General features: G+C 39.7%; 3 protein-coding genes and 1 long non-coding RNA gene across 8 annotated transcripts; 2 read left to right on the top strand and 2 right to left on the bottom strand.

The window, feature by feature from the left end:
- Positions 1-9,741: 9,741 nt before the first annotated feature.
- LOC135236555 (POU class 2 homeobox associating-factor 2-like) lies at positions 9,742-30,341 on the top strand. Of its 3 annotated transcripts, none has more exons than XM_064303008.1 (5): positions 9,742-9,849; positions 20,595-20,695; positions 26,727-26,769; positions 27,758-28,056; positions 29,125-30,341. In XM_064303008.1, the coding sequence occupies exons 1-5, from the start codon at positions 9,846-9,848 to the stop codon at positions 29,524-29,526; spliced, it is 849 nt and encodes a 282-aa protein (XP_064159078.1). In that variant the 5' UTR covers positions 9,742-9,845; the 3' UTR covers positions 29,527-30,341. The 3 variants fall into 3 exon arrangements, with proteins under 3 accessions (XP_064159078.1, XP_064159077.1, XP_064159079.1); XM_064303007.1 differs by lacking the exon at positions 9,742-9,849 and adding an exon at positions 12,600-12,773 and having other exon boundaries at positions 29,125-30,340; XM_064303009.1 differs by lacking the exon at positions 9,742-9,849 and adding an exon at positions 19,910-20,053 and having other exon boundaries at positions 29,125-30,340.
- A 3,712-nt stretch (positions 30,342-34,053) lies between these two features.
- Positions 34,054-36,180, bottom strand: LOC135235948 (uncharacterized). The gene is made up of 2 exons (XR_010324468.1): positions 35,709-36,180; positions 34,054-34,539 (listed from the first exon to the last, which is right to left on the bottom strand). It is a non-coding gene; the product is annotated as an uncharacterized LOC135235948 (long non-coding RNA).
- Positions 34,297-40,416, top strand: linc.pou2af1 (lnc RNA pou2af1). Of its 2 annotated transcripts, none has more exons than XM_064302029.1 (5): positions 34,297-34,476; positions 36,868-36,965; positions 38,528-38,576; positions 39,453-39,697; positions 40,020-40,416. In XM_064302029.1, the coding sequence occupies exons 1-5, from the start codon at positions 34,470-34,472 to the stop codon at positions 40,353-40,355; spliced, it is 735 nt and encodes a 244-aa protein (XP_064158099.1). In that variant the 5' UTR covers positions 34,297-34,469; the 3' UTR covers positions 40,356-40,416. The 2 variants fall into 2 exon arrangements, with proteins under 2 accessions (XP_064158099.1, XP_064158098.1); XM_064302028.1 differs by having other exon boundaries at positions 36,865-36,965.
- Positions 40,417-40,680: 264 nt separating this feature from the next.
- LOC135235946 (NF-kappa-B inhibitor delta-like) lies at positions 40,681-78,787 on the bottom strand. 2 transcript variants are annotated; one of them, XM_064302027.1, is made up of 12 exons: positions 78,632-78,787; positions 66,972-67,096; positions 59,646-59,688; positions 58,773-59,044; positions 56,918-57,192; positions 52,191-52,305; positions 49,462-49,608; positions 44,982-45,033; positions 44,662-44,831; positions 44,308-44,424; positions 42,917-43,081; positions 40,681-42,589 (listed from the first exon to the last, which is right to left on the bottom strand). In XM_064302027.1, coding segments are annotated over exons 1-12 (1,572 nt in total). In that variant the 5' UTR covers positions 78,633-78,787; the 3' UTR covers positions 40,681-42,499. The 2 variants fall into 2 exon arrangements, with proteins under 2 accessions (XP_064158097.1, XP_064158096.1); XM_064302026.1 differs by lacking the exon at positions 78,632-78,787 and adding an exon at positions 75,153-75,647.
- Positions 78,788-100,961: the final 22,174 nt, after the last annotated feature.

Genomic DNA, 100,961 nt, shown 5'->3' with positions numbered 1-100,961 from the left:
TTCCCACCATTCATTAGGAGAGGGGGTCTAAGCCCCTCTGTGGGGCAGGCCCGGCCCTTTCACAGGGCCCTTAACAGCAGCCGCTGGGTGGCCCGGCGGGATTAATGCGCCGCCTTTCAGCCAATTACCCGCCCGGAGGCTTCCAGGCCGCACGCGTGAATGGGGGAGGCTTCAAAGGGCCGGCGGGAAGAATGCACCCCAAAACTCAGCCAGAGCCAACCTGTCAATGAAGCCTCCCACAAGGCCTGGGGGGTCAGGGGGGGCCATGGCGGGGGCTAGCTGGGAGGGCATGGTGGGGGGGGGGGGTGGGGTGTGATGTGTTTGGAGACCCATGGACCCAGCAGTCTTTCTCACATTAAGGATAGAGGGACGCAATGAGAGAGCGTGCACGCACGCACGTGCGCACACGCACACACACATGAATAGGTAACGGCAGCTCCGGTCACCGTGGTGACACCACCGAGGCAAAGGGCTGTGGCGGGGTCAGGCCCTTGGCATTGGTGGGAATCTGCTGCTCATTGTGCGTGGGGACTGAAAGAGACGAAGGAAATTATTCACAGGATGTGAGCAGAACCTTCAAAACGACATCCTCCACCACCCAGTGTGGAAAAAAAAAACACTTTTATTCTCTGAGCACGTCAGTGATCCTTGATTGTGACAGGGCGACGGCCCCTCCCAATGCCAGATCGAAACTAGAAACCAGATCAGCACTCTAACACCTCTATGTGCAGTCTACCAAACAGCACTAACTCTCATAGAACAGGTATAAAATGTAATAAACAGGTTTAACATTTAGGACGTTAAGATTCTAAGTGCTTTTTCGGCATAAGTCTCTCACTCTTTGAGTGGTGAGTTACACTGAAAATGCACCTAAGGGCAGGTAGGGATTCAGCCCATAAAATGGTCTAAAATACAAGGAACAGGTCCGACATTGATAGAATCGGTTTAACATTCATAAAACAGGTCTAAGTATGAGTCTTTCAATGTTTAAAGAACAGGTGTGATGTTTATAGAGCAGGTCTAAAATTTAGTGGTCCAGCTCTCTGGTAAATATGCAAATAAGATGGCCATTCTGGCCGCTTTCCGCGGTGCTCATTGTGGCCCTTTGGGGAGCTCATGGTTTAGCCGTTACACAGGGAAAACAGGGCAGCCGTTTACCCCCTGTGTGAACTGCGGGCAGATTTATACCAATATGATCATAGCTTTCTGGGGGGATTTGTGCGGGAGACGTGTAGACACTCCCCTAATCCACTAATTAGGGCAAGGGGAGACATAAAAGCGAGGGGCTCAATGGCTTAAGGCCAGCAGCAGGAGCGAGGCCTGCTACGGGGAGGTGGCATTCTCACACTGTCCCGCAGGGGGGGTGGGGGGGGGGGGGGTGTTACAGCAGGGTTCCCACACCTCTCCTGTCACTCTCACTCCCAGCTGAAAGGAATCGGGGTGGGCAAGGGAACGGGGACGCGCCAATATCTCTCGATGTCCAAATCGCACCCCCCCCCCCCCCCCCTCCCCCTTACCCTCACCATAGGTCTTTCTCTGCCCTCCTCCCATCCTGAACACTTACACATATCACTGCCCCAAACTGAACAGTAGCAAACCCCATGAGCACTCATATGTTTCACTGCGTAGAACACATTTCACCTATTCTCAGGGTTCCTGTACATCTCCAGAGCAGCTTGAAGAAAGGTTAGGACATGGGTTCCGTTTTAATTTTAGATGATCCAAAAGATTTTGTCTAGTAGCATGTGTACCAATGATCATAAAATGATATACAGTATAATATATGTATATTTTTTCAAGGAAAACATTTTTTTTTTAATGAACTCAAACATATTCTTTTGTGTTTGTATTATTGAATTCATGATCTTGGCTTTGTTTTTCATTAATTTTAAATGAGTTATCAGATGTTTTCAAAAGTACCTATGGTTTCAATTAGGTTTTAGGGCTCAAATTAGGGTTAGGGTTGGGGTTTTGAAAACAAAAAGTTTGAGGGTTGAGGCAAGTTCATGGTTGTATTCAGCACTTTAGAGAAAGTTTAGGACATGAGTTTATTTGTGATTTTGGATGATACAAATTTTTTAAAAATTCTAGCAACATGGGTAGCTATGATAAAAAGTTACATATTTTCAGGGAAAACATTTTTTTTTGTAATGATCTCAAACATATTTTGCATTGGTATTATTGAATTTGTGATATTTCCTTTGTTTGTAATTACTTTTGAATGAGTAATCAGATGCTCTCACAGTAAGCTCGTGGATGAGACGCCCCAGGGAGCGGCCTCGCTGCGCTGGGCCTTTCCTTCACTCAGCTCCTGCCCGTTTCCTGTGCGCTCCGATAGCCATCGCTGGATGCTGCGGCTAACGGTGCCCAGTTCCTCTGTGTAATTAAGAGCGCTGACAGCCCGTTCTCAACCGGCCGCCCCCAGGACACACTTCAAAGGCTGCTTTGTTCCCGACACCCTGCAGTGGGGGGAGGCAGAGGAAATAAGGGCCGTGTGGACTACCCCTTCCTACCCCCACAATGCCTACCATACCGCTCAATAAAGATCCATATCCTCCTTAATGACTGAGGGGAACAGTTATAATAATAATAATAATAATAATAATAATAAAAGTCATTGTCAGCATCATCATCAAAACACTGTTCAGTGAATGGGGGTAAGCTCAGCATAATCACCACTTGTGTTCTGCAACTACTTCTGTGTTGCACAGCAGCCATTTTGAACCAGAATGCTTGCCACATTTTTGTAAAAAAAATAAATAAATAAAAATAAAAAGTTCACTGGAAATGTATTTGTTCCATATTTGTTGAAACAGATACATCTACACTGTTCCATTTAGGAAACCCAGATGAAATCTTAAAGCGCATTAATACCAAATATATGAATCAATTTACTGTAGGGCGGGTTAGTGCTTTTTTTAATCAAACAAAACAATGTGCTTTCCCATATTTGTTATCTTCCTGTTGGAAATAAAGCTCCATAGCCCATCCCATGGGTCTACAGGAGGACAGCCTCTATCCCCCAGACTAAAGAGAGCACACTGTGGACATACTGTGCTCACTGCTTGTCTTCACCAAGCTTAGCTTCTGCAGGGCAGGGGAACATCGGTGTGCGTACAGCGTGGTCTTCAGTAAGCTGAGGGCCTGAGCTGCGGCTCTGTCAATCGCGTTATTGTTAGAGGAACAGGCTTTCCTGGCGCGCCTTGTGCAGGGGCAGGCTGTGGGCCAGGGAACAGGGCCAGCGCGATCTCTGTTCTCCTTCCGTGATTAAAACACGAAGGTGATTCACCTGTTTTATCATGAAATTGGCATAAATCAAGCTCTCAGCACCAGGTGGACTTTTACGTTCAATAACTGAATATTCAGAGTTTATAGGAATGCTCACCCAACAGGCAGTGGTTCGGTCAAGCCAATGGGGAGGATTACAGTAACAATATGGATAATTGTCATCGCCATCATCATCATCATCTTCATCAGTCATCATCACCATCATAATATGTAGTAGAATAATTCAAAATAATAATTAACTGTGCATTTTCTTAAGCTAAGGGACAGTATAATGTAATTGATTTAATTTGTGATATATGCGAAAAAGCAGCTTTATTCAAACAGACTTTTTTTTTCTTAGTATGTTCAGTTCCCCAAAACAAAAACAAGGAAAGAGAACATGAAACCATTATTGACTGCAAAAAAAAAAAAAAATTGACTGTTCATTACGCTGAAATTGAACAATATAATCTTTAGTGAATAAACTGATGTAAGTTAATAAATACTAAGTGCTACCAGGATGGAATTTATGTGAATAATCTTCAAATGTACGTGATGCGCTCAGGAACCACCAAACACACGTCCAGCACAGACAAGGGGACGCGTTCTGGAAAATTCCATTGGACGGGCCAATGGAATGTGCTGTGATAAGAAACGTGTTATATCTCATTGTGACAGGGGGAACAAATAACAGAGTATGATTTTATTATGCCGTTGAATATAAATTGCTTGTTATTGGAATTTTAAAAGTGTTTTGCAGAGCAGCGAATGGGCATAAGTTCACATGTACTGTACTGAATTCTGGGTAAATCAAAAGTTTCCTAAAACAGTGCTACTGTTGCCTGAAAATAATGTTTAATGCAGACTCTGAAACTGAATCTGTAAACACCAAGGGTAAAAGCCAATGCCAATACTTGTGTTGACTGTTGTGCAGTCATGAATGTGATATAAACCTTCAGAAATTAGGTGAAACTTCTAGCACATCGCCAGGTGGGAGGTTGGGGATCAGGGTGACTGGGGTGTGGGGTGCTTGGAGTTGGTCAGTCTCCAGGTTTTGGGACGGGCGTCCCACGTTTTGCTCTTATGTAAGCGAGACGGGGAGTTGGGGGAGTGCGTCAAACGGTTTGCCAGAGGAGCATCTCTCATGCAGACAGGGAGGGGAGGAATGTGCACAGCCTGTACTCTGTTGACGAAGAGCGGGATCGGCCGAAACAGAAAGATGGCCGCCGCACTGGGAGAAGGCCAAACAGGGTAATGATTCACTACCATCATTAATGGAGCTGGCAGCTAGCAGCGGGGAATCTGGAGCCAATCTTCTCCCCCTATCTCTCTCAATCTCTCACTGTATCTCTCTCAATCTTCTCCCCCTATCTCTCTCAATCTCTCACTGTATCTCTCTTAATCTTCTCCCCCTATCTCTCTCAATCTCTCACTGTATCTCTCTCAAGCAGAGCAGATGGGCATTGCATGCACTGAATATAGACACAAAAATAAGAAGATATACTTTATTGAACCCGTGGGGTAATAAGTTGATGAATACTATTTACTGCATGTTATATACAAATGCACACACACACAATCACATATACATATAAACAATAAACATCTCTTTGAGGCTTAATTCCTATGATCATAGGGGCGACATAGCTCAGGAGGTAAGACCGATTGTCTGGCAGTCGGAGGGTTGCCGGTTCAAACCCCACCCTGGGCATGTCGAAGTGTCCTTGAGCAAGACACCTAACTCCTAACTGCTCTGGCGAATGAGAGGCATCAATTGTAAAGCGCTTTGGATAAAAGCGCTATATAAATGCAGTCCATTTACCATGATCAAATTATATTTAATTCAACACATCTTCCCAATTAATATATTGAACTTTATATAGCCATCTCAGTTGTTCTTATTGTTATTCCACTAGTTATAGTATCAGATCAGAGTTATAGCATTAATCAGTTAAGGAAAGGGTAATCTATGAAAGTCAAAATGTGAGATGTTATTTATTTATTTATTTATTTATTTATTTTGTTAGTCATTTTAATTATGCGGCCTGTCACCCCCCAGAGCCAAGCTGGCTGTGCTTTGCTGCCCTCTACAGATTTCAAAGAGAACTGCAACAGAGCTATTTTTCCTTGAGTCTTTTTATTGACATGTATGTACAGGTGTCCTTTATTTATCACCAGGGGGGAGGGACGGACGGACATAGCCAGCTATCATACAGGGTTGTGAATCAAACTAAAGCAAGATAACGATATGCCTCACCTGATGTTTATATTGTATTGACCATATTACCAGGCCTGGGTCAAATATTTAAAGTATTTCAATTACTTTTAAATGTTTTTATTTTTAATTTTTAAAAAGGCATATTTTAAAATAATTGCAAATACATGCAAATGCTCTGTATTTGTAAATAATTTCTAAATAAACATGGGAAATACTGAATTTTCAAATACAAATGGTTTGATTTAATGGAATTATTTGAAAATACTTTCGCAACATAAGGCCAGTGATGCAACATGCGTAATTGTACCAAACTGTTGAAAGACTTGAAAAGCATTAAATATTGAGAACTTATCAGCTCTGAAAGTTGGGCATTTTGTCTAATTAGAGGACAGTATCGGCCACAGTCCAACTGTATCGATTTCGATTGTTAATTTGTAGTGAATATGTACGGCTGAATTCTATTTTATCACTGTCTAACCTTACAAAATGTAAAAGGTGGAACTGTTCATATGGACACTCTGACAACAGAAAAAAGAGGAAATACAGTAAAAGGCCACTAACTTTATAAAGATTGCATGGGTACAAATAGACTGGTAAGTAGCTTATCAAGAAGTCAGAGTTTGCAAAGACATGTACGGGCATTTAGGCTACTGTCGGTTAGAGGCAGTGCATGGGTTGTTTAAAATTTCCAGTGTCAGCTACCTTTTCCCATAATCCCAATTCAACCCCTAGCTCCTAGTAGTTCCCCTGGAGTGCTCTCAGTATTATAACTCGCTGACATCACATCCAGGGCCACTCACAAAGACTGTACAAAGAACTCTGGGATACTTCAGTATGAAGCCTACATTGTTGCTGGCTCAGTCATGTCTGTTGTCTATCACAGAAATATTTCAGAATATTGCAAATTTGTATTTTTATGTGTTTTTAAAAGACTCTAAATACTATTTGGTTTCCCAGGAAAGTATTTATTTAAAGGAATGTATTTTTTAAATCCTATTTGGGAAAATATTTGGTTATCCATGTAAATAAATCAAATACAAAGTATTTATTGTGTAAATGTATTTGAAAATATTTCAAATACAAATGCGTATTTGTATTTGACCCAGGTCTGCCTACCACATTCCAGGTCAAAATACGGTCACATTTTGTATTCACTCCAACTAGAGTTTATGGAGCTTAGGGCAGTGAGGGTATGTAATTGCTCTAATTGCCACTAGGTGTCAGTATTGACTTTATCGTTTCTGTGTGCTTGAGGTCGTTGACACAACAAACATCCATTTCTCAGAATGAGCACCTCATTTGTTTTCAGGAAGCAGACTTAAGAAATTCATGTGAAATTTGTGAATGGATAGACAGTTTTGGTGCAGAGTGCATTTCCTTTTTGGTTCATTTCCAAGTTCAGATGCCCTGAAGTACACATGTGAAGTACACACATATTTGCATATGCCTGTACAAGAGTAATTTATTTTGACATATCTTTACTTTTTTATATTATCAAAGAATCTGTCTAGACATTTTTGTCAAATATTATTTATATGTTGTTTGAACTGATGATTAAGCATATGCTTTAAATAAAATTGATTTTTATTTAACAAACATTTGAATTTGCAATACCTTTAAGAGGTAATTGAGATGTTTTAAGGGGTAATTGCTAATATTCTTCTTTTTTCATTTTTTATTGGTTACATTATGCGGCGGAACTGTTACATGACTACATAGCAAATAAATTAACTCATAAGTGTCTGACTAAAACTTGTCCTGGCTCATATTAAACACTGAAGCGTGTAGCGATCCACATTGCTGAACTCTTCTCCACGCTCAGTCAGCAGTGGAAGGAAGAGGTAAACCAGGTCTTATCTTCCTGAGAGCAGTGAGTCACCGATAAGAACCCCAACGCCTCGACTGGCAAGACAGCGAGCTTCGTTTTACAGGAACCCTGCATGCCCGCTCGAAAAAAAATAACAACAGATTTGTGCCAGAGACAAAGGCTTTGATCACAAAGGAGCCGTGGTTGTCTGAATGAAGATGTAGAATGAGCCTGGGTCATTTGCAAGGGAAATATCTGCGCTACAGGACTGTAACAGCAGCCATGGCGGCATTGGGTTATCTGAGTTATACTGCCGTCCATTGCAAAGGAACACCCCAATATCATCTGAGGAAGGCAGGCTGGAACTGCACTCTGGCCGTGGCTTGTGGAGTAGGCGGTTTTATGGGTGAAGCAGAAGTAGACCTCTGAATGAGAATGAAGCATTAAGCAGTTAAGCTCTTAAGCTATGAATTGAGATTGTCTTACAAGCAAGTCTTAAAATTATAATCATGAATGTAGCAGAAAACCAAAAGGCTGTTTTATAGAAGAAGAAAAAAAAGAAAAACATCCAGGACACTAGACGCCGCTGACATGCTTGCTTACAATATATTTTCATTGGGACCCCAAATGAGGTCATCCTGCTAAAACACAGGCGTTCAGTCTAGTGAAGTGACCCATGGTTGAGTTTAGCATCGGGGCTTTCCCAGGGGCTGACAGACATGCAAGGCAGTGCATAATTGGCCAGAGATTTGTCCAGGGAGTGTTTTGGCAAGACCATATCACGCACAGATCTTTAATCAAACTGATCTTTGCTTAAGGTGGTGCTTTGTTCTTAAAAATGGATAATGTATAAAAAGTTGGAGCTTCCTTCTGAAAGCACTCATCCTTAGCACTGCTTACTGCAGCTGGGAGCCCTGCCAAATGCAGCTCAGTTAACCCCAGTGTCACCCAGGGAAAGAGGGAGAGAGAGCAGCACAAAACATGGACCGAACTAGTTCAGACCTGGAGGGCAATATCATTTGATATGTTATTAGCACGGGTGACCAAATGTGTTGTCTTATTTTACTTTGCATTGTCCTAATTTAGCCCATGTATTTAAGCAAAAATGAACAGAACTTCACAAAATATTTGTAGCTGAAACCACCCTGATATTTCTGAAAAGTACCTTGAAGATTCCAGAAATGATGAACACTGGGCCTAACACAGTTCAAATAGTTTCCTTTTTTCTCTATCAAAGCACAGGAAGCTCTGAGGAATTATAGTATGGTGAAATGGTGAAATATATCTTTTGAAAAGGGAAAGATAAAGATGTGGGCTGTAAATTCATCTTCAGGAGCACTGAAAATGTATAGATTAGATGCAACTGAGGCCACGATAAGGGCTTTTGCATTGTTTATGTTTCTGTGTCAACTTCCAGAGCAATTCACCTTGCTAGTCTCACAGGCTCTGATTACTAATTCACAAAATAATACGCTGTTATTTGTGATTATATACTTTTGTTATTAAAGACTAAAAAATATTCTGCCATGCTGCCTTAATCAGTATAATGGTGTTATACACTGACAGCAATGATGGCCATTAAATGCTTCAACTCCAAAATATTTTCATAGTTTCAAGTGGGACTATCAGACTGCTCTTATTTCAGCTTGAATTTTAAAGGAATGAAGCGTCTTGTTTTGTTAGCTGAGCTTGAAATTATGCAACCTTTTTTTTGACGGCATTGAAAAGTGATCCCTGCTTTTGTTGATGTAATGTACATGTATCTGGTGGTTTACCTGAGTGTTTGCCTGAGTGTGTGTCATATCTACCTGTGTTCCTGAGTGTATGTCATATCTACCTGTGTTCCTGAGTGTGTGTCATATCTACCTGTGTATCTGAGTGTTTACCTGAGTGTGTGTAATATCTAACTGTGTACTTGTCTGTGTTCCTGAGTGTGTGTCATATCTACCTGTGCATCTGAGTGTGTACCTGAGTGTGTGTCATATCTACCTGTGTACCTGAGTGTGTGTCATATCTAACTGTGTACCTTTCTGTGTACCTGAGTGTGTGTCGTATCTACCTGTGTACCTGTCTGTGTACCTGAGTGTGTGTCACATCAGCCTTTGTACCTGAGTGTGTGTCATATCTACCTGTGTACCTGTCTGTGTACCTAAGTGTGTGTCACATCAGCCTGTGTACCTGAGCGTGTGTCATATCTACTGGTGCATCTGAGTTTGTACCTGAGTGTGTGTCACATCAGCTTGTGTACCTGAGTGTGTGTCATATCTACCTGTGTACCTGAGTGTGTGTCATATCTACCTGTGTACCTGAGTGTGTGTCATATCTGCCTGTGTACTTGAGCATGTGCCATACCAGCTTGTTTCCTTGCCTGTGTACCTGTATGTATAACATAGCTGATTTGAGGCTCACACGGTTGGAATGTTTCCTGAAATTCCAGGCCATGCCTCTGGCGCACTTTAACAAACGACTGTCACCCATCACCAGAACCCCCAAAACCAGAGCTACTGGTTTCGACCCCCTGAAGGGAAACAGTTATGCACCTCTGCCAGCAACATGGGTGAGTAAAAATTATGTCCCACTGTGGTTCAGAGGGGACATTCAATAATGCCTCATTATATATTTTTTTTATATTAATCTAATAACCATCAACATTGACAAAAATAAAGCCATTGAGATAGTTAAGAATATTTTGTTATTACCTAAACTTGAAATTCATATTGTCAGTATTTATGGCTGAGAAATAAATTAATTTAGTTTTAAATATAATTCATAAATGTCAACTTGTATGTCAATAGTCATTCCTGTAAGGACCATGACATAGTGACAATATTATTGTGAAATTTCTTATTATCTTTCATTATATAAATGTGATGATTTGTGTAATGTATGAACCAAATATAAATTGACCTCAAATATGACTTTTTTTGTATGCACACTGGGTTTAAACAATCATGTCATGGGAAATTGAATGAGTGATATATGGAATACTGTATATGACTCGCAACTGTTGTGACATATCATATTAAAATATTAGAACATTGTAACATTTTTTTACTATTAAGGAATTTTTTTATATTTCAATTTTCCATCATTTTTACTCATTTTAAATCATGATTTTTTTGCTTCTTTACTACGCCACCCATATTAAGAAGCAATCCAGATGAAGTGTGTATGCTTCTCGGTGTGCCCATTTTACACTCTGCATAGCACACAGAACTACAGGATGGCTAACACCAATCAGAGGAGGAGTTACTGAGGAAAACTGATGTCTGAAATAGTGATGATTATGCTGCAGAGCCCAGCTTGCACTAATGGCAATAATCTATACCAAGCAAGCTATCAGAAAGTGCAAAATATATTTAATTATATATCTGATATGTTGCTGTCAGATTTTTGTTTATGCTATTGTATAAGCTCTGACATTACACTATATGGGATCAGAGTGTCAAAATAAAAGTTTAAGGTTTACTCCAATTTCAGTGGGCTATTCCATTTCACCTCATAGTTTTTGACCTCTGGTCACACACCCAGCTGCACTTTTAAGGTAGTTTACTTGGCCATATGTTTCCATACTGAATGCGAGGCTGTGTGCTAGGCAGGATGTTTCTATAATGCATAGAGCCTAAAGCCAAGGCTCTGCGCAGCCTTTCTGCATGGATCCTAGATACTCATGCAGAATCTGCATTTGCCTTTGTGCATTGTCCGAAAGTTCACCTTTACGGCTTTACTGTTGATGTACCAGAGCAACCTGCTTTGTTTCCCATCGACAACACCTGCAGATTCATTGCATTGGCCAGACAATCCTTCATAAATTGCTTCGAGACAATCATACAAATGGGATCATTTTGATGTGTGTAAAAATTTGGGTATTGCTCTGAACACACTGATCGCATGTAAATATTGAAGAGAACAATTTTAAATAACTGTAATTCCACAGCGCTGTGGGATCTGAGCAACAACCTGATCCTCGCACCGAATTCAGTCAACAAGCCATGTCTCAGATGGATTTAACTGGAAAAATGATAATGTTTCAATTTGGCAAATACTTACACAACACTACAAAACTCAGTGGCATGTAGTTAAGCAGAGCTGAAAATGACCCCTGTACTATGCAGTCCAATGCATTATCATAAATACGGAATGCTTTAATTAAAAGTGCACTCTGCCAAAGTTCCACCATCCCGATTATGGGGCGTAAGGGTAGTATATCACAGTCTGCTACCAGGCAGTTAGCAGACAGCTTATACAGCACATTGCATTAGACCCACACGTTTGGCTTGCAGTTGCAAGCACTGGCACACTATTCACAAGGAGGCCTTTAATCCACAGCAGTATTTGGGGGGTCAGCTGTGAACTGTGGAACAGGAGAGGAGCATTGCTGGGGCAATACTTCACATTGAATAATGCAATGGTATTTTACACATAATTAGGATTGCACTGTATGTACCCCAAAGAAAAAGAATACTGTATGTAAGGTGTACTAAGTTAGAGGCTTCTGTTTTTCTTTAGAAACAGTAGAAAACGACAGTTAAATGAAGATAGATTTAACAGGAATTTATTCATGCATAAAATAAAATAAACACTGTCTACCCATGGCAGGTGCACCTAGATATTAAACTTTGTAGTGTTATCGAAATTAAAACAATACTGCAATACAACAAACTCTACTGTCCATGTCATTTTCATATGGGAATTGTAGTTTCACATATTTTATTCTCATCTGTATTATTATTATTATTATTATTATTATTATTATTATTATTATTGTGAATATGCACATTCCTGTGGGTTAACATGATAAAATACTGTCATTTAAGAGCATGAAAATCATTATACCACAGAATGGTCACCATCTACCTGGGCTGATGATAAACCCACCTGTCACCCTTTACCATGCTTTGCAGAATGGGTCCTGCAACTGCCACTCAGTCCCAGCAAAGTCAGAGTGAGAAGAATGACATGTGGAACTATGCAATGCACTCCTGCTTCTGTTCATGTTTGGCATTTGCTGCATTCAATGTGTTGCGATATTTTGACCTTGCAAGCTGCCCTGGAGATGTTAGAATTTTATGACTCATTTTCAAAATATTGCTGTGTCATTTTTAATTCATATAATAATAATAATAATAATAATAATAATGATGATGATGGTGAGGCAGGAAGGGTGAAATGCTGAAAAATAAGCACCTCATCTCTCCTCTCCTAATCTAGAATGTCAATGCAAATTTCTCAGAAACGTCCTTCCAGGGATTTGCATTTAAACAAATGGATAAAGGTCACTTCAAAAGCTGCATTATCACTGCTATATAATGCCAAAAGGTCGCAAAGACAGCGTCAGATTCTGTCTTTGGTATAATGATCATTGCTAACATTGATCAGTGGACGTAACTAGATACTTTATTGACACGCACTGCACTGTAGGGGACTTTACTTCATACATTTGGCACAAGCAGACCTAAAGAATCAGCACTATGGAAACAGGTAAGATTATCTTCATTTAACTCAGACAAAACTTTAAAGAAATTGACATTTGAGCAAACTTTCACAAAAAATGGCTTATACACTAGATTGCAATCTTTATAATTCATAGAGATTTATATATAAAAAAAGAATTAGCACACCTTTTTCAAAACAACAATATATGGGTGTAACTTTACTTCAAATGTGCTTATGTGTCCTGTCTTGGCCCAATTATGCATTGCGGTGACACTAATAACGAGAAAAGTACAACAACGTAAAATAAAATAAAATGGCTGTCCTTTCAGATAAATGATAAAAAATGATAAAAAATATATATTTAGTTAATGTAATGTACAGAATAAGACATGAGCAAAAACCTATACATAAAAGTAGAAGTATTGCTGTATTTATACACATTAAGGCGACAGGGTTTTTAACAGGGTTTAGTCTGTTATGAAGACTATTTAGGCTGCTCTGAAGATTTATGAGCTAAAAACTACTTTAGTGATGGACAGCTAATATACTGATGCCCAGGGGACTCAGATGCAGTGCTATTTCACAGCTAACCAGGAGTAAACATCATTTTATCTGCAGGAATTTCTGACAAAAATTCAGGGGTTCAATTTCCAAAGCTCTGAATAAAGCATTGGGCCCATCCTGGGCAGTATGGAGAGGTTGTGTATCTGCAAACCACATTCATAAAGCTGTGGTCTTTTACATAACGCTACTTTTTTTGCATGCAATTTCCCATTGTATTTTAAGTTGCAAATGGCATTTGCTCCTGTAATATTTATGGTTCCAAGAAATATTTCAAAAATAGCTCTTCAAAAATCTCAAACTAATTTCCAAAATTTGTATTTCAGAGTGCAATTTAAAATAAAATAAAATAGCATATTATTATTATTATTATTATTATTATTAGATAGTTGGTTCTTGTTCATATTGTGCTGCTGCGCCTAAAAACTCTATATTTCAAGTTCAAGTTGAGTATTTGTAAGTGAATGACTATAATCTGTGAACTGTTTCTTTCAAGATGAGAGATATTTATTTGATATTTCATTACATGTGTCAGAAGAGATTATCAAACAATGGCACTGGGAATTATACCAACGTGACCAATTACCAATGGACCAATCACTAAGTGACTGATTACTGAACAACAAATCACCAAATACAAAGCAGCTTATTACTGATTGATTGATTTTTTACTTATTGGTTGATTTTTGACTATTTCAAAGTGTAAGTTACATAATAATAATTATAATAATAATAATAATAATAATAATAGTAATAATAATAGTAATAATAATAATAATAATATTAATAATAATAGAAGAAGAAGATGAAGAAGAAGATGAAGAAAGCAAGATCAAAAAAATGCAGTGAACAAACCATGTCAACAAAGAGCCACCTTATAAATATAAGTTTTTAAGCGATATTTTAAGCAATATTTCCCAGCCTCTGACATCTTCAGAGAAGCTGTTCTAGGGCTTAGGCACCCAAACAGAAAAAGCCCCGTCCTTTCTTTTTTAACTGAAACCCTGGAATTATCAGATGAGTCTTGCACAAAAAACCTAAAATGAAAAGTTTGTTATAAACCTTCATGCTAAAAGTCACTGGGAGAGAGGGACAGCAGAAAAAGAGGTGTGATGTTTTCTTTTCTTAGTTGTAGTTAGCGGCACGGCGGCAGCATTCTGCTCTATCTGTCAGCACGCTGTTTGACTAATCTCTGTCTGAAGTCTGTTACAGTAATCCAGTTGTGAAAAATTAAAACTGTGAGTAACTTTCTCTAAATATGAGAATTAAATCTTTAAAATGACCTGATATTAGATATTTTTTAATTAATAAGCTGATAAAAGCCAGGTTGTACTTTCAGAGTCTAAAACAATCCCCAGAATTCTGCCAGCAGGTTTGATTGCAATGGTCATGCTGCCAAGGCTATTCAGACTCTACTTAGTAACATGGGTGGGGTCCAAACGCATAATCTCAGATTTATAGGAGATACTGGAGAAAGGTTGGAGAAAGATTGCAAGACATCGATAGTTGATATCAGCAAGACTGTCGTATAAGACATGTAGGCTACTTGAGTCACTGGTAGTAATCGACACAGAATCAAAGTATCAGATGTAGCAATTGCAGCCGAAGAGGATTAATATAGCGCATTTCCCCAACTCACCATTCAGATCATTAGTTACTTTGAGGAGAGCAGTTTTAGTGCTGTGATACAATCCAAATCCTCAGTCAAGTTTTTCCCACATTTAATTCCCACATTTGAGTGATAATAGTGCTTTTTATTGGCTTAGATACTACTTCTGGCAAAGGTTCAGGTAATAAAACCCATTTATTACTTTAAGCACTGTGTTCTCAGTCTCCCCGTTGCTCCTAGCGTAGCACTTCATTTTATGTTTTATGTTGAAGTGCTAAATAAATTATGTATTACTGGCCACTATCAATTATGGCCCTTAAATAACTTGGCTACTATATGCTTAAATGTGAATGTGTCTCCAAAGGCAGATATTACATCTTGAGTATCAAGTTCAGTGATGTGAGGTACTAGACGCAAACCATTTATGAAACTGATGTATATTAATGCTGCTAAAACACAATTAAAAAAAAAAAAACTATGTTTGTTAATTTCTGCATCAATTAAATAATACAGAATACACCCACATAGCTGATTTCAGTTCATTTATTTTTTCATAATTTGGTGAATTGAAGTGGGCCTAAAACCACAGAGAAGTTCACTAAGGTCACTTAGCTAGTATTGGCAAGCTGTGGTAGTGAGAGAAGCAGATTTTAAATAAACAAGGAATACCTTCACACAAACACAGCTCTGATAATTCATGCAAATAATAAATAACTGCCAATGTGGTGTGAAAACCACGCAGTTTCAATCAAACTTGATTTATTGAAAACGGCTTGAACAAGACAGGTACACAACGTAGTTCAAATGGACGATTCCAGAAACAGAATTTCCACGATTTACACAATATATCCCGAAGGAGAGACCCAACAGCGACAGCTAAACTTGAAGCTGGTTATAACTCTGAGGAAAAAGGCAAATTTAACCTCCCTCCAGGCATGTTCCCCTAGGTGTTTTTCCCTCTGGGAAATAAATATAAATTGGTCAGGGTTGCTCAGAGTGTGCACCCTAAGGCTGCCCTCAGGTTCTTCTCAATTATTCAAATGTCCTGTTCCCTTACTGCACACCAACCCAACCATACTTTTATGGAAACTTCCACAAGCAGATGAGTGACCCTAGCAATTTTGTTCCTATTTGCACAAGCCTAACAAAGGTATATTCCATCATGATTCAAAACTATATGACCAATTCCATGTGCGTTATTCAAATTAGATGCTGATTCATGGATAATGAAACAAGACAGCTAAAATTAGTTTTGACATTTTCCCAGTTTGCCATTTTTAAAGTTTTTTAAATTCCACATCCACAAAATGTATTTATATGAATATATGGGACATACAGTATGTAAGCACTGCATTCACAATGTGTTATAATTGTTGAAGTTCTTTCAAAGTATTTTAAATGTTACAGTAATGTTCATTGGTGTCATAAAAACCATATACTTCATTTTTGATGCATAAAAAGGTTTGCACCATCAGTTGTGCATTGTTGGCTAGCAATGTTTTGTCAAAATACTATGTGTCAAATAATAATAATAATAATAATAATAATAATAAAACAATCTGCTTCTCTGGTTCGCTGGTTCAATTTGTAATTAAATCGACCTGTGGCTTTCTAGCCCACTTTTAAATCAGCTATCGCCAGGGGCGCCACCAGGGATTTAGGTCCCCATGAAAAGATTTCACATTGGGCCCCCTCCACCCCAAAAAATCCTATGTTCTAGTATTTTCTGTGGGCCACTGTCAGTCGGGGCCCTTGGAATCATCCTAGCCACCCCTCCCCACCCCCACCCCCCCACCCACCCCCCCTGCCCCCCTTACGGCGCCCCAGGCTATTGCTCATTTCCTGGGACTGGCGATTTCTGTAACATAGGAGGGCTATAAACGTCATCTGTTTTTGGGTTAATTAGCCAGATCGCTAATACTTTAGATGTAACTAAGTAGTTAGAGAGTCTACCTAGCTGTGTAGTCTTAGTTAGTAGTTAGTATTGTGCTAACCATTCGCTAGCTGGTTATAATTAAAAATGCCTAATTGTCTTTAAATTAGTTATTGCTCATTTCCTGGGATATTTAGATTTTTCTGAGAGGGGTACAGCATTGGATAATAATTTTATCAAGTAGGGTTAAAAACTAGGAGTCGTAGGCCTATTTTATCTGGTCATAAATTTGTCAATATTTGTTCATATTGGTTATAGGTTACAATGGAATCACATGGTAATGAAATTGTTTCTTCTGAAAGAAAGGATCCACAAATGCATTTTTCTCATTTTACCATGCAATTAATTGTCTGAGTAAATATGTAATGTATGGTGTGTCCTATTATTTGATTCTGTTCAACTGGGACCATCAGTGTTGTCTGATTTAATTACTTAAATGAAAAACGCTGCCAGCATAGCATATTTAGCTTCTCATTGTTAATTTTATATTTATCTGGTTGTCAAAAATCAAGCAAATGTTCTGAACTTAACAACACTGCTCACTTTTTGTCTGCCCCTACGGCATTTTTGAGATATCTACAGAGGCTTTGTATGTTGTGTTTGGTGTGAAAGTTGTCTTGATTCTAAACACAGGACCACAGCAGGACAAAACAATACTGAATAGTATGCCTTTGAAAGATTTTTGTACTCTTTGAAATTTTTGTTTGGCTACTATAGGCAAATCAATTTTAGGGTACAGCACATATCTGACATAATGAGCCACAAGTCTGATACTCATGGAACTCATGAAGCGCATGTCATCAGATAGTGGGTTTGAATTGGCATGCATAATTTCAAACATTTTGGCTTAGAGGGGGTGGCACAATTTAAAAAATGCTAATAACTCCTCAAAGTCATTCTGTGCAAGATTTTTTAGCCTTGCTGTGGTCCCATGTTTACAATCAAAAAAGTCTCTTCCCCTGTCTTTAACCCTGCCCATTTACCACGAGTGCTCAACCAAATATTGTTAGTACTGGTAATGTTAGTATCGTGAAATTAACAACCATGAGCGTCAATAAGAAGATAGATTCAATTATAGCTTAATTAACTCCATTATGTTGAATGTAATAGTGGTTTATTGTTGGGACCTTTGTTTAAAAAATTTCCAACCCACGTGAAAGTCCTTGTTGTCACTAGCTTCACACTGCGAGTAACGTTACTTACAGGTACAACAAAAAACAAGTCAAATCCACATTGCTTTTCATCCTCATTGTGAACTTTCGCTGACACCCCCGTGGAAAATCAATTTCAAGATCAACTCTAGTTCCTGAACAAGTCTTGTCGGCTTTTTTGTTTGCTCTCAGTATCTTGGTTATAAACTCCACTGAAATCTGATCCCAAACCACCAGTCACACGCAGAAAGGAGCGCCACACCCAGAAACATCCCAAACACATTTTAGAATAACAAATACAGGTAAAGGTGCATGAATTCGGCCAAAGTGCGTAAAGACAGAGATCTCAAGTGCATTATAGACATGTTTTAGCGTGGTTATTTTATTATATTTTCAAGGTTAATATCTTGCGTAGTATGCCTTTAACACTTTGACTGATCATAGTCAAATCTGGCATGCTCTGTCTTGGACAAAGGTTGTACCAGAATCTACAAGAATAGGTTTATTTGTATTCCATATCCTCTTGAAACTTGGCAAATATGTGCAAGTACTGCCCAAGTACCAGCCTTTAATATTTTGTGATGAATGACCTATAGTAGGTGTTACAGCAACCTTTTTATAATTACGCCTATAACTCCTTGTGTGTAGAAGAAGAATTCCAAAATTATTGGCTCCTCCTGAATGAATTTGAAAATGTACTTACTTTCTGTAACTTTTTTCCTGTCTGCCATTTAGAATTTTCGGAAAAACTATTTCTGTGTACTCCTCTTACATCAGCTGTACTCCTCAATACATGATTGTCATGATTTTTGGTAGTCTGGTAGGCTAAAGATGAAAAGTTACTAAAATATTTTTTTTACTGCAAAGTTTTTCACCGTACCGCTCTTACAAAGTTTGTGGCAAATACATGTAAACAGGAAGTGAGGCGTAATTCCTGAATGCTGAATGTGAGATCTATTTGTCTCATGACCACAAGGAATTTTGACCACAATTTTACACTGTATATTACACTATAGGGCTACCTTCAGGTAAGGCAGAGTTCGTGCATTTTTGAACATAGCTCTGACTGTCTTTTGCCTAGATTAAAAGGTGTGGCACTGTATCTGTGGACTCAGTAAAGAGGGCTGAATAAGATTTATACAGTTGTTAAATTTCTGCCATGTGTTGTTTTCCAAAATTTAACATATTGCATTCCATGGCCAAAATGATCTCCTCTGAGACCGGTGGGCCAATGTTCACATAACACAGGATTCTGACTTTGCAGTATGCTGATGAAAAGTTATCAAAATAATTTTTGTAATCCTTAGTGGTTGGCTACAATGCATTTTCAAAGTTTGTGGTGAATATGGGTAAAAAGGATGTGATGTATAACTTCTGCATCACATAACTCTCTAAACTTCTCTACCACCTGGTGTCCACTCCAAATCCAAAATTCATCAGAGTCAAGTGTTTTGTGTCATTCATTACATCCTGAAAAATAAAATGTAAGACTGTGCAGTTGGGTGCCCAGTTGCCCAATGCTGCTTGGACCCAGTTAATATACACTTGTGACAATAATAATAATAATAATAATAATAATAATAATAATAATAATAATCTTGAACCATATACCTCAGTCTTTTTGGAGATGTTCCCATGGTAACAAAATGTACACATGATTACAGTACATGAACTGTGCTTACTCCATGCCTGTATAGTACACAATTCCATATATCGGAGCTAGATAATGTGCTGGAACATGAGTTTCATTAAAAGTTTCATTAAACTTGAATTAAGTACATGAAAGTAAACAGAAATAACTCCTGCAAAGTATTTCTTGACCAGGGAGTTCTTTCAGGAGCACCTCTATCTGAATTAAGTTTTGACTAACAGAAAATGATAACCAAATCGGCCCCCATTTGTATATGAGGTTTTATTTGCAATATTTTGCTTGAAATGTGGATGTGCATATGTGAGAGGCCAGTATATACTCCAAGCCTTACACTGGGCTCCATTAAGAATCTGCGATGGGCTTTTCACTGGAATATCTCTATCTTAATATGCTGTTAACATTCCCTCTTCTATAATTATGGTAAGCTTTGTTTTCTTAAACACTTGTGCATGGTTAAGCCTGTCATATATATGTAGAAGCTTGATATGTCTACATTGCAATGTGCTACAGATTTAGCCTTTTGTATTAGAACATGCTCACTACGCAATATTTGCATTTTAGAAGTTTTTAGATAACTATTGTATTTAATTGGGTTTTTTATTTATTTAATTTGAGTACATTTTATATTTTAAAATTAGTTTGTTCAAATTATCAGAATGAGAATAGATAACTGATAATTATATAAGTAGATAATTTTCACAACTACCTCTGTTCTTCATTGATGCACAAGCTGAGTGTTCTACTGTTAAGAGTCATACTCATTTTTTCCCTTTTGCCTCTAGCTGGTCAACCCTGAGACAGGGAGTTTGGTGGGGCTGGGAGGTACCATATATATTTATGAAATGTTCCAGCTAGATTTTATTATTTTTTTTAAGTAGCATTGTTATTTGGTTTTTGCGTGTGTGTGTGTGTGTGTGTGTGTGTGACAAACAATTGTAACATGAGCACTTTTTCTTTGTAGAGTATTCCAAAAGAGTCTACCAAGGGGTGCGAGTCAAACATACAGTGAAAGACCTTTTGGCCGAGAAACGATCCAGACAGACCAATGTGCCCCGCTACAGTGTAAGTTCCTTTTCTCCCTTTTAGAGCTTGCTTTCATATTTGTTTCCTTCACACATCTTTCTTTCTCTCGTTCTTTCTTTCTTTCTTTTTTTCATTTGTATACCAAATAAATATGCTGACTGTGGTCAACGACCAGTCGTATACACAGAGACGCTCATGTGGTCTGGCAGTTGGAGTTTAATCATGATACCATGTTGCCTTTCAGAGTATTTACATTCTGGCTTATCTGCTTTTTTATTATTATAATGAGTCATGACCCTCTATCTGTGATGCTATTCTCTCCCTTTATTCCTGTCTAAAAGAGACACTAAAGGCTGTTAATAAATACCGGCAAACAGGTAAAAGCTGAAAGCACTTAAAAGCTAAAAAGGCCTGTGGAAAAACCACAATGATATGGGTAACAATGATGCTCATGCGGATGGTCATGAACTTCGGGAGTCTGAGCAGCATGCTAGCCCTCAAGGTTGAGGCTGATTGGCTATGCAAAGCCAACCTCACGCACACCTGCCAAACTGCATTGTCCTCCCAACAGGCCCCAGACAAGCCGGTCATTGTTTTCCCAGATGCCGCAAAGCCATGCATTTAGACCCCTGCCTGCACAAACAGGAAGAGCTTTTCACCCACGGGCCCCAACAACGCTTTTTACATGGGCAGCTCGCCTTCTGTTAGCACAGGCAAATCCCCCCTCGCCTGTGCTTGTGTGATCTGAGCCTTAGACAAAACCTGTGTGGGGAGAGACTCAAACAATTTCAGAATTTTCAACCCTAAACCACATAGCCTGCTCTCTGGCATTCAGTGAACACAAATGCTGTATTCAGTGAATTATGAATTGCCGAGCAGTTGTTAGTGAACATGGTTAGTGTTAACGAACAGGCTAGCAATGCACGCATTGTAACAACATTTTAATTCTCAGAAAATGCTTTAAAACTTAAAATTCCATTGCCCAACATATTCAAATTAAAACTTCACAGCGCAAAAAGATTATCTGTTTCATATTCAGACCAATAATAAGTAGAAAACCTGCAATAGAAAACATTTTTCTTCAATTCATGAAGAAAATGGGAGCTTCTGTGATCACAGAAAATATATAACCAACAACTGGTGTGAATATATGAGCACAGAGTAAAGATTTTTCCAGCATGGGGTGGCAGTGTAGTATAATGGGTAAGGTGCTGGTCATGTAACCTAAACGTCACAAGTTCGATTCCCAGGTCGGGCAGTGTTGTTGTAGCCTACCCTTGAGTAAGGTACTTAACCTGCATGGCTTTACTATATATCCAGCTATATAAATGAATGCAATGTAAAAAAAAGTTCTGTAAGTCACTTTGGACAGGAGTGTCTGCTAAATGCCTTTAATGTAATGTAAGACCTTGTCATTATCTTTATAAAATATTTCCCCAGTATTATTTCCCAATACCATCCAGTCTAGGCATAGTTCCACTAAGAAAAATACCAAACAGTTTATTTTGCTTATTGCACAACTTCTGCGAACACTATCCACATGTCATATTAACCAGTGATTCAGTAAAATACTGATGCAAATTAAGTAACTGTGCAACTACGCCCAAAAAAGTTAAGAACCACAGTTCACACGTAAAGTAATATGTCAAGTTTTTAGTTTGTTTTACATTGCTAAGAAGATTCAACCATCGGATCAGCCGCAATAAGTTGCCTTCAGTAAGGGTCACACCACGTTTAATCTTTCTTGCCACATTAGTTTACATTTGAGGCTACTGCAAATCTGAGTCGGCTGAGCACTTCTGTTTTCACTCAAAAACCGTTCCTAGTGTCAGTTAATTTCTGAATGCTCGAGTAAAGTAGAAGCCTGGTTTTGTATTCGGATTTTTTTTTTGCTCAAGAAAAAAGTGCACTTAAATTATAGCCAACATCAAATTACAGGTGCAGATTTTAAGAAATTCTAGTAAGCTTGCAATGACAAATAATGTACGGCTGATCGTTCCCAGCATGTTAGCAGTGTCTTCCTTATTCAGCTATGGCTCCTGCCGTGGTCATTGACAAGCTTACGCATTGCATGGCTTTTAAATGCGTTGCCACATTTTAGGATGCCTTAAATATCCATGCTTATGTATTGTTTTAAATCATCTTTGTGAATTGGGCATGTCCTACAGTATATTGAGCCCCATTTGAATAAAACTTTGGCCTTTTTGAGCTGATAATTAAGCACATAACACAATTTAAATTTGCATGACTCTGATAGTGCACTGCGTCCCTGTTTCTCTGGAAGTACGGCTTGGTGCCCTGTGTACTCGCTGCGGACGCTTTGTGAATCATATGTCATATGTTTTTTTGTTTTTTTTTCTGATACTTGCAATTAAGAATGCAGAAGCTTAGCAACCCTTTTGTTGATTCCCCCGAGTTTAAATTGTGTCAGGACATCTGTTTCATTAACACCAAGTCAATATCATAGGGTTAAGGTACGCCGGTAATCCAAATTTGAGGATCAAATTCCATTTATTTTTAAATATACAAATAAAGCCTAAAACTATCATGGAAATAAATTATTATGAACGTAACTCCGGTAATGCATTAAGCCAGTAGTGCTGAGGTTTTGGTTAAAAAAAAGATTGTTCTCTTTTGTAAACTGCAGAGGTTACTGAGGTTACGGTGAGTCTTACAGTGAGACAGGCACTAACATCATACAAAGACCATACAATCCAATGCTCTTGTGCACTCTGGATCACAGGCTGCTTTTGTCTGATGTTTACCTTTATTTGAGTTTTCCCCCTTCTATCTCTGAAAGAGCTGCCAATAGGAGACACTGACCACAAATCATTTCTTTTCAATTCCGAGCATGATGCAGAAATGCCAAGAGACGCTTGCAGTTGGTGAAAGACCGCCTTTGAAAAGATACCTACAATAGGAATTATACAAAGATTCCTGTACATAATCTACCATAATGATAAAGTTTGTGCATCTTCTCTGCCCTGAAAATTATCCATCTAACCAGCAACTCACTTTTATGCTGGACTTAAAAACAGAAGGGCCTGAAGCAAATCAGTACTGAAATAGCACTCACAGTCTGTAACAATAAATAAATAAATAAATAATATCTGACTGAACTGCTCGTGCATGAACTACTGTGCTTGGTTAGCCTTGTCCTAATTCATGAAGACAGTTTTACGTCGCCTTTCATTTAACTTACATGTAATGAAATAGCAACAGTGCTGAAACATGCTGGTGTAACTGAGAGGACATACTGAGACTGCATGATTACACCTTTGTTTTGTGTCACTGTATGTGATAATAGAGCCGTTCTTTTTCACTGTTTACACCACAAGGTGCCGGAATCATATTGCCTTCGGTGCATTCAATGTAACATTCTGGGCTGCAAAAGATATTGAATGGTATATCTATACCAATAATTACACTTTTTTGTGTTTATTGATTTTTGAAACTTGATCACATTAGAATGATACCAAAACAGGTCTATCAAAGCGACACATGGAAATAATTTCATCTAAAATCGACAAACTGATGCGTAACGAATTTGATGCAAACTCCAAATTTTGCATACAGTAGGTATTCATACGGTAAAAGTGTAAAAGGTTGCGAACAGAGATGTAGATAGACACCTCAAAGTCTAATCCATACAAGATGCCCATCTCCCATTTATATAGTAAACATTCCAATGTGATTATGAATTGGAATTCCAAAATCTCCTAAATGGCGTATTCATGATTACCAGGAAAATGAATTACCTCATGCATGGGCCTAAAGTAATGCATGCAGCATGGTGTTGCAAGAGCATATTTTGTGTTGAAATGCAACACAATATTAACAAGTTTGACTCTGACATAATGGTACTTATATGTTGTCTGGTATACTGGTCAACTCCTTGCACATGATATTGCAGCTATGAATCAACAGCATCTTGATGGGATCAAGCAAGACAAAAGTGTAATAACAAGTGTATAACAAAGTGCCTTGACCATTTTACTGCCATTACTGCATGTAGTATAGTATAACGAGGAAACCATATAATTACATGTTATAACAACAGGAACTGCAGGGCAAAGTGTATATATAACATTTTAACAAGGATATTTTTTAATCATATGTAGCATTATTGAAAGGACACATTACATATAGACATGATTATAAAATACATATGATTATTTCCACAGATTAAGTATCTAATGGGAAGGCTCTCTTAAACCTTGTTTATAATATCTGTCTCCACTATTTACAGTTCATTTAGAATTCACATACATTAACCCTCCTGTTAAAGTTTGGAGCAAATTGGACCTTTTTAAAGTTTGAAAACTAGGAAAATTTAAAATTATTTTTTCAGTATGTAATTCACTGGCCTTAATTATGTACAACATTCTAAATAAAATGGTTATTTCATGTATTTGGAACCCCCTGTATGTTTATAATCACCCGAACATTTTGCTGTCATCTAAATTCACAACATTAACAAGTGTATGCTGGAAGGCATTGTGTGTTTGATTCTTGGTTAAATAATTAAAACTTCAGACTTTACTGTGTTCCCTGGATGAGTGAGAGTGAGAGCTGTCCTTTTCCAGGTGATAAGAACTACAGAAGAACAGGCTAAGCCGTCTCCCAGTCTGCCTCCTCCAGCTCATTGTGTCGTGCTGCACTCTAAGCATTAGCCTATTGAACTGATTTCCATAGGTGGCCTGCAGAAGAGCACTCCGGCATGTACAGTCCTCATGGGGAAGTCTTGGCACTGGCAAATCACATTCAAATGCAGCCCTCAACATTTGCTTGACTTCCAGCCAAACCTACCTTTATATCAGCTCTTTCACGTTAGCAATATGCAAACCCAAGAAAGCATGCCATCTCTCTCTCTCTCTCTCTCTCTCTCTTTCTCTCTCTCTCTCTCTCTCTCGCGTGCGCGCGCTATCACTTTGTTTGCAATGGGATCATGGCCATGCCAATGCCAACTGTGGTACACAGCTCAGCAGAGTTGCACATAATTTGATATAATACTGCTCTTTGAGGAAGCAGATCTAACCCTATCTCATCACAGGGGAGGGCCTCCTCTGGTTGAGTGGGGGTCTGCAGTCTGCTTGCTGCAGCTGCACACAGAGTCAGATGAAGTGACTGGCAGAATTTGGAAAGAGCTGCTCCTTTGTGCTCCTTATGAATTGGCCAGGTTAATAGAGGAAGTTTAAACGATATCGCAAGCCAATTAATACATTCTATCATTCAAACACACATATATAAATCTCGCCATTCCCCTAAATTTGGATTTTCAGGGGTGTAGAAAATAGAGATTAAATTCCCTTTACAGGTTAATCTTATAGGTTCTTATAAGTAGAGTGTAGTGTAATAAAAGATAAGTAGGTAAGCCCTTCTTTATTTGTAAGTGTTGCTTGATGACAGAGTTGTGAAAGCTTGGTGATTATAATTGCATGTTGTGTTTAGCCCTTAAATACAGCCAGGGCTGGGCGCCAACTCTACGACAGGAACAGGTGCATTTCGTCTGTGGCAAAAATTTGCATCTTCAGCCACAGATAATCATGTTCCACAGCGCTATGTGCTGCCCAGTACGGTTCTATCAGGCCAGGAGAGAGCAGTGTGTTTGCTCCACTGTGGGGTTCTCTCAGTAGGCCGACTGCTGAGACACAGGCATGTGATTGGTCACATAGCTACTGGTTCAATGGAGAACACGGCTGAGCTAGATTGTGTGATGTGGTTAGAATTGTTTCTCCTACTGTTGCAATTCATGGCACTCATTTGGAAATTATACTCATTTTTAAGACAATGCAGATGCATTTTATATTCAGGAAGGTTCAAAGGTGGCAATGAGAGTATACCATTGTCTATGTGTACACTGAGAGTATAATCCCTATTAACCCAGGGGATGTCACTTCTGGGTGTGAGGTTAATCCCACTGGAAATAACAGCTCCATTGTAATTCTTGCAAGTGTAATGCCAGAAAGTGTAAACCCTGTGAAGCTTCAGTGTTCTGACACTGGGCAATGCCCCAAACACAAGGGATAAACACAAGGAGCAGAGCTGTAATCTCTTGGTTGTTTTGCAGGGAGGATCGAGTCCTTCTCAGCCGGGATTTGTCCAAATGCCAGGTGAGTCCACACCTCTAACATTTTACTGCTGTTTCACTTTAATCGCATTATTCTTTAAGAAAGACCTGGCCATCAAGTCAGCCTTGGCAGTCATGTTTCAGGAAAATAAATTTGTACTAGTGACGGTTATAATAATCATACTTACAAGATGTCAAGAGAAAACAGTGGATGTCAGGAAATGTTAAGAACATCACTCTCTGTTACAATATTGTTTACAATGCACTTAAAAACATAAAAAAAATAAGAGATTATAAAGATGATTGTATTTGGTTGTTCCAAGACTAAGAATCAGTAAAAATTTAAATTTTATCAGGCAGTCATTTGTTGGTACAAAGTTATGATTTTTAACCTTGCCACACTAGAGGAATTTGAATTTAAAACTAATAATCTGAGTATGATTCAATACTTTGTTCATGTTGTAATTTCTATATACACAGCTATTTCTTTCTGCTTTTTTAATTTGCTTTATTTATTGTCTAAAATGTGATGCACTATTGTGTCATAACCACTTGTACTGTAAAAACTTCATGTTATTTTTTCTATTTTCAATGTTTGAATGCTGACTTTTTGGCCAAGTCTCTCTTCTTAAATATTTTTATGATCTTATTGTCACCCAATTAAAATATTTAAAAAACTTCAAAGGAAGACGCCTAATTGAATTAGCTCCCCTAAGCATCAAATTCACAAAAGGACAATCACAGTCCTGGAGGGTGGGAGTCATGCAGGGGTTTAGTGTCATTTTGTGGATCGTGCACTGACAACCACCAGGCACGTCAGCTGAGAAATATTCCAGCACAAAGAGCACTTTTAATGAAACAATTATGTGACGAGGCAGAAGACGAGTGGACCCCTGCGTGTCTCCGGGCCTGGAACAGCCTGTGCCTGATCTTATCTAACCCTGAACGTGTGCCCGAGCCCTGCAGAAATGTCTGCCTGCGAGAGAGGGGGGGAAAGAAAAACAATGCGCAGTTCCTGTTTCCTGCTGCAGGATCCCACATGCTTCCTGGTTACTACGGCATGAGGCGACCCTTCATCTCAGACTCCGAGTTCTGCCACCCCGGCAAGCAGTTCCAGGCGGAGGTGTACGCCTCGTCGCTGGGGGGCAAGGGGCTCCCCACCGACGCCTCCTTGGTGGCTGGCTACTCCTCCCTGACTGAAAGCTACTACCCCGAGTCCTTCGGAGATTACCGCAACACCGCCTTCCCCAGCGGAGGGAGCTCCATCTTCCCACCCTCAGCGCTCTCCTCCCTGCTGCCCCCCTTCTCTGGAGACTCACACTTCATCCTGGTATAAAGCCCCCCCCCCCCCCCCATTACATTACATTACATTTACTTGGCAGACGCTTTTATCCAAGTGCATTTCATGGTCATAGACAACTGCTAACCACAGGTTCAGTAAGGTACAATACTTATTTTGTACAGTTATTTCTAGCCAAGAACACAGTTCACACAGTGAACACTATTCTGACCCAACCTCTGCAAAGCCAACTAGGCAGAAGAATAAGCTACAGTATTAGGACAAATACAAATTACCAAAAAAGTGCTGGGATGGGGCAACATGTAACAAGTGTCATGAAAAAGGTTTTTTTTTTTTTTTTTTTATAAAAGAGTGAAATATACAGCGTGGTGGTGGTTAGTCTAGGTATAGTCTGAAGAGATGAGTCTTCAGGCCACGGTGGAAGATGGGTAGTGAGGGGGAGGTTCGGAAATATTCCCCCCCCGCAAAACACATTTCTTCCTGGTACACCCCAAATCATACCTGTGAATTCTGGTGCACTGCCCCCACCAGGTGTCAGTACAGTATAATGTTAGAGACATGTTGATGTAAGTCAATGGTTGCCTGCCTAACATGAGGTACTTATCTCAATAATTTGTTCAATAATTTGAGAGTTCAGCAATACTCCCAATAAATATCCAGCTGTCTTAATGGTTTAACCTTTTAAGAAGAGGTTTATTTGTTAAGGTTTAGGTTGTTTTGGATAAGAATGCCTGCGTTCCTAGATATTGGCATATTTAAGTAAGACTCATAAGCATTGTGCCACTCTGAAGTAAACATCATTTTATATGCATGCAGCTTTATATACTGTGCAGGAGCCTGGTTATCTGGGGCATCAATGTAATGAAAGTAATTAAAAAACTTAATTTTAAAATGTATTATTTAAAAAAAGATTATTCAGAGGCAAGGTGATGTTGCATCATGCCTGTCTCCCTGCCACATCCACACCGTTTGCCACGCCCTTCCCTCTGCCAATCCTGCTGCGAAACGGTCCACACTGCCAGCACCGCCCTGTCAGTGCACGCGCCGCGCTGCTACACGCCTCCATTACAGACCTCCATTTCCTTCCTCTTCCCGCAGAGGGACTCCTGGGACCAGCCCGCCGCGGACAGCGTGAGCCCGGGGGAGGGGCTGTGTGCCGACGGCCTGGCCAATGTGCAAGCCCCCGCCTCCGTCGCCGGGCCGGACTCCGGGAGCCCCTCGCCGTACAGGGGGTCCAACCGAGGCTCCAGCCTCTCCTCCTCTCAGAACTACCCCTTCCACCCGCTGGAGGAGGTGCACTACTCCGCCCCTTACGCCAGCACCTCAGGCTATGCCTGCTCCCCTTACATGACTGTCCCCAGCGACCTGCCCTCCAAAATGCCCACGCTGTCGGGGGAGGAGTCGGACAGCGCCCCGGCGACGCTCAGCGACCCCACGCCCTGGCAGAAGGACGACGGCACCAGCACGTGGTCTCCGTATGACATTCGGAGGACCTACTGAGGGACTACTGGCAGTGGACACAGTGCTACTTCTGCTGGACAAAGCCCCGCCTCTCTGCCTCTCCAAAAGCCCGAGGCGCAGGACTGTACCCCTAAACAACACAACATAATTACCCTCGCATTTCATGCCCAAGTCTTGGCTTTAAAAATTGAAGGAGTCTTGCTTTTTCTTTTTTTTTTTTTCTTTCTGTAGCAATGCAACAACAACACTGCTGAAGTGTAGAAGTATTGTACATATATGTATGTGGTAGAGGGAGTTATTGCAGTTATTGAATTAATGGTCTTCTAGGTGCATTTCACAACAGGCTGTAGGTCATTTCTCTAATGAGTCAGGGGCAGAAAATTAACAAACAAAAAAAAATCTACTCAGAACAAAAAAGAAACAAGAATGAGGAAAAAGAAAAGGTTTTCATGAGTTACATTGACATATGCATTCAGAACCCATTTTAAATAAATATATAGGGATGGCTTCTTATGAGAACTACATTGGTGTTTTGGAACAAAAACATTTCTTTAAATTCTTTCCAGAATTAAACAATTTGAATGGAATTTTCTGTGTGGCGAATTTGTTCTTTATTTTCCAGGACATTTCTGTGTTTTTTATAATTGTTGTTTTTGTAGCCCCTGGGGAGGTCACTGCAGGGTGACTACACAATGTACACAACTTAACGGGCAGGATGCTTTTGATGTGGAACTTAATCGTGAGTGAAATAAATTTTAAAAAAGACCCGTGATACAATAAATTCCTCTGGAGCTTCCCCGTGCTTCATAAATAACAGTGACATATGCAAGGCTGTCAGCATCACCACCTAAAAACTATTTTTCCCTCAGATCACTGGACTGTATCTCACAAAGGAGAAATAAACAAGAGGAAATGCACATACGCAGATAACTGCTTCAGTAAATATTGCCATGTACACCTCTTTAGCTTACTATAAAAAGTTTATTCCAAAAAAGTATTTCTTTATTTCTTTATTTAGGAGAGTAGACAGTCTGCCTGGTGTATTTTTTCCTTCTTTATTCAGATCGGATCACAGGTAGATATTGGATTATGGAGCATAAAGCACTATGGTAGGGAACTGACCTGCCAGCCATACAGGAGGATTCATACTTTGGTTGAGAGTAGGCCACACACACACAGTCTAAACGAAAGTGAATTATTTAGATTTTAAAAAATAAATAAAATTATATATATATATATATATATTCAGAGGTGGCTTGACTTTTGTGAATTGTGCTTAAATTGTCTAGCTCACTGAGAAGACAAAGACTGGAAATACTTATGTACACTGCCCTCTAAAATCATTTACACCCTTGATAAAGAAAAGAAAGCAAAGAAAGTCCGGACCATGCGCTATATTTTTTGCTCAAAAATGGACAAATCATATTATTTAAAATGAACATATTTACTCAGATGTTTAGTCAAAAACTAATACATATCTGTCTAAAAAGTTTCACAATTATTCACCCCCCAAATAAATGTTGTATATCTGATAAAACAAAAAGCCAAAAAAAAACCTGCATTAAAATGCCACTATGTACAAATTAATCACAGTGAACTGCATTGCCTCCTCTCATTGCTTTCTGTTTCACTAAAATGAGGTGACAAATTCATACTCTAAACAAATTCATACCCCTCCCCCTCCACACACGCGCACACACACACACGCGCGCGCGCGCACACTATAACTTTAGCGCTGACACTGCAGAAGTGCCAATCTAGGATTAGATTTGCCTTTTAGTTGTACACGGTTAGGATGTAGACCGGGTCTCACCCTAGTGCACCGGCGCTTTTACTTTGAGACGCGTGATAAATGAGCTCAGGCTAATACACTAGATGGCGATGTTATACCACGACAACTCATTGCGTAACACGAGGATCACAGGTATTCCTTACGCGAAATATAAATTTTATATAAACGACCGGTAATTTCTCCATAATCACAAACCTGCGTAAAGGCTTATTTATATGTTATATAAAAGCTATATTTATATTCTATACAATTACGCGGTGGCAAATGCTCAGCACACTCACGTTGTACGACCTTTCATTTTCTTCCCCATAATTGCAGGAAGCAATTGTTAATAAATGCATAATTTTGTAGTTGTTTGTAAAACCTTAAAAAAAATACATATATAAATTTAAAAAACCCCGCCGTGTAAACCGGGTTAAAGTAGGTACAATCGTGTGTTTAACATATATTTAATATATTATATATCTAATATGGGACACATAATAGCCAAATTAACACCCAAACATGATTGTACGTCCATAAATGAAATGCCACCATATACATAATTTTTGCGATATATAAAACCGCACACAAATCAAAGAGGTATAGACTTTCTTTGCTTTCTTTGACTTTGCCTATAGATTTTCTATAGGGAAGTCTACAATTAGACTGCAGACTTTACCTCTCTAGATTTGGTCTTGAGGCTAGGCAATGTGATTATGCAAAACTATGTTTGTTATTATTTTATAGTATTTTACAGAAATCCATTACACAAAATGTTATCAACTGTAAAAAGCCTCAAGGAACTATATATTTTTTTAAAAAACTATGTAGCAGCAACTTCCCATGTGACGCAATCGTTTAGTTTTCTTTAGCTAATGGGCAAGGTATCATATAATTCATAGAATATGGTGAAAGAAAATTGTGTAGATATGTATGCCTCCTTCTTAAACGTGTCAATTTAGGGAATAAAGTTTTATGGGTAAAAATAGGTTGTTATAGGTTACAGTGGCAAGTCTGGCAGAATTGCTAGTGGTGAGAAAAATTACATTCCCGAAGTTCATGAAATAAAACAATTGGCTTCGTTTTCAGCCGTTGGTAACTTACCCGAATGCACTCTTATTTATGTTGATATGACTGTAACATTAGGGACATTTCAAATAGATGGCAAGTATCTAAATTTTGACAATGTCTCACGGTCACTTTTCACTCTCAAAATCGATGAATTCTCACCCTTTCCCAACTACGTCTAAGATAAGCTATTTTCCCAAGCAGGTGTAGCAGCCTATCATATGATCTGAAATCTGAGACAAACCAATACTGCGGAACGCCTCCCAATTAGCCGGCATAACATTGCTGCATCAATAGGAGAAACTCTAGACTAATTAAGAGCAGATATTTACATCATGAAGATTTCTGCCTTAAACATATTTATATTATTTAAAAAAAAATTTATTTTAAATAACCAGAATATTTTATATGTAACCTCAAAATTGATTACACACGGGGGCTGCCAGAGTGAGCATAGATATACTAATAAATAAGAGTGTGCAATGCAGTATGAAAATAACAAGGAGATAACACACGTTTCTCTGTGTTACACTTTCATGGAAACCTAATTCCCATTAAAAAACGTACGTTCACAGGAGGAGGGCATACCTATGCAATGTAGGCTTATGCTCTGCCCTGTAGGCTCAGGAAAACTATTCTGAATGTAGGTTGTATAGACCTGATAGCTTGGGGATCTCATTATATTTGTCATTAATATTAAGTATTGTTAATCAATATATCGATATGCATACTGAAGATCACAGCCTTTGCGCTACGTGTGAATAGTCTTCTTGACTTGGCTGTATATCTTTGATAATACCTGATTCATTGTCCGGGTGAAGACAGTTAGGCCTAGTCATAATCTGGACAGTGTTGATTATTATTGCCAGATTATATATATATATATATATATATATATATATATATATATATATATATATATATATATATATACGTGTGTGTGTGTGAGAGAGAGAGAGAGAGAGAGAGAGAGAGGAAATGACCATGTATCCAGACGCTTAAGAACTTCAGAACAATGCGTTCATAATAACCACAAAAAAATTTTTCGTTATTCACAATAAATGTACACAATCCCCATTCACCCTCATGCTAAATAAACAATATATTAATAACGCGCGATAATCTATTCGCTTTACATTTTATTTTCTAATTGGAGGTTGTGGATATTTCATTAAACCACATTTCAAAAAGCCATAAATAACTGAAAGCCCCTAAATAAAGATGTTTCGTTTATGTACGGCATTTGAAATCTTTTGGACAGCAAATATACTGAGACTTCTATGGCTAGCAGGAACCATGAAGACAGGTGTATGAGTGGGCGGGGCAAGCATGATGTGATACAATATAGGCAATGGTCACGAAAAAAACAACAACTTTCATTCCTAAATTTTGTTTCAGTAGTTTACATTTTCTGGGAGGATTTTGTAAGAAGTTTCTTGACCACTGAAGAATACAGCTTGATGTGAGGAAGATGCTTCCCATGGCAGTGATGTTTATCATGGCTGCTACTGCATGCCACGCCCACAACTTCATTCGTATGAACAATTCATGTATAAACTTATGCCCGCAATATGTGAAATGAGTTGATCGACTTAAAAGTGTGTTTTAAAACATGTCGCAGGTGTCATGTGTAGAACTTGGAGTCAATAAGACGTAGCATCCGACTTTTGCAGTGCAATTGGGCTTCATAGAGGGGACTGCAACCATTGGTATCAAAAGGTGGATAAAATGTCAAAAATATCACTTTATTTTTGATCTAGGTGTACAATCACATCAATTTCTATTAAAGGGCATCTTAATTCAGGTATTAATATATTGGGGACTACTAAAATCTGACTCTTTTTATGAAGCCTTTGAATATTCAAATTGAAAGTATCGCGCAATCATTGATTGTCAAATCATTGAGTTCTAGAGGTTTTAAATAGTAGGCATGGGGAGAGAAAAACTCAAACTAATATTTCCCTAGCTATATTACAATATTATTGCATGTCCTCAACCTTGTGTCAGAGGTTTGTGTTGAGACTTTTTGTTACTTTTGTAAATATTTCGTTCTAGCCCATATAATTGAGCCAAGAGCAGATAGGCAGAAGACTTCCATAGCAACTTCTCTTCCAGCGTTTTTTGACTTCTTTCAGCCAACATGTCTGGTGAGTTTTTATACAATTTCAGTTCTTCTTCTTCTTCTGTTTTCAGTCTTTTTATTACTGTGCCTGAAAAATATAGAAAGGTAGATCAGTAACCGAAAATTATCTTGGAAACATATAAAACATAACAATTGAAGCTCTTTGAAAATCGAGTGCAGAAGCAACATTTTTCCAAGTTCATTAAAATATATGTACGTATATTTCAGTTGGTATTGGCCAAGAGTATATCTTTATGAAATAAATGATCAGACTACCTATTGCAAAGGTGTTATGACACTTTAAAGGAACTCGAGTGGTATAGATGCGTCACCACGTGTGCTGCGTTTGCAGTGAGAAAAGGCTTTGTAGAAGTGTTTTCATTATAGCAGTTTTAAGCGTTTTAGTAACACTATAAGTTTTGACTCCTTGGTTTTAAATTAGCAGCCGAAAATGCAGCGAACGTTGGGAACGTTGCATTATCTGGCTTTGGGTGTTTTTTTAGGTCTTTCACCGGCAATGAAAAAATGTTTTGCCATGAATAAAAAGCATGAATAAGCCTTAGCATAAAAAATTAGAAATTGTGACGATTGGAATAGGGCGTATCTACCTCATGTAGCCTACTATTTGCCATATTAAGACAAAAAGTGAGCAGGATCTTAATACATGAATATTTATCAGGATGGGTCTGGCACATTTAGCTTACGCATTCTTCCTCTGAAGTGTTATCGCATCACTTTTAGTGCCGATTTTCCGCTCCCGACACAATTTGAGCTTACATGGGTGTCTTTAGCAAGCTTAACCAATATGTGGCGTTGTTTCTTGTGCACACTTGCGTTTTATTCAAGAATGTTATTTATCTGTAAGTCTATTTGGCACTATTGCAGACGGAATCGTCCAAATATTATGAAACGGCTAAACAATGGGTATTATTTTCACATATTAGCTAAACCCTTGGTTTTACTTCATGATGGCGAATTACATATTGCACAATTTTCACTGTTCGGAATTTATTTAAGAATCATATAAATACACGTAAACACGGTTAAATTATTTTAAAGTATCCCTTCTCGTTTGACGCGAAAATAGGTTCAAGTTGTTATGGGCTATAGCCTAGTGTTCAAACAATCTTAAACTGTTTAACGCCCAAGAAACTCCAGACAAATAGCCTACTACCGGCTTAAAGAGCTAATTTAATTGACTGCTATGATTAAAAAACATAGACCTACTAAATTAAATATGAAAATTAGACTACTTACTTGAATAATCGGACGAATGTCACAACTCACAAATGCTAACGCGTTAGCCTACTTTTCTTTTCCGTTCGGGAATTTCTTTGAGCTGACCGTCCACGGGCTTCTTTGTGTCTTATCACTAGCCTACGCTACTTTTTTTGCCTATTTGCAATACTTTTGCTAGGCTTAGTATTTTTTTGGAATTCAGCATATAGGCTAATAGCTACTATCACTTAGTGATTTTGACATTCATTTTGCATTCTTTTATTCTTAAACCTACGTTTGATCAGGTTTACCTTTATCAATCACTGCTTCCACCTCATTCTGAAATGGCTGACAATGAGCTCGCTGACTGCCCACTGTAATTCGCCATCTACGACTGTAATTCGAAACGGTAACCCGCTCGTTGTCGTAAAAATGTCTGCGACAGCAATGCAGTTATCATAAATTGCTGTCTTTTAATGCAACTTATTCACCAAATTTATGTTTTAATTGAAACGTCTATCGCCTCAAACATTGTAAGAAACTACGGTGTTTATGTGCATACAATATTTATGCATGTCTGTTTGCGTAGACTGTGATTGTGTGTTTGTGGTGCGGCAGTCTACAGCCTAAATTTAACAACCTAAATTTGTCATGAACTAGGCTTATATTATATTAGCGGACTGGCTAATTTTGGGTTATGTCATTATTTCAGTATAAGAAGCAACATGTCACTATTCAGCCATAATATGGACCATTCGTGGTCGGGATAAATAAACACTAATGTTCCCGTCTCATCTGTAAGTGTTTATAGGCTAATCCAATGTATACTAACACGTCATCATGTTCTACAGGTGCTATATACTTACCTGAACATAGAGTAATTTTAGGATAGCCTACGCCAAATACCTAGGTTACACACCGATTAACTTTGGTATACTTTTCGTTTAGAAACTCTTACACTCGGATTCGAGAATTTACGTGGAACACATTAGGGAGTTTCTCTTTCTAAGGCAGTAATGGGACTCGGGAAGTGGGTGGGACTTGGACACAGTCCTAAATAACCCAAGCGGTCGTTTGCACAGGGATAGCCATGTATGATTTACCTTTACACAGAAAACTGCACTAAAGCCCGAATTGTATTTATTTATTTATTTATTTATTTATTTATTTACACTAACAGTTGTATTTATTTCAGCAGATAAACCCAAGGTGTATCAGGGTGTGAGAGTGAAGGCAACGGTCAAAGAGCTTCTGCAGAAGCGGAGAGCGCTTGAGGCGGCAATAAAAACCACAAAGGTAAGAAACAATCTCAGAGCAAAAGGAAGACAGTTGCATTCTCGTGGGCGAGAAAACACAAGCGCGCGCACGCTCAGACATGCGTGCACTGGCGCGTTGTGCGCATAAGCACACACACTCACACGCACACACCAGTGAATGTGGTGGAACACTTTTTTGTCTGTAGATTTAAAAACCAAGACCACACCGTAAAAAATTTTTTTTAGTTATCTTCGATAATACATATTTTATTGATTTACACCATCAACAGCTTTCTCACAGATCCTTAATCCAATGTTAAAATCCCAAATAAAAAACATCCCTCACAATTGCACATGGAGAAAACAAAAGCAAAATAATTCCATGCTAGAAGTTGCTTTTCCAAATGAAAGCCCATGTTGTCATCCAATGATCATTTAAAAATTGTCAAAAATAGAGAAAGAGGGGGAAAAAACCTTTAAACATGTCTCTTGGAATCACTCTGAACATCAGGATGTCTTGAAATCACAGAATTGAACGACACAAAGCAAATTATTTGTATTTATTACATATTTCCACAAAGTCGTAGTTCAAGTCGAACTCTACACCAGTACTGATAACAACAAATGAAAATAAAATTACGTTTTCATGTCAAAAAAGAGACCTGCTTGGCAATTAGTTATTTCGCAACTCCACACCTGCTTTCGAAACCTCCATTTCACACAGGCTTTTGCAGGAACCAACATCGCCTTCGCCACAGGCTCCAGAGATATCAAAATTGTACACTAGGAACACGCTCGCATGCACACGTAGCATTTTCTCACCGTGGCTTCATTACAAAATGTATTTGAACTCAGTCGGCCTGATTTCTTTCTTAATCGTATTCACGTGATGGGGTTTTATTTATTTATTTATTTATTGAATCCATTAATTCTAAGGCAAGGCACTTAAATGTATAAAACACTGTAGGTCAAGTGGATTGACTAGGGCAAAAACGCATCTCTCTCTCTCTCTCTCTCTCTCTCTCTCTCTCTCTCTCTCTGTGTGCGCGCGCGCGCGCGTCTGTGTGAGTTCAAAAGTTGATAATACCAAGACGAGTAAAAGCCATTTTTATGACAATAGCGTGTTTACTGGATAAAATCGGTTAATGACGTTACTCGCTTTCGTCCAGAGTGATTTTAAATGTATGAAAGTGCAAAAACACTAAGTTGTGCCAGTGCATTGCATATTGAAAGTCCAAGGAGTGGAAATGGACTGTTTAAGCAAACAAGTAAGATATGTTGGTTAAGAAACTGTAACACGTGAACACACACAAATAAATAAATAAATAAATAAAATAGCTGGTTTGTGCAGATGTCAGTTTTTAAAAGCCTGCCTCTAGTCGGTCTGTGGTGAAAATATTTACCATAGAATACTCATACACTGGGCATCCACGTTGTTCTGGTTATCCTATTTGTATTAATTATCTGTTTTAACATTGACATTTTATGAAAATTACGCACAAATTCGAGGGAACCTGAGCGATGAAAACACTTTCTTGATCTGCGATTGGTGTTTAATTCTTCCTCCCTCCCCCCCCTTTTTTTCTTTTATCCCTGATATAGGTATCTCAAAGTCCGGCGACTCAAGACTTTCATTCCCCATCATTTCCTGGTAGGTTTGCAATACACAGTAGAGAGATTATTACAGCTTCATCAAGATCTCCATTGCACATAATGCATGCATTTTACAGATTTAAGTATAGATCTGCATTTATTTACATAACCTTGGTTCATATAATTTAACAAATGAGCAATGCAAAAAATATACATAGTCAAATGCATTTTTGCTTTGGAAACCTTTTAACGATATCAAAATTACTGCGAAAACAACTAACTTAATGACACACTGGCGCAACTGTGCGAGTGTTTGTTTTTTTCGCATGTGATGCATGTAGGCTATATAAGTATTACGAGTCCAAAGTACACAAATCTGTACTTGTCTCAAAAAATATAGGCTACTGTTCAACTTCAGATACAGATTTGTTCAAACATAGGGTCATTTTATAACAGTTCACAAATGCAAAGCATTTATAGTTACATAATATATTGCAGCTAATTAGAAATTACATTTTGTAATGTAAAAGTATGCATAAATCATGAAGCAGAAATTACATAACATTGAAAAGGACATATGAAATAAAATAAAAAAATCCTTCAGTAGCTTGTTAGTGTTCATGTAAATAAAATACTAATCGAAAAATGGTAATCGTAAATTAACTTAAACCAAAATTATGTCTCCAAAGAAACTTACATTTAATGCCAACGACCTTCGGGCAGAATACTCTGGTTAAATTGAAAGTCAAAAAACGATTGGCAACGCACTGCTCCCCTCGGCTTACAGCATTCGGCTCCTTTTATAAACGTGCATTTAAATGTGATTTAACTGTTGGCTGATGCTCGTATGACATCATCTCTGAAGTCTTTACTAATTTAAATGTGTTCGTGTTCTTCAGCGTATTTACCATCCTCTTCTTCTTCACTCTCCTAGCCTATCACTTTGACGTTTGCCCTGGGAACTCCATGCCAGACAGCAACAGTTTCCAGCCGCAGCAATACACAGACAACATTTGTAATATCCCTTTAGAGACCAGTCCGTTCGACAATCAGCAGTTCATTAATATGATGCTTCCGCCAGAGAATTTCAGCAACAGCTCACTTCCCGCGGCGTCTTCCGCGCAGTATTGGACTCACGGACATTTCCCGTCGAACTCTGACTACTACAACCAAGGAATGGTATGGGCTTATTTACTATATATTTACCTATGTGACATATTTATTTCTGAATTGCAGAATGTCAGAACAATTAACAGTTATATATGGAGAAATCTCCCTCTCTCTTTCTCTTTCTCTCTCTGTCTATATGTGTGTGTGTGTGTGTGTGTGTGTGTATATATACATATATAATATACATGATGTACAAGTCTACATATCAAATCCGTGAGGATGTCAAAGGCATGTGTAGTAGGTACCTAGTGCTATCAGACAGTATGTATAAAATGAACATTTTGGACAATATTGCATTTGTTGTCTTAACTTTTTGTCATTGTTCTTTCAGGCTTCCAGCTCTCCCTCAGATTCCATGAACCTCACCAGTCCAATAGATTACAACAGCTATTCCCCTCCTCAAAGCTACTCCTCTTCCTCCTCGTGCTACAGCTCTCCCACGCGAATGGACTCCAGTTACAGTTTGGTCCCCGAGTGCTATCATTACCAGCACTGCAGCCCACAGCACTGCTACTGTGTGTCACATTGGCTAGGTCCCCAGGAAGACTTCACAAATCTCGAATACACAAATTATGGGACACCAGACTCTGCCTTCACGTCAGCAGTAGAAGAGAGCTACTTCAGAAGGGACAGGCCATTGTCCAGCTCTGAGATGTGTTACCTTTAAGACATTTTTACCTGTCACATTCCATATTTTTGTTGTGTCTATAAACCAATCTGTTCGAGGAGTTGTTGTTGAAACATTTTTTTTAAATCAAATTTGAATTTTTTGAGGTCCTCTCAGAAGTTTTGTTGACCTGCCTCTGGATTGAACAAATGAATGCAATGCACTTGTATAATATTCTGGCTTTTGTTGACTTATTGATATTTTTTCACCAAATGATTGAAAACATTGTGGATATTTCCAATTTTGAACAAAACACAAGCATAGATTTCTTTAAAAAATAAAAATATATATTTGTAAATAATGTGGCATTTTATTAGTCTCAGATAAAAAGAGTATTTTGACAAAATATTTTTTATATGGATTCAGCTACTCATTTCCACTGGTAAATTATATTATGTATCATTGTGGCATGGGGACAAATTTATAGAACACTCTTGATTGTGAGATGCTGAATGTGACATAAAACACGTATATTTGATCAAAACATAACCTTTTATCTTACATTACAACGTACACGTGTACATCCATTCCTATATTTAGTAGGTTTGGAATGTCAGGTCTAAATAATAAATATGCTAGTATATATCTTAGATTATATTATAATATAAATTATATTTCATAATGAAAAAATACATTTAAGCTGCTTGTTTTATCTGGTGGTTTCCCACAATATGTAAAAAAAAATTTTAAGTACACATTCCATGCATTTAACAAATTTAGTGTACATTTAGTGTACAAAACATATAAATATATCTCATACATTTATGCAAATGTTGTAAAATATTTCTATGAATGCATGAAGTGCGCATGAACAAACTATTACTTGATAAGCACAAATAAGTCTGAGACAGAAAAATCAATATTTTAGGTAATGATTGGCAAACATGATGATTGGCCTTGTTCTCTCATTACAGTACAGGAGGGTAGCTGGCACTATAAAAGAGGGAAGGAAATTTAGATACACTACATGACCAAAAGTATGTGGACACCTGACATCTAAAGGTTCATATAAAATTATGGAAATGAATAAAGGGTTGGTCTACGCTTTGCTGCAATAACAACCACCACTCTTCTGGGAAGGCTGTACACTAGATGTTGGAGAATTGATGCAGGGATTTGCTTCCATGTCGCCAGAAAAGCATTTGTGAGGGCTGGCACTGATTTGGCGATTAGGTCTGGCTTGCAGTTGGCTTTCAAATTACTCCCAAAGGTGTTGGGTGGGGATGAGATCAGGGCTCTGTGCTGGCCATCAAGTTCTTCCACACTGATCTCGACAAAACCATTTCTCTGTGGATCTTGCTGTGTGCCCGGGGGCATTGTCATGCCGAAACAGGAAAGGGCCTTCCCCAAACTGTTGCCACAAAGTTGGAAGCACAGAATTGTCTAGAATGTCATTGTATTAAGATTTTCCATCACTGAAACGAGGGGGCCTAGCCCAAACCATGAAAAACAGCCCCAGACCAAGTGGTGTCCAGATACTTCTAGTCATATAGTGTGTAAATTAACAACAACAAAACCATCTCAAATAAAAAAGAACAAAAGAAAGACACACACGCAATCAACGTTTGGGCATTGAAATAGATAGATAAAACATGATGAGTATGATCTGGCAATGCAGAGGAACTTGCAAATAGCAATGAATGCATTGAACAATATTCCTTAAAGAAGACTCTGCCTCTGGAAAGTGAATAAACTTTAAAAAATGTGGTACCAAGGAAAAGGCCAAGGCACTCTGTCTCCCATTAAAACAAAATGGACAAAAAGCCTTAAATTAAATGAGCTAGAACAAGGCAATGAAACAGCCCAACGCTTATCAACACTAGATCTTCATCAGGGTCACACGGCTTTTAAATCCAAAGGCTTTTAATCCATTTTTTCACTGGGAGACAGAGTGCCTTGGCCTTTTGTCCTTGGTACAGCACTTTTTAAAGTTCATTCACCTTCCACAGGCGGTGTCTTCTTCAAGGACTGTTGTTCAGCGTTTGTCTACCTGCCGTACCAATGAGCACCCGTCATTCCTAGACCCATGCAGCGCTTCTTTTCCAGTTGTTTGAAACCTATAAATGCATATCAGTCCTTTTGAGATGACCCATGCATGTGACTCACGTAAAGCACCGCCCATCTTGGACTCTGAATGTGGGGAATCATCGGTCCTGGTTCTGCCTGGTGCTTCGGTGTGAAGAGGGATGGACGGCTGGCGCCATGCCTTTGGCCCTTCTGAGCAGCCCCCTTATCTGGAAATGATCAGAAAGAAGCATATTATCACCACATCTCACATATCAGCATGGCCATCTTCTTAGAAGGCTGCTAATTATATAGGCATGTGGTATGCTTCGTTGGCTAATAGCCTTTATTGGATAATATACTCTCCACTAATATACCCTCCACCAGTCTATGTAAGGGGCTGAACATGAAAAGGCATGCATTTATAAGTGCTTTAATGACTGCACTATACAATTCAGAGGGAATACTTGGTACAGGACGGTACCATAGCAGGCTACCCTGGCAGGCACATGAATCAACACGGACAGGAGGAAGGCAAACCAGTAAGGGAGTGGTACCGTCTCTCCCGCTGCCCCAGGAGGGAGCAGGTGGGCAGGCTGCTCATTGTCCAGGTTCCGGAGGCTGGGATCTGCCCCGTGAGCCAGCAGCAGACTCACAATTGCCTCCTGCTGGCTCTCGCCATGCAGTGCGGCTGCCATGTGCAGGGCCGTGTTCCCGTGGGCCTGGGGACAAACGCACGTCATGAGCATACCTCTGGGGCAATGCTGCACCAGCATGCTGGCTAATGTAGTTCTGCGTAAGACTAACTGTGTGCGTGTGTGTGTGTGTGTACGTGTGTGTGTGTGCGTGTGTGCATGTGTGCATGCGTGTGGTTGTACATGCACATGTGTATGTATGCGTACACGCATTTGTGTGCATGTGTGTGCGTATGAGCATGTTTGTGTGTATCTGTGTGTTTGAGAAAAAGAATATGTGTGGTAGTGTATGTACATGTACACTATATGACCAAAAGTATCTGGACATCCCTTGGTCTGAGGCTTTTCATGGTCTGGTATAGGCCCCTTAGTTCCTGTGAAGGTAAATCTTAATGTGAGAGTGTGCAATCACATTATAGATGATTCGTTTCACCATGACAATGCCCCCGAAAACACATAGAGGTCCACATAGAAATGGTTTTGTCGAGAGTGGAGTGGAAGAACTTGACTGTCCAGCACAGAGCCCTGATCTCAACCCTACCCAGCATCTTTGGGATCAATTGGACAGCCAACTGCAAGCCAGGCCTAATCTCCCCAATCAGTGCCCAACCTCATTAATGCTCTTCAGGATGAATGGAAGAAATTCCCCGTAGCAATGCTCCAACATCTAGTATAACGCCTTTCCAGAAGAGCGGAGGTTCTTATAGCAGCAAAGGGTGGACCAACTCCATATTAATGCCCATAATTCTGGATAAGATGTTGCATGTCAGGTGTCCACATACTTCTGACCATGCAGTGTATGTATGTGTGTATGCATGCATGTGTTCCTGAATACATGCATACATGTGGACTTTGCTGTATTTGTGAGGACACATTGACTTGTGTCCCCAGTACAGTCTCTACAGAATTAGAGCGCACTGTGTCATTGCTCTCCATGTGACAAGCAGGAGGAGGGTTCTGGGAAGGCAGACAGATGCAGCATGGTACTCTTTAATAGGACTTCCTCCATACCATCCACCCCCATTTTCCCTTCGGTTCCAATACAGTCTAGTCAGCAAATGGAAAAATCATAACTAAGTAACCAGATCCTGGTGTGGTGCATGTTTTTGGAAAGTCCCTGTGAAATGCAGGATGCAGGGGAAATCCTGGCCAGGCTGATGCCCATTGGTCCACTGTGATATGAGAGGGTAACGCTTGACAGCAGGAGAACGTTAAGGTAAACAGGTTACTGTGCCCTGCTGTAAATCAGTTACCTTCATGTTAATGAAGTCTGGAAGAGCGCCAGCGTTCACTTCCAGGAAGAACCTGAGCAGGCTGCAGTTCCCAGCCTGAACTGCGAGATGCAATACAGACTTACTGCTCTTTATATCCTGCAAAGAGAGAGGGCTTCGGTATAATGACTCATTACCCCCACCCCCACATACTCCCCAACACACACACACATTACTCACAGCATCATTAATACTTCTACTGTCAGCCCTGCATCTACATGTAAATGCTCTACCGGGGCGAGTACATTCAGATGAGATTACGGTGTTTGCTTGGACCTGCGGAACGAGGCCAAGCTCCTGCTCACGCTAGCGACTCTGCGTGTGCGCTGTCCTCACCTGGGCGGAGAGGCAAGATCCTGCTTGCAGCAGCAGCATGATGCAGTTCATCACCTTAAATTTCCCCATCTCCAGCTCTTCCGAGCCTTTCACGTGCGCTTTGAGGTTTCGCTGCGTTTCGTGATGTAGTCGATTGTGGGACAGAACGGCACAGTGAAGTGGGCTGTGGCCTTAGATATCACCATCCAGGAAAATAAATAGAATTAAACATCATTTAACAAAGCTGACAAAAAAAGAGTTGTTTCATTGTGGATATGTGCTTCCCACGTACGGTACTGCATGCCTACTGCCAAGTGTGAATCCAGTCTTTAAAAATTTACCTTCAAAGTCGAATGCTTGCAAATCCAGCGTCGATGATGTGGACACCAACACCTATGAAACAACAGGGAAGGTATTTGTATTTTCGTTGTGACAACAGGGTTTCAGCCTTCCAGTGTGTACTGGATCAATGTTTCTGGTCGGGCACATGGCTATTATGACCAAGAGCAACGGTCTGCAACCCTGGTCCTGGAGAGCCACAAGGGCTGCTCGTTTTTTGGTTTCACCTTAAAGTCAGCACCCAATTCAGACCCAAGTAACCTGGTGAACTGTATATTCAACTGCTCTAATTGATTAATTAAGTGCAGAGTAACAATGAAAACCAACAAAGTCTGTGGCTCTTCAGGACCAGGGTTGCAGACCCCGGACCTAGAGCAAAGCATTTTATACCAGCTGATAAATGTACAATCCAACCATATAAATGGAGAGCACATCTGTGGAACTGTGAACATATTATCATCACATCAATAAAGTGCATTTTATTTATGGCTTTGATCCCTGGGGCCTTCAGTACTGATGACAGATGGATGGGGGCTTCCTTTCAGGCACTCATGTGGGCTGTGCACATTTGGCTCCCCCCCCAGATACCCCCCACCCCCCAGATACCTCGTCATGAGATAAATTTAACAAACCAGATTCCATTCCTGCTTTTGGTAGAAAAGCAGGAATGGCTGTTTGCCACACTAAATACATATTCAGAGGCTGGATTGTGTGACCCATTTTGAATCAGTGATTCAGAAGGGAAGTGGACTAAATCAATCTGAATGATCAGTCAGAGTTAATTATTCAATCTGAACTCACTGATCATAGACACACACAAACACACACAGACACACACACACACCCACACACACACACACACACACACACACACACACACACACACACACACACACACATGTTTGTATTGTGAGGACTTCCCATTGACTTACATTCATTCCGTAACCTCTAACCCTAACCCTAACCCCAACCACTACATGCCTAACCTTAACCCTAACCTTAACCTAATTGTAACCCTAACCCTAACCCTAAGTCCTAACCCTAAAACAGCCTCTTGAACTTGTGGGGACCAGCAAAAAGTCCCCACCTTGCGTAGTTTTCCTCATCTTTCTATCCTTGTGGGGACATTTGGTTCTCACAAAGATAGTAAAACATGCCCACACACACACACACACACACACACACACACATACACTCACTTTCCTTCTCTCTTACACAGGGCTGCCCACCAACCCTGTTCCTGGAGATCTACAGTCCTGTAAGTTTTCACTCCGACCCTAACAAAGCCACACTTCATTCAACGGCTAGACATCTCATTGTGCTGCTAATTAGTAGAATCGGGTGGGCCAAAGTAAAGTTGGAGTGAAAACCTGGCAGACAGTAGATCTCCAGGAACAGGGTTGGGCAGACCTGCTCTGACACTGTGGGGTTACATACATATCATACATGCATAGATTTTTAAATTCAGGGGTATATGCACTGAGCAAACTGGATGAACTGGGTTTGTCTTCAGATTGAACTTCCCTTAAATAATTTTATCAGCAACAGCCAGTAATAGAAATGAAGACTTTCACATGCACTATGCACATCTAAAACTAACACATTGCTAAGGGCAAATTGCTGAAGTACAGATTGTGCCAAGCATGTCCATTCACATCCATTGCACATGTTTAGTCACTGGGCAAACGCTGCCCTCATTTGGCACTATTTCCTTGCATTGTGTTTGCATTTCCACACAACCAAGTGTTTACTTGTTCAAGCTGAGAGTGCTTAAATAAATACAGGTTGTTCCTAGGAGGCTGGTACATGTGGTACTATTGGGAATGCCACCATGACAGATTGATATCCAAACATGTCTCAGAAGGGAACAAACAGCAAAACAGTGAAGGAAAGACTACCATATCAACAAAGAAGCGATACACGATGCCAAAATACCCCTTAGTCTCCTGAAACTGGTGGATTATCTTCAAAACTTGAGTTTCTTCAGTACCTTCTCTTCAAAAACTCTTCACGCGTTTCCATTGAATTGAAATGACACTTAAAATCACATCGGCGAAACTGGCAACAGAAAAAGGGGGCATAAATGCCTGCGAGAAAAAAAAAACTGTTGGCACAGCTGTGCACAAGAATATTGGAACTAACAGGCACTACAGCAGTCTGCTAACATGACAGAACATCATGTATTATGTACAATGCCAACTCCTAATACTGGAAGTAATCTTCCATTATTGATTACACAAACAATGAACTACAAAGGACGCATTCACAATGTGCTTCATTGTTCACGTTTTGTTGACACTGGGAGTGGCCTTTTCTGGAGAAAAGGGCACTTCCTTCTGAAGGGACTTGAGAAAGCTAGCACACATCAGAGAGGAGGCGAGTCTCTCACAGAAGGTAACTGTCAGCCTGCAGCCAACCAGCTAATCACTAGAGGGGATGCACATGCAATGCATATATTTTATTCATACATAGAACAATAATGATAATAAATGGTTCAAAATTGCTTTAGTATCTTATATGTCCCCAGATCAGGGCTCAGATCTTGCCCAGAAAGCTGTTGATAGGGATTTAGTCTGTTACTGTAATACCTTGTACCAATTTTAAGCATCTGTCTAAGATTTTGGTAACACCACATTTATTTAAGAATGAGAATTTCTAGTTTATGAACCAAAATGCAGTGCTTTATCTTAAGACTTGGTAAATGGCAGCACAATCCACTCAACTGAAAGATAAAATAGACACATCATATTTCAGCATCAATTATTTTTAAGAATGAAAGATTTGTGTCTACATTGTCAACTTAATTTAAATGTATGGCCAAAAATGCTGTGGCTGTCAACTTATCTAGTGCCACAGGCAGTGAGGGAGAGTGTAATGGTTTCATGTGAGATTGAGTTTTTCCCAGATAACGAGGCCAGGGCCTGCTGTATGGAGAAACATACCGTTTGTCAAAGATGTACAAAATGGTATCACAAGACCATTTTTTTTCTTGTTGCTATTTTTTCGGGAGGGGAGGAGGTGGCAGAAGAATTTAGAGCTCAGTGTTTATTTCAGAAGCATGTTTTCCTGAAAGACCTGGGTGTAAAACCTACGCAGAGACAAGAAAAGACAAAAACTCTAAGCCCATATCAGAGAAAAACTGATAAATATGACATGTCTCAGCGTGACCTGGACTCACGGATATTACATTACTCAGACTAAAGTGGATGCTACATTTTTCTCACAAATACTTTTTCAGCTTGGATTGGTCTGAACCTGTCCATCTGTTTTGCATGAGTCAGATATGTCAGAGTTGTAATTCTTTTTGTCAAGCCATTATTACAGATTTTACATTTTGCGTGGCCAATGTACAAACTCATGCTAGCAGTGTAATGTCGGATCACTTTTTTTCCTGTCCATTTCCTCTTTCTGTAACTGCTATCAGATATCCAAAATAAAATAAAATAAACATTTGTGAACTGAAAGGCATCAGTCAATGTCACACTTTTAATAGTCAGCACTTCAATGTAATAAAATGTGTTGTATGCAAAACATCTACATTATCTGGTAGACTGCAGCTTGGAATTTTTCCAAGTTATTTTCTTTTTCTACCAAAGTAAGTACCCACATCTCTGGTTAAATCATGCCAATGCTTTCATTTATACTCACAACAAAAATAAATAAAATATATTCTTTGGCCTGGATTCAGTCAATATTCGTCCATAATTTTGGCTTAAAAATAAATGCACATGGATGTTCTATTATTCACACAATTTTTTCAGTTTCCGTATTTCAGTAAATTTAAATTATGCAGTTGATGAGCAGCTCAGATTAGTTGGGAACTCGTTACTTGTCCAGTATTATGAGCTCAGCAATATCCTATCCAGAATGGGTTAGGCATTTATAAAAATTTGTGCTGCAATGTCATCTAGAAAAGTTCCCTTACAGAATAATGTACAAGGGGAATCCTGAAAAACAGACATATCTCTGTGTTCTATCAAAACAAAAATGGTATCTGGGTTTTTTAGATGAAACTTTCACATTAAGTGTGTTTCCTCCATGTTAATAAGCCCTTCTCCCCTCAGGCTGGTTCCCAGAAGATAAGATGAGGGTAGCCAAGCCTGTGTATGAAACCATGCGGTGCTGATGGATTTATCTGAGATCGCCAACCAGCTAACAACAGACTTCAGTGAAGGGGACTTAGCTCCTCCATTCATCTAGAGCTACTTTTACTTTTTCTCTTTGCTTTCAGTGAAGGGCTGGTGCATTTTCAGTCTTCCAGAAAAACATCAAAAGCATCAGCCAAGCAGCACACATGCATGCCAGACATGGTGGGGCTTGTTAAAACAGATGCCCCAGTCTCTCCACAGTATGGATGCAGAATAATAATAATAATAATAACAACAACAACAACAACAACAACAACAACAACAACAATAATAATAATAATAATCAGTCAGTGATGGGGTTATTGTGACTGTGACAATGTCAGTGCTGTATTACCTGCATCACCTCTGGATAGCCATATTTTGCAGCTATGTGCAGAGCGGTTTGGCCTCGGTTGTCAGCTGCATTCACGTCAGCCCCCAGCCTGATGAGGTCACAAGCAATGTGCGGTTGGTTGGTGGTCACTGCTACCAACAGGGGTGTCTAGAAACCAAACCATCGCATTACAAGTGGAAAACCACTAACAGGCATGAACAAAGCATTTAAATGTTTACCTAAGACTGACTGGATAAAAATAAACTCGCAATACATGCTATTATTGATTTTTAGACATTTGGGGGCAGATTTACTAAGGATTTGCCAAGTAGGGTTAAAAAAAATTGCAGCATATTTGCTGACAGAACTATGAAAATGAATACAGCCACAACTCATTCATTTGAATAGTGGCATTACTGTATTTACTGGATGTTTCAAGTGTGAGGAAACTGCAATTTGACATGGTAATCTTCAAGCTCCAGAGCAATTACAGTATTGATTAGATGTCCTCACAGCCAATGTCTCTCAACAAATAGGGCAGTGCACTGCTGTTGATGATTTTTGGTTAAATTCTTGGTTAAAAACCTATAGCTACAAAATGCGAGTAGCCTACTTGAAAAATGAGGCCACAGTAATATAACTAATAATTTAAATGAATAAAGTATTAATATCACTGAAAGCACTTTGACATCATATTCAAAGTTACACACCTTTCAGATTTCCAAAGGACTTTCACTTCCAACACACATGCTGCCTCAGGCATGTCAATAATTGTTATGCATGCCGCAGACAGTCATTCCCACAGCCATACTATAAGATAATTGCTTCTTCGAACACCAATAACAGCTGCCACATCAAAGTGCTTGAATGGTTTCTCCAGGCATGAAGTAATGGTCAGTGAAGACGAAATTCTTACCGAGTCTTATAAATCATGTCTAATGGCTCATGCGTACATTTTACATTCTATTCTCCCATGTTTTTGCAGCCCTTTATCTTGAACCTACATCTGGATTAAGACAAATGAGCACAAAACGAACAATGTCACTTTTCACCCATTTCGCCAACACAAAAGGTAGTTGCGCAAGCTTAGTAGATACCAATGCTGCAGTCTGACAGATGGCAATAGTTAGCTGTGCAGCTCAACAAGGCCTTGATAAATCTGGCTCTGTATCAGAAGTGGTTTTATGGTGAACAAACATAAAAATGAATCATCAGAAAACAGACACTCCTCAAATGCTAACTGAAAGACACTGGCACAGTTCCGGACATTGTCTGACTTTAATCAATATTGTGAGGCACTCCCAAAAATAAGGCAATGCTTCTCATTTAGAAATACTCTATTTGACCAAAAGTATCTGAAAACCTCTTATTTTGGGGCTGTTCGTGTTTTAGGCTAGGCCCCGTAGTTCCAGTGAAGGCAAATCGTAACGCTACAGCATAAAATCACATTCTAGATGATTCTTTGCTTCCCCAACAGTTTGGAGAAGGCCCTTTCCTGTTTCAGCATGACAATGCCCCCAGGCACACAGCAAGGTCCATATAGAAATGGTTTGTTGAGATTGGTGTGTAAGAACTTGATTGGCCTGCACAGAGACCTGACCACAATCACATCCAACCCCTTTGGGATCGATTGGAAAGCCAGCTGTAAGCCAGGCCTAATCGCCCAATAAATGCCCGACCTCACTAATGCTTTTCTAGCTAAATGGAAGAAAATCCATGTAGCAACGCAACAAAATTAAGTATAAAGCCTTCACAGAACATTGGGGGTTGTTATAGCAGCAAAGGGTGGACCAACTCTATTTTAATCCCCATAATTTTGATGAGATGTTGGATGTCAGGTGTCCACATACTTTAGGCCATGTAGTGTATTTCTAGAACAGTTGCCTGTGGGCACAGAGAGTGTGCAGTGAGTGATTAAATACCATTGCAAATTACTTTAATAAATCATTTTCATTCTATACAGCAAAAACCAAAAAATAAGTATTGCAGTCTTATATTCAGACATATATTTCTGTTATTTTTTGCTAAATAAGACAAAAACATTGCCAATGTGTTAAAGCAATTTACCTTGTTAAGTAAGAAGTAACTTTAAGAAAAATGTCATGTTATAGAGAAAGTAATAAAAATAAAATTTCTCATTACAAAATTCTCATTACGAGACTAAATCACTTGTTAAGACATTAACTACTTGTTAAGTCTTATTTTTTGTTAAGTGTTCTATTCATTTTTATAGTCATCATTATTGATGGCACTTCCATTCAACTTAATTTGAGCAGGCTTTACTATTGTATTGTGATCATTATTGTTATGGTTATTGTTTATGTTGGAAATGGGCCTTAAGACTAGAAAACATTGCTCCAAGGCAAATAAATGTCTGAGAAGTATTTCCAAATAAGAAGTATTTCTCTTGTTGTAAAACAAGTATTGTAATTAATAGCAGGTTGTCAGATACGTAGAAAACATGCCACTCTGGTATTTAATATTTCAACTTGGAGCCAAAAGAATATGCCTTAACAAGAGATTGACAAGTATTCACCTATCCTAAAAACTCAGGCCCAGCCTAGCTGTGTGCGTGTGCCAGATGAATTAAGCAAAGTAATTTCAGTGCATTTCAAATGGGCACAATTTAATCTCCTCATTGGGTGGGAGAAAGAGCGGCCCATCCACAAGTACAAGAGGGAGTCTGAGAGGGGAAAAGAAGGGAAGAAGAGCGAGAAAGAAATAGAGGGATGAGAGGATCTATCGCTTACCTTTCCTCGATGTTCCCTGGCATCAATCTTGCACACACTGTGCAGCCTCCGCAGCCTCTCAGCGACTGCGCGGACGTGCTCGCGCATCTCTTTCGCAGCGTAGATGTGCAGGATCCTACGGGGTGAGAGAAGACTCGCTGACAGCTCCACTCACGTGTTCTACGCAACCGAAAAGCCCCGTGACAACCTATCCCTGCGCTGGCCTTCCAAATGTAATCCCCTGATGGCATGCAAATAACTTCATAGCATAACAGCTTTAAAAAAACAATAAAACACAATTGTAACAGTGTTGAAAAAAGCTGTCTATTTAAAATCAAATGATTTGGTCTGATGAGATATAGAAATGAGCTGACATCATTATCTCTGCTGGTGGTAGAATTACAGTCACATTTTAAATAACACTGTAGAGGCAAAGATTCACTTAGGCCTACTGACAGATTTACCCCAAAGTGCTGAATCAAGTGCGCCATCCATTTCTATTTCAAATGCATTTTTCACCTTTTGGAGTAATTGCCTTAAATTAAGTTAATTGAGTTAAATCCCTACCATTATCACTATAACAAATAGTAACCTCTGGGTGACCGTCACATATCTACACAGAATTACACAGAAATTTTCAATTGTCCCAGATGACAGAGTTATCAGTGAATAAAAATGTAGGCCATGTCCAACTCTTTCTGGTTGTTCTACAGCTTTGCCAGCACAGACCTTGCTCAGATTCCATTAACAAGAAAAGACCAAGGCTGTTCCAGGATAGGAGTTTGGGTGAAGCTGAAACTTAATAAATTGTCTAACTACTCAACTTTAGTCCTAGAACCCTGTGATAAAAGTTATATTTCAGTAAATGTTTTAATTGGTATGGATATGTATACAGCAAACTTAAGGGGGTCGCCACATACATATTTTATTGCCGTGAAATATAAGCACATGTTTATTGAACCGTTTTTTCACATATTTATTTTATTTTTTTAAATTGTGCATTGATGATTTTAAAATACTGTTTACTTTGAGGGGGATGTGTTCAGGATCTGTACCTCTGTGATTTGTTCTGGAAACATTTTCTAGCCTCTGGCTCAACTACAAACTGCAGTTAAAGCAGCTGTGTTTTCTGAAATGCAAGTGTGCAGACTACCTAGAGGGTAGGAAGCTTCGAAGTCTAGCATGGAAACTCGAGTATAGGAAGTGAACAAAAAAAAAGAATCACAAATGCAAAGTTACTCAGTAGGGTGCTGTTTTTAATAAACCTGGCTGCTCTTGTCCCGGGTTGAAATTACTGGTAAAATGATTTATGATGTTATGCCTGTTATGATTTGCGCTATGACTTAATGCACAGACGCCATAATCCTGCACATGTGCTGCACTGTTGCCCATCGCTGATGATGTTTTCCCCTCAGAGTTCCATGCTGACATCATCATCTCGGACAACATTGCTCATAAAACAGGTTGAGCTGCTTGGTCACGGAAGCTCCCCACAAATGCACCCCAACAATCACCCCTCTTTCAGAGTCAGAGTCTTTCAAGTTTCCTCATGAATGCAGGCAACTAGGCCTGCCTGGAATTTGCATACATGACCCTTTACATTTTTGCTCTTTATGGAACTTCCATGAGCTCTGGATATGTAGCTTATTACTGTTCACTCTCAACAGAGAGCTGTTGCTACTGTGCAAATGTGAAACAGCTTTCTCCTCATGGTCATTTTGCCCCAATCCTAAATTGACTTGTCCAGACAAGTAGGACAAGAGTGGAGGTTGATGTTACGGCAATAAAAGCAACACACCCTGTTTTATCAACCCAAATCATCAGCTTTCTTTGCCTTTTCAAAGGCAAAGAAGTACTTCTTGAGAGGAATTTGGGATGATGTCTCATGCTTGGAATGACAGTTAGCATCTCACTTTGCTGAATAAAAGCTGTGCCCTCCACTCCTTCGTCATAATTTTGCAATTATTCTGTGCAGGAGCTGCGGCTAAAGGAATAAATGTTTTTAAATATGGACAAACCACAGCTGAAACATGGTTTGGTGAGTTCAGTATCATACATAAATATCATCCATCATACAATATAACATGTGTGTTATTCTAATTAATGCAACAGCAGGGGAAAAACATATTTTAGAACCACATTTTCTACTTTTGAACGAGATATATGTGATAATGAATACCCTGACATTAAAATATGTTTACCAGTTTATGGGTCATTCATTTAACCCTTTAAGGTGTAAGATCACAAACATGTCCTGATGTAACAATAAATTCCCTACTGTGCAATATCCTTTAGAATAAAAATAAGCAGTGTTAGCATATATTTCTGCTTATGGGCATCTATAAGCTATATTCCATGCAAATGTAGTTAGGCTCCAACATCTGTGAAATGGATACAGAGTTAATAGTTATATTTCCATTAGAATATCGTAGCAATTTTACTTTGGATTGGTATAAATCATTGCATATACTTGTGAAAAAACATCTGTTTAGACAGAGGGTAAAACTGTGTAAAAATGATTGTGTTGCATTATTATTATTATTATTATTATTATTATTATTATTATTATTATTATTAATAATAATAATAATAATAATAATAATAATGTATTTATTTATTTAAATTAAAAGCAACATTTAAAAGTATATATATGGATTTGCAAGATCCCCAGGCTGAACTGGACAGATTGAAGGAGGCTGTGAGTTTATAGAAGGAGCATGGCAGGGAGTGATGAGCATTCATAGCACTCACAGAGATCACTGGGGATGGATAGGCAGTTCTCCAACAGCTCACAGATCACATGGGGCAGATAGACAACTTTCAGACGCAAAAACTCAACCCTGTGCCACATGCCTAAGTGACATAATTCTGAATGTCTCCGCAACACGGGATGTAATATTAAGATCAACCAGGACACTAAAATAAATCCAACACTCATGTAATGTTCATGCATTCACTTTATTTTATTCACATACCTAAATATATGTATATATATATTTTTCCAGAGCAACCCACAATCAAATAGCCATTAGACTTTTCAGCAAAAAGACACTATTACCTCACTAGATTATGACAGGTTGTTTTTCTATATTTCATAATTTGCTGTGGACTCAAACTGGGCTTCAAAGAAGAAAAACAGAAAAAATTCATGAAAAAACATGTACAGTATGCGCAGAATATCATACAACTCCAGTCATGACATATAATTCATTATAATCCAGGTATTTTGTTTTCCAAATAATGGGACAAAGGCAAGTCACCTGCATACCCTCTCCATGCACCCCTATGTCCCTCCCTATTATGCTAAACATCCTGACTGAAATATAATCATTTGCGGTAGGCAGAATTATTTTTACAGATTGATAACCTTTTATGAAAGTGATTGTCCACCTTTTATGAATAATTCTGGGGGCTTTTTTCTGTTTTCATAATTTTGGACGTTATGAACAGTAGAAATATGAACACTGACAAATGTAAAAAAAAAAATCATTTAAAAAAAACTTACATGCTCTGAAAAAATTCCTTCTTCCTTTCTCTTTAATCTCTTTCTCTAAACTATAGGGTTAGACTGGCTCATTTGGGGATTAATGTTGACTGTGCCCCAGGCCCAGACAGGTAACTGAAGCGGGTGGGGGGCGTTCGACCGGCAGCAGGTGCAGTGCTGGACCTCTGGTCCCCCAGGCAGTATCAGTTCTCCTCGTGGGGCTACAGGGGTACAGTGTCAAAGAGCCAGGCCCGGGGCGCAGCGCCAGTGTGGGAGATGAGCTTGCTCACACGTGGCGGAGAGAGGAGGCTGACTAAACGCTGCTCCGAGTGCAAGCCAGCTGGGCTTGGACCGTGAGAGCAAAGATCACAGGAAGCGATTGTGTAAAAAAGCCCTCGAGGAAGATGGCAAATTTTCATCTTTGATGTTTTTTTCCACAGTCAAATTTATTGGAAGTTAGGTGGACTTCTGATTTTATCTTTGTCTCTACCAAAATGAGAGCATGACTGGCACACTGTCATAAATGGAATTCAAATGCTTTCTCCTCTTTTACCAAAACTGCAATATTCAATTGGCACATTCAAATGTATATCATAATTTTGATTGAAAAACATCCAAATGAAAGTTTCATAATTCTGCCTGCTGTATGCTTCATGAACTTCAAAGAAACTTTTGGAATGCTAAAATACATATAATTATAAATACTCTACTGCAGTCACATTCAAATTTTACAAGAGTTTCAAGTCTGGGCATTAAGACGAGAGCAACACATGGGTGGGGCTGAAAGCTGAAAGGGGAGAAGTGGGCTGAGGGGCTGAGGCTGAAGACCATCAGGCACTATGGGTAAAGTGGGAGGGGCCAGAGGCGGAGCTTAAAGCTGTCAGGAGTTCCGGGTAAAGAAGGAGGGGCCAGGGGCGGAGCTGAAAGCAGTCAGGAGCTCTGGCTATAGTGGGAGGGGCCGAGGTACAGCTGAAAGCAGTCAGGAGCTCTGGGCAAAGTGGGAGGGGCCAGGGGTGGAAAGAAGTCAGGAGCTCTGGGTAAAGTGGGAGGGGCCATGGTCGGAGCTGAAAGCAGTCAGGAGCCCTGGGTAAAGTGGGAGGGGCCAGGGGCGGATCTGAAAGCAGTCAGGAGCCCTGGGTAAAGTGGGAGGGGCCAGGGGCGGAGATGAAAGCAGTCAGGAGCCCTGGGTAAAGTGGGAGGGGCCAGGGGCAGAGCTGAAAGCAGTCAGGAGCTCTGGTCAAAGAGGGAGGGGCCAGGCACATACGTGTCTCCGTCGTCGTCCTCCTCCAGGAGCCGCTCCAATGGCAGATGTGCCACCGTGGCACGAGCCTGCTCCAGCTGCAGGGGGTCAGGCTCTGGAAAGGGCAGAGGCACTGGCAGGGACACCAGCTGGGGGCCGGAGAAGGGAGCAGTCCCAGGGGCGCACTGCACCCCTGGGGGGGAGACGGTGGCGAGGGGCTGTGTCCAGGGGATGTACGTCACTGAGGTGTCTGCAGGCAGGTCCACCTGGGGCAGTGACGTGGAGGTCGCAGTTCTGGCCTGGATGGCAGTAGGGAAACTCCACTTACTTCACTGAGACTCTTCTAATTATATCACGGAAAGAGTCATAAAAAACTGCACAGCTACAGAATGAAGCAGTCAGCAACCTGGGAAAAAGACTATGATAACTACACAAGTCTGTAACCCACCTCTTTTTTCATATAGGCCTACCCGCAATCTTAAAAAGACTTGTTCAGGCTGATTGTTAATCTAAGAAATAGCCAACACTTTCAGTTACATCTGGCTGTTCCCCCTGCCTTCAGTGTGCAGAATGCAATAATTTACACACCCAAGAACTGGCAAAAGATACCAAATTAAGATCTGTATCACATATAATTCAAAGAACAGAATTTCTTTTCTTTTCTGACCATGTTCAATGGAATACGCTTGACAGACATCCAGACCATTAAAAACAGACTGTCAGAACATACGAGCTGCATTGGAAGGAAGGATCTCAATTCACCTGCATCCAAACATTTTATTAGAACAAACCATAACATTCAAGCTCTTAAACTTATTGGCTTTGAATCGGTCCATCTTGGAAGAAGAGGGGTGGACATTAAGAACAAAGATCCTTAAACGAGAACCATTTTGTATACATACTCTGGGCACTATGGCACCAGTTGGGAATGAAGAATGATGAATTCAGCCTCAAACCTGTTCTGTTCAAAAGTACGGATAGATAAATATAGCAGTGCACTGTAACCTTCTCACAAATTATCTAAATAGTCTCCTTTGAATTGTCTTCACAGTTCTTTATTATATGAAATGGGGAAAATAAATTATTTATACAATTTTTTTCTCTGCCATGCCAGCAATCCGCTGGAGCTTGCTGTTTGTTAGATAACTAAAGAAGTCAAATTTCTATTTTTCCATTAGCTTTTTAAAAATAAGCTTTATTGTAATAATTATCCCGATTATGTCCCATGTCTGCAATATATTCAAATGTTTATCAGAATATTTAGGAACTTTTTTTCTGCCTCTGCATATTATGGTGCAGGGAAGTTCATGAAATGTAATTAATTGTTTGTGTGCAGTTGGATAACTGATATATCTGTCAAGTGAGATGGGAGGTGAACACCTCAAATAGCACCTGTTTTTGTTCATTATCTTGAAAGGCGTTGAAGACGGCATTAGCCGAAACATGTCTGCCTTGAATATAAAGATAAATAATTTGTAATCTCTTGCTTGATTAACTGGAGTGTGGGCCTTTGTGCATTTTTATTTCCAACTGATCCCAAAGGTGTTAGATGGGGTTTAGGTCCTGGGCTCTGTGCAAGTTCTTCCAAACCATTCTTAACTAAACCATTTCTATGTGAACCTCGCTGTGTGCCCAGGGGCCTAGTCATGCTGAGACAGGAAAGGGCTTTGCCAGACTGTTAGGGAAGCACAGAATCATCTAGAATGTGACTGTATGCTGTAGCATTAAGATTTGCCTTCGCTGGAACTAAGGGGCCTAGCCCAAACAATGAGAAGCAGCCCCAGACCAAGGGGTGTACACATACTTTTGATCAAAGCAAGTATAATACAGAGAAACCTGTTGCTAAGTTTATTATTGGGGTGTCAGCAGAGTGGCTTACCCCAAAGTTAGCGAAGATGGGCGTGTGCGTGTACGTCAGCATGGAGGACGGCCCCACCACAGTGTAGCTGGGACACATGGGTTGCACATACATGTCCGTGGTGTGGGCGGGGCCAGAGGGGTCATGGGTCAGGGGCTCCTGGCATGGCCACTGTGCCAAAGGTTGGAAGGCTGCAGGTGCAGCCTGGGCAATCCATCCTGTGCAGAACGCCCCATTTTCAACAGCTGGCACATCTGAAACACCCCCTCCCATCTCAAAAACACCAGAGGCCCCTAAAGCAAGAGACAGGACAATCAGACAGAGACAGACACCCACCTGCCTACAGTGTCTCATCAGGGCTGGCCCGTGGTATAAACGGTCTATGCGGTTGTTTAGGGCCACAACCGCTAGGGGGGCCACACGATCCAATGTTTATCTAAGGTAAATAACGTTATTTTCGCAATTACGTTATTCATCTCCTATCGCGGAACTAGCGGTATAAATTTTAAACGGAATGGCAACCGAACATTTCATAAGAATGTAATGTAAGAAGAATTTTACCAAGCAACCCCCCCCCCCCCCCGTTCAACAGAATCTCACAGCAGCACCCCCCCATCCCCCGCTCGACGGAATCCAACAGCACCCCTCACCCCCCACCGCCCCCCACCCCCTGAACAGATTTGCTTAGGGCCACCAAAATCCTAGGGCATCATCATATATATGTTCTACACCCTGGCAATAGTAGCGCAAAATAACAGTAATAACTGTAATCTTTCATTCTCTTGCTTGAGGTATTAAGTACTTAAAATAACAATTGAAATATTTTTAAATATAAATTACATATACTAATATTTTAGTCATTCTTAACGAGTATGATTATATCAAAGAACTCACCAACTTGAGGATATGAAGACAACACAGTGTTTGGGACCACAACCTACAAGAGATTAAAATTGTTAAAAGGAAATCTGGAAAATATGTGATCTACTAAGAGGTACCTTGATTGAGAAATATCAAATGTTGAAACATGCATGTAAGATGTTCTATATTTTCTTCTATGTAAACAATTCATAAGCCCTCACGCCCGCCTCTGTAGCCACTTATAGAAGAAATATTATGAAGATGATCTTAGAACTTCAGTGAGTGGTAACTGGTACAGGTCGGTCAAGAAGCTAATGGTTGCTGCAGGGAACCAGGATGCTGCTGGAGGCCAGAGGACTGTGAAACCCTGAGTCCTCACTTTTCATCTGTTTGGAGGGGCCTTAACATTGCCACCCCAAGCTTGGAGATTAGCCAAATAAACTTGTAAATGGTCCCGTTCACACCTTCAGTCAATGGAACTATTTACAAGTGACCCTAAAGCCAGAATGGGAGGAAAGCATCAAGGCATCCTTGCCTGTGTCCTGAGAACATACGATAAGGAATTAGCACCAGTGTTAACCCACTTTAACTCCTGCCTGGACAAACAATACTATCTTACAACACCTATAATATAATCCTTACTCAATGGAAGGGCTCTGCAGCCTGTGCAGTGACAATGAGAAGTAGACTTCAATTCCCACAGGACTATTGCCAAATCTCCTTGTTGAGTTGCATAGGCAAGGTATAACAAGGGTATTCTGAAGCACATTCTTCCACTGGGAACAGAACCCGCAATCTATGGCACACAACTGGGATTCATGAAGAAGGGATTTAATGTTTCTTCTCAACTCAATGCTGTACAAGAGTAGCATAACGCGGCCAGTCCAATCCTGATGTACATGCTATACCTTCACAGATTTCTCACGGGCATTTGACACAAAAGATCATGGCCAGCTCTTAGTGACCCCATCCCCACTTTGCATATCCAAACACATCTGGCTGGCCATATGAAATTGGGGCAATCACTACTCAAATGCCCAGTCCACACTGGCAGAGGTCCACAAGACAGGGTTTCTTCTCCACTGCTGTTCATCATCTGCATGAATACAATGGACCGCAATTTGCCTTCAAGTGCTGAACCCATTAAATATGCTGATGATCTGACCCTTTCTGAGCTGCTAGCTCCCAGCTGAAATGCAAGCCACGGTCAATGCGGTTACCAGCTGTGAGGAAGATATTTTGCCTGTCAGTAAATGCAACAAAAACTAAAGACATGGTAATTTGTTTCAATAAGCCACCAAACAAGCCCATCCCTCCTAATGTCCCACTCAATTAACAGTCATCAGACACAGTGGAAGTTTTTAAAGTCCTAGGTGTACAGCCCAGCTCAGGGCTGACATGGAAGAATCATGGCAGCTTTATGTTCAAGCAAGCCCAGCCAAGGTTTTCATTACTGGAGCGTGACTGAACATGCAAGGCTTCCCTTCGCTGTCCCACTCCAAATATACCTGGCATGGGCTGGAATCCCAAAGCACCTTGCTAGAGACCTTGAATGCAGGCAGAGAAGATGCTACGGAATCATAGGACAGACATCCGCCACACTACCGCCACACTGCTTGGAGGAGATGAGAAAGGAAGCAGAAAAAAGGAATTCCAAAGTGGGTTGCCTGACAAGCCCAGTCTGTTGCTTGTTTCTTTCACTGTCCAAGAAAACCACTACAGTCTCCATAAACTGAAACACTTTGCACAGCCCCAGAGCCAGACTAAAAGGCACCAATTGTCTTTCTTTCCCTCAAGCTGTTTAATCAATGAATGATGTAAACCATTACTTTTTTTCATTATTGGACCTTTGTGTGTTCATGTACATAGGTACAGTATGTCTACAACTTATGACGTTGTTTATTTAACAATGTGATTACACAGAGAAATGCAGGCAAGATACTTTAAGAAAGGGTACACTAGCATAGTTTTACCCAGGTACTGAGCCCTTGACCTGCTATTATGCCTTAGTATGTATGCTGCCCTAATTGTGTGTGTGTGTGTGTGTGTGTGTGTGTGTGTGTGTCAGATATAGTGTGATGTGTGTGTATGTCTATAGTCCCTTTCACACATGGAACCCACAACATTGCCGGGTTTAATTATTTGGGTTAGGTAGTGGTTTTTCGTGTTCACACATAGGTTTCCTATATAGAAAAATGCCTTGAGTCTGTTCACACATGACATGATCATTCTAGTTCCAGATTAGGCAAGATTGGATGTTACATATAATGTATAATGTTACGTAATGTATGAAAACACATTTTCTAAACTGGTGATGTTTTTGTACTCGATTCACAGATGCCTGGGGAATATTAGTAGAAGCTTGGATGAAAAACTGAAGAGAAGTAAAGAGAAGCAATGCAGCTAGGCTCCAAAGATGGACACGTTATACACGGTTAAAGAAGTCTGCATTTACAGCATTACTTGTGTTCGGCAACAAAAAGGCTTGGAAAGAAATGAATAGACAAACAAATCCATAAATTGATGAAGTTGCAGAATTTAACACATCACCCTCTGAATCTCTTGTGATTGGCCTGCTCATTCCACGTAAAGGTGTAGTGAGTAGGAACGTCGTAACCTTTGGTGCTTTACTCGGGAATTCTCCTGCTTTTGTTCACACTATAGCGATGGCGGAAGATTTCCCTAAATCTTACTAGGTCCTGACCCAGGGAACTGGAGGAACACATAACACGGAAAATTGACTCCGACTCCTGTTCACACAAGACACCAACGTAGGAAATTTCCAGAACATCTACAGGTTAAGATGCATGTGTGAAAGGGGCTCATGAGTGTGATCAGATACGCTTCCAGAAGGGATCAGTGCTATCAATGGATTATCAGCGCTATCTATGGATTATCAGTGCTATCTACAGATTACCAGCACTATCCAAACCAGATTGTGAACAGGAACCTTCAAAATCAGTCTGGGTTATCCATTTATGTTGATACAAAATGCACTAAAAAAAAGGGGGATTTTGGCACCTGCCACCAAAACCTTTAACACCTTTGAGACATATTTATATGTAAATATACAGTATTTACAGAAACAGTGGAGAGGTACGATATAATGCATAAGTTCCAGGTGTGAGTATGCCGTGGCAGTGCACATATGAACGGTGAACAGCACTTGTACATGTCACAGGTATGTTTTCACCAGAGCAGATCACTGTTTGGATCTCTGCATTCTTCCCTAGTGCTCTGGGCATGTTGTATTCTGTCTGTCATTGGAGGTGTAACCAAGAGGCTGAGTTTGGGAGCCGCGAATGTGTGTTGGGATCAGGGGAGGGTCACAGAAGGGGGGACCCTGGGTTGATTTAGTGATATCTGGGTGACGGGCAGGGATTATTGACCCCTGTGCTGCTCTGTATCAAACAGTTTCCTTTGACAGATGCGAAGGAGCACTGCAGTGTAGCAGCTGAATGACAGCCAAGCCGTGCTGCATTTTCTTCAGTTAAACGGGGGGAGAACTCAACTCAAGCCTTAATCCCTCTTCATGCGCATTTAACCTTCTTTTTTCCTGGAGTTTTGCACATAATTTACTACTGGAGAGATAAAAAGTGTCATATGAGAAAAGTATCATGTGTCAGGTTTGGGGAAATCCTGCAGTACATTAAATGTAATTTTTTTTGTGTGTGTGTGTCCTGAAAGAGCTGACAACTGTTCTGTGAGTAAACCTGTCCTAGGGGATGTTTTCTGTAATTGACCCCCTCTCCTCTCCCCCCGGCAGGTCATGAGTGTTCTCCAAACTATGCTGCTTTCTGACGCCTCGAAACTCTCAAGTCCTCTTCTGAGTGTGTACCTGGCTGGTCATGCTTGTTAAAAGCCCTCCCTTTGTGAATGCGATAAGTGTGCATGAGTGGATCTGGAGCGTGGGCATGTGTGTGTAATTAATGTGGTGTGATGCTGGCAGCAGGAGCTCCTTTGGCAGAAGGCACTGGGCTGATTTGCATAGGCTCTTTGCCTGGCCCTGCAGCAATCCAAGGCGATGGTTTAAACTGTCATGGAAAAACCCCTGGATTATATAAGGTCAAAATCCCCCTTTCTTGGAACTTTGAAGGGCTGTGCACCTTACACTAAAAAAATAAAGATAAAATAAAATGATCAGGATGTCCACGTCCTTATGAATGTTACTATGTATGCTGAGCCTGCTTACAATCATCCATGTCATACCAATATACTTTTCTGAACTGAATAGAGAGAGAATTCCATTGAGCCTTTGGCCTATAAAATCTATAAAGGTGGGACCAGATTCACATATTGTTCTGGTGTCAGGACTGTGAAGTTTATTATGTGATCTCTGACATAGTCCTCTCCTATATCAATGCATTAGCTGACAGACAGCAAACCATCCTTTCAGACCACAATCATCTAAAAAGACATAGATTGAACACACACAGTCAAACAAGCTGCACAACATTAAGCTCTCACATAGATAAGCTTTAAACTCCAAAGGGCAAAAAAAAAAAAAAAAAATTGATCAAACCCTATTAAAAAGTTTTAATAATAGAAAATGCGGGATTGAATCGGAAAGTTAAAAAATAAAAAAACATTTGAGAAACAAAAATAAGAATAAAATAAATGTTATGTAAAATAAATAATAATGCTAATGAACAAGGGTTTGACAATGGATGCTAAAACACCTGGGAGAAAGCAAGGCAGTTATGAGTTCACAACCCCCATAAATCCTGATTATGCCTGAAATTTCATGAACTCAACAACTAAAAACACCTTAAAACAGGATACACAAAATGACCAAAATGCCTGACTCTCTTGGTAAAAATAAGTTCTGAGATCTGTGGAATAATTTAAGCCAACAATGTCAAATAACTGGTTGAAAGTTATTTGGAAAGACACTTTGAAAAGTTCATCAGAAAATTCTATAGAAGATTTGAAAAAGGAAATATCTTGTTCAATTTAAGCAAATTGGCAATACAAGAATCATCAAAAGCCACTAGCTTGTCCACTCACAAAGGTACATTGGACAGAAAAGCCAGATTTCTAAGACCTAGAAAAGTATGGGGACCAAACATCACCAGGGCAAAGATGTTAAATGCAGTTTTGTCTATGGAGTTGTTTTAAATATTATTTCAGTTTTAGTGCATGTCTATAAAGTGTGGAAAATGGAAAATGTGAATTAGTTACAGGAAAGAAAAAGAGAAAATACTGCAAAATTAAGTTAAAAAGAAAAGACAAGATGGGGAGTGAAAAAGAGCACATGTGAGGGAAGGGCAAAGAGAAAATAAAAGAGAAAAAACATAATAAAGTTAGAGGGACAAAACTAGTGGCTGCATGATTGGTTTCGGCAAAAGGTGCGGGTATTATAACATATGTTTAAAAGTGTTCATGGGTGTGAATGTTTTGAGGGGCAGAGGGAGGGAGTTCCGAAAGGGTGTGTTCTGATTGAAGACTGATTTTTTTTTGCCACAATTCTGTTCAAAACTTGGATCTGGGTTAAGGCTTATGGATCTGGTGAGTCATGACTGCCTGTCAGATGAGTGAGTTGCTAAGAGAGTACAGATTGTTTCAGGCAGGAGTTTGTGTTGGATTTGATAGTAGTTTCATAACTGATAAGGTGTAATAATTGCCAAAACTGAGGGAGAATTCTGCAGTGAAGAACAGTGATGTGTCCATGGCCTGTTGGATGAGAGTATATCACAAGCTATATTATAAGACCGAATGATGGTATTTTTTGCAGATATGGTATGCAGTAAGTGATGGTGAAAATAACAATCAAGCTTAGGTAGGTATATGAGGTTGAATGAGTATAATAAAGCCAAAATTGTCTTGAAAATAATTTATTTTGAGCCAGTTGTTTTGTAGGTTTCTTGGTATGTGGTTTGAATGCCAGGTGGGTATTAAGAGCAAGTGTGGGCTATGATGAGTAATGGGCAACCTGCTCTCACTGCTGTAACCTAGGAACTTATGATTCTGAAACGAACATATGAATTGGCTTAGTGTTTACAATTTTGATCATGTTTCTTGTCGAGGATATTCACATGTTTTTAATGTGGTAGCTTACTAATTTATGATTCTGAAATGAGTTTATGAATTGCTGATTCTGTGATTATAAAAGCACTATGATGTCCAAGCATTGACACTTGGGCATTTATAATTTGTATTATGTTACTGTATATGATTTTTGCTTGCTTTTAATGCTATAACCTATCCACCGCCCAGGGAAAGCAGATGGAAAAAAGCTTTTAGCTAAATCTGGTGCACTGTATTTAAATAAATAAATAAATAAATAAATAAATAAATAACCGTTAGGGGTTTGTAGGCAATGGTGATGGGATCAGGTGTAGAAAACTGCTTGCATGGAGAATGAAAGAACATGCATTCAGTTTTCTTGATGCTTAAAGTCAGATGATTATGCTCGAGCCAGGAGTAGAGGAGGTTCATGTCACTATTGAGTTTTGAAGTTATCTGTTATCTGGATCTTATCAGAGGTGTATATAATCACATCATTAGCATACAGAAGGCAGTGTAAGATTGGGTAAGCATCCAGGAGATCATTCACATACCAGAGAAAAGGCAAGGGTCCTAGTTTAGAATCTTGCGGGACTCCAAAAAAGCAGTGGATACGTTTCAGTGAGTTCTGGCTACAAACTAGGATCAGTTTTGGAGGTATGATGTAATCAAAGTGGTAAAAGCAGGTGACATGTCAAAATGTCATAGTTTTTCAGAAGGAGTGTGTGGCTTACAGTATCAAATGCTTCCTTGAAGTCTATGAATATGGCTCCAGTCATTTGAACATTGTTAAGAGCTGAGCAGACGTGTTCAGTGAAGAGCTTGTGGTCCCCTGAGTCAACTGTTCCTGAAGTTTACTAAGCAAATTATTCAAATTATGATCCAAAAACCACTACTTCAAAAAACATGGACAATATAACCAAAATAAAAAGCACTTTTATTACACAATGTCTGAGCATCCCTTCAAAGTTATAGATACAAACCATAAACTGATCTTGACCAAGCACAATATTAACAATATTATCTTTGGAAAAATGTATAAACTGTATGTTACTATTCTGCACTTAAAAAGAAATTAAACTGAATTGAGGGAGAGTGATAGAGAGACCGGGTGACCAGTGTGTGTGTGTGTGTGTGTGTGTGTGTGTGTGCACGTGTGTGTCTTCATGTGTGTGTGCAAGTGTGTATCTGCGTGTTTGTGTGCACATGTGTGTCTGCATATGTGTGTGTGCACGTGTGTGTCTATGTGTGTGTGTGTGTCTGCATGTGTGTGTGCACGTGTGTGTCTGCGTGTGTGTGCACGTGTGTGTCAGGGTGTGTGTATGTGTGCATCCGTGCGTGTGTTCTCCTCACCGCAGTAGTGGGTGTCTTGCAGTTGCTGAGGCTGGCTCTTCTCTTCCGCTGCAGCAGCTCTTTAACAGGGTCCTTGACTCGTACCCCCTGATACGGCCGGGGACACGGCTGCTCTGGGGCTGGCACTGTGCAACATAAAACGCGCTGGGTTACTGTGATGTCACTGTGATATAAAACATACGGGGTTACTGTGATGTTACTGTGATATAAAACATACGGGGTTACTGTGATGTCACTGTGTGACATAAAACATACGGGCTGACTGTGATGTCACTGTGCACCACTATACACACAGGGCTAACGTGGAATTAAGCAACACTAACACATTGCCCAGAGATCACACACGATAAGTTGCAAAATACCACGAGGCGTGTATTATGTGCTTATGGGCTGTTTCCCAGACAGCTGATCTGAGCCGATAGTCATTCAATGGTGTTCAACTCAACTCAGTTCATTGCAGTTTAATTTGTATAACAGTTTTTAAAGAGACACTGCAACAAAGATGGTTTACAACTGTGCAAAAACCTTGAACCCCAAAAATGTTTTACCTCAAGTGCTGAGGTAAAAAAAAACTCCTTAATTGGAAGACAACTCAGGAGGACTGCAGCTATGGAGGGGGAACCTGGTCAGCCCATGTTCTGGTTATGTAAATGAGCACAGTCGCAGTGAGTTCATTTAAATGCACTGCTGATATTTAAGACACGTCTAACGCATTGCAGGAAAGCAACATTGTTGTACCCCTCCAGTGCTGATGACGTTGGGTTTTGGACAGGTGTCAGGATCCATGGATGCAATGCATAGGCACTGTCAGCTTTAAATGTAATGTCTCATTAGTAAAAAAAATTCAGAACACAGTTCTAATATTTCAAGTTGCCTAATTCCGTACCCAATAGCCAACCATCTCAACTTCTCTGACAAGCAACTGTTCCTAAATATGAAGGAGTCATGTGTGCACCCCGGGTATTTTGCAAGCACATTTGTGTTTCCATTCCAGTAGTAACACACAACCTGGACATTGATAGGATGTGTGTGCCTTCTGTTTCTGCACAAATGCTCATTCGCTGATGGGGGTATCAGCTGAACGTGTGTGCAGTCAACTGCACCTAGCACATCTGGAAAATTAGCGATGGAATATAATCCCTGTTTGGTATCCGGAAGGGCCTCTGGATTGTTCAGGAATGTGATGTAATGGGACATTCGATGCAGCATGGCATTCAGCACCAGAGGCAGCTTATTTCAAATCGTTGTCTGCGAAATGCCGGGTAGTGTCCTGTCTGTACGCTGGAATGAGCCGGAAGGCAGGACAGCAGTTTTGTCACTGCAGGGATGGCGGGGATTCATTTTGTAGTTGGATCCAGATCATCTCCCAGCCCATCCAATAAGTGGAGTATGGCTTGACTTGGGAGCGTGTAGATCAGTGGTCTCCAACCCTGGCCCTGGAGAGCTACAGGGTCTGCTGGTTTCCATGGTGACTCTGCACTTTATGAATCAATTAGAGCAGTTAATTACGCAGTTAACTCTACTCACCTGGTGTCTTGGGTCTCAATTGGGTGCTGATTTTAAGGTGAAAAAACCAGCAGACCCTGTAGCTCTCCAGGACCAGGGTTGGAGACCACTGGTGTAAATTATTCAGATTCTCTTCTGCCATGCCAAAAGGCAATACTCGATTTAAAAAGCACCTCCCCTTTCACAAACAGAGGGGAGAGCCACCATAAATGTTACAGTTTCTTGATTTTGCTCATTTATCCAGACAATATTTAGCCTAGCACTATGAAATTTTATTTCAAACAGCTTTGACATGTCAGCAGTCATCGATTACATTCATAACTTAATCGAGTCAGATACAATTAAAACCAAGGTATTTATGTCACATTCATACCTAGTTAGCGTGATTGTAACAGAGGTGCAGAATAATTAAATAATTAAAAATAACAGTAAAAAGAAAGCGTGACATTTATGGCGACTCACCCCCAACTGTAACATTCTGATGATGTCACTTCTTAAGAATGGCCATGCTGATCTGAAAAGAAGCTAACACCTGCTTTTCCCGGATGTTGAACAACAGACGCAGTTACCTTTGCAGCAACGGCCACCAGCCATGATGAATCAGCTTTAGCAGGTCATTTCCCCGCACTCTGCCCTCCCATATATTTGTGGTCTAACATCAGAATGCCCTAAAATACATATACATTAACCCAAATTTAACCGCTAATTTTAGAAATGTTGCTTTTCTCTCATTTTTCCTGCGCTAACCTCTAATGCAACACCTTAATAAACATGGACAAACACTATTTATCTTATTAGCATCTATAAAAGTCTCACGAATCCCTAGAAAATATGGCCTCCAGTCTTAAATTAAGTGGTCTATTTTAGAAAGACTTAAACAGCTGTTTTGAGATTATAACCTGGGTAACTGCATGCAAGCTACCACATGAGCTAGCCCTTGGGTTTTGGTGGCCCTAAGCAAGAATGATGCTGGGCCCCAATGTGCTTGACCATAAATCACTAAATCACATTTTTAAAAAAAGAAGAAACCTGACTTGTGCAGCCCAGGGATTGTTGTGGCCCCAGATGACTACATTAAGAAGCAGCAACCAGCTATGCAAGGGAGAAGGCAACTACAAATATTTCAGTACACTATTTATACAGACTTCCAGAAAAGTACATTTGTAAACTTTTAAAAACAAAATACTGAGAATTGACAATAAAGAATATTTCAGATTTGGTTTGCTCATGTTTGATTATTGCTTTTAAAAACAAAGGAGCAATGCACCATGGGACTGTTGACTCTGTGTCTGCAAAGCTTCCCCTTTTGAAGGACCGTTAACTGTTTTGGGATCCAGGGGCGTGGTTTTCATGGTTATCAATTTGATCAAATCAGTGACTGTTACATTTGTGTCTGCAGATGAATGGTCAGTAAACTGGTCTTTTTACTATTCTCTGCACATTCATGCTTATGCTTTGTTCCAGTAATTTTTATCCTGACCCATGAATCAAATGTAACTATAACCACGTGACATGTGACCTTTTAAGTGCAAGATGCTTTTTACATTTGTTGAGGACAGGACATAGTAAATATAGTTTGGAATGTTTATCAATTTCCAAAATGAAGTTACCAAACTGTGAGAAGAAAAAAAATGCATTTATGCTACGAGTCAAAGTTAAGGATGAAGTTTTCATTTAGTCCAGGTCAATAACATAAGTTGATTCCTAATTAGCACAAAAGGGTTGAGTATTCATGACATGTTTTATTTATGTTTTACTCAAGAAAAAAAAACCATTGCAATTGGACTGCATAGGTCTTAGTATTTATTAAATAGTATTCCTAAAAAACAACTCACTAATGTATGTCTTTACATTACTGGAATTTACAGACACCCAGAGTGACTTACAACACAAACACTCCCTTTCTCTTTCTCTAAAGCTTGAAGTAATAAAGTAATCTGTGTTGATAAAAAATGGGTTGAAAATGTTTTAAAAAATTGAAAGCATTCAATTGATGTCTGCAAAGAAGAAAAAAAACGGCATGTTTCTTTGATTAAATAAACTGTCTTTTCTTATGATCCCGTTGCAAGTGTCCACCCTTTTGTTCTCATTCTAATTTCAGTTTCCCAAGACACCTGCAGACAGACCTTTCCCCTTGAGCTAATTCTTGCTTCTGCTAAGTCTACACTCACAGTCACCCATTATGTCCCATGAGTTATTTCACCCCCCCCCCCCCCAAAAAAAAAAAGAAAGAAAAGGGAATGAAGATTTTCAGACAGGTTCATTGTTTGTGAAATTAAATGTAAAGGGTTTCTAGCTGCATAACCAAACAACAGTCTGCCATTAAGGGATTCTCTGGCTTAATGATCATAGCCAGAGCACAATGCCAGTATATAATAATGAAATATATGATGGCTAGAGCACATAGAACTTTGAAGAAAGATAAATTCTAATTTTCTTGTCATTAATCTTCTTTGCACTGTCAATTCATGTCAACACATGACTGCTATCTGTTCTCACCATGAGTGAGTGTGGATTACTGAAAAAATTTCACACTCACATGTTTAGACAGGGATGCAGATGGTTTTGTATTCAAATGTGATATTTTATTATTTCATTAAAATTAGTTTGCACACATAATTAATCAGAAATATTATTCAGAAAATCGTTATGGTGGTTCAAATGACCTGGAACAAAATACAGTTTTTACAAGGATGGTAATTTCAGGAATGTGCCTGTTAATATTTGAAGGTTATCACTCCACATGACACTTTGAAATGTTTCTAACCCAGTCACTGATTAGTCACTAAAACAAATATTTAAAAAGTACAATCAGCCAAATACTCTTATTTTCAAAGAGACTACATGATTTATCAAAGAAGGAATATGAGTCATAAAAAGGGAGAAGGCAGTTGGTAATGATTGGCTTCACTTGACAACTCCCAGGAAAACCAAGAAAACATGATAAGGGAGTGGAAGGCAAATTGTGGGAAATCCGGGGACTTTAAACTTTTAACTTTGCATTGACCTTTTTACCTGTTTTTAATGCAGTAACAACGTCTTTGGTCCCTAAATGTTCATCAACCAAGTATATAAACAGGGTGCTTGGTTTATCTGTCACAGAGTCAGGATCCTGATTGGCTACTTATGAGTTTGACCAGTGATGGTCATACAGTAAAATGAGGCCCTTGGGGTTATTAGCATAGCTGGCTTGTAGTTCAAGCAACTGGCTTGTGGGTCTGTTGCTGGCTGACCAGAACATTCCTCTTCCCACTGTAGCAGGAGCCATCTATCATAAAGAGCCCAACTGCTGACATATCATTTAGCTAGAAATTAGATTATCAGTACAAGTGTTTAACTGGAAGGAAAAACAGTTAGAGCTAGAGCTCAATTAGAGCTCAGTTTGGAGTTCCTAATCAGCACACAAGGTGGCCCACTTTTTTTCTGAGACACAGCAGCTGCCAAAAGTCCAGTTGCTGCAAGCAGGAAATGCTAAATGGAGAGCCAAGACCAGAAGAGGGAGTGTCAGATTTATCAGTTCTTAGAAGTGAACATCTCCGTTTATGCTTAGTTCCTTGCTACACGCCTTCTCTCACCCCTCCCCCACCCTCATGCAAACGTATTTTTATCGGCCACACAGGGCAATGTGCAGTGCGATTAGATTGAATGATAAAAAATAATAAATATATTACAACAATGAAATATAGCCATGTACTATATACACTGCATTTGAATATGTAAATACATACATACATGTATATGTGCACTGTATACGCATAACCCCACCTCCCAATTCTAAAATATAGTACAGAAAAATATAACCCCCCACTCTGCTTCCTTCGCTACCACATTTCCATCAAAGCACCATCTTCTGGACTACCTGCAACATTCCACTGATCAGTTAGGCTGAATGGGAACAGCTGGAAGGGTGGTTGAGGCGAATTATTTCATGGTTTTGTGCATGTGATGACAAGAAACAGCAAAAGTTACAAAACAGTAAATTTCTTATTTTAGAGTCTGTTTTCAAAGCACAGTGTTGAAAGTACCTTCACACAAATATTCATGCAATACTATTATAATTTCCTTTTGGAAAGTTTTTGCAAAAATGCCAGGTATGGCTGTATATAATTGTTCTTTTTGTTTTTTAGGAGAAGCCAATTAAACTATACAATACAAAACCTTGCTACAATTTTATTTTGAAACACAATTTAAATTGGCCATATAATTTGGCAATATACACACTACATTCACCAAATTTATACTAAATATTTAATACATTTAATAAACTAGACATAAAAATTAAAATATCACTTAAATATGTATGCCTGGCTTAGATATAATGTTAGGCTTATTTCTTATTTAGACCGGTCATTTCAAACATAATAAATATTGTCAAAAGTGACATTTTAAAGTTAAATCTGATAAAGGGCATATTTTGGTTAAATGTGAGAGAAATGTACCAATACATGGTAAAGTGTTAAGATTTATGCACTTTATTTTATGAATTTCACCTCTGGCACTCTATGATAATGTATGTAAGCTAGTGTCTTCACACCACTTTCCTTTGAGCCACAGCCTATGGGAAATCATATGCATTATTAAGCACATTGTGACATTTTGCATAATTGTACATATGCATAATGTCACACTGAGAAGGTCCAAAATAAATAATGCTGTTAGTATTCTTCCTGTTACAGAAACATTATATATAGCCTAGTCTGAATGTATAGTCTGCCACACGGCCAAAGATGTTATCTACATTATCTTTGATCTTTTTTATTAAATATTCATAAACATGTGCGCGCACACGCACGCACACGCACGCACACACACACACACACACACACACACACACACACACACACAAAAATCACATCTGTAAAACAGTCACCCACACCCCCATATCGAAACACACATGCTTGCACCCTGCAACGGACACACACACACACACACACACAAAAATCACATCTGTAAAACACTCACCCACACCCCCATATCTAAACACACATGCTTGCACCCTTCAACAAACACACACACACACACAAAAGTCACATCTGTAAAACACTCACCCATGCACTCCATAGCTAAACACACATGCTTGCACCCTCCAACAAACACACACACACACAAATGACTCACATCTACAAAACACTCACCCACACCCTTGTCCATGAATACACTTGCACCTTCCCTCCAACACAGACACACACACACAGACACACACACACACATGACCAGATGTATGTACGTGTACACACACACACACACACTAACACAAATGAGTAGTGTCATCTCTAAAAAAGAGGAAGGTGAGGGATAAATAAATTAAAAACAGAGAGGAGTGGAATGCAGCTGTAATGCCGTTGCACAGTTTTGCATATCAAGATTACTGAGCGTCCATAACAAAAAAAAAACCACAAAAAAAAAACCTACTGACTACATCCAGTATTGCACTCTTTCCCTCCACTGTTTAAAACTTTGGAATGTAAATTGTTTAAAATGGTCTTTTTGTCCCAGTAGCCAATAGCATTGATAAGCAAAGTTGCATCCTCGTGGTTTATTGGTGAGAAAAATGCAGATATCTCTCAATTTGCACCAAAGCTTTCCCCTAAGCCTTTTCTGTTAATTATTCCATCAAACTCAACAGCCAGGGCTTGACTGCACAGTGTTTTTGTCTGATAGGGGGAAAAAAAACACTTTGATCTGAAAAATGCATCCAATTGCTTTACCATCCTCTGGAGAAAAACTCTCCACCACTTCTGCCTGACAGGTATAATGAGTGTCTCCAAGGTGTATACTTTAAGATGTCAAAGACTGTCCTAATTACCTCCAGGTGGAACCATAAATAGTACAGAACTGGGAAAGAAAAATCTTAATTTTTGACTTCTCAAACATTTGTAATTTGACATGTTTGCTGGCCAATTAAGCAACAAAAAGTATTGTTCTAAATATCTACAAGGAAGGGGGTAGTGTAAAAATATAAAGTATAACTGCCGAAATACAAATGTAATTTTGTCATTTTGTCTAACTGAAAGTTCAGATTTCTTTTTCTGTTTTCATCAGAGACAAGATTTGTCTTGGTGTTATTTAAATCGTGCTTTTTTTGCATGTTAAACAATAAAGTGAAAATGAACTTAAATATGTAATCACTTATTTTGCTTCTGGTGCCATATAAATGATGAGTCTAAGGTTCAGTTCTCTGAGATTCTAGTCAATGAAAACTTATAGAAACCTTGCAATGTTACATATTTATTCTTCAACAGCTTAATTTCATATTTCATACCACAGTAAAGGTTTTCAGTTTTTATGTATAAGTACAAGATAAGCAGTAGAAATAAAGCGAGCAATTAAATCAGGGTCAGTCAGCTTAATAATTTAATAAAATATTTCATTTTCAGCTAAAAGCAGCAAAGAATCATGTACAGAAACGAATCAATTTCTATCAATCAATTTCTCCAAAATAAGACCACCGGAACATGGTCAGAGCGTGCATTCATTGGGTCTTTTAGCAGATTTTGTTAAATTGTAGACCTTGTAAATTTTATGTATTATGATTTAAGTGTTGTTTATAAATCCATAGATCTCAATGGTTAAGCATCATTGATCAACCGTACTCACTGAACATCTGTGCCATCTCTGAGCACCTGCTGCCCACTGCAGAAATAACCCTTAATTTCAGAAATCCCACGTACTTACATTTCTCCCAGTGCATACTGCTGATAGTTTCTCAGGCCTTGTGTCTTCAAGTTCGATTATCGGGTATATGTTGTAAAATTTCAGTGATGTCTTATGCCTGCTGCTTCTTAAAAGGCCACTACAGAAACCCCAGTGACGTCACAACGCTTTCAACCGCATCTCGGTTTCTTTGTTACACACCACTGATGTAGCCAGCTCAGCACCAGACGGTATCACACACACTTTAAGACACACACACACACACACACACACACGCACCTGTGCACGTACACACAGGGCACATGCAGTGCCATCTATAATGTTTGGGGCAAAGACATATTTTGTTTTCTTGATTTGGCTCTGTGCTTCACAACTCTAGATTTGTAATTTGATTTGTAGATTTGTAGTTTGTGTAGATTCTCAACTTTGATTAACATAATTTGTTAACATCAGCCTGCCCAGGGACAACAGATGGAAATGAGCTAGCTAAACCTGGCATATTTACATCACATAATAGTGATGTTGATCAATGTGTATTGTCCCTGTCAAATAAATAAATAAATAAATAAATAGATTTTAAAAATTGGTTTCGCTATATAGAAATGACAGCACTTTTTATACATAGCCCCCCTCACCCAACATTTCAGGGCACCACAGTGTTTCATTTCATGTCATGTAAGTGAAATTAGTCATGTTTACAACTTTGTCACATTTCCTTTGCATGAAATGAATGCAAAGTCTGCGTCAAATTCTTTCCAGTTTTCGCAAACCTCCTTTGTTACTTTAACAGTATGTTTTGGATCAATGTCTTGCTGCACTGTCAGATAAAGTGCTGTCCAAGAAGTTTGGAGCCATTTGCACGAGCAGATAAGATGTTTTCGTACGCTTCGGAATTTGTTCTGCTGTTGCATCATTAAGGAAGACCACCATGTTTCACAGATGAGGGGGCGTGCTTCGGATCTTGAGCAGTTCCTTTTCGGCCTCCACACTTTGCTCTTTCCATCACTCCGATACGAGTGAATCTTCTCAAAAGACCTTTTTTTCCAGAATTCTGCAGGCTCTGCAACCTGTAACCTGGCCCTGCTGTTTTTGCAGCTAACTTGTGGTTTGCATATTGCAGTGTAGCTCCGTTAGTTGTGTTTGTGAAGTCTTCTGCAGACAGTACTCACTGCACATCTATGCCTGCCTCTTGAAGAGTGTTTCTGATCTGTTGGACTGCTGTTTTAAGGTTTTTCTTCATCATGGTGAAAATTCTTAGGTCATCACTTGTAGACATCTCCCTTGGCCTGCCAGGTCCTTCACGATTACTGAGCTTGTCAGTGCTCTTTCTTCTTAATGATGTGCTGGACAGTTGATTTTGGTAAACCTAAGGTCTGGCTTGTCTCTGACAGTTTTTTCTTATTATTATTTCTCAGGCTGATAATGGCTTCCTTGACTTTCAATGCCACAACTATGGTCCACATGTTGACAAACATCAATAACTGACTTCACAGGCAATCAAAAAGCTAGAATCAAAACTAGATACTGAAAGCTCTCTTATACCTACACCAAGGAAGCAGTTGAACACAAGTGACTCTTCAGAAATACCTGTGAAGTCTTTTGTCCCAAACATTATGGTGTCCAGAAATCTTTTGAGGGGCCTATGTATAAAAAGTGCTTTCATTTCTACATGCTGAAATGAAAATGCATAAAAATACCTTTTAATAAAATAATATAATCTGCATTTTAACCATATGTGAATTGTTCGATTACAAATCTGAAATTGCGAAGTACAGAGCCAAATAAATAAAATAAAAAGTCTTTGTACCAAACATTATGGAGGGCACAGATGCAGGAACACGTTCACAGAAAAACTCACAGACACACACAGATGTGCACACACATGCATGTACAAACATGCACACATTTAAAAAACTGAACAGTTTCTCTGTTGTCTGTGATGGTTTGTTGTGGAGATCCATATAACTAAACCAGCAGGACAACATTGAGAAAGTCCATTTCTTTTGATCTTATGATTCACAGAAAATAGAAAAAAAAAAAACAAGCACAAAACAAACACAGGAGACTTCAGTGCCTGTAACTGTCCCTACTGCTTCGTATAATATTCACTATAACCTGGAATTAGCGAATCGTTTGAGACCAATGTTCCGAGTTCAGGCATCTCTGGGAACAGCCTCATCCCAAAACAGGTATTTCTGGTTTCCGGGGGGAAAAAAGTGCTTTAAATTTGTCTCCCATGGATCAAGTCATTTATCAGCGCCTTTGTGCACAGGTGGGATTTAGATTTAAGTCTTTCTGAAACATGTTGCATGGGATAATGTGAGCAAACTTGCTGTGACATTGCATCAAGGTTAACACACAGGTGCCCTCTGTTCTCAAGCAGCAAGTATAAATATACTGCTGATGCAAAAAGACAGTTTTATGGGGAAAAAAAGAGTTAAAGAAGAAACAAGATAATGAGTAATCAAGAGTAAATACCTAACATGTGCCTAACATAGAATGTCTCACATTTGAAACCATCATTTAATTTTTTTAATTATTATGTATTGCAAAAATGTATTTATTGTTCTTTATTTTATTTATTAATTTTTCTTCCAAAGTCATGGGAAATGTATGGTCCAAAACAGCTTGCAGTAGGTTTGCAGTACATATTAGTTTTTCCCCCCTTTTTTCACAAATGTGTTTTAGCACTCATAGCTGTAGTTGTATCTTTTACTAAACGCATTAATGGCCATTTTTGTCACTTGGGACTAACAGGTTTCACACTGTTTCTCAGGACCTGAAACATCTCTGCTTCGGGCATGGCTTCAAACAGCAGATCGGCACATCTGTAGAAAAGTGGTGCCCAAAGTTAGACTGCGGCTTTGTGAGCTGAAACTGCACTGAGTCAGCTTATCAGAACGACAGAGGAAACACCTGCAGGTGCTTAAAGGTTCACTGGCCACCGTGCCGAGGTTCCGTATCTGAGCTGCCCCCCCGTACCCTGCCGGTTTGTTGCCTAAACTCACAGTGATCATAATATTCTTCATGTCAGGATCAATCAGAGCACTGCATTCATTCTGTATCAACCCGTCAATACTGCATATAAATCCAATCAATAAAATCACCAATTGCGTATTTAACTGGTGCATATAATCATGTTTACCACACACACACACACACACACACACACACACACACACATACACCCTTTATCATGTGTCCTCTTACCCTTATTTTCTGAATTTTTTGTTATTTATTTTCCTTAAATAATAATTTAATTGTTATTTAATAACAATTGAATTGTTACTCAGGGAAAATAAATCAAAATTTCAGTATAGCCCATATTTCATTAGCAATGAATTCTAGCACATTCTCTGAGTGCTAATAAGAGCAGTACTGGTGTTGTTTCAAAGTCAGTACTCCCCTTACTGAATGCAAGGCATGGATAGCATGGCTGTCAGAGATCTTTCAACTATCACCTGTGGGGCATGGTCCAGAATAGAAGGTAAAGGACTTACTCTTTCATGGCAAGAAGCAGAGTCATAGTCTCCTGTTCCATATTCTGTCTCCTACTCCATACTCCTCACAGCATCTCAACAACTCTACTGACTGATGCAAACTATGGTTGCTTTGATTAGGCAGATGCAAAGGAGCTGTTACCCGGGCAGATTTTAAAAGTCCCCCGTTCTGGTGGAGCTGTTAAAATGTGCAAATCGAGATCACTGGAGCAGTACGTGTCTTGCAATACATTACAGTATGGCTCATTCAACAGCCAGACATTTTATCAACCCTCTACCCTTTACACTTCTATGTAACTCCACTGGAGGCCTGTTCCCTGTTCTTCTCTCCACAAAGGAGGCAAGGAGGCAATCTAAAAAAACTGAATTGAAATAAGGAAAGTAAGAACAAAGGTCAAAATTCACCATTTCTATTTAACAAGTGTGACTATGGATAGTTTGAAACCGTAGTTTTAGATTGAAAAATAGCTGTGACCACAGTGACAATAATATTATTGTTCTACTGAAGCAGAAATGCTCCCAGCAAACACAACATGTCTGTTATTTTGTATAGATGTAGCAGCAGCATGTCATCATCACATTTACATCTGGATTCATCCAACATTAGTCTTTAACTTTGTTAAAAAAGTGCCTTTTTACGTTTGTTTTTTCTCACAAAAAACTTTCAGAATGACTGTTCTAAAAAGTGCATGTATTTATTTGTCAGTCAAGAATAAGAATAAGGGCTAATTCAATCCCGGCCTCAACAACTTTAAAACAAATTTTTTTCTCTCTCTTGACCACAAATATTGATAAAACTCTGTGCTCTACAATTAGCTCCATCAAGATAACCTGGCTCACCTTTAGAGTCATTACTCTGTCATAAGAGGCATATGAGGTGAGTGACTGTGGGCCATCAGTTTGTTTGTGACAGTAAAGAAAACAAAAATCATGAGAAAGGCATCTGCTTGTGCCAAAGCAAGTACAAATTGCCCAGGGTCTTAAACACTTAAACACATCAAGGCATTTGCACACCGACCTTTCATCAATAAAATAACCACTGGAATTAAAATAAGACCACCTCTGTCACAGTGAGCTTAAAAACCCTAGCAGGCACATTTCATCCCATGTTCAACTGAAGCTTATAAGGAGACTGATGATAGACCCCTATGCAATTAAGTGACTTCACCTAAGCAGTCAACAACCACAGCTGTGCCAAACCCCCCTTATTAAATTCCTTCCTGCATTTTATTTGCTGAATTCACATCCTCCTTTATTCACTGTTTGACACACAACACACATCTGTAAAACCCTCTGGCACTGAAGTCAGTGGGCCCATGGTGAAAACCCAAGGGGAGGGTAGGCAGGAGGTAACCCGTGTACTTGTGTGAGAGGGGTCCTGTCTAAGAGAGCTTTGTCTAAGCTGTATTTAATCCTGTATTTATGGAACCATAACTGTTGCATGGAGTCAATTATTCATTCAATTGATGCAATATCGACAGCTGATACATGATTAGTTTACTGAACCCAGGTTAGCGAATTATACATATGGTTAAATCTGTCACAATGATGCCCATTTTTAAAATCACTCCAGTCAAAATACAGGTGCTCCTGTACCCAAGCCAGGAAGGCACTTCAGCGGTTGTCACTTCCTCTTTTGTTCACATTATTCTGCTAAAACAGCAAAAAAGAGATCTCACTGCTTATTTTGCAGTGCACACACTTAGCCACATATTTCACCACATGATTCTATTTTAAACACTGCTTTAAACACTTTAAACATTTTAGCCTTTAAGTTCCGTACCGCCTCCCATGAATAAAAATATTTTAAAAACCACATAGCCACATAAATAAATGTTTCTCTCTCCCCATCAGAAGGCTGCTAGACTATGACAGCCTCCCCATTGGTAGGTTGCACACACTCTCACTTTATCAAGGGAACGAAAAACATGTTGTGAGACAATCCAAATTATGGCCATAGTAAGCTTATAATATAACTGTTACAATCTTCGAAGCATACAGTAGCATAGACAAAAACTGACAGAAACTGGTATTCATGAATAAGTCTGATTTGAAGTTTTGGTAATGTTTAATGATTAATGGCAGGTGAGTCATAAAACTAACATAGGGCCCACACCCTAACCTTGCCGCTTCAGATATAAATTAAATAATTAATTAAAGCAGCATCCAGGATTTGTCTTCACCACTCATGTACAAGTCAATGGTATTGTAAATAATTTTCTTCACATATGCAGTTTGGAAATTTTAGCAGTTGCCACAACCTAAAGGGCAAACTGTACAGAAGTTGTACAGGGGATAATTCAGACACGGCTGCTTGATCTGTGATCTCTGTACCCACACAGCTGCCTCTCCTGACAGACAGGAGTCAGCCCCATGTACCTCTGAGTCCTATTTTAGGTTTAAGACACAGAATCCCAATGAGCCACACAATAACCCATACGGGACCTGATGAAATACCAAACACAGCACAATGCAATCCTTAAAGGTCAGAAAAAGGTTGAGGAAATATCTGTAGAAAGAGAAGAACACTACATGCAAAACACAGCACCCAAAGTCTCGAATGCATGCATGTTACTTTTCTTTAAAAAAAAAAACTTTTTTAAATGACAGGATACCAGTATTCAGCATACTGTGGGGTCCATGACTTTGGTATGAGAGAGCATAAGAGGAGGAGAAAGACCTGGAATGAACCTTAGTCAGCAAGGGGGAAAGGGCAGAGCACAGTGTCACTGTAACTCACTGTATGGCATGCTCCAAAGACGAATACCAAAGCAACAGTTACATGGGAAGTTCACATTTGCAAAGATACTCGTTCATATGTGAGGTACAAAGGAAGAATATATTATCTGTGCACATTTCCCTCGAAGTAACAATCTTGCTTTCTTGGAAAAAGGTCCCTGAAATCGTTGCACGGAACAAAATGAATAAATAAGAAAAAAAAGCCTTGCACTTAAACGAGCGAGCGCAGACATGCCAGAAAAATAAATAGATAAATATCACAGGAAAGGAATCTTGTGATTTATCACAATACGTTTTCCTTGGCTGACACTTTTGACACTCTGAAATTTATTTCCGCCCAGCGTTGCTTTATGCCTATTATGGAGTTGCACTCATGTGAAGGATGTAAAGACAACAATCCAATATTTCACACCAGCTATCACTCAAGAGTAGCCAGCCTCATGTCGCGCCTGTCTGCTGGCAGCCATTCACTGCTGATCATATTTCACATTGGTTAATGTACCCTTTAAGGTATTCATTTAATTATGTTTTTATAACAAAATACTTCAAACAACAGCTTAAGAAACACAAAAAATACTCTATTGATAGGCGTTAAAATAGAAATATATTTATGGCATTTTATAAACTGTGTCTTTCACATTTTTGAATATTTCTCATGCACATGTGCACTCATTCGCAATGTTGGAAGTTATATACCGTACTGTAGTTTGTCTAGTTTCCTGAAGGCTCACCATAACTTCAGTCAGCACCTGTGATCTACGACCGGTGTAATTTTTGGATTTTGAAGAACATTTGCCATTGCAAGCTAACCTTGCGATACGAGTTTGCCAGTAACCAATGAAAAAATATCATGGTAGCAGCCGCCCTCAGTGAACTTCAACATATTACGTGTGTTATTAGTTAAATTACTTCACCCTGACACATGCCCACAAGTAGAAATGTGAATCTGACATACGCAGCTGTAATTATAAGATTCTTCGGAATTATTTGGCGCTGGTTCATGTAATTGTGTCTGTGTTCAAAACAACTCTGCAGGATCACAAACGCAATGGGATTGACAGGTTAGTGCAGGCAAGCAGTTTCAACTCTAAACATAATAGTCAGTTTGATTTTCACAAAGATAATGGCCAAAATTGTTAATAGTTCTCATTAAATTTTACCAAAACAAGCAAACAAAAAATGAAAACGTATGTAAGTAAAAGCCAGTTTCTTAACTAACAGTTTTGAAATTATTTTATGATAACTAATCTTTCAAAATGTGTGCTTGCATTAATGTTATGGACAAATGTTGATTGAATCCTTGCCATGTGTACCTTTCCTTTAGTCCTTATTGTAAATATAATAGAAGCATGAATGATCCAGATTCATAAAAGCACAAATCAACCACTTTCACGAGAGCATGAATGAGATCCTTGACTGTGGTCTCTACCCTCTCTGCACCCGGGGGCTCGGAAAGGAAGGAGGAAGGCTACAACTGAGCTTCCAGCATCAAGCTTCAAGCGGTAGAAAAGGCCATTTTTGTGTGTCAGTCAATTTGACAGTCGGTCCGTGTACTGACATGCCAATCACCTGGCCCAATGAAGGCCTCTTATCCCTCGTGGCTACCTCCAGCGGCCATCTGGGAGGGACGCGGGAGCCTTGTGTCGCGGCCGCATGGCGCTGCTAACCGGAGGGCTGTGGTGGGGGAGGAGCTTGCGGGCGGCGTTCGCCATTTTGCTGAAGAGGCGAATTCCTCACCGAAGCCTGGAGGGACAGATACTGTAATGTTACCAAAACTTTACCACCGGAGGCTCCGCAGAAACTGTACCTGTCGTAACGGAAGTATCGGGCAAAAACGGTCACCGAGAGGTTCACGGCTTGTTTAAACACGTGCCATGACTCACTACATCCCAGTTCTGTTAACAGTAGTTGCTATAGTAGTCTAAACAGTAACTAAGAAAGTGAAATATTTATTATGTTATGTCATGGAGGTGTGCTTGGGGCAGTTTAAGCAGAAATATATAACAAGTTGCCATTGAACTGTTTAAATCAGTATACTGTTATCCATTTTGTTTTTAATGGTAAACTCCACATGACTGCATCTAAAGCTTTAACATACATGACATGACCTCAGAAATAGGAATCTGAATATACTTCAGAAACACCACTGAATAAATAATACATTCCCTGAGCTTAGCAATTACATCTAATCCTGGGTCTGTAATACAGTAGTATTCAATATCTACAACATGCATGTTCTGCAAGCAGATAACAATCTGGGTGTATTTAACTAGCTAAGCTGTACATGCCTCCTTAAAAAACAGCTAAAATTGTAAGTATATCTTTATCAAAGAAAAAAGTTAATTCAATTTAAATACATGTGAAAGGAAAAACATTTTGAAATTTGCTGAGATGCTTTAAAATGCCTTAATATTAATACAAAAATTAATAACAAAAAAGATGGCTAATAAAAAAAAAATATCTTAATACTTTTCCACATAGTCAAGGTTTACATAACTTTAATAAGCCTGACTAATTTGGCATAAAGCATAAATGTTTAATCAGAAACAGACATTGTTTTTTTTTTTTATTATGACAATTCTAGCTTGCTGTTCTGGCATGTCTGCCACATAACAATCAATCAGATAAAACTATAATAACGTGACTGTAATGACAGCACTAATGACATGACACAGTGCCTAAAAAATATAATACCTTTAATACCTTCACCCAAACAGCTTTTTTCACTGGAAGCCAAATCCTCTGAAACACGTTGCCTGTGGAGATGACACACGATGGCAACTTTCCTGCTTTTTTCAGTAAGCCAAAATGCTAAGGGCTAATCGGCATAACAACTAATGCAGGGCTGCCCAACCCTGCTCCTTGAGATGTACCATCTTGGTTTTCACCAACAAAGCACACCTCACTCAACAGCTGGAGATCTCCTTGAGCTGCTAATTAGTAAAATCAGGTGTGCCAAATTCAGGGGTGAAATGAAAACCAACAGGACAGGGGATCTGCAGGAACAGGGTTTGGCAGCCCAGCCCTAATGACATCTGAGCTGTTTGATCCTGTACCTCTCTTGTTACACATGCACACATCTGTGCACATGTCTGTAAACGTACACACACAGCGCATACACATGTAGATACATACATGCACACCTGCTCACTCATGTACATACACAGACATGTACATTTTAATACTTTATTTGAATCAACAAACCAAATTACTTCAATGTAGGAAATATGGCCTTTTGACCATTGCGGTTGACAGAATCAATATCTTAGACTAATCACACTTTGCGCACTTCATTTTTTATTATCATATTTAATTACACTGCACACCGGTACAGGACATAGTGTCCAGCCTGGTGTCCAGTAATCATAGCACATATTATTGATGTTAATATTGTTGTCAATATGTTAGTACTGTCGTGTTCAGAAATCATAGAATTTGCTTGATATTCAGCTGTCACAGATGGATACAAGCACATTTGGGGACCCATACATCTTAACCTATTTAAAACAAAGGCGGCACTAATTTGGACCAATTTCGGATTCGGCCTACTAGAACCACAGTTCAGGTTTAACACCCGCCAAACTGCCAAAATCACTGGTGACCCCACTGAGCATGACAGACACATGGAGGTTGCATGAAATGCCTGTGTTGGCAAAAAGAGCCAGACATTCTAAAGGCTCATCCATGAAAGTGCACTTTAAAGAACACGTCTCCTGTCTGTTCTGGCCCCACAATGGTGGAATGACCTCCCTGTGGAGGTCAGAACAGCTGAGACACTGACCCATTTCAAACGACGACTGAAGACTCACCTCTTCAGGCTGCACCTCTCCCCATCCCTCCCTTCCCCCCTGTAAATGACTAAACTTAGGGTTGTAACTAGACAGCTGGTTCATAGGTGACTTAGTTAATGCACCTGTCTTAACGACTACTTGTATTTTTTTTTTTTTCCATAGATTGCGTTGTTCTCGTTGTTAGCATTAATCAGTTTAACCATCAGGGTCCAAGTTGAACTATGCGGTTGTTCCCTGTACTTGGACCGGTACTTCTCTCTAGGGGTTTCGTCATACTTGTTCCTGGTTATGGTTATACACTTTGTTGTACGTCGCTCTGGATAAGAGCGTCTGCCAAATGCCTGTAATGTAATGTAATGTAATGTAAAGTGAACTTTGGTCTTCCGGGTTTGCTGCCCAACTGGAATGACGCACGTTTGACCGTAGCCCTGAAGCTTGTTTCTCAGCAGCACAATGTTGAACAAAAGCAGGAGGAAATGAGAAAAAAAAATCTACTTGGCTGTTAAAGGTGTCTGAGCAAGCTGAAATACAGCTGTCCTTACAGTGAGTCAAATGAAAAGCAGAGTAATTTGATCAGCAGTGTAGTAAACTGTGTATAACCTAGAGGCCACAGGCTCAATTCCCAGGTACAAAATTCCTGTTGTACATTACAGGTGTTTAGCAGACGGTTTTATCCAGAGCCACTTACAACTTTTTCTTTTTTACATAGCATCCATTCATACAGCTGGATGTACACTGAAGCAATGGAGGTTAAGTACGTTGCTCAAGGGTACAACGGCAGTGTCCTACCCGGGAATCAAACCTGTGACCTTTAGGTCACAAGACCAGTTCATTACCCATTATACCACACTGCTGCCTGTACCCTTGAGCAAGTTAGTTAACCAGTACTGCTTCAGTATATATCCAGCTGTATAAATGCATGCTATGTTTAAAAAATAAAAATAATTTTTTCAAAGGTTGTGTAAGTTGCTAAATGCCAGTAATGTAATGAATTCAAAGGGCAGAGCCTGAATTAATAGGGGTTAGTGGGGAACTTTTAACACTGATCTTTTGGTATAAGTGAACTCTAATAGCACAAGAACAAACTACTTGTGATGGTGTACTGGAAAGAGCAAACTTGGTTGCACTGCTGTGTTGGTGACAGATTTATGGGTGTAAGACAGGCATGAACGATTGTCAAAGCACTGCTGTAAATACCAGGCTCCCACTGTATCTAAAAGACATGCCAAGGAAACAGAGCCTCCTGCTGGACAGAAGACCTGGACACAAGCACAGTGAAAGCATCAAGTGATCTTGAATCCAAGAGGAGCTGTTTTTAAACAAAATAGTAGATACAGTAAAACTGCACAGGACAAGTGAAGGGCAAGAAATGGAAAAGGAAAAAAAAAATTGAATTTCCAGACTGCATTCCTGAAACAATTATCACTGCTCTATGGGTACTGTAAAACAGTTGATAAGCTAAAGTGTTTCAGGCACAGTTAATGATTGATCAGGACTCAGGTTTCTTATTCTGGGAGTGTTGGGAAGAGTGCTGACTGTAGCTACCCCAGAATGAATCATAGGAAGCGAGGCATAACTGCCTACACTTGTGTAGGGTAAGGGTATCAAGGCTGTAAGCACTGTCCAGGCACAAACGCATGCAGGGAAGGGATGAAAGTCTCTATGCGCTGCTTGGACCCTGAAGCTTTTTGTGTAGCTTGTGCCCACATGCATTTGTGTGTGCGTTTGTGTGTATGTGTGAATGCGTGTGTGTGTGTGTGCGCTTGTGCATGTGTGTGCGTGTCTGGGTGAGAGATAGATAAAGAGAGAGAGAGAGTATTAACATCGCAGCACAACACATCAACACACATACACTCAAAATAGCACTCACCTACAAGTACTATATCAAGCATGCAGCCAGGAAGGAGGTAGTTCACGTTTGAACATCCCTCCTCCTAAGTCCAAATGCACATGGACGATGATCACTGGAGTACTGGAAAAGTAGTCCTTCTGCTGTTTGCAGTCAAACTGAATGCCTTAACCATGTCGAACAACATCAGCTCAACGGCTACAGTGCATCTGCAACACACGGAACCAATTTCAATCGGTTTTTCTGCTGGGTCATAAGGGTAGGCACCCAGGGGAATTATCCGTTGTCATAATTTGGGCTGTCAGGGTTCCATTTAAGTTCAGGGGTTGATGGTTCAAATACCACTTAGGCACAGTACACCTGGGACACATTCTTCAGTTGGACTGCATCTGTCATAACAAGCCTCTGTCAAACAAGTTACTTCTTATCTACAGCAAATCTAAAAAAGCAGAAAGAAAACAAACTGACTGACCCAGCTAAATTAAGTATGGGCATTGCATGATATTCATTGCTATCTTTATATAACATCGTATACATTTTTCACACTGGTCAAGGGACCTCTCCTGTATGAAGAACAGAGACCCTCTGTTCTGATTACCACTGGGCCGAGAAGAGCTGGCAGTTGAGCTGGGAACAAAAACAGACCAATTAATGGACAAATATAAGACTGAAGGCAATATAAATCACAGGGTAAATATCAGAGTGAAGTCAATACAAATCACAGGGTAAATATCAAGATGGGTGGGGTCACTGTTTGAGAAACAGTAGCTACATGTACCAGGTGAGTGTAGTCACTGTTTGAGGAAAGGTAGCTACACCTGCAGAGTGGGTGTGATCGCTGTGATAGCACCACTGTTGTCCCGCAGGCTAAAAGCGTACTGTAGCTAACTACAGTCACAATGATTTCTAAGCTCCAGGCTATCTAGCTGTTCTGAAATTTTTATTAAACCTACACTGCAAAAAAAAATTAAGTCTTAACAAGTGTAGACTTAAAATCGTAGACTTAAAATATTGTTTTATGTTTGCTCTCAAGTAGGAAATAACTTGTTTGGGGTTACTTTTTGCTTGACAAGTGAAATTACCTTACCCCCATGGCAAATTTTGAAATTTTGAAATATGAGAGTAAAACATTCGTTAAGATGAACTATTTAGGTTTTTTTTCTTTCTTTTTTGCAGTGTAGCAGTGTATAATCAGTTACAGTGTAGGCCAGGTACATCCTACACTGGTCCTAGAGGACAGCATGGCCTATAGTGATTGCACATCAGGGTAGGAGTGTAGGGAGTTTGGGCTCTGAGGCTGAGAAGTGATTGCAGGCCAGGAGGCATCTCTGGTTATTATATACACTATTTAATCAAAAGTATCTTGACACCATTTGGTCTTGGGCTGTTTTTCAGGTATAGGGGTAGGCCTCTTAGTTCCAGTGAAGGCAAAACTTAATGGTATAGCATACAATCATGTTCTAGATGAATCTCTGCTTCCCCAACAATTTGGGGAAGGCCTTTACCTGTTTCAGCATGGGAATTCCCCCGGCCACACAGCAAGGACCACATAGAAATGGTTTTGACGAGATTGGTGAGGAAGAACTTGACTGGCTAGCACAGAGCCCCAACCTCAATCCCATCCAACACCTTTGGGATCAATTCAAAAGCCGAGAGCCAGGCCAATACAGTAATGCTCTAACATCTAGTATAAAGCCTTCCCAGAAGAGTGGACCAACTCCATATTATGTCCATAATTTTGGATGAGCTGTTGGATGTCAGGTGTCCACATATATTTGGCCATGTAGTATATATATATATATATATATTTTTTTTTTTTCTTTCTTTCTTGCCCTTTGAGAGTTGCCAGATTTACGTAAATAGTTCCCAGGCTGCCTGCAGGTTCCCTGTCCCTGTCCTAGTAGTTATGATACCATCAAAAACTCCTTTCAGAGGCAATTTAGCAGTTTCCACACTTTTCCCAAGTCACTCCTGAGCCTGTTGACATGTGGTCATTAACTGGGATCAATTTGCCGTCGTTTAAAAGGACAGCGCAAATACTCTTTTTTTCCCCAGTTGTAGTGCATGTTTCAATTGGCCCAGTTTGATGAAAGATATTTTAGACATTTAGAGAAGTGTCTGTCAACCTGTCAGCTTTGCAATGACTGATTTAGAAGCATTTGAGGGTTTGTGGTATAAACAGGGGTGTAGGAGTCATTTTGAACATGGGGGGGCGCCTAAATGCAAGAGGGTCTGGGGGCATGCTGGCCAAGAATAAGTATTTTTGAAAAGTGGGGGGGGGGGGGGACATGTCCCCCTCAGTTATAATGAATCCTGTGCCTATGGGTCTAAAGCAAGAAATTATACTTCAGGTACATAAAAAGCAGCTTGTATAGTGTCTCCAAAGGCTGTGAATGTGTAAATTTCCTCATTATTCTACAAAAGTTTGTGTTTGAAGTAATTTCCAGTTGGAATCTTTTTCTTTGGTACACACAACCTGAGCCCTCTGCACTCAAAGAAAGAAGTACCAGCACAATATAAAATCTGGTCGTTTTTGTTTATTATTGCGAATGCAGGTCCCTCCAGGACCTGCACACCTCCAGGGCCCTGAGGCGGGCAGGAAAGATTGTGGCCGACCCCTCCCACCCTGGACACAAACTCTTTCAAACACTCCCCTCCGGCAGGAGGCTGCGGTCCATCAGGACCAAAACCTCACGACACAAGAACAGTTTTTTCCCGACTGCAGCTGGCCTCATCAACAAGGCCCGGGACCCCCACTGATACTGTACTGTTATCCTGACCCCCACGGACACCAAACAGACAGCACCTGTACTTATAACACTTTATCCCCTTGCACTATTGTTTATTGTTTACTGTTTACCGTTTGCACTATGTTTATGTTATTTTATGTCTGTTATGTCTTTATTGCACTATGTTTATTTCATTTTATTTATCTTATTTTATGTTCACTGTTATGCACCACCTGACCAAAACAAATTCCTCGTATGTGTAAACCTACTTGGCAATAAAACCTGATTCTGATTCTGATTCTGATTCTAAATGCTACATAATTTGTCCGTTCATGTGTAGTGCTATTGAAGCTGCTTCAGTGTTACTTGAAGGATTTTTTTTTTCCACTTCAGACCAGAAACCCTGAAATGCCCCTATACCAGCCATTTTAAAGCCAGCCGGTCATCAGAAACATCTGTAAGAACTATTCTTACATTCATAAACCGGGACCAATCACAAACACGTGCTAAAACTGACTTTTTTTTTGTTTTAAGAAAGTGAACTTTTTAAGTTTGGCAAGAGAATTTGCCATACTAATCCAAAATAGACAAAATATTGGGGAGTGAATTGAGTGCATCTGACATGTACGTAAAGAACAAGGTCATCTGCATAAGGGAGGCACATTGTTCTATACTCCTCCAGTCAACACCTTATGTTTGCTAATTACAGCACAGAGCATTGAAAAGAAGCTTGTTTGCCAGGCAATAAGGGGCATCCCTGTCATGTAATGGGAAGACTTACAAGATCATATTATATGCTAGCACTGTTTGCTATTTGCAGGGGTGAATAGATGTAGTTTAATGCACAAAAAGTGAGCCAAACTGAAATTTACTAATGAAATAGAAACCATTAGAGGAACAGCACTATCTGAAAGATGAGACTATGTGGAGTCAGACTAAAAGATGTACAGTATAAATAATATTGAACCTTAGATTGATCCAGTACAAATTCAAAACCAACCAGTAGTCATTCTGTGCTGTGGAGACCACCTGGCCTGAACTTTGAGTGCCTCCTTTCATCTGTGCAATTTCATTTAATTATCAAACCAGTGTAATCAAAACAGGTAATAAACTGGAAACAAGCTAGGCAGTATCACAGCTGCACCGTTACAAGTTTGTTTCAGTTTACCTCAGCCTTCAGTCCCTCAACTGTTCATGAAAAGTCCCCCAACCGTAAATTAACCATAGATTGGGACCGTCCCAAAGCTATTACATTGCATTACGTTCATTAAGGAAATGAAGGAATGGTACTGCCTCAAAGCCAAGAGCCTGGATCCTGGTTCTGTCCTCATTTTATGGACATTGGAGGAGTGGCAGCTGCTGACAAATCACTGCACTCTAGTGGCACCCATAGGAAACTACTGCTGCCTACTTCAGATATAGTTCCCAAATTTTATCTGGCAAATAAAACACAAAAACAGTTTTAAGAATGACCTGAAAAATGAAGAGACCCCATCAAACAGGGGCAAGGGGTGGGGAAGACTGGGCTTTCCCAGGGTAACCTCGATGTCTCTAAAATCAAATGGACAGGGGTGAAGTGTGGGTTCAGTCATCAGTGCTGGGCAAAGTTAAATATGTGCTGATACTAGGAAGGATAATATCAGCATAGCCCTGAAGGATTGCTCAGTGCTAGCCTTCCTTCTAACGCTCAGCACATACCTATTTAATGCATCGTTTTTATTTGTGGTTGAAATCAAACAAAACTGAAAGGTAAATGTAAGGCCACAGGATTGTACATGGGATTGAAATATTCAGCAAATTGCATAGCTTGTACCAACCAGGCTGTGAGTGCTACACTGTGTAACTTTGGGCTGAGTACCACACCGTGTAACTTAGGGCTGTGAGTACCACACTGTAATTTAGGGCAGAAAGTACCACACTGTGTAATTTAGGGCAGAAAGTACCACACTGTGTAATTTAGGGCTGAGATTACCACACTATGTAATTTAGGGCTAAGTACCACACTGTGTAATTTAGGGCTAAGTATCACACTGTGTAAATTAGGGGTGAGAGTACCACACTGTGTAATTTAGGGATAAATACTACACTGTGTAATTTAGGGATAAAGTACCACACTTTGAAATTTAGGGCTGGCTGGGATGACCTTAAGAAGTGTATCCTCGGAACAATATCTGTGCAAGCCCAACTTGCAAACTACAGTGTAATAATAGAGAAACAATTTTTCAATACTTTTTTTTTTTAGGCTTAGAAGGGTAGAGGAGATTCTGAGATCTAAAAACAAAAATACAATTTGGCTTTCCAAACAAAAAGAGGGATAGAAAGCATAGAAAATCCAATACGTACACGATAAACTCAACAAAAAATGGTTTAAATTTGAAAGAATCAAGTGAAGTACAGTCCAGTAAAAAAATACAGTTAAATATTTACTTTTCCCTGGAACACAGTGAGGTAGATCAGGTGGCATTTCCCACTGGGAGAAAAGGGCACACTGTTGATACTGGCAGAAATTCATAAGAATCAGGAGGTGGAATTCCCCTGCTCAGTCCCACAGGAAGGGGAGATCACACCTGGGTTTTTATTTGTCTATCAAATGAGAAGTCATGCTCACACACCTCCTAGAATTCACTTGTACTATGTACTCATAGTTCAGACGAATACCAGAAAAACGTGTTTTTCTGAAATGTCATATGATCACTTATATGGTAATATGATATTTTAAAAAATAAAAACAGAGAGCATAGGTGTACCAGGGCCAACAAATAAAAAAAAAAGAAAAATCTAATCAAATTACAAGTCTATTTGTATCAATCTGATATAACTACAGAAATTCAAACTATGGCAGCAACTTTAAAGAAATACAAGTTCCGAACATAGTCATTCAACTTCAGGTTGGAAATCTTTGGGATTTTTCAAAACATATTTTACATACGGACGTATTAATCACCCTATTCCCATTAGTGTACACATAAAATGCATCCATAAAAAGATAATTCAAAAAACAAATAAATGTATACAGACACACACACACACACACACACACACACACACACACATACAAACATATACTGTATATATAAATGAGTGGAGAAACATAATGAAAGCAGACGCTTCCATACAGGTGTACTGCATGATGCAATTAAACAATTAACATCCTATCATACTCTGTAGCATGTATACAAATTCTGAGCAGGCCCAGTTGACTTTTGGATAAAGATGGTAAGAAGAAAAGATCTATGAAAGAGGGTTCATTATCGGGGCACGGGTGGCAGGAGCTTCAATCACAAAGACTGAACAGGCTAGTGTTTCAATAGAAACTGACTAAAGTGTCATCTGCAAATCTATAAGAGATCTATAAGAAAGAAATCAGAAATAGTGATCAAAAGCATACATTACATGACCGTGATGCTCGTGCATTACTGTGATATGTCGCAGGAAAAACAGGTGACAGAATGCCAGTGCAGGATGTGATCTGACTGTATCAGCAAGAACAGTCCGTCAACAACTACATAGAGAGGGATATTATCGTAGGGTTGCAGTGCATAAACGTCTCATTACAAAGACAAATGCACTTTTAAGAGTTCAGAGGTGCAAACAAAAAAGTGATATGGTCAGATGAGTCATCTTTTGCCATATTCTAGACAAGTGGGTGAGTGCATGTGTGGTGTACATCAAGAAAATGGTACAGGCCTGAATGCTTGATCCCAACAGCGAGGAGGTCTGGTGGCTCTGTTATGCTGTGGGGGGCATTTTCTTGGCATGGCTAGGGTCCACTTGTCCTTTCAGAGGGAAGGGTCACTGCAAATCAATGCAAAGTTATTCTGAGTGATCACCTTTGAATGAATGGTTTGATGAGTGTGATAATGATGTGAATCATATGCTATGACCTTTGCAGTCACCAGATATCAACCCAGTTGAACACCTATGGGATTTTGGACCGGCATGTTAGACAGCACTCTCCACCACCACCATCAAAACACAAAATGAGGGAATATCTTTTGGAAAAATGCTGTTTCAATCACCCCTCCAGAGTTCCAGAGAATTGTAGAATCTATGCCAAGGTGCATTGAAGCTGTTCTGGTAGTGGCCCAACACCTCACTAAGATACTTTATGTTGGTTTTTCAACCAACATAACTCACTGGCCACTTCATTAGGTACACCTGTTCAACTGCTCATTAACGCAAATATCTAATCAGCCAATCGCGTGGCAGCAACTCAATGCATTTAGGCATGTAGACATGGCCAAGACAATCTGCTGAAGTTCAAACCAAGCATCAGAATGGGGAAGAAAGGTGATTTAAGTGACTTTGAACGTGGCATGGTCGTTGGTGCCAGACGGACTGGTTTGAGTATTTCAGAAACTGCTAAGATTTTCACGCACAACCATCTCTAGGGTTTACGGAGAATGGTCCGAAAAAGAGAAAATATCCAGTGTGCGGCAGTTCTCTGAGCGAAAATGCCTTGTTGATGGCAGAGGTCAGAGGAGAATGGCCAGACTGGTTCGAGCTGATAGAAAGGCAACAGTAACTCAAATAACCACTCGTTACAACGAGGTATGCAGAAGAGCATCTCTGAACGCACAACACATTAAACCTTGAAGCAGATGGACTACAGCAGCAGAAGACCACACCCGGTACTAGCAAGTACCTAATGAAGTGGCCGGTGAGTGTATATATACTGTATATATATATAATATTTATGAAGGACAAGAACAGAAGGAGACCCAGAACTCATCTGAAAACCTTATACTCTCAGTTCTCTTGTGATGGCTAATTCTGTCAGGACCACTGTCATCAAGTAGAACTTTATTGACAATAAAGGCAATACAGTTATGTTTGGCGGTATGGCTCTGTTCTGGAGCTCTCCCGCCAACCACGCAGCCCGCGTGGATAAGGCCGGGAGGCCAGCAGCCAAACAACCCCAGAGGGGTACACACAGAACAGATCCAGCAGCAAAGCAGTTTTTAACACATATGAATGGAGCAAATGCAATTTCTTAACACATAAGGATGGAGCAATACAACTTCTTAACACATAGGAATGGAGCAAATGCAATTTCTTAACACATAAGGATGGAGAATGCAAATTCTTGACGCATGGGGAAGGAGCTGGGGTGGTGGAGGGGATTTACGAAGCAACGTGCAGCGCTTGCATGCAGGAGGAGCAGCCGAATGAGTAGAGGGAGGCTGTTTAAGTAGACCGCCCTGTTAGTGAATGTACTGTGATAGGCTAACATCACTCAGCTGAGCCATCAGCTGATTCGGCTGGAGCGCTTGACTCTCGTGACCTGCCAGAACTACGCGATGCTCTATTTTGGCAATCACTGAAATAAGTAAGCCATTCCTCTTACCTTGAACTGTTATAATAAACAAAACAATGCATTTCAGTGTGTACTACAGTAGCTAACTAAAAAATTTGGTCTCAATTGCTGCCTATATTTGCATGTGGAGAAAACCACTTAGTATCATCATGTAAATAATTCAGTTGAAAGTCGTGAAACGGCGGACGTTGCGCATAAAATACAAGCACAGAGTATATGTTCATATTCTTTAAAAAAAGAGTAAAATCTTTTGTTTGAACCTTTTCAAAAGACCCTCTGTTTATGAATCTTTCATTCCCTCGCGTGTACTTTGGTGCTTTCAATGCATTGTCTGGGCAGTGCCTAGTCCACTAATCTAAAATTTACACAGCACAGAAAGCCAGACCGGGGTACGCACACAAAACACACAAAAGATTTCCACCTTGTGTCCCCCTCTTATAGCATAATTCAGGCAGAATGCTCAGGTAAACAAGAAAAGGCACATTTTATTAGTGCAGATTACTGGTCATGCACTGTTGTGTGTCTCTGGCCCCTCCCTGAGGGAGAACAGTCACTGGTGGCAGGGGAGAGAGAGGAGAAAAAAAAGGAAAATTAGAAAATCTGGTATTTACATATACACTTTTAAACAGAGGTAGAAACTCCAAATTGAGGAATTCCTCCCCAGTATTTTGATCCAGTTACCTGGATTTGCTTCTTACCACAATTCTCAATTCTCCAGCCAGCTGACTTAATGCTTGGCAGAAAAACATGGCAGAACTTTGACTTTCTGACCCCTGGACTTTCTACCTCAGCTCTGAAATTATGAGATGTATGTATACTTTTCTCTGTGTTTTACTGCACAGTCATTTGAAGAATACCTCATCTGAATTACCCTGCAAAAATACTGACCCACCTGTATCACCCTGCCAAATAGTGGCCCACTTGTATCACCCTGTCAAATAGTGACCCACCTGTATCACCCTGCCAAATAGTGACCCACCTGTATCACCCTGCCAAATAGTGACCCACCTGTATCATCTGGCAAATAGTGACCAACCTGTATCACCCTGCCAAAGTGATCCACCTGAATCACCCTGCCAAATAGTGACCCACCTGTAACACCCTGCCAAATAGTGACCACCTCTATTTCCCTGCCAAATAGTGACCCACCTGTATCACCCTGCCAAATAGTGACCCAGCTCTATTTCCCTGTCAAATTGTGACCCACCTGTATCACCCTGCCAAATAGTGGCCTACCTGTTTCACCCTGCTAAATAGTGACCCACTTGTATCACCCTGCTAAATAGTGATCCACTTGTATAACCCCGCCAAATAGTGATCCACCTGCATCACCTTGCCAAATAGTGGCCCACCTGTTTCACCCTGCCAAATAGTGACTCACATGTGTCACGCTGCCAAATACAGATCCACCTGCATCACCTTGCCAAATACAGACTCATCTGTATCACTCTGCCAAAAACAGACCCACCTGTGTTACCTTGTCAAATACAGATTCATCTATATCACATTGGTAAATACAAAATCACAAATTTCGCCTTTTCTTCAAGCATATTTATGCATTCTGTAGCTGTAGCTCATAACTTTTTCAAAATGTAAGGACGACTAAATTATTGGGATAATTAAATAATTACGAGCAGAAGTTGGCAGGAAATCTATGAAAAGAACAGTAGCCTTTTCTGTGCACCCCTGATTTACTAGTGAAAGACAGGCAGATGAAGATCGTAGATTTGTTAATGCTGTCTCCTATTTTGGCTGGATTGAAGAGCCAATACATAGCATGGGGTCACCTCTTTAGTGGAGGACCTCTATCCGATTGACCCCAAAGGTGTTGGATGGGGTTCAGGTTGAGGCTATGTGCAGGCCAGTCAAGTTCTTCCACACCAACCTCACCAAAACCATTTCTATATGGACCTTGCTGTGTGCCCTGGGATATTGTCATGCTGAAACATGCTAAAGGGCCTTCCCCAAATTGTTGCTACAAAGTTGGAAGCACAGAATCACAATGTCATTACATCCAGTGGTTAGCCTTCACTGGAAGTAAGGGGCCGACCCCAAACCACAAAAAAACAGCCCCCGACCAAGGAGTGTCCAGATATTTTTGGTCACATAGTGTACTATTAGATTAATTGATTAATACATGTTCTTTATTAATTTGTATATACTAATAATATATTAATAGACTAATTGCAGGCTGCATTTGCTAAGATGATGAACTGATAGAATTCTGAGTCCTGAATGGCGTGTGGACACCTATTGAGAAACACAAGAGAAGTTAAAGTACTACTCTGGTTAGTGAGGCACAGTCTAAAACACGTGTTATGGTTCCCCCTACTGGTGATAAAGCCTAAATGATGGTCTATTTGTACAGTATTATGCATCTGCGCACAGTTCTGCCGGAATTCTTGTCGCATTCTTTAGCCGTGAACAATATTTTTTTAATTAGGAAGTGATTAAGTAGGTGTTCTGTGGGGTGTCCACGTGGGTGGGAGAGTTATTGGAGTCGCTGACTAAAAAGCAGAGTGCTCAAATCACCTGGTTCAGAAATGCACAATCCAGAATAGAACACCAGCACCCTCAAATATACCTTTTTTTTTACTTTATGTTAGCAAGCATGCAAATAAATAAATACACATGCTGCCAAGAAATATAGAAAAAAGTATATTCGAGTGAGCTGGTTTTCTATTCTAGAGATGTTGGAGCCGTCACTGACTGTTACGTGCAGAGAGAGGCAACGGTCGTATCTCAGGAGCCCGAAAAAGGATCAGTTGCTATATCAGCGCTGAGTTTTCCGGCCTGCCGTACCACGCGCGCAGAAACCTACATTGAGCTGGCAACCTGCTGAGACATGTCAGCCTCAGTCCGCCCTTACACAATGCGAGGTAATTCCCCACCTCTTTCACTGCTAATGTCCCACAGCCCTACTCCCCAGCACCACTCCCACCATTTTTGGAACTTGATGTTTTCAGGCCAGGAATTGCATAAAATACCTCATTCACCTGACCTGAGCTAACCTTTATCTTTTAATTGCTCATTAGCTTCAGGTGACAAACTCACCCTCTTGATCTCTGTCATTAATATTTTACCAATGCCATGAGTCACTTTTATTCATAAAAATATGCATATTTCTGCTATTAGTTAATGCAGTATCTCCTTTACATTTTTGTTTTTTAAAATGATCACAATAAAATGGCAACAAGCACCTTTGGTACAATCAAAGGTGCTTGTTGCCAACTTATTTTGTTGCGGGAAAAAAAATACAGGAAAAAAAAAAGTTCCTCTTTTTGTGGGTGAACAATAACAAGATCTATTGTATCTTGGCAGGGGTTTTTCGCCTTATCTAGGTTAAACAACAGGTTTTCATTGGAAGTCAGTTTCTAATGAGCACCAGAACATAATGAAAATTCCTGCTAGTAAATTTGGTAAACTAAATTTGTTTAGAAAATGAACAATGGTGCATATGGATGTAACATAATTTATTTCTTCATATTACTTCATTTGAATTTAAAAGGTAATATAAAAGTGATTTTCATTGTGGCAAACTGGCAGGTCTCAGTGCAGAATATGCAGCCTTGGTGTACCTTTAACAGCCATTTTTTTAACGTGCATGCACTAATGTGCAATCCATTTGAGCCCCTACAGGCAACAGTTTGAAGCACATTTAAACTCTCACTCTGGATAGACAGGAAAGAGTAAATGGTTAGCCTGTATGAATTTAATACAAAAACCAGCATTTTGGGGATTCCACGGTAATAATTACTTCATTTTTGTATAGTTTATGAATTTGGCAAACATCCTCATCACTGTAAAGCCGCTTTTCCACCGCATGGTACTGGCTCAACTCGACTCGACTCGACTCTACTTTTTTGGTTTTCCATCGGGCAAAAGTTGTGGATAGTACCTGGTACCTGGTACTTTTTTTGTATCACCTCCTTCGAGGTTTCAAGCGAGCTGAGGCGATACCAAAAGGTGACGTGAAAACACTGCAGACCACTGATAGGTCAGATAGAACCGTCACTTATCCTCTTGCGTCGCCTTTGAGCAACCAGAGTCGTCTCGTCGTCTGAGCTCTGATGTAGGATTTCCCAAACTCTCAGTTTTTTCAGCAGTCTTTTGTCTTGCTGCCTTCAGCCTCTTCTGAAACAAAATTTGTCTCCTTGCTGTGACAAACAGCCACATACCGAGAATCAAGAACACCATCCCTTCAATATCCTCCATTGTTCCTGTGTGTGTCGCGTTGAAGATGACGTCACGGCAGTTTCATGCGGCGTCGCTATGACGACCAGCTACATTGACGGGCATACTATCTGCAGTGGAAAACAAAGTACCTGGTACCAAAAGCGAGTAGAGTCGAGTCGAGTCGAGTCGAGTTGAGCCGGTACCATGCGGTGCAAAAACGGCTTAACACTCAACATTGTAAGCAGCATGTCCATTCCTATAATGACTGCATGTGGCCCTAGTGGAGCAGTGTCTGATTGGTCATAAATACTGAGTCCAAGGTCATCAATATTTTAGAAGACAGAAACAAATGTTAAACCAAGACAGGTTAATGTATTCATGCATTCAATGTGTAAAAGAGTGGGATGTGATCATTCTCTAAATAGGAGACATACATATTTAACATATTGAGATACACTGAATGGTTTTCTGGGACTCCTTGTAGAATCAGCGACCCTTCTACTCTGTAATCAAGACTTGTCTGGCTGCCAAGACTGCCGAATGATGAGCCAATATTTTGTTTTCTGTTCTTATTAGACCTGTTATGGCCCATATGTTGTGTTTGCTGCAAATAAAAATATGTATCTTTCCATGAGTAAATGTACAACAGCATGCTCCAAGCCTACACAGTTTCAGAGCTTTACAAAGCTAGTAGCTATAATTTACAAGCTTTTGAAAATAGAAAGTAATTAGAAATGAAAACGACATCAGGCCAGTGCATGCTGGGACAGTAATTAACTGATCTGATCTGACAGCAGGCCTCCGATTCCTAACTTAATTCTAAATTGTTGTGTTCTATAGCAAGTTTAACTTCACTTGCAAACAGATATTCTCACTACATTCACTAAATATATTATCTGGTTTTGGAATATTAGCATGCAATGCATAATGCAATGAATCAAACATTACTTTATTATTAGTCATCCCAATGGAAAAAGAACACATTTTGTAACAGACAGGAGAACACGTGTTATGTTCCCTTTGTACATATTAGTGCAATAGAAACAAGCAGATGGGGAACAACTGCTATTTAGCAGTAAACATGCTGTTCTTAACATGTGTGGACAGGTCTGAGTCACAGGGACCAGCCTGTGCAGCACTTTAGTTTCCTCAAAATCGTCCAAAAAACGGACCCAAAAACGCACCACTGTTGGCTCACACACACATTCCATCAATGTGATTCTCACTGACTCACTACCGTGTCACACTGCATATCTCTCTCTCTCTCTCTCAAACTTTGACAGACACAGCTTTTCAGTTTTCCCTCGTACTGACCAAACCCGTTTAACTGTCTGAATCCATCTTCTTCTGAATTCTACAGACATTTGGAACCATCAGGTAGTCCAGATCAAAGAGTAATACCCTACTGGTCCACTTTATTTCAGATAAGATACAACAAAATGCTTATTTCAAACAAGGATTATCTTCCACTTTAAAAGGGCTTGTACAGCTTGGGATATTTTCCAGTAGAGGAACAATGATATATTAAACCTACAGTTTCTTTGTATACCTTTATTACACAAAAGAAGTAAAAGACACATAAGTCTAAAATACATTTGTGAGGATTTGTCCATTATAAATAATAATTTTGAAATGTAAGTGACAAATTGTTAACACAGACATGATATAACATGTACGGTACATATTAACATTTTCACTGAAAAAGGGCGGGGTGGGGGGGGTTGGGGAT

The sequence above is a fragment of the Anguilla rostrata genome, chromosome 12, assembly GCF_018555375.3.
Source record: "Anguilla rostrata isolate EN2019 chromosome 12, ASM1855537v3, whole genome shotgun sequence".
Lineage (NCBI taxonomy): Eukaryota > Metazoa > Chordata > Actinopteri > Anguilliformes > Anguillidae > Anguilla > Anguilla rostrata.
The sequence above is the reverse complement of the archived record's forward strand: the minus strand, read 5'-3'. Positions and strand labels throughout refer to the sequence as shown.

Bases quoted from the DNA above. Each gene is read 5' to 3' on its own strand.
- LOC135236555 (XM_064303007.1), top strand. The intron at 26,770-27,757 runs GTGAGTCCACAC...TTCCTGCTGCAG, and splicing joins GGGATTTGTCCAAATGCCAG to GATCCCACATGCTTCCTGGT. The intron at 28,057-29,124 runs GTATAAAGCCCC...CTCTTCCCGCAG, and splicing joins GAGACTCACACTTCATCCTG to AGGGACTCCTGGGACCAGCC.
- linc.pou2af1 (XM_064302028.1), top strand. The intron at 36,966-38,527 runs GTAAGAAACAAT...TCCCTGATATAG, and splicing joins CGGCAATAAAAACCACAAAG to GTATCTCAAAGTCCGGCGAC. The intron at 38,577-39,452 runs GTAGGTTTGCAA...TCACTCTCCTAG, and splicing joins TCATTCCCCATCATTTCCTG to CCTATCACTTTGACGTTTGC.
- LOC135235946 (XM_064302026.1), bottom strand. The intron at 57,193-58,772 runs GTAAGCCACTCT...ACTGCCATCCAG, and splicing joins CCATCTTCGCTAACTTTGGG to GCCAGAACTGCGACCTCCAC. The intron at 44,425-44,661 runs GTGAGGACAGCG...CTCTCTTTGCAG, and splicing joins GATCTTGCCTCTCCGCCCAG to GATATAAAGAGCAGTAAGTC.